Source organism: Melanotaenia boesemani, chromosome 8, assembly GCF_017639745.1.
Source record: "Melanotaenia boesemani isolate fMelBoe1 chromosome 8, fMelBoe1.pri, whole genome shotgun sequence".
Taxonomy (NCBI): domain Eukaryota; kingdom Metazoa; phylum Chordata; class Actinopteri; order Atheriniformes; family Melanotaeniidae; genus Melanotaenia; species Melanotaenia boesemani.
Window position 1 is genome coordinate 3,783,319 of NC_055689.1, and position 110,531 is coordinate 3,893,849.

The 110,531-nt window shown below is 40.9% G+C and overlaps 2 protein-coding genes and 1 long non-coding RNA gene across 8 annotated transcripts; all 3 read right to left on the reverse strand.

Annotated features, from left to right (window-relative positions):
* Positions 1-471: 471 nt before the first annotated feature.
* LOC121643793 (cAMP-specific 3',5'-cyclic phosphodiesterase 4D-like) lies at positions 472-79,685 on the reverse strand. Of its 6 annotated transcripts, XM_041991334.1 has the most exons (17): positions 79,442-79,685; positions 73,909-74,153; positions 25,108-25,299; positions 22,038-22,082; positions 20,751-20,787; positions 20,076-20,149; positions 19,925-19,977; positions 18,617-18,729; positions 13,321-13,414; positions 13,030-13,196; positions 12,832-12,930; positions 12,588-12,752; positions 5,240-5,339; positions 4,994-5,148; positions 4,778-4,900; positions 4,515-4,697; positions 472-3,656 (listed from the first exon to the last, which is right to left on the reverse strand). In XM_041991334.1, the coding sequence occupies exons 1-17, from the start codon at positions 79,481-79,483 to the stop codon at positions 3,156-3,158; spliced, it is 2,388 nt and encodes a 795-aa protein (XP_041847268.1). In that variant the 5' UTR covers positions 79,484-79,685; the 3' UTR covers positions 472-3,155. The 6 variants fall into 6 exon arrangements, with proteins under 6 accessions (XP_041847268.1, XP_041847270.1, XP_041847269.1 ...); XM_041991336.1 differs by lacking the exon at positions 22,038-22,082 and having other exon boundaries at positions 79,442-79,684; XM_041991335.1 differs by lacking the exons at positions 73,909-74,153; positions 79,442-79,685 and adding an exon at positions 66,520-67,022.
* Positions 79,686-94,183: 14,498 nt separating this feature from the next.
* LOC121643808 (gamma-interferon-inducible lysosomal thiol reductase-like) lies at positions 94,184-102,296 on the reverse strand. The gene is made up of 7 exons (XM_041991361.1): positions 102,077-102,296; positions 98,824-99,012; positions 98,637-98,711; positions 98,396-98,482; positions 98,163-98,315; positions 94,523-94,591; positions 94,184-94,421 (listed from the first exon to the last, which is right to left on the reverse strand). Exons 1-7 carry the CDS (start codon positions 102,209-102,211, stop codon positions 94,353-94,355), a joined length of 777 nt encoding a protein of 258 aa, XP_041847295.1. The 5' UTR covers positions 102,212-102,296; the 3' UTR covers positions 94,184-94,352.
* Positions 102,297-107,053: 4,757 nt separating this feature from the next.
* On the reverse strand, positions 107,054-109,949 carry LOC121643813. Its single transcript, XR_006011167.1, has 2 exons — positions 109,252-109,949; positions 107,054-108,862 (listed from the first exon to the last, which is right to left on the reverse strand). It is a non-coding gene; the product is annotated as an uncharacterized LOC121643813 (long non-coding RNA).
* Between the last annotated feature and the right edge of the window lie 582 nt (positions 109,950-110,531).

The following is a 110,531-nucleotide window of genomic DNA, read 5'->3' on the forward strand; positions in this document are numbered from 1 at the left end:
GCATTCAGCAACGAACGTAAAGACATCACGTGTGATTCACGTTTCGAAGGCCACTCCGGGGGTGGGATGCCCGGTCAAAGCTCCATCCAGTATGGACTAAAGCAGCACTGACAGTTCAGAAACAATTCGTAAAGAATACATTTTTAAACACACAAAGTAGTTTTCAAAACGGCATGTTGCTAATGGATCTATTGTCTGACCCAGTACTGATGAGAATGTAGTATGATTGTGTGGGGGAGAGATGTAGGTGAGTTCTGAAAGAATAAAGTCTTATCTTCTATATTTTTGGCATGGATACCTTTAATTTATTTATTTTGTCTTATGACAGGAGCTAAGAGTGATGGCGAAAGCGGGCAGTCCTGTCTGGTTCCTCTCTGCAAACAGAAGCTTGGAGAAGTTTGATCATTGGTCTTCACACATGCATTTGTTTTTTGTTTTTTTGTTTTTTTTTAATATTATTATCCAGTCTAAATATCTCATTTTCTAATTTAATGTCTTGTTTGATATTCTTTAAAGTCTGCAAAGAGTTTTGTTTATAAATGTCATTGGAAGGGGCTCAAAGTTATTTTCAGACACTCAAGAATCCCTTCTGGTTTTTAACCAAAGTTAACAATGGTCCTGATGGACGTTAGTGGTGTCTAGTGATTGGCCCTAAATAAAAATTCACTATGAATCCAGGTTTGATGGATTTAGTTGGAATGATTTAGTTTCTCAGCATTCTTTTCTAGTTATGTTTTATTGATATGATTTCCTATAAAATCAGAGAAGGTGGCATCAGAGAGTGAAGAGTTTCTTTTTTATTTGCAAGGCATACAAGTTGGTAGTTGGAAAGAGGGTTAACACACCCACACTTTGGATTGTCAAAGCTGCATAAAATCAATCAGAGCAGAAACGCTGGTCTGGGATGACTGTGGAGGCTCGTGTTTATATTTCTCACATCTGCAGTGGGATCCTTCAAGATGGATCCAGTAGAAGCAGAAGATGACAGGAATTAATCTGTTTGCAGACTCACCTCCTCATTCCGGCAGCTAGCACAGAAACAATAAATAAATAAATTCTGCATGAAGCACTGTGAAGTGACAAGGAGACAGACTTTGTCTTTAATGTCCATCTGCTGGGCTGGTTAAAGTGTTGTTAAATAGTCCTTTGTGTTGAAGGCACCTTTGAGTATTGGTAGGATTGGTGCAGTTCGCAGTGACAGCGAGGATTTCAGGTCGTACACATCTTTTACCAGAACAAAAACATGAACATCCAAAGTGCAAAAATAAGGCAAAAAAAAAAAAAAAAATCCTTCAGCTCATTCACACATAAAATACAATGTTTATGATACTAAAATAAAAACAAGCATTTCCACAGGCTACGTTTGCAGTAACCCATTAAAATCTTCATCTTGTTTAAAGTCAGTGTTGTGCATTTCAACACCCTTTCAATTATAAAAAGAACAAGAAAATAAAAGAAACATCAGTCCCTCCACCAACCACGCTTTACCAGCTGTGGTGGTCCGCCCATGCAATCCAGTTCAACCACCACCAGAACCATTCATCTACAACGTGGCCATGGTTTACATCTTCAGCTGCAGAGGAGGAAGGAACCGTAAAAGTACCTGTCAAAGTGCTTTGCTTGTTAATTCTTTTTCTGTTTTATACTTAAATAAAACGTTAGCCCAGTCATAACTCACAGAGAGAAAACTATTGTTTTAAGACATCAGTTTCAGTTTCTATTTAAAGAAGAGTTACACTGAGGTCAGATTGGCTCACAGGATGCTACGATCAACCAGTTTCATCAGATGCTGATGGAAAGTAGCCAGTGGCAAAATGGAAATTACAGTACTGTCATGCTTGCTTGGCACTTGTTTTGTCATCGACTATTTCCCTGCGAAGAGCGAAACATTGATCAGTGAGAGGAAAAACAGAAAAATTCTGGCACAGGCAACTAGTAACTTCCTGTGTTTTACAGTTAGTGCTGCTAAAAAGCTTTATTTAGTTATTTATTCAATTGCAACCCCTAATGTTTCTACCACACCAGCCTTATCGGCTAAGTGTGTGTTACTGTGCTGTGTCATTTGGTATGTGAATGATGTCCGCAGTGGTCAAAGCTGCTCATATTTTGGCTCAAGCCCCTGAATGCAATGAAAAGTGCTTAACTTAAAGGCAATCTGATAAAATGGGAGCCAAATTAAAGAATGCTAAATGTGTCTTCAAAAAAAAAAAAAAAAAAAAGTTGAAAAGAGCAACAAAACTAACACAGAAGTGAAATCTTGCAGCCGTAGCATCAGATCATGAGAGTAGTTTCCATGTGAGCTGAAGCTGGCAGCTCTCGCTTCAGGAGCAGGACTGCAGCTCCGTTTGTGGACACCAGGAGGCGCTACATGCTCTGCTCTGCATGGGTGCTGCTGTTAGACTGACTGATTCAGTTTTGTTGTTGACAACATCATAGATCAGGATGATAAAAAATAAAACAACGCATGTAAATCAACTGAAAACATCAAAATAATATGTAGTGCCAGCTCCTTCATCACAATCATAGTCTTCCTCTGACCAAACCCTGACTGTTGCAGGCATTTCAATGAGCTCATCAGGACGCATCAGCAGGACGTGTGTGTTTACAATAATAGTGTCAGAGTCACTCAAAATAAATGCTACAAGTTTTCTGCATAAAATCCCACAAAGCTCCTGCTTTACTGCTAACCTGTAAGGATCTAAATAAAAGTAAATATTAAAGAAAACGAAAGAAGGCAGCCACAGCAGCTTTGTGCTTGTATTCATGGCAGGATGTCTAAAAAAGACTTTTACCCTCATTTAAAAAGAGGAAGACAGTGACTTCAGCTGTAGTAGACCGTAGGCTGTTTGCTGGAGAGAAACATTTCTACTTCTTCCAACTAAAGATGAAGATCAGAAGCCGACTGGTGGGAAACTTCTTGTGTCCTTGGTGGAACAGTGACTCGGTCTGTTTGTCTTTCTCTAGTGACTACTACGTAAACCTGCAGACCCCCGCCTTCACCAGCATTCCCATACACCCCAGTCCAAGTCTTGCTCTCGCCTCGTCCAGAGAAAACCAGAGTCTGCTTGGAGTGGGAGGACAGCACCAGAGGATGAGGCACCGAAATGAATGAAAACCAGACAACGAAAGGCCAACCAGGTACAGCTAGACTGGTGCTATGTGCCCAGCCTGAAGCGTGGTACCTCAGACATGCCCTCCTGGTCCATTTCTCTGTCTTCTGCCATGTCCTTTTCAGAGTCTAAAGAAAACGTCCTGCCTGATTCACTGGTGAGGATCTTGTTAAGCCGACGGGTTGTCGTGGATGATGAATCAAACCCACTGCTGTATTCAGTTCTGCGCAGCTTATGCCCCCCACCACTGCTGTAACCCTTCTGTTCCTCAGACGAGCTCTCCGTATCAGATTCACCTTCTTCTTCCAACGTCAGCACAAACTGGAACTTATCAGCCGAAGTGGAGCTGCTGCCAGGAGCAGAAGCCTCCCCCAGCGGGGCCTCCTCCTCCTCTTGGCCTGGGTTCGGTGAGGGGCTGTGGGGGATCATGCTCTGGTACCACTCTCTGTTGTCCTCCAGCGTGTCCAAGATCTCTTGAGCATCAGGGTGCACCAGGTCAGCCCACGTCTCCCACAGAGGATGAACGATGTAGTCGATGAAACCCACCTCAAGGAAGAAGGAAACAAAGCTTTTGGCCCGTTTTTTTACATAATGCAACACTTGAAAAAAGGAGGTAAAAGCACAGGGAACCAATAGCTATGCTTAAATTTGTCACATGACTCAAGAAGCCATACTGAAACTCTTTTTGGCTGACCTTTTGATTTTTTGGCTGAGAAGAAAAGTGATCTAAAAACATAATTTCTGGCTTTTTTAGTCTGGAAAAATATATATTCACACTAAAAGAAGAGTAACCCTTTCTTTTTTATATATTAATGGACGTTATTTGCTAATTAAATAATGAAAACTTGTTAAAATGCAACTGTTGTTCTGATGGAAAATTGCAAGTTGTTGCCTTCAGGCAACATTGAACCATTAAGGAACCAACATGCTGCAGGAAATTATGCTATTCTGTGTTTAGGTTTATTCAGTGTTAAAAAAAGTTTTAGTAAATGTTTGGGATCTTTGCTTTTATACGTAGTTTGTAGAAAGTTAGAAAAATTATGCTTAGAGTCTTCTAAACGTTTATTTTAATGGTCAGATGTTGTCTCCAGACAACACTCAGACATAAAAAAGACTTCTTTTAATAATTTTCTTACATTTAAAATCATTTGTAAGGTAACTTGTTGAATTTTTGACATGTTTCTGAAATAAATGTTAATCTCTTTTTATAAAATCTCTTTTTTACTTATTACTTATGATATAATGTTGCTACAGGGAACAAACCCCCAAAAGAAACTTTGTTTTTTTTTATTTTTTTCCATCATTTTTCTTTAGTCTATTCTAAGACAAGACTCCAAACACGTTCTTGACTGGCATCATAATGCCTGCAGTAGAGGGTAACAGTAGACGTGGAGAATTCAGTACCTGGTTCTTCTCTATGGAGGCGTTCTGTTTGTCACACATTGGACTGATTTCCATGCCTTTCTCTCTCTCTCTGTCCCCCTGAGTGAAAAACTCCACCATGATGCGATCTGTCCACTTACGGTACAGCTCAAGAGGTTTGGTGGGATTGCTCAGGTCTGCACAGTGGACCATGTTCTGGAGAACCTGCAGCGGGAAAATGTCATGCTCACTTCACTCTTTGCTTCTTCGACAAACTCTGTTCTTTGTTTGAGAACATTTCTCACCTGTATCCGATCTGAATAGTTGTCCAGGAGCAGGACACCCAGGCTGGTGACTTTCTTTGTTTCCACCATGGTTTTTAGGTCTGCTAACAGGTTCATGTGTTTAGACATGTCCGTGGCCAGCACCTGCAATAGTCACAGGTTCAGTCAGATTTGGCTGTTTAGATTCACATGGCTGGGACTGAGCTGCATGCAGCCTTTGAAGCCACCTCCTCTTACCATGTCGATTACCATTTTCCGGAGCGACTGCCTCTGCTTTTTGCTCACATTCTGAAAAATGTCGCACTTGTCTTCCTGCAGGAGCTTGAAGCCGACGGCCAGGTGGTGATTCTCCAGCACTGACAAGTCGTTGTACATCAAGGCCAGCTCTGAGTCTGAGGGGACCAAGTTTAAACGCAGCACTGTAAACCGCCCGAAGGTGAAGCATGTACACAGGGACATTCACATCATCCGTGTGGAACTCACTGGTGTTGATGAGAAACTGGTTGGAGACTCCTGGGTGATCCACATCATGGATGGCGCTGGCGAACAGAGCAGCGAGGATCTCCAGGTCAGTGAACACAGCCTTAAAAACACCAACAAGAGGACAATCAGTGTGTATGTGCAAGACGTTCAGATGCTGTGGTTTCCTGGGTCAGGAGTTATTACCCTACAAATACTAGCCATCTACATCCTACAATCTTATATCCTGCCAAACATCTTTTTCATCTGAGATAAATTAAAAAAGAGCAGAGTGTGAATGATTATTAATCATGTCTTAGTTACTAAATCCTAAAATGGTATTTTAAAAAAAAAAAGGCAAAAGGCAGATTTATTTGTATAGCACATTTCATGTACAAGACAATTGAAAGTGCTTTACATAAAACATTACAGCAGGGTTCAGACAAGTGCATTAAAAAAATAAAATAAAATAAAATAAATAAAGATTAAAAGAAATGCAATTAATGAAATAAAAGCAGAAGGAATATGCTAAAATAAAATAGATAAAATGTAGAAATAAAGTTAAAGACAATATTCCAGCTTAAAAGAACAAGATGCAGATTTTGACTTCTAAATAAAAACTAGTGAAATGCAGCAGAGAACAGGTGAGTCTTTAACCTGGATTTAAATAAACTGAGTGTTTCAGCTGATCTGAGGCTTTCTGGGAGTTTGTTCCAGACATGTGGAGCATAGAAGCTGAATGCAGCTTCTCCATGTCTGGTTCTGACTCTGGAACTGATAAGAAACTGGAACCAGATGACTTGAGGGTTCTGGTAGTTTCATACTGGGTCAAGAGGTCTCTGATGTATTTTGGTCCTAAACCATTCAGAGCTTTCTAGACCAGCAGCAGAACTTTAAAATCTAATATCTGACGGACCGGCAGCCAGTGTAAAGACCTCAGAGCTGGACTGATGTGGTCCACTTTCTTGGTCTTAGTGAGGACTCGAGCAGCAGAGTTCTGGATCAGCTGCATGTGTCTGACTGATGTTTTAGGTAGAACCTGTAAAAACACTGTTACAATAATCAAACCGACTAAAGATGGAAGCTGGACTAGTTTTTCCAGGTCCTGCTGAGACATCACATCTTTTACCCTTGATATATTCTTAAGCTGATAGTAGGCTGATTTTGTAATTCCCTTAATGTGTTTATCAAAGGTAAGGTCTGAGTCCATCAGTACACCAGATTTCTGGCCTGGTTGGTGGTTTTTAGGTGTATAGACTGAAGTTCTGTGGTGACCTTTAATCGTTTCTCTTTGGCTCCAAAAACCATCACCTCAGTTTTGTTTTTGTTTAACTGAAGAAAGTTCAGACACATCCAGTCATTAATCTCCTCAAAGCATTTACCAAGAGCCTGTACAGGGCCTTGGTCTCCTGGTGACATTGTAATATATATCTGTGTGTCATCTGCGTAGCTATGGTAACTAATTTTGTTTTTATTAATAACCTGTGCCAGTGGGAGCATGTAGATGTTAAACAGAAGAGGCCCCAGGATGGAACCTTGGGGAACTCCACATGTAATTCTTGTCTGCTCAGATGTAAAGTTACCTATTAACACAAGGTACTTTCTATTCTCTAAATAAGATTTAAACCAGTGTGGTGCAGTGTCAGAGAGGCCCACCCAGTTCTCCAGTTGTTTAAGTAATATATTGTGGTCGACTGTATCAAATGCAGCACTGAGGTCCAGTAACACTAAGACTGACATTTTTCCATCATCTATATTCAAACATATGTCATTAATGACTTTGGTCAGAGCATTTCAGTGCTGTGGTGCTGTCTAAAACCTGACTGGAAGACATCGTAGCAGTTGTTTTGTGTTAAAAAGTCATTTAGTTGATGAAAAACAGCTTTTTCAATTATCTTACTTAGAAAAGGAAGATTTGATATCGGCCTGTAGTTGCTCATTTGTGTCTTGTCTAGACTGTCCCTTTTTTAGCAGAGGTTTGATTACAGCTGTTTTTAGAAGTTCTGGAAAGACACCAGAAATTAAAGACAAGTTCACAATCTGTAACAGATCTGGTTCCAGAGTCTTTGAGACCTTTTTGAAGAAACCTGTGGGCAGGATGTCCAAGCAGCAAGAGGAGAAGTTCAGCTGACACAAGATGTCGCCCAGATCTTTGCAGTTAATGCGATTAAACTGTGTCATGGTGCTTAAATTGGTTTGCAGTGGACACAGTATATCTCCTGAACCTGCTGCTAATGAACCAACTGCTTGTCTGATATTCTGGATTTTGTCTGTGAAGAATTTGGCAAACTCATTGCAGGCCTTGGTGGAATAAAGTTCAGGTGCTACCGACCAGTGTTGGGCAAGTTACTTTAAATTAGTAACTTAGTTACAGTTACTAGTTACTCCTTCCAACAGTAACTTAGTTACTTTGGTTACTCATTACTTTCAAAGTAACTAGTTACTAGAGAAAGTAACTTTTTTCCATCCTACTACAAGTGCAGTGCGCCATCTAGTGATATACATGTACAACTGCAGTAGAGCAGTGTAATAATAAATCAAACATGATAATGTCTCTTTTCCTCTCATTTATTTTATCCTTCTATTTTGATACTTTTCTATTGTTCCCCACCTTGTACAAATGCACACACATTATTTTGGAGTTGATGTGGCACATTGCTTGATTTAAAAAAAACTTGATTGTACCCAATAGTATTACAATGAAGCAGTGGATCAACACAACACAATATACAGTATGTTGAAACATTTGATTGATATATTTATTTTAGCCATTCAGACAAGTATAAAACAAACTTAAAGCAGTGCTAGCATTAAACTGCACCTGACACCATTTAGCAAATGTAAGAATCAATAATAATACAAAACTGATTCCGTCGATTTTTCAGCATTAACACAGTGACTTGACTCAAAAAAGCTCAAAAACTTGACTCCACCAAATAGAAACAAAATCAATAATTAAAAAAAATCTGCCTAACAAACAGTTAATGTTAAAAAATATATATATTTCCTCCAGTCTGAGGATGAGAAATAAAACAACGGATGAAATTAATAACAGTGGATAAAGTGGTTTACTAACTTAAGTCATACATACATACATACAATCTGTTTAGTTGTGTCTGGGTGATGGACTGTGAAACAGGCTTTGTGAAATTGTCGAGCTTTCGTTGTTTAGCTGGAGTCGACCGTCCTTCAGCGTCAGTGGAGCTAACGCCAACAGCAGCATCACCAGGGTGTTTTTCAATTAGCTTAGTAGATGAATGCTGTTTCTGAAGATGTTTCTGAAGGTTGGAATTGCTAGTCTTCGACGTGGATAGAGTTTTTGAACCTCCACAAAGATTACAGGTCACCATAATATTCATGTTGTCTTTTGCTGACACAAAAGAAAAATAATGCGCATATTTCCATGATAGAAAGCCCACGCCTGGGCTGTGTTCACCTGCTGCCATGGTTGTTTTCTTGTTTTCATTCACCTGGATGTCGACTGGCGGTCACATGCTCTCTTTCTCTCTCTCTCTCTCTCTCTCTCTCTCTCTCTCTCTCTCTCTCTCTCTCTCTCTCTCTCTCATCCTTAAGTAGCGAATAACGAGTCTTTTTAAATCACAATAACGAGTAACGCGTTCCTGCTTTTTACAAACTAATTAGTTACAGCGCAAGTTACTGTAAAATTAACGTAGTTACTGTAACGCGTTACTAAATAACGCGTTAGTCCCAACACTGCTACCGACACAGGAGGGTTTGTTAACCTGTCAACAATGACAAATAAGACCCAGGCATTATGATAGTTTTTGCTAATAATGTCAGAGAAATAGGACTTCCTTGCATTCTTCAGTTGTAGATTATAAGAGTGAAGTTTCTCTTTATACATGTCATAATGAACCTGTAGATTTGTTTTTCTCCATCTGTGCTCGGCTTTCCGACATTCTCTTTTTCCATGCTTTACCAGTGTGGAATTTCTCCATGGAGACTTTTTCTTTCCAGATACAACCTTCACCTTAATAGGAGCAATAGCATCCATAATACTTAACATTTTAGCATTAAAACTAGTGACAAGCTCATTGGCTGAACCCCCTGATAGGGCAGGTGTTGAAGAGAAGACCTGGTTAAACATCCCACCGTGTTTTCAGTTATACACCATTTTGTTATCATCTCTGTTGAGACATTTGTGTAAACAGGAATCGTACTCTCAAAGAAAACACAGTAATGATCAGACAGGCCCACATCACACACAGTAACCATGGAAACATCCAAACCCTTCGAAATCACCAAGTCTAGAGTGTGTCCTTTAATATGCGTGGGCTCTGTTATATGCTGAGTCAGCCCAAAGTTCTCCAGTCGCTTTGTCCTGACGATTGTCTACATGGATGTTAAAATCGCCAACAACAATTACACAGTCAAAATCCAAACAGATTGTAGCAGCAGTTCACTAAACTCTTCATAATATTCTGCGCAGTACCCTGGTGGTCTATAGAAATTTAGATATATTATTTTATAATAAGCTTTCAACTGAAGAACCATATATTCAAAAGAAGTAAAACTTTCAAGAGATAACTGCTTCCACTGAAATGATTCATTAAATAAAGCTGCAACGCCCCCTCCTCTCCTGTTCAGTCTGACCTCACTGATAAAACTAAAGTTGGGAGGGGTTGACTCTATCAGAGCGGCTGCGTTGTTATCTTGGTTTAACCAAGTTTCTGTTAAAAACATAAAGTCAAGGTTGTGTTCAGTGATAAGATCGTTAATTAAAAATGTTTTCCCTGTTAATAAAGCCAACTTAATGGGTTTGGGATTGTTTACTCTATGTTTGGGGGCACGCTGTGGCTCAAAGGGTGTGTTAACTCTACTTAGAAACCTTTTAGAAAGCAGCTCTCTGTGTTCTGACCGAGCTACTTTTCTCCTTCTGTTGCCAAACAGTACAGATATTTTTGAACTTTCTAATAAACAGGGGCCCAGCTTGTCCTGGGAAAAATTTTGACTGCCATTATCCACGCAGCCTGGACCCTCCACACATCATACATCCGAAACATGAAGCTGGCATGGTGGTACAGGAGGGGCTGGGTGCCCCCCTTTGGCCGCCCCAGTGGGGGGTTTATGGGGGACAGAAACATACTGTGACATGGGGTTAGTTTGGTCGCAATAGTGACCAGCTCTTTCATCTGGGAGGTAAAGTCCAGGAGGGGTGGGGAGATTGGGGAGGGTGACTTGGATGGAGTATGATGAGATGAAGGGGGTGGGTCCTCGTTGAGAGCTTTGGGGCTTTCTTCGGGAGGGGACTGAGGTGGTTTTTTCTTAAGGTTTCCTCTAGGCTCTGTCTTATCACATTGTTTTGGTCTCTCTTGTCTGTTGTTCTTGTGCGAGGGAACAGAGTGTCTGTTCAGAAAATACAACAGGTTGGAGGCGAACAGCTTCACTCCTGACCTGTTCAGGCAGAATCCATCCATCTTAAAAAAGTGCCTGCGGTCCCAGCTTAAGTTGTCTATGAAATTAACTGGATGTGTGGTACATACAGCCGACAGCCATGCATTCAGACTAAACAGCCTACGGAATCTCTCCACTCCTCCTCTGATGGGAGGGAGAGGCCACTGATGAATATCCGGGCATCCAGATAGCTGATTGTATCCAGTAGTTCAGTAAAATCCTGTTTCAGCACCGTAGATTGTTGTTTCACAACATCATTCGATTCCACATGCAGGATGAGGTTTTCCACAGTTGGGCTCGCTGCCACAATTTGCGTAATTTTGCCTCTCACATCTGATACCATATCCTTGAGTAAGCACAGTACTTTTGTACGTTTTCCACACACATTTCTCTTCTTCGTCTTTCACACCAAAGTCACCAACAATCAGAGTCTGAGGCCCAGCTTGTCGCTTTTTACTTTCTGACTTGTTCTTTGGTCTTACCCTGGTGTGTAGGGAAGTTTTCCTTCCTATAACTCGACACGACTGTGTCTTGCTAATGAGAGGGGTTGAGGATGTGCTTGGTCTGGATGGCAGAGCAGAGCAGGCCAGCCGGTCGCATCGCTAATCTCAGCAAACTGGGCTCTGCCTGTTACTCGTCCTCCCATTTCCCTGTGAGATGATTTACTCTTTGGCTTTGCACCAAGAGCATTCCAGGGAGGACCATCAGTGAAAGAGTTACTACCTTTTACATTGTCCTCCTTTTTCTTTCCAACTAAGTTTGTGCTAATTAGCTGTGTCTTGTCCGCTGTTTTTTATTAAAGGCAAGGTTATTTCATTTCCACACAATCCATTCACTTCCACATTCACCTTGAGCTGTTGTATCTTTGTTTCCAGCATGTTGATCCTCTGTAGAAGTGTGTGATAGTCATCTGTAGAGAAGGGAGGCATCTTGCAGCTAGTTAGCTTTAGCTTCTGAGTAACTGTAGATAAGGTTTCTGCTATTTGTAGGCCACACTGACGTGACACTGACAAGATTGCAAGTCTTAAAAAAATAGCAATATTCAGCCAAATCTACCACAAAATACAGTCCCAGTGATTAATGAGTATTCAGGAGCCGTTGCTCATGAGTTTCTTGAGTAGAAAAATAAAAATATTGGCAGAAAAATGCAGGCAGAGGGGACAGCGAAGCAGCAAGCGTCAGTAGGGGACAGAAGCAGCGTGAAACAGTTTTTTTTTACACGGATATTAAGTTTAATTATCTCACTGTGACCATTTATAAACCTCCTGGATGGGATATAAATGTCTGGAAAACTTCCATAGATCACCTAAAGGGTAGCTATCTATCACAGTTTACCCCACAGAGCTACACACTACCCCTCCTTAGATACCGGTGATGAATGAATGAATGAATAGTCTTTATTGTCATTGTACCAGTCGATACAACGAGATTGAGTGTGCATCTCTCTTGTGGCAAAAAATAAATAAAAAAATAAATAAAAATAAAAAAATAAGCAATATACATACATTTATAAAAAAATAAAATATGCAGTCTATAAGATAAAGGTAAAAATATAAAGGAAGGAGGTTGGTGGGTAATATTTTTGCACTGAGGTTATATTGCACAGATAACTGTAAGTAACTGAAGTGTAAAGTGCAGAGAAAAGTGGGTTTGTTGTCCAGGTTTATTTTTTGTTCAGTGCTGTGACAGCTCTTGGATAGAAGCTGTCACGTAGTCTGTTGTTCCTTGCTTTCAGTGACCTGTAGCGCCTGCCAGAGGGCAACAGGTCGCAGAGGTGGTGGCCAGGGTGAGAGGTGGTGGCTCTGCTCTTGCTGAGTTTATCTTAGATGAAAAAGATGTTTGGCTGGATATAAGATTGTAGGATGTAGATGGCTAGTAGAGGTAGACCTCATGGAGATCTACTGGAGTTTTCAGGGAGTTTGAAGTGTGTGTGTCAAGGTTTTTTCTGTGTTGGTACCTCCAGTGCAGGTGTGGACAGCAGCACATGCGTGGACTGGACCACGTCTGCAGCATGGATGTTGTTGTGGTAGGCCACGTCAGCATGGTAATGATCCTCCAGCGTCATCATGAAGTTAATAAAGATGTCCACTGGAATCTTGAAGGACTTGAGCAAGTCACGTTCCTACAGCAGCAAAACACAGCCGGTTGTTCAGATCTTCTTTCATTCATTCATCATGCATCAGTATTTACCATCATGTTACCTGGAAGATGGTGTACATCGTGACTGTCAGAGGACGTTTTCCAGAATACTCAGAGACCTTAAAGATGTCGATGCCCCATCTGTTTATGTCCTCAAGCTCCTACCAGAAAATATGCATAAATGAACGTATTTAACAACAGATCTGATCTAAAAGATGGACAACAAGAATCTGCAGGACGTGTTGAACTCATCCACGTACCTTGGCGAGGTGCTCCTCCTGGCTGGCATTGACCCCAAAGCGAGGGATGGTGGAGGGGGCGAGGCTGTGAGTGGCCTTCTTCACGCCACTGATCTGTGACATGGGACGCTTCTTTTTGTCCTTCTCCTTGGTGGGGGGAGACATGATATCCATGTCATGTGGCTTCTCTATCAGATAAGGTCAGAGAAACAGTTGACGCTGCAATCTCGTAGCCAACAAATACAAACACTAATTAGAATTTCAGGATTTACATGTTTATAATGAGGTAAAGTGCAAAGAGTAGGTATTTACCTAGAAAGGTGCTGGAGATAAACTCAGACACCTGGTTCCCAGAGCGGCTGGTTTCCGACAGCTGGGTCAGCTCCCGGTTCAGCATCCTCTTAAACTGAGAAAAAACAACACTAGAATTATTAGGTCTGATTAAACATATTGTTTGCTTTCTTTTGGAATGTCCAGGATTTCTGAATACATCATCTTTACCAAAATATTGTCTAAGTAGCGATGCAAACATGTGCAGTTTGATTTACAGGTTGAAAGTTGAACCTCTTCTTGAAAAGCCCTGTTTTTCTGAAAGGACATACCTAAAATAAATGAAGCGTAGTAGTACCTAATAATGCGTTTACATTTACCCCTTTACATTTACTTATGTAATTTTTTTTTACAAATTGTACTATTAATAGTAATTTTATTAGTTTTCACAAATCAAACATAGCTAGTAGCTACGTTTTGGAATTTTGGAAATGTTATAATTACTATTACAGTAACAACATCACATGAGTTCACTGCTTAATAAATAAGTGATGGAGGAGAGACTGGAAAGTGTTACAAACTCCGAACTTTTATCTGAACATATAATGATGAGATTCTACATGTAGCTGTGGATCCTGGTACCACTGCTGCAATAATGACCCTGGTACTACTGCTGCAATAATGACCCTGGTACTACTGCTGTAATACTGACCCTGGAACTACTGCTGTAATACTGACCCTGGTACTACTGCTGTAATACTGACCCTGGAACTACTGCTGTAATACTGACCCTGGTACTACTGCTGTAATAATGACCCTGGTACTACTGCTGTAATAATGACCCTGGTACTACAGCTGTAATAATAACCCTGGTACTACTGCTGTAATAATGACCCTGGTACTACTGCTGTAATAATGACCCTGGTACTACTGCTGTAATAATGACCCTGGAACTACAGCTGTAATAATAACCCTGGTACTACAGCTGTAATAATGACCCTGGTACTACCGCTGTAATAATGACCCTGGAACTACTGCTGTAATACTGACCCTGGTACTACTGCTGTAATATTGACCCTGGTACTACTGCTGCAATAATGACCGTGGTACTACTGATGTAATACTGACCCTGGTACTACTGCTGCAATAATGACCCTGGTACTACTGCTGTAATAATGACCCTGGTACTACTGCTGCAATAATGACCCTGGTACTACTGCTGTAATAATGATCCTGGTACTACAGCTGTAATAATAACCCTGGTACTACTGCTGTAATAATGACCCTGGTACTACTACTGCTGTAATAATGACCCTGGTACTACTACTGCTATAATAATGACCCTGGTACTACTGCTGCAATAATGACCCTGGTACTACTGCTGTAATACTGACCCTGGTACTACTGCTGTAATATTGACCCTGGTACTACTGCTGCAATAATGACCCTGGTACTACTGATGTAATACTGACCCTGGTACCACTGCTGCAATAATGACCCTGGTACTACAGCTGTAATAATGACCCTGGTACTACTGCTGCAATAATGACCGTGGTACTACTGATGTAATACTGACCCTGGTACTACTGCTGCAATAATGACCCTGGTACTACTGCTGTAATAATGACCCTGGTACTACTGCTGTAATAATGATCCTGGTACTACTGCTGTAATAATGATCCTGGTACTACTGCTGTAATAATGACCCTGAAACAAATGAACATTTCAGCCTTCAAACACTCAACTTCAGATTTGACAAAACCCATTATGGTGTATGGCAAACAAAACAGACAGAAGGTGATTCACCAAGAATAACCTTAATAATTAACTTAATAATTTGGGGGTGGGCATTATAAGCTTTTCGGACTGTCTTTAAGTTTTTTCTTTTTTGTAAAAAGATGTCTGAATAAACTGTTAAACTGTTAGACTGTGCTCATGTGTCCTAGGAATGAGTGAAGTTGTTCTACGAATGACTAAAGTAGTCATAGGAATTAGTAAAATAATCCTAGAAATAAGTAAATTAGTCCAAGGAATGAGTAAAGTAATCTAAGTAATGACTACGGTAGGTATGAGTAAAATAATTGTAGTAATAAGTAAAGTAATGTAATGTAATGTAATGTAGTTCTAGGAATGACAAATGTAGTCCTAGTAATGAGTAAAGTAACCCTAGGAATGACTAAAGTAGTTCTAGGAATGACTGAAGTCGTCATTAGTAAAATAATCTTAGGAATGAGTTAACCTGTTAATTCCCACCCAATTTTGTGATAATTTCCGTCTATTGACATTACCAAGTTTCAAAGGTTATGACTCAAGAACTACAGGGTCAAAGTTATTCAGTAATACCTAATTTAAAACGTAATAAGAACTAGTTTAATAAAATTAGCATGTGGCTGAAATTTAACCTGACCCACATCAGGTAAAATTTGGTTATAAACCTTTTTTCTCCATGCATTTATTATTTATTTATTTTTATCTAATATTGAATAAATGTAATTTTAAGACACCTCATGGCAGACACAAAATATTTACTACTTATCCTCTACACTTTGTCAACTACACCTGGGAGAAAATTTAGGCATCTAGGTAAAACCTTATGGGAGCTATGGACTTTTTAGTCTCAAGTGATCAAACCTATATGAATTGTGCCAAACCATGCAAAATTCTTATTTCCTTTTTCTTTGAGACTGGAAACATTTGCGAGCTATGTAGGTGTAGCTGTATATGAAGCACATTCATTTTGACACTAAATGGATGCCAATCAAGTCTATAATTTCTACTGTACACATGTTTTACACCTCTTTACACGGCTGGCATCCATTTTGATAGCCTCTGCTGCCAGCACAGCCTCTCTTTTACCCTGTTGTTTACACAGACCTCCTGGTCATGCCCTACATCTTTCGAAAGGCCCACTGACTGGCTAAACTTGTAAGTGATTGGCATTAATGACAGCCTATCACCACACATTTTTCCAAGGCAAAAAAAAAAAAAAAAAAAAAAGCAGCATGCATCTTGGCTAGTCAAGGAGGGAGCGCTTGTGGTGTACCTCTAGGTGTCCTGGGATGAAAACGCCACATTAACAGTAGGGAAGCTTTTCTTTTGTGGCCAGAAAGGAATATAAACATAGCCAACAACGCTGGGTTCCCAGAAAGGGCAAATCGCTATGGGACTGAAAACTTTTTTTTTTTTAATGAAAAAGGATTGTCGAGACAGACAATCATAAGGACTATAATAAAAAAAAAAACATAACTTGGAATAATTTATTAATATTTATGAACATTGGACCCTTCTGGAAAAAAGGAATACAACTGATCATGGAGTAAATCGATAATATGATGTCATGACGATGAAACAGGTAGGAAGTCCCGTTAGCTTTGTTGCTAGCCATAGTGGTTCCTTTACAAACTATGTTTTGGTGTTTGGTAATACTGCATGCCTATATTGACTAAAGTGTTATGGTAGAACTTAAACAAAATGGCAACCGGGTCGCCGGCAACCTGGTGGGAATGATGTTAAGTAGTCCAAGGAATGAGTAAAGCAATCCAGGGAATGACTAAGGTAGGAATGAGTAAAGTAATCATAGGTATGAGAAAAATAATTGTATCAATAAGTAATCCTAGCAATGAATGGAAAGGAATGAGTAATGTAGTTCTAGGAATGATAAAAGTAGTCCTAGGAATAACTAAATTAATGGTAGGAATGAGTAAAGTTATCCTTTGAATAATTCAAATAATCCTAGGAATGAGTAAAATAGTCCTAGGAATAACTAAGGTAATGGTAGGAACGTGTAAAGTAATCCAAGGTATAACTAAATAATTGTAGGAATAGGTAAAGTAATCCTAGAAATGAGTAAAATAATTCTAGGAATAAGTAAAATAATCCCAGGAATAACATTTAAGACAAATGCTAATAAATTCACAATCTCTCATACTGAGCACCTGGACACTAGGAGACTGAGTACGTCATCAGAGTCTTCGGTCTGAGTCTAACTTGTAGTGTGAAGAGAACATTTAAAGAGCAAGAAAAGACCATTTTCTTAATTTTAGTTAATTATGAGTGGAAACAAACAAATGTATCTCAGGATGCAACTGAACAAACTTATAGCCAGTCACAGGAAATAAACGTTTAATTTTGTGCCTCAGCAACATTCCTCTATACCGACTTGTTTTATTAAACATACTGTAACCCACATGAGATACATCACAAATCTGATCAAATTAGACATGTGATCTCTGGTTCCCAGGACTAATATTTACCTGTAGTGTTACCTGTGTTTACCTGCTTTATTGCAACAAGGTGAGCATGTGTTTAGAGCAGCGTTTCTCAATCCTGGTCCTCGGGGACCACTGCCATGCATGTTTTAGAGGTATCCTTCTTTAGCACACCTGACTCAAGTGAATGGCTTGTTAGCAGGCCTGCAAAGAACTTGACAAGCAGTTCAATTAATCTGAATCAGGTGTACTGGAGTTGGACAGAACTAAAACATGCAGGGCAGTGGTCCCTGAGGACCAGGATTGAGGAACACTGGTTTAGAGTGAGTCTGCTGTGCTGCGTGGATCAGTGAATTAAATTCAGCTGCACTGAAAGATAGAAGAACCTGGCAGTCTGCATATTCTGTATGTATGCAGATGTGTGTATGCAGATGTGTGTATTAGGGCTGCAACAATTAGTCGACGTTGTCGACAATAGTCGACAATAAAAATAGTCGACAACAAATTTAGCCGTCGACTATTGTCGGCAAACCCCCCCCCCCCCCCCCCCCCAAAAAAAAAAACAAAAAAAAAACTACCCAGTGAGACATCATCTTCTAATTCTATCTCTGCTGAGCGTTGCACATACGCAGTAAAGTCTGCCAGGGGAAATATGGCGGCGGACTAGGGAGGAAAACCGTGCCGGAGAACGTTAAAAGTCTGGGATAACTTCACGTTAAACTTACAAAATAAATCAAATACATGTGAGATTTGTAAAGCGGACCTTGTGTACCACGGAAGTACATCTGCAATGCTCGAACATTTAAAGAGGAGGCACGTCGGACTTAACAAACTTATGCAAAATTTCAAAGCTGAAAGTGAAATAAGATCCATTTAATAATTATGATACATAATCCCATTGGTCGACTAGTCGTTTTAATAGTCGGTGACTAATCGACCATCAGAATAGTCATTAGTTGCAGCCCTAGTATGTATGCAGATGTGTGTGAAGATATGTGTGTGCAGATGTGTATGTGTGTATACAGATGTGTGCAGATCTGTGTATGCATGTGTGTATGCAATTGTGTGTGCAGATGTGTGTGCATGTGTGTGTGCAGCTGTCTGTACGTGCTGTGATCTTGTCCAGGTACCTTGTTAGAAGCCATCTCGCTGACAGAGTGTCGGGTCTTGAGCGTCTCTAGTTGTTCCAGACACCAGTCCAGCTCGTCTAGAGTCTCTATGGCCAGCTGCTGGTGTGGCTCCTCTGTCCCCCCCCAAAACACAAACAAAGTGTTATGGATTGGAACTGAAAGTAAATTATTGGTGTATTTAACCAGATTTTATGCCTATAATTCATTAATAACATTAATTAATAAAAAGAACATGGATATACAGATAGGATAGGTATCGATGCAGAAATGATAGAAATAGTAGATGACTGTGCAGAAGTCTGGGGTAAAACATGTAAATGTTCATTGTCATCATTATCTAAACTACAAAAACAGGCCATAAGAATGATCCATAACCAAGGTTACAGAGGTCATACTAATCCACTTTTCTCTAAATTTAGAATATTAAAATGTACAGATCTGGTTCATTTTCACACTGCAGACATTATCTACAAGTAAATCCCTCTGAAATCTGAAACTTGTTTAAAAGAGAAGGGGGTTAAAGTCAAGCCTTAACGCCTAAATGTATTTACAATTACATAAAAATAGAGGAAAGTACATAGAGGAAAAACTCTGGAAGAAATGGAAAATAAAAAATGGAAAAAAAAAAGAAAATTCACTGAAATATTAAATTAATTAATTAAAAATAATAATTAAAGATAAATAGCAAATAATTCATATAAAATACAAAAATAAATATGAGTAAGATCACATAGATACACAGAAATCAAATAAACCAAGGCCAGACGGAGGTTAAAACATCTCCGAATGACCTTCACAGGTTTTTGTGTCTCAGTTTGTGGAGTGAAGCTGTGGATCGGACTAAGCAAGCGTCTAAAGTCCAAACATGGAAAAGAATTAAAAAGAGGTTAAAGAAGATGGTTTATGCAGGATATGGGGAAGAGAAGGGACTTTGTTTATTTGTGCATATATAGAAATATATGGCTAAATGTAATCAGGACATGGGTTGAGTCTAACAGGAAGTAAAAGTGATGATTATTGGTGGTGGAGAAAATGCAGGAAGAACTCAGCTTGTGCTTCTTCCTCTTCATTTTCCAGCATGTTAACTTTTATGAGGACTTTTTGTCTGACTTTTGGTTGTGTTATGTTTTTCTTTACTTTGCAGGTTTTGTGGTTGATTTATTTTTGTCTGAAAAATGTTAAAAATAAAGCATTCTCCATTCGTTTGTTTGTTTGTTTGTTCATTCATTAATCTAATACAGCACAGAGATGTGTTAACACTGTTATTCAGATCTGTGTTAATTATGGGATATTGATTATTAGTTAGACCTGCGAGGCTGGTCTTGCACATGGATGGAGGGTTGTTGCCTGAGGACCGCGTCCTGTAGCAAGAGAGACCATCAGAAGTCAGCGAGTTAATAACATCACGTAGATACAGGAGGATCATATTTGCCATCAAAGACATGAGTTGGAGTCCTACTTGCTGGCTGTGCGATCTTGCTGGCCAGTTATGATGGCAAAGTTACTTCGGACCGTCCTAAGACTGGCAAGGACCTGAAGACAAGAACAAAAGATCGAATGTGAATGTCTACTACATGTGTATGCATAACATGTATGATGGAAGTCTTGCTCATTCCTGCTTCTCTCAGTAGGATCTGATATCACAGCTTTCATCCTCCTGCCTGACATGCAGCATGGAGGCTTTCCCTCTTCCCTTCTGATGTTTTGATGGCATCACTCACACTCCTCTATGTATGTCTGTCCCTTAATAAGCAGCCAAACACTGACTCTGCATGCACAGAAAGCCCAAAGAGTATCAGATGTCCAGAGATGACCCTGGTAGAATCCTTTTAAGCTCACATGCAAATTTTAAACAGCATGATCTGGCAGTATTGGATTCACTTCTTCGTTCAGTGTGTAAATTGAGCGCAAGCCTGACGCACATCCTACGCAAGAGTCAGGCAACACCAGAGGGATGCTTGATCCAGAGTCAGAGCTGAGGTGGATGGCCTTTGTTTTTGCTTCATTTTCTTTTTAAAGGGCAGTTATTCTTACTATCTTTAGTAAATAAGTGAATATGGATGTTTTTTGTTTGTTTGTTTGTTTTTTTTTACATATTAGGCAGATGTAACTGGAGCAGTTTCAGAAGACTCACCTGTGCAAATGGTGTGACTATCATGTCTTCTGAATGTCTGCAATCAGGAAGAGGATACACAAGACCAGAAAGTTAGCAAAACATTAAATACTGACATGAGGACCCACCCAGTTCTTGCATTTAATATTTCAGAGTTAAAGGAAAGATGAATGAAATAAACAACAGTTAACAGAAGCCATCATAAACCTTAGTCTGAGGAATACCTAGTGTAACCCCAGCTCCCAGAAAGTTTAGACTAAATGTAAATAAAACCAAAATCTCATCATTCATATTTTACTCTCAGTAGAAGATCAGCAACATCTCAGATGTTCAGACAGACATTTTACAATGTGATGGAAAATATGAGCTGATAGTGAATCTGATGCAGCAACACGTCTGGAAAAAGTAGTTCCAGGGTGGTGTTCGGCACGGTGGAAAAAGTAGTTCCAGGGTGAAGTTCAGCACGGTGTAAAAAGTAGTTCCAGGGTGAAGTTCAGCACGGTGTAAAAAGTAGTTCCAGGGTGATGTTCGGCACGGTGGAAAAAGTAGTTCCAGGGTGGTGTTCAGCACGGTGGAAAAAGTAGTTCCAGGGTGAAGTTCAGCACGGTGTAAAAAGTAGTTCCAGGGTGATGTTCTGCATGTTCTACCACAAAGTCACTGTTTTCATAAAACCATTCAACATGACATTTAGCCATTTTCCCATCATAGGCTCTACTTGAAACACGGTAATTTCTCAGTAGTTTTATAAAACACTAATTATTCTCCCTCCCATTTTCTCTGAAACAGTTTTAAACCAGCATAAAATTTCTCAATAAGAACATTTATTTTGCACATTGCAACATTTTTTAAGCGACAGTCAATACTCAAAATAAATGGGATAATTGAATCATTGGTTTTATTTACATTTAGCCCAGAGACCAGAATCTTTGGGAATCGAGGTTGTGGTCTATGGAAATAAATTCTGTAGAAGGTAGAGAGCATAATTAGTTATCTTCATTCAGCTTTCAGGGACCAAATGTCACACACACATCAGAATATGAGTACTGAGAAAAGATGTTGGGATGGGTGAAGGGTGGGTGACATTGTTTACTGACAGGTAAATAAAAACTGTGTGCTGTTATATTTGCATATCATGCAACAACGAGGCAAACAGAACTGGGTGTCTAACAGGGGTCATAGGTGGGGTGTTGGCCATGTTTGCAAGGAGAGGTGAGAAATGACCATGAAACTGTTAGGAGGGAAGTACAGCAGAGGCTTCAGGGAACAGAGTTTTTTTAAAACATTTTTGCTTGATTATGTTCTTCTCACCGAGATGACAACCAGTTGACCTCCCAGTGCTTCAAGCTCTCTTCCCTTTGAAAAGAGACAGGCAAGAGTCCATGAGGAGACCTGTGACTGCCTACGTTCACAACCTGAAGGTGTTTAGACAGTTTAAAGTGGGGGGTGGGGGGTTGTAAGAGTTGTAAAGACAGAAATTATTGTGTCTAAAATAAAGAGGTAATTTTGCCTCAGATGTTCTCTTTTGGTAAGAAAATACGTCTCAAATTTACAAATAAAGTTTGACATGGAAACATGGAAACAATGACATCTCTACAAGGCAAAGATTTACCTGTAATTTCTGACATACTGAGAGACAGAGGGAAATGTGCTTAGTAAAAAAATAAGCATAAAAAGCAGGAATATTTTTGCAGTTAAAAAAAACATGAAAGAAGATCAAATAAAAGAATTCCAGTAAAATTAAATAATAAAAATGCAGTTTATACCTTTACATGACATCTTTTGTTTGAATTTGGCTTTGCAATGTTTAATAAAAGACTTGAGCACCTATTAAAACAGTTAAATTTCCTATAAATATGGTCAAAACTGCAAAATTACAAAACAAATTAAAGCCACAAGCGGCATCCATTGGGTCCGAGCCTTGTGGCCCCTGCCACCTGTCTCGTACACCTTTTCCTAGCATGTTAGGTAACCTGCTAACATGGTATGTAACATGGTAAAACGCCCAGCTGAGAATCTGAAATGTTAATATACCTAATTAGCATTTTTTGCTAGCATGCTAATATGCTAGCTAACATGCTATGTTGCCATGGCAACAGGTATTGTAATGTGTTAAGGACCCAATGAGTATGAATACTGTCAACTTTGGTGCAGATCCCATGTATTTCTATGGAGATATGAGCAAACCGTGTTTCATGGCAAGAAGGCTTTTTTCCGTCGGTTGCCACGGTAACACGCTTTTTGCTATTAGAAAGATTTGAATAGCATTTGGTCCCCAACTTGTCAGGAAGCTTCTCACCAAGTTTGGAGTCACTTGCACGAATCCCCTCAGACTAGTTTGTTCAAATACGATGCGTATAAAGTGAGAAAAATGGGAAAAAAGACTTGTAAACGATGTAAACTCCAAGATGGCGGGCACCCCGTTGCCATGGCAACAGGCTTTCAATTGACTTTTTTGCTGGACTCGGGGTGTTACATGTGTGTGCCGAATTTCGTCTTCCTACGTCAAAGTAGACGTTCAGGACCCCATTCATTTGGGGATTTTTTTGGTGTCTAGGTGGCGCTGTTGAGCCACTTTTGCATTGAAGTAAATGCGGACCTTAGAATATCGAAATTTTCGCCAGGCTTGATGTGTGTGCTAAATTTCACAACTTTTCATGGGTTTTTAGGGGGTCATATTTGACCTTAACCATCTCCGCACACTGGTATGCCCATATATGGATCCCCTGCAGTTTGCATACAGTTTGTGAGCAGAATCACCTTCTAGTGAATGCCAGCAAGACAAAGGAGATGGTGATCGATTTCCAGAGAAAACCCTCCTCTACTGCACTGTTAAACACCCAGGGACTTGACATCGAGAGAGTGAGGACATAAAAGTACCTGGGTGTCCACCTAAATAATAAACTGAACTGGACAGATAACACCGACTCTCTTTATAAGAAGGGTCAGTGTTGTCTATACCTGCTGAGGAGGCTGGGATCCTTCGGCGTGAGCAGGCAACTGCTGAGAACTTGTGGTGGCATCTGTAGTTTTTTATGCTGTGGTGTGTTGGGGAGGGGGGTGTTCTGAGCGGGACAAGAACAGACTCAATAGACTGGTAAAAACAAAGCTAGCTCAGTCTTTGGCTGTCCTTTGGACTCCACTGAGGTGGTGGTGGAGAGGAAAGTTCTGGCAAAACTGTCCGCCATCATGGACAAGACCTCTCACCCTCTGCATCAGACTATGGGGGCCTTAGGCAGCTCCATCAGTGAAAGACTCCTACACCCGAAGTGTAAAAGGGAACGCTTCCGCAAGTCCTTCATTCCCACAGCAATCAGACTGTATAATGCTGCATTACAATCTACTGCATCACCGGAACCCACACTCACATGACAGTATGACCGACAGCTAATTATGCACTTTTATTGTATTGTGAGCTGCTGTAACAGGGAACTTTCCCCATGTGGGATTAATAAAGATTATCTTATCTTATGAAAGGACAACTGTCCCAAAAACCACCAAAGAACTGAATCCTTGAAGTCCTCTCCCCAACCTTGCTACAAGGAATACAAACACTTTCAACGGCAGGACAATAACTGTCTCAAAAAATGCAAAAGAATTGAATCCTTACAGTCCTCTACCCAACATTGCTACTAGGAATAAACACACTTTGAACAGCAGGACAACCACTGCCAAGCAACCATCACACCAGTGAAACAATTCACCACTCTCCCAACAGCTTACACAAACCAGGGAAAACTGTCAATAAAACTACGACAGGAGTCATCCCACCCAGCATCACACCAAATATTCCCCTCAGGAGAAAACTGTCAAGCTCTTGTTGGCCTCCTAGGACCAAATAAATTACAAATTACATTACATATTTGCTTTGAAGTGTATGCAGACCTTAGAATATTGAAATTTTCACCGGGCTTGACGTGTGTGCCAAATTTCACAACTTTTCATGGGTGTTTAGGGGGTCATATTTGGCCTCAAAGCACTTAGAAAAATAATTCCATACTTGGTATGGCTTGGACCCTAATAAACATTTCAACAACAATAGGTTCTTTCTATACTTCGTATGGCTCGGACCCTAAATATATATATATATATATATATATATATATATATATATGAATATAGTAGCAGGTAGCAAATAACAAAACGCAGTAAAATTCCTCCTCTTCTTTTACCTCATCTGTAGTTATTGTGTGCATGTGCACAAAAATAACGGTATTAATAAATTCATAATGAAATAACATTATTAAACTTGATCTTTATATGTTATTTTATTGAAATTATGCTAAATTTAAAAAAGTATTATAACACTCTTAATATGAAACTGAGTCATATTTACATACAGTGTATAATCAGGATCAGAAGCTTGAGAACGTGAACTTACAGGTCACTGGCAGAGGAGGGGTTTCTGGAAGGACCCTTGGGTGAAAGGTCAAAGTCGGAATCGGAGCGGTAGAGGAAGGATTCCCGCCGCTGACTGTGAGGGAAGTTGGCCTGCAGGACCAGACCTGAACCAGGGCTGGCCTGGGCATCCAGGGGGCTGCGTCCAACCGATAACCCATTCTCCACATCAAAACTAAACAGAGAGGAGACAGGGTTTAAGTTCATTAAAGTTTCACAATGAAAGGAAAAGTTGCAAAGCAACAATATGAACAGTGGATGGATTCATCCAGATCTCTTCACACAATATAGAGAGGACACAAAACAAGATGGTGGGGGCTTTTAGTATGTTATTATGAAAGGGACAAAGACAATCTAATTATATCACAACATTTCATCACCGGGAGAAAACATTCTGCTATTTTCACATCTCCAACAGTGTAATATAGAAGGAAATGTGAACAATATAAACCAGGAAATACCACAAGACCAGCTAAAAATGACCAGTTTGAAAAGGTGAGAAAAGGGAGATTACACTGTGAATGATGTGAGAATAGTTAGCATATAACACACTACATATTCCAGGAAGAGAGCTCAAATCAGCTGATCAACAATGGCTGATGAGAAAAACTCTGTGGAGCTGTTGATTACAGAAAAAGAAGGATTTCTCGCTCTGAGGAACCTTTGTTCTGCAGCTGACGTATCACTGACATAAACTGGGCCGCAGAGCTGACAACTGTCGTCAGAGGTCATGAAGACTGATGTTAGTCCTGTCAAGGCCCATTTATGCTGGACGCAGAAGACAGAGATACAGACGGAGGGAAACGTTTACGCATGTAAATGTTCATTTTCAGGGTCTTGCAGATCCGTTGCTTATAGCAGCAAACGGAGCAAAACTACTGGAAACCACGGGGGCAGTGATGAGCAGAATAGCTGACATGTGACCCGAGAAGAAGAAGAGGAACACGAGGAAGAAGAAGAAGAGGAGGAGGACAACAACTGTAGAGATGAAGGCAGCTTTTGAAGACAGGCCGAGTGTGTCAGAGGTGTTGGGCGGATGGAAACAACTTCATGGCGACGCATTACCACCACTAACCGCTATCTGAAACTGACGTCAGAACGCGGGAGTGATCGCCCAACTCAGCACTGCCCACTAGTGGATGAACTGACTTCATAACCATGGCAACATAAAAGATGCATGGATGAATGAATGGCAGCGATGTATGACGTTTAAAATGGACGTACCTCTTTTCATATGTAAAGGAGCAGAAATAGCCTTTAAGTGCCAAGTTGCAAAATTATGACAAGAACCAGAAAAAGAGTTTACACCTGTTACCACTTTTCACCACTAGATGGCAAACATGTGAATCTTTAATGTAAGTAGGCGAGGGGAGGCGACGGAGGGCGTCTATTCGAATTTTATGAGAAAACTGGTTAGAAAGACATCATACGGAGCTGATGAGAAAAGTGGTAGTCGGTGATGCAGAGTGGATTACAGAGAAAGTAGCAACATATCAAAGTTCTGAATGTTCATTTTCCACACAGCACGATCTCTGCACGGGTACGACTACATGACAGCGTCACCTGTCTGGTGATGTGACTGGGTCTGATGCTGACATGGGAAATTTCTTCATATCAACTTTGAGGCTAAGCCCTGGTTTATATATAATAAAATAAGAGCAGGATGTTAGTAGATAATCTGTCTTCAGCTTTTAACCATGAAAGAGCTTCGTTCATGGAATCATCACTTGCTCTACATGAACAGTGCTGAGTTGAAGGTGCAGCTTTTTTATTAAACTTCAGCTGAAGTTTGTACAGGTCTGTTCTACATGTACTAGACCAGATACCACAGCTGTAGTCAAGATGAGACAGAACTAACCAGTCTAGCCTGTCTCATAAATAAATGCAGATGGTTTACTAGTGGACACTGCTCTTTCCATTTTAGTTGCAGTTTCACTGATAAGCTGAGGCCACTTTGGCAGGTCATCGTAAGTAAATAAGTAAAACTTTATTTAAACAGAATCCTAATTAAAAAGGCACTAAATGGATGCAGGTAAGTGGATGGGCTGTGAGCCAACAGTAGTTTGAAAATAGCATCAAGTACTGAGGAGAGGTCACTTGATTCTAAAAACAGCCTGGTGTTCAGGTGAGGGGGAGTTTCTCCTGATCAAATACAGACAAACTGCAGAGAAAAGCACCAAATGAGGGCGTGTCTTGGCAGTCTGGGTACGTCTCTGATCCACATCCCTCGTTTCCCACAGCTCTGCTGACGTGTGAAGCTGGAGAGACTCAGCCAGCCTGCAGCTCCGTTGGCAACACGTCATCCTTTCTAAACACACTGAGGAAGCCCAGACACAAATCCATACTCTAGCAGGCCATGGACAGACACACCAGGGGAGCTATTATTACATGGTGTAACCTGGAGATATGATGGACAAAGCGTTAGCCAGAAATTTTCCCTGATGAAAAATGTGACTAAAAAAATCCAAATCTGGATTTTAATGACAGTTATTGATGTATTTCTGTAATCTGTAAATAACATGACTGTAAAATCTGATCAGACAAACTGAAAGCCCAATAAATAATTTTTTATTTAGGATATCCCAGTCAAAACTGCAAATTTCAGTACTACATGGTGGCTGAAGTCTCGTCCTTTGGAGCCACATATGTCAGAATTTTTCACATATCTAATCCATAGTTCATGCACCCATCCATACCAGCTTATTTCTAGGCAGATTTCAGATTTATGAAGTTATCAAAACTATGTTATTTTTTCTAGAATGTTACAGAGATTAAATCTTAATGGTTTCTTCTCAAGAATTTTTAGAGCTTTTTTTTTAAAGTGATGCTATTATTTTAAGATATGTTCCACCTGCAAATGAGTAACTGGTGATATAATATTCACATTGGAAAAATAATCATATCTAAATCCATCTTGGGAGCAACAACTGTGAAAAATGCTTTATTTGTTTAAAGTTCTGTAAATTAAATAATTTGGGTCATTTTTACACAAGCTTTCTAAGATGACAAAGTTCAGTCCATTTCATTCAGATGTCTAGTTCCCTCCCCTGCATCAGTATGAGCTGATGAGCTCTTACAGCATATTATGTAACCACAGCTGAACCTGTAGTTTCCTACTTCTGCTCTCTACAGTGATGCTATCTCTGAGAGCCAACCAGAAACTGGTTTCTACTTTTATCTCTGCATCCTGCTTCAGTCTCTGAGAGCTAAATTTAGCTTCGGCTTCAGGAGTATGGGCTCGATATTAAGTCAGAACGATTTTGCAGTTGTAAATGAATGTTTGCTTATAATTTTAGAGTTTGCATCAGCTCATCACCCTATAAAAACCATCTGCCTGAGAAATTCAAGTGTGCACATGTCCAGAAAGGGTTTGCATGGTTGCAAAAAAGATTTGTATTTGTGGGGAAAAAAAGTTATTTTGCGCGAAAACCCTGTTTACAGATACAAAGCACAAACTGCATGTGAGACTCTGAAGTTGCAAATTATGTCTTTATATCTTTACACTTCTATTTGATTGGATGGTGATAAATCAAACTATCCAATCAGAGGGCAGACGGCTTCCTGACCTCCTGCACCGCTGCAGGCTCTTAAAGGGAAGTAGTTCAAGTTTTTTTTTAAACGTTTTATTAAAGTTTATGAAATGACACTGGGTGCAACAATTTCTTTGACAAAATGAATGTGATTAAGTTTGAAACATTATCAGACAAAACGATGTGACTCGGTCCAGGTGTCGAGCTGCAGAGTGAACGTGATGAACTGTTGGCTCTCTAGCAGTTCGGGAGCTCCCTCCTGACATCTCTGCGATGTAGACACCCCTCACATATGTGGAGGAAACCTGACGTAGTAACTTAAAGAACACACAGGAGACGTGCTGCTGCTGTCGCTCGAGACCCAAACAACACAACCACGCAAAGATTGTCTATTAGTGACAGACTGATATTGTTCAGTCCAGACTGCAGCAGCAGGTGCATCAGACTGTCTTACTCTCTGCAAACCACCGCTTTCTCCTCCATCTGGACCTCACAAAGGTTTTCACAAAGGAAATTTTTTTGTGTTCCACAAATACAAATCTTTTTTACAGCCATGCAAACCCTTTTTGCACATTTGCAAACTTGAATTTTTCAGGCAGATTGTTTTTATAGGGCGACCAGCTGATTCTAAAATTGTTCACAAACATTCATTTACAACTGCAAAATCTTTATAACTTAATATCGAGCCCATACGGGTGGAACAGACTGACATGTGCAATGCTGCAGCTAAAACTATACTTTGCTCTCTCCATCTTCTGCATCACAGAGCAGAGGAATCTTGCCTCCATTCATGAATATTTAAAGACAGCATGCTGCTAGAAGCACATGCTGAGCTAAAATTATATCCCGGAAGAAAATACAACACACATCTCTCACAGATATCTGCTGCTGGATAGATGATGGATGGATGGATGGAAGGATGAATGGATATTTATACCAGGAGTAGCTGTTTTTGTTATAATGATGGACGAGAATTTGAATGATCAATAAAACAAAAACTGCTATGAACAGAGATGAAAAATTAAAAAATACTTTTTTTGTACATTATTTTAATTTAATTTAATTACTTCTATTTTAAAAATTTCAAATTAGTTTGTATGTTTTTTCTGTATATAACAGCTGAATTAAAAGAATATTTTATTTTAAGCTACTTAATATTTTTAGAGACAGAATTTACATAGTTTGGACTTTCATTAAAATAAAAAACACATCTTTTATAAGTATAAGTTTCCCACCTCCACTCTCCAGGATGCTAAACAAATAATTTACGTAATATAAAGATGAATTTAGTGTTTCCTCCTAAGTTAAAGGTCAGTTTTCCCGCTAGCAGGGAGCCCACAGAACAGTGTTTCTGTTCAGATGGTTTGTAATAAAAAAGGCTCCATTGTTCTGTATTTTTCATCTCTCTCACACCCACACCCAGTAGGAGTAGAGTTCATTTTTAAATAATCTGTTAGGAAGATGTAATTTAATAGAAGATGAAATGAAGTTGCTGCTGAGTGATGCTCGCTTTGTGTTGTATGTACTGAGAAGCTCGGAGGACCGAGTCCCTCTACTGGGCTTTGGTGAAGCTACATTCACTGAAAACGGTCGATCTGAGAATAACAGCTTTAAAGGCAGTTTGCTCCTCTGGTGAGGACAATACCAAACCAACTCATTTATAGAACATTATCTATTTCACATCTTTGAGCTGAAAAGACTCATGTTGAAAATATGTCGGAAAAAGCTGAGGCAACTAATGTTCACAAGTAGCTGCAAATTAATTGTGTAAGTAAATCTGAATATTTGAGTCTCAAGTTTGTCCAAGTAAATATTTGATTTTGATTCACGCTCTTAATGTAGGTTTATACAACACAAGCTTTTGTTGATTTTAAAGCTGGTTGCCTTAGTTTTTTTCTGTCAAATACTTTTTCTTCATTTGGAAAGTCTGTACTCCACCCATCCAGCTTCTTTAATCACTTGTGCAGGGTCACAGGGGCTGTATCCCAGCAGCTACTAGGCAGAAAATACCATAGAGGTCACGTCCATCACAGAGACACAAACAGTTGTCACAAAGGCAATCGTCCTTGTTGTAATGGTGGTAACCACTACACCATCATGCAGCCAGGAGCACGTACTAAAGAATTTAATAGGTTAAAACATTTCCACATGAACAATGTGAAGGAACTCATGGGACTGAACAGCTGTGGGGCCAGAAGAAAACCACTAACCAGTGAAGCTAACCGGAGAAAAAGGCTTCAGGTTGCTAGGGAGCATAAAGACTGGACTCTGGAGCCATGGAAGGTCATGTGGTCTGATGAGTCCAGGTCTACCCTGGTCCAGAATGATGGAGCATCAGGGCATCAGAAGAGAGGAGGATGCCGTCATGCCTAGTGCTGCTGTACAAGCCTATGGGGATGTGGGGATGATCTGGGGTTGCTGCAGCAGTTCAGGTCTGGGTTCAGGTCTAGGTTTAGGTCTGGGTTCAGGTCTAGGTTCAGCAACATTATGTGTCCAAAGAATGAGGTCAGCTGATAACTGAAAATCCTGAATGAGGAGGTTATTCCATCTTCCCTGTTGGAACTCCCATATTCCAAGATGCCGATGCAGAATTCATGAAGCTCAGATTGTGAAAGAATGATTCAGGTAACTGAAGATATCATGTTCACACATGGATCAGCCACCACAGAGTCCAGACCTGAACCCCATGGAGGATCTTTGGGATGTGCTGGAGAAGGCGTTGTACAGTGGTCAGGCTCTCCATCATCAACACAAGATCTTGGAGAAAAATGAATGCAGCTCTGGATGGAAATAAATCTGGTGACATTGTAGAAGCTTCTAGAGACAGAGAAGCTGCTGGAATCAGAGATAAAGGACGTCCAACCAGATATTAGAGTTTGACCTTTTCTTTGGTTTGGGCCAGGCGGTGTATTTATAATATGGGTAAAGAAATATGCTTAATGAAAAGAAAATATATACATATATCATCCTCCTCTCTGTGGTGTCAACCACAAGTAAAACATACAAATAGAAAATTTAGGATTTAATCCGATGTGTAAATGAATATGAATTTCAATTAGAAAACTTTGAATGGTTGTTATGGTAAATGCAATTAGACCAGTGTTTCTCAATCCTGGTCCTCAGGACTCCCTGCCCTGCCTGTCTTAGAGGTAACCCTACTTTAACACACCTGAATCAAATGCTGACAGGCTGCAAAGAACTTGATGAGGATGTTTATTAATCTGAATCAGGTGGATTGAAGTAGGAACACACCTAAGACATGCAGGGCAGTGGGTCCTGAGGACCTGGACTGAGAAACACTGAATTTGACTAATCCATTATGCTCAACTTTAAACAGGTTAGGAGGGATTCAGAGAACATCCTGAATTATTATTAATGCAAAATACAGAGCAAATTTAAGCTCACTGGATGGATGGATGTTCACTAAACTGCTTTATTTGACTTTACAGGTCAGTCTCAGATAACTGTCTTCTGTCTGCTGGACGGTTAATTCCACTGTGGGAAATACGGCGGCACAGACCGGGCGAGGCCTACGGTTCATATCCTAAACAACAGTTTGTTAGCTGATTATTAGATGATTTTAATGTTAGGGTTCTGTTATGGTTACTGGGTTTTTGTGTTTCTTGGTTTATTAGGTTCTGACTATAGTTTGGGTTTCTGGGTTTTTGTCATGTCCAGTTCTGTTTTCCCTCATGTCCTCATGTTTCTGTTCCTAGCTCGTTACCCCACCTGGTTTGATTTGTCATTCACGTCACCTGCTCCTTGTTACTCCCTCAGTCTATAAGTGCTGTTGGTTTTCAGTTTTGCTTTGTCAGATCCTTGTGTGTGGTTCCTGCACCTGTACCGTGTGTTTCCTGCTCCTCAGTTTGAGTTTAATAAACTAATTTTCACCTGCACGACCTGTCTCCTGCCTCGACTGCCTGCAAGTGGGTCAGCACCTCCGACAACACACGCATAACAGAAGGATCTGACCAGAACCGGACCCAGCAGGCAGAATGAGCTGGCCATATAAAGACCTCTCAGAGCGCGACCATTTGGAGGACTGTTTATTCCTGGCCAAGGACTCCTACCTCAGGAGTCTGGCGGGGCCTTATCCACCCCTTGTACGGGTGGCAACCGCTACCAGGTTGATAAATTTGTGGACTGAGTACCTCACCTTTCCTGGAGCAGCTGACCTAGGGTTAGAGTCCACTGTTCAAAGGGCGAGGGCTGAACTCTGTCCGCCGGCTCCACGCCTCACGTCACGGAGGTCGCCTCCAGCTCCAGTGCCTTTAGCACCCCACACCGGCTCCCAGGTCTACTCCAGTTCTTCAGCGTCCGACACCAGCGCCGAGGTCCTGCCCAGCTCTTCGGCGTCCCAGGTCCTGCCCGTCTCTTCTGGTTCCCTGAGGGGGTCTCTGATTGTGACGCCTCTCTTCTGGTCCCAGTTCCTGAGGGGGTCAACGGTTGTGACACTCCTCTTCTGGTCCCTGTCCGTGAGGGGGTCTCCAGTGGTAACGCCTCTCTTCTGGTTCCTGTTCCTGGAGAGGTCCCTGGTCGAGACGCTCCTCTTCTGGTCCCTGTCCTCGAGGGGGTCTCCAGTGGTGACGCCTCTCTTCTGGTTCCTGTTCCTGAGGGGGTCAACGGTTGTGACGCTCCTCTTCTGGTCCCTGTCCCTGAGGGGGTCTCCAGTGGTGACGCCTCCCTTCTGGTTCCTGTTCCTGAGGGGGTCCCTGGTCAAGACGCTTCCCCTCCTCTTCTGGTCCCCGGCGCCAAGGAGATCGCCCCTTCTTCGCCGCCATTGGTTGACGAATTGACTATGCTGTGTTCTCTGGTTCCAGGGCTCGTCGCATTATGGTGCCTGCTGAACCCTCCGGAAAGTCCATTCCAGTCAGTGAGCCTTCCAGAGATCCAGCCCGCAGAGATCCAACCTGCTCTGCCCGCAGAGATCCAACCTGCTCTGCCCGCAGAGAATCTGTCTGCTTAGCCGCCGGAGATCCAGCCTGCCCGTCCGCTGCCAGAGATCCGGTCCAAGCCTGCCCGTCCACCTGAGAACCTACTGTCTGTGCTTCCTCCAGAGGTCCAGCCCAAGTCTTCACGACCTCCAGGTCGTCTGCCGGAGATCCTGCCCCAGTCCATCCAGCCCCCCGGCCGGCCTCCTGACCTGATCCTGCTGTCTGCTCATCCTCCGGGTCGTCCTCCAGAGGCCCAGCCCAGGTCTTCTCGACCTCCAGGTCGACCACCGCAGATTCTGCCCCGGTCTGTCCGGCCTCCGGGACGGCCTCCTGAACTGACCCTGTTGTCTGTCCCCGGCCTCCGGGTCGCCACCCTGAACCCTGTCGTGGGGGCCTGTTTTGTTTTTGGTCTGAATTCTTTAACACAGCCTTCCTGGCTGCACGGTGGTGTGGTGGGTAGCACCTTCCAGGAGGAAGCATCCTGGTTTGAGTCTCTGCCTTTATGTGTGGAGTTTGCATGAATGACTGTTTGTCTTTTTGAGACTACATGTCCGAACCCTGTTAGATTTAAGATTCCACTTTAAGTTTAATCTCTTCATTTAGGCTGAGTTTCCCTCTACACCCATAGCTGAGTTTAATCTAAAAAGCTTTGCACCCGGTTGCTTTTTAAAGTTCACTCGAGTGTTTTTTAAAAATTTTTTTTTTTTTCCGTGTAGTGCAAACTGCTTTCTAGTCTGGAAACACTTTTATGAAACAGATATACTAACAGAAGTCTTAAAGTTATGAAGTTACAGAATTTTTTAAGTAAAATAATCGAACATTGTTTTACTTTTTTCTTTTTTTTTTTTTTTTTTTTTTACTAAACTTAATCATCTGTGAATAAAATATTTTCTACTATAAACTATTTGTTCAAATTTTCTATCCACTCTATTACATGATATTTCAAATCAACATCTAAACATTTGTCTTCCAGGGATTCCGTAGGCAACGTTTATGTCCCTACCAATCTCTGAATCCAGCCAGCATCCTTATTCAGTCTGTCTCTCATTAACTTTAAATACTCCAGCTTGGTTTAAGGCCACTACCTCGGTGCTTACAGCCCCTTCACAGCTGATGTCTGAGGCTATGAAGTACTTCAGGATAGAAAAATACTCTGAAGTTATAAAAACAAACAATCTGTATTTTTATGTCTTGCTAACACTCTACAAATGTCAGCATCCAGACATGACCTGGTCAAACATGATGAAGTCCTTCACATCTGCCTTAAACAGGCCGCCACACACACACGCACACACATTTTCACATTCCTGAGAATCACAAAGACAAAACACCAGCAGAGGTGTTTCTGTTTGTTAACTACGTGTCTGGCTGGTAAGAAGCGTGATTGATGGCGGCCTGTCAGTGTCCCTGACACCCGACACCCTCTCTGCGTCATCGCCTGTCACGGCGACGTCAGTCCCATCTGGGGAGCATTAAAATACAGGAGCTACTGGGCAGAGTGAGGAAGAGAAGCAACTCGGGCCTGTAAACCAGGGCAAGCTGTCATCTGAGCCTTCATCCATCATCCCTGGGCCTTTGCTGTGATACAGCCGCAGGTACACTTAGTTCCACCCGACTCGACCTGCCCGACTGGTTCAGCCATTCATCCACCAGAGATTTAAAGGAAGGCAGCATAGATCTCATCGCAAAAATATTTCTTTAGCTTGTTTTGTCATGATTTCTGTTAAACATGTTTATTTTCTGCTTATATTTATGACAGCCTCCAACCTATCTATATGACATAAATAAATCTGAGCAAGGATTAGGGCTGGCTATAAGAACCTGACGGTGCAGCAGCTGAAGGTCCACACCCCGTAGTTTAATCCACACAACAACATGAACCGAGATGTGGCCACACAAGAATCCCACAGCGACTCCATTATGAAAGACTGCACCGGACACGAGGAACCAGTCTGGAACAAGAGTGCCCAACCAGGGACGTCGCCATGACAGATTTACTCTGTACGATTATTATGAGAGAAATAATCACAATTATTCTACATTATTCCATTTCCAACATTATAAATGTGTAAAATCACATGAACACTCCTTATAGGTCTGTAAGTTTTAATTAGGGCTGTCACTGTAGCACTAACACCTTTTTATCTTATTTTTAACACATTAATGAATAAACAACAAGGTTATTACTCATACCGAATTAAAAATCAGAATGTGGCATCATCTCAGTGAAAGAAGCTGATTCTGGGCATGTAAGTGCTTTGTCTCAGCAGTGGTCCGAATCCACCAGAAACCGCTTTATCCTCCTCGTTTCTGAAGAATCAGACAGTTTTCCAGCCTCTCATGTAGAGAATGCTGCAGGATCTACTTCCTGATCTGCCGTCATGGTTTCTCAACTTTCATTATTACATGTTTCTCACACCGTTCGTTTAGGTTTATAATGTTGCTGAAAGATTAATCTAAGTATTAGTGAAAACTGTATCAAACCAAAGTTAAATGAAGATGGTTGGATTAAAACTGCATCTGATGTCCAGTCATGTTAATACAGATCATACTTTCATGGAAATTGTTCATTTTTTCCAGCACTAACCAACTTTGCCCAGAGAAATCTCATAAAACCCAAAATGACGAACAAAAATGACGTGTTCATTTTAAATTTTGAGGTAAATTTAAGACATTTAATAAATATGTTCCATTTTCATGTCTACAAATGCAGAGTCAGATTATGGTCCAGTTAGACCTACTTTAGGGTGTGACAAGTGGAACTATTTATTTAAAGCTCTGACATCAAGGCTGTGGCGCTCTCATTGCTTTTCATGCATGTGGTGTCATCATGCCAAGATCTTACCCTTCACACAGAGAGAGAAAAAAGGACTGGATGCCACATGAGACTGGTGAGGGACTGAAAAAGATCTCCAAGTTATATGAAATTAATCATGAGATGTAAATTATAAACAGCTGCCATCCAGTGGACCTTTAAATAATAAACATAATCCTCTCTGCACACTAACAAATCCATGAAGACAAGGAAGAAATTGATGCTCATGTTAGTTCGTTCCTAATTAATCTACTAAAGTTTTATAAAAGCAGCAGATGCAAGAGACTCTAAAACCTCTAATGGCTAAAGAGTAGCGCATGAAGGAATTTCAGGAGTCTCGTGTCTGCAACAAGCAGACAATCGTGTGGGCGGGAGGAGTAAACATTAACTTACACAAGTTCTGAATTAGATGAAAAATAAAGACATTGCTTGATGCATCTCTAATATCTAAACAGCAAAATAAGAAGTTACATCCTTGTTTAGCATATAAACTCTGCAAGCTAGCTGCTAATCCAAACACAAAGTCAGAAAATGAGTGGTGGATCATTTCTTTATTGTCACACAGCTTCTTGGAAATTAAGCTTCTATGGTTGGAAAGTCGTTTATTTACCTTTTAAATGGAGCTATATTTGTGAGGAAAATGCATGTGTAGGATGAGCAGCAGAGCTCGGTTTAAAAACTGTCCAGATCTTCACAGCTCATTCTGCTCCTCAGATTTCAGGTGCAAACAATTATCCCTTTAAAGTTCACACTAAGAAAAAAAAAAAAAAAAACAGGGAAAAATGTTTCCTTCATTTCCTTTGGACAATCATATTAAGAAAAGATGGTTTAGATCATTTTTAACAAAACAGCAAAAATAGTGAAATGGCCAAAAACAAACACTTACTCTGGGTATTACATACCCAAACCAGGGGTTAGAGATGACTTTAAATAGGTTTTTTCCACATTTTTTTTAAAAGTCATTATAGCCACTGAAAATTGGCTTCATTAAACAGCAGAGTGCACAGCAACAAAAGCAACAGACAGAATAACCGTTTCTGTGCGACACATGATGCTGCTGCTGTATGCAGAGCTATGTTACTCAGAGGTTTCTTTTCATAAAACAAAGAAATCATTAATCATCAGAACTGTATAACTGAAAATGTCCATATAGACCAGGGGACCAGGGGTGTAGTTCAGGTTCACATTCAGAACACTCTGATCTCTAGTGAGCTGGACTGGTAAAATTAGAGGCGCTGCTCCCACTACGGGCATCACACCCTGCATGGGGTTTACTCCAGCCCCCCTCCCCCCACCCCCAAAGGAAACCCAGATTGCTGTGGGCCGCAACAACAGTAACAATATGCATAATAATGCAAATGCCACGGGGTGACTAGACCATGTGTGTGTGAGAGAGCAAGCGTGTGTGTGACAGCAACTCTGCTTTCCACAAGAAGAATAATTAGACACAGGTGTGTGTAGAGAGAAGCATGGCAGGTCTCTAGACGCGCAGCAGTGTGTGGGCACAAAGGGCGGAGCCGGCGGCTTACCAGGTTCCTCTAAATCTATTATACACACATACACACACATATATATATACGTATACATACATATATATATGTATATGTATATATAAAACAGGGTTCCAGACTAACGTTTTTCACGAGGAGCACAGTGGCCCCTAACTTAAATTTTTAGGAGCGCACACTGAAATCACCTTGCAAAGCAAATATTCACATTTCCTCTCCTTTTCACTGTATTAGTAATAAATACTTGAACAATAAATTCAGAAATTACAATGTTTACAATTCACTTTTTTTGTACAGCAGTTGACATACCATAAAAAAAACATCTTACTGGCCACACTAACACAAAACAAGTAGAACTTGTCAAAACAAATCAAATCAGATTTGATGATTTAATTTTCACTTTGCAGTCGAAGCAGAACAGCAACTTTGTCCCCATCATCCCCTACAGGGCATGGTATGACTGGTCCATGTAGTTCCTGGTAATAAACAGCTTCAGGGACTGATGCTCCTGTCCAGCCGCTGTTCCCACTCCTCAGTAAGAACAGCAGCTATTGGCTGTCCTAGAAGTCACTAATTAGCATAATCAGCCTGGTACATATAGTTGTAATGGATGCTGCCATAAAGAGTGGGAAAGGCAAAAATTGATAAAAAAGACAATTTAAAAATGTTTAGAACAGTTAAATTAATTAATAAATAAATAAAATAAAAATTCTGTCAATATTTTCTTTATTTTTTAGTTCACTTTTTTTTTGTTCTTTTTCTAGGCCGCGATGATGCATCGATCCTATAGACAGCAGTGTCCGAGGCGGCATCTCTTTGTATATATCTTTTATATACAGTCTAAGGTATAAAGTCATCACTGCTTTTGCGACTGTTTTACGACAGTTGATTTACGTACACATGCACACAGGCGGGAGCGTGAGAACGGGCTCAGTGCGCCACAGCTGCAGCAGACGAAACGTGCGTGTCAGCCAGTTGCCTCCTTGATATGCCCGGCAACCTTAAGCCACCTGCTGCTTCTCTGATATTCTCTTCTAGGTGAGAACATGTAACTCTGTACATTATTTCTTTTGTTATTGTAATGTGTAACCATGATCGAATTTTTTCTCATTTCATCATTTCCAGGTTTATTCCAGCTTCCAGACCAGTCTATAAAACCAGCAGATATTTAATTCCAGGTATCTGGAGGTAAAAAGTCCAGTATTCCACATGATGATCAGAGGAACTTTTCCAGATCTGGAAGTTATTTTAAATATACATACGTGTACATTTCCATATGTGTGTGGTATTCCTGACCTATTATTAGAATATGAATTACTTTTATCAAAATATTACTTTTTATTAAACATTGCATTTAATATCTTCTTAATATAGAAACTTAATTTCTATGTAGGGCCAGTGACTTCCTTGCTTTAAATCACGTTGTTTCTTCGGTTTATCATCAAACGTTCGTCTGAAGGGAAGGAAACTGTCTTATTGCTGTAAGGTTCATTATAAACAGTGTGGAAAATGAGAATTAACATATAGAATGAAAAATGGTGAATTCTATTTATAGTAAAATATCATTTTTCTCCTTCCGGACCACCACACTGACGGCCGGTCTATGAATAACACTGTACAGAATCTACTTCAACCTCAGAGCAGCAAAAGCAACAAGAAACTCCAGAAAATCTTTGCATGACTGGATGTGTGTGCATGAAGTTATTATTATATCAGTTGTAATCGCCAGCTGGAATCCAAACGCCTTCCTCTGGAAACAATACAACGCCATGGTGACGCCTGCACATTTAGCTGCCATATGAATTACTCTGAGAGGATGTGAGCTGCATGGAGGTTCAATATTATGATCAGATGTTCTATCACATTAGTTTTGGATAAGCAGCCTCCCTGCACACGCATTAAACTTTAAACAGCAGGACAATATGCAGGCAAACTGCAGAGGCTCTCCCTCAGACAGGGTTAAGCACCAGGTCCATGATCATTAGAATGTGATCAGGTATGCAGATGTTATTGGAATAGGCTCCAGAAGCTGAGATAAGATGACAGATAAACATGAGGTGTTGTGTTAGAAAACATGGAGCCTCAGCTCTGGATGATGTCAACATCAGTTAGAGATGCTGCAACATTACATGGAGCTTAAATAAAGTCCAGAAATAATCCAGATCAGGTCAACTTTCATATACTTATCAGCATTAAATCATCTGCAAAGTTTATGGACAATATTCCTCCCAACATTTTAGGAGAGAGACTTTGTCAGGTTGATTGATCAAAGCTGTAAAACACAGATTTTTCACACTCTGCATGACAAGTGAGGGCTTATCAGTTAACCAGAGACCAGCAGGCATGTTCATGGTCAGACTCCACTGGATTCAACTTGTAAGTTTTCACATAAACAACACAACTAAACCAGAGTTTTCAAGGGACATTGTGCAGGAATTACTTCCATCTAACGTTGGATTTCTGCACTGCGTTCTAACGTTTGGTGCATTGTAGCGCCTCACTTTTCTAAAAACACAACGGTAGCCACCGTGTGTCAAAATGCCTCAACAACACCGATGGAAGCCGATAACTGTTCACTCAAGTGAAGAAGTTTATGATTTCCTGAATATTGCAACTACATCCCATCAAACTGTCAGATATGGTTCCTCTGTGTTCAGAAGGGATGGTTCACACAGGGGGAACGGATCTGGACGGGAAATCTGGCCTCGACACAACACTGGCTTTTAATCCCATGAAAACCAGCTTGTAAACTGTCCCGCCGGCTTTAAGTCCCAGTAAAACCAGCATGTAAACTGTCCAGCCAGCTTTTAGTCCCAGTAAAACCAGCATGTAAACCGTCCGGCCGGCTTTTAGTCCCAGTAAAACCAGCTTATAAAGCCTTCCTACTGGTCTTTAGTCCCAGTAAAACCAGCTTATAAAGCCTTCCCGCCAGCTTTTAGTCCCAGTAAAACCAGCTTATAAAGCCTTCCTACTGGTCTTTAGTCCCAGTAAAACCAGCTTATAAAGCCTTCCCGCCAGCTTTTAGTCCCAGTAAAACCAGCTTATAAAGCCTTCCAGCCAGCTTTTAGTCCCAGTAAAACCAGCTTATAAAGCCTTCCTACTGGTCTTTAGTCCCAGTAAAACCAGCTTATAAAGCCTTCCCGCCAGCTTTTAGTCCCAGTAAAACCAGTTCATAAAGCCTTCCCGCCGGCTTTTAGTCCCAGTAAAACCAGCTTATAAAGCCTTCCCGTCAGCTTTTAGTCCCAGTAAAACCAGCTTATAATGCCTTCCTACTGGTCTTTAGTCCCAGTAAAACCAGCTTATAAAGAATTCCCACCGGTTTTTAGTCCCAGTAAAACCAGTTTATAAACCTGTCCCAAAAGGCAATGTGGGTTTTTAGTCCCACAGTGAGACTGTGTGCTGGCTAGCAGGGAAACCATTTAGTTGGTACTAGTTGGTGGTTAGCCGTCATATGAACAACTCAAAAATTCTTCGTTTACAAGAATGGGTCAGATCATTAGTGGATGTCTTAATACACCAATGATAACACATACATGCAGATATCAATTTTGGCCAGTAAACAACAGAAAATGTTACACAATGTCCCTTTAAATCAAAATCAACAAGTAGAATAAGCGCTGATTCTGAAATTCTCAGTCCACTTTTTGTTTCCTGAGTTAATGTCACAGAAAGAGTTAACTGCTTATCTTTTCTTTCGCTTTTAAAACGTATGATTCAGCTGTAAAACCTTTTGTGAAATATGTCCAGAAAAACCAAAAACATCATCCTTTCTGTTTCTCTGCTCGGCACATGAGGTGATGGACTGGGACTAAAAAACAACCCTGGGCTTTGACTCGGCCCAGCCCACAACAATTGGGCGGAAATTCAACAACAAAGCCTGGCGGCTATATCTGATTTAGAAGCCCTCAAAAATATACCTCAGCACAACCTCTGTGCATGTTGCTGCTCTCATGCTCCTCAACTCTTTGACTGATATGGTTCCAGTCCTGTATTGCACTTGTGAAGGGATTGCCTACAGTTGGTTTGAAAAATGCTAAACATGCTGCACAATACACTCTACGGTTCTGTTCATGGTATGTGAGCCATTTTCTGTCTGCGCCATCTTTGTGTTGAAACACTCTTTATACTGTCAAGTATTTTGTCTCCTGAGGGTGATAAAAAAATAAAAATAAAAAAACATCTAGGTTCTGTCTGTCTGATTTGGGGTGCTTAAAGTAATTTAAGGGTTGCCGAGTTGCAGCGGGGCAGCCGAGTCGCTGCAGGTTGCCAATTCTCTGCGGGGTTGCCGAGTTGCTGCAAGTTGCCGAGTCGCTGTGGATTGCAGAGTGGCTGCTGGTTGCCAGTTTGCTGCAGGTTGACTTGAGTTGCTGTGAGGTAGCTGAATCGTTGTGGGGTAGCTGAGTCTCTGCGTGTTGCAGACTTGCCAATTTGCTGGGGGTTGCAAAGTCGCTGCAGGTTGCCAAGTTGCTGTGGGTTGCCGAGTTGCTGCGGGGTAGCCGAGTCTCTGCAGATTACCAAGTCGCTGCGGGTTGCTGAGTTGCTGTGGGGTAGCCGAGTCTCTGCAGATTACCAAGTCGCTGCGGGTTGCTGAGTTGCTGTGGGTTGCCGAGTTGCTGTGGGGTAGCCGAGTCTCTGCAGATTACCAAGTCGCTGCGGGTTGCTGAGCTGTTCACTCTTATTTTCAGGGTCTGATTTGGGCTGGAATATGTACGTATGTTTTGTGTTGACATTGTTTTTCTCTGTTTTTATACTACTATGGTTCTGCCGGTCTTTCTATGATGAAAACAGTGCGTACTCCCAACAACTACTCTTGGCAGTTGACCAATCAGAGGCAGCCTGCATCAGGGGGAGGCGGGGCTCAGGGTGGAAGCTGATCTGAGAGCCTAATGACGGGGAATAAGCAACAAAGCTCCATCAAAGAGTTTTTGTTTACCTCACTTTAGTAGAAATGTGACAAAACCGAGCACATTAACAACGTCTTTCTTAAACAGTGTCATTAAAATACTGTAATATTTGATATTTGTGGCTTTTTAATGACGAGTGTACTTGCTGAAAAGCAACAGAACCTCTCTTTTTTTACATTATCACTCGGTCAGTGTAAACGTTCACTAAGATATGTAAACTTGAGAATTTTCCCATAGCAACAACATAGGATGTTGAATTACTTAAAACTTTGAAATTACTGTCGGCTAGGTAGGCTGTCTCCTTTTGAAGGGTACGCAGCTTCGGAGTACACAGACTACGTAGGACCCTCCATAGCCTATGTAGTCTGTGCACTTCGAAGCGTGTAGACCCTGAATTTGGACACAGCTTATGTTTCACATAATCTTCTTCTTCTGCTCCTTCATTAGTGGGCATGGACGAATGGCATCCAACTCGAATATGTACTGCTGCCACCTACAGGACTGTGGTGTGAAACATTACATTTGGGGAAAAAACAGGTGATGTCTGTGTGGCGCAAGCACAGAGGCCTGCAGCCGTTACAACCTCGTGTGGCGGCCGGCCACCGGCCGTCCTGGAGTTCTGTGATTCTTTTTTTTTTTTTTTTTTTTTAACTTGTCCTGTCCAGCATCATAGCAAGCAAAATGATAATCTGGTTGCTGTATCATGCTGAACAAATTTGCTCTGCCAAGGGGAGGCCTATGGGTAAGGCTCCTCTTGATAATCTGATTCATTTATTTATTTATTTACTTTGAATCACGGAATCTATGTAATCTTGCTGAACCTGACTGGAGGGGACAGAAGAAGATGGAAAATAGCAAAAAGAGCAAAAGGGAAAGAAGAAAGGAGACAAAAAGATCACAGACAGAAGGAAACGACCCTACAATCCACACCATCACCAGACAACAAACTGTTACACCTGTACATGAACACACCAGAAAATTTCCTACAACTTTTACAAAAGCAGAAACACACACACAGAAAAAACAGGGCTGCCAGTCATTAAGAGTTTTTTAAATAATAACCAAATCAAAAAGACATAACAGCGACCAGATACTAACTCACAGGAAAAATACAAAAAAAAAAATGTAATAATTATCGCTTAATATTAAAAACCCACTGGACAACTCAGTGACTGTGTCAGCATGCAGAGCATGAGAAACAAGGAGTGATCAGTGATGAAGAGTGGTGAGTGAGATCATGCAAATGCGACCACGCCTCCACGGAGGCCAGAGGCAGACCAGGGCCTGGGCCGGGCCCTCAGCAGCAGACCTGGAGCACCAACCCAAGCCACCCCACCACAAAGACGACTCCAGCCCCACCCGAAGGGCGGCAGAGGAGAGCCCCAGCAAGAGCCCCCCACGGTCCCGGGGCACAGGCCCCAGTGGGCCAAGATCAGCAGCCGCCGGCCCCGCCAGGGACCGGCCACCCAGGGCAGCCAGAGCGAAGGGCCCAGGGCCCCAGGAGCCCAGAGGAGGCCGCCCCACCCCCCAAAGGCAGAGGGCCCGCAACATGCCTAGGAGGACCAGGCCCCCCCAGACAGCCACAGCACACACCCCGATGTTCCAGCCGCACACCCCGGGAACCAGGGTGCTATCGGCCCCCTCCCCCCACTTCCCACCTACTTCAATCTGCACCCCATATAACCCCACACTCACACCCTCCCCCGCGCCGCACCTACAATCACTCACCACCACACAGTCACGCCACACACAACCCACCCACCATGCCCCGTGGGGGATACCCCAGGCGGACCAGCGGACAGCGAGCCCCAAGCACCCTCCCTTGACCCAACCCCCACAGAGCCAGCAGCCCACCAGCGCAGCCACCCCGGGACCCGGCCCCGGTGCAACCACCTCCCCCCGACCGCCCCCAGCCACACACAGGGGGAGCAGGGGTGTGAGAGGTCCCCAATACCCTCTCCCTCCCCGCTCCTGACTGTTTATGTAGTGTGTGTTGTGTGCAATTAAAATTGAGGGGCAGTGACTGCAATGAGCGGGCAGCCGGTTCTGTGCTTCTACAATACACAGATGGCTAGTCCACCCCTGTTTACAGCACTTTGGGCAGCGGTGCCAGTTTTAAATGTGCTTTGTAAATAAGCCTGGCATTGACATTTGAATTATTTCACATATTTAAGACAACTAGATTAAAATCAAGTTACATCCACTAAATATATCCTATTAAAACCGGTGTTATATTTGACAGTCCACTATGTAGAGTCCATGGGGTTCATCTGCTGGTACACCTTCAGGAAAAAAAAAGTAACGTATTGAATCTTTAAGGGTACAAAATCTTGCCACCAGGGTGGGGTGGCTGCTGTTCTGCGCTCAGCAAGGGGTACTTATAGTAGTTTGTATCTCATAAAGACCTGTGTTCGACACCTTGTGGTCATCTGTACTCTGATTTAAAAATAGAAACTATCTGCCACCAGGCCAAAAGAAAGATGATGCTTCTTCTCTATCACACATCATTGAATGCATCGGATCTGTCACATCTGCCACATTTGCAAACCCAAAGCTGATGACTTTCAATTTCTTCAAGATAAATGAAGTTAATCAGAATGAGTGTGTTATGTTCCACGAAGGGCTCAGAAAGAATGGATTCATTTACCGTCACCACACTGATGTTGAGATAAACGAACACCAGCATCCACGGCTGAGTGTTGCTGTGCACACACACAGAAATCTACCCGACTGCTTCCTGGAGTTCATGTCAGCACCTGATCCAGGTTTCTGAGCAAACACTGCTGCTAAAGATCAAAATGGTTCAGATAAAAACTTTTTTAAAAAACTGGTCATATGTACAGAATTACCATCGTTTTCATGTTCAGCATAGTGCCCACACCCAGAACATAACCAGAATCCAGATGAAGCTCAAGTCCTTTGAAGAAACCCGGAAAAGCAGCAGCTTTCTGCCTCCAACACTTCGAGATAAATGTGATAAATTAGACCAGTTCAGGTTCTTCTCCAGGACGAACTGACAGGAAAAACATTACATTTAAAAAAACATTACTTGAGTCACGTGCAACCAGCCGAAACCGTCAGCTCAGTAACAACCAAAACTCAGATTAAACTTCTCTATCTCCCAAACATCCAACTACACCACATTTATAAATGGATTTTTCCATCCCATCACCGTTGTAAGTGCCTAATCCTCTGTGCCACCTCCCACCACGCCGAAGCCAGCGCTGAGTTATTGGATTAACAGCCTGCAGACTCTGCACACTGTTAATGGCTGGTAAAAAGTAATTAGGGTGATTTACTAGTGTCATTTATTTAAATCTGACATCACAAGTATAGCTTCTGTTCTGTGTTGTTATGGGAATAATCACAGTTTTAAGATTTAGATGCCTAAACAGCTTAAATCAACATGCCAACATATCCACAGTGACATGTTGAAGTGGGTCAGCCTGATAAAACAAAGTGTGGCGTTTTTATAGGTGTGTATGGGGGATGGACATGTGACTGGTTTTATTGATATGTCTGATGAACAATACTAAATTCTTACAAACATTCAGGTGGTTTAGTTTAAGATCCATAAAAATCCCTCTGTGCCTCCAGAGGAAACAGTCTCCACTTAGATTCGCCCTCAGAGAAAGTCAAACAAAATGAGATCGTTCAGCCTGAGCTGCAGGACTGGCTCTTGGTTCAGAACTGGTTTTATTCTTGACTTTTAAAGCTATTCAAGACCTTATTCAGCCTGTACGTAGACTGAGGTCCTCTGGCAGAGACTTTAAGTTAGTCCAGAGACTCAGTTTACACCAGAGGTGACAAAACATTTAAGGTCAAAACTCTGAAACTCTGGAACAAACAGTCTGAGATCAGATCAGCAGAGTCCGACACTTCCAAAAAATCTCTTCTTAAACAGACTTCTGTCTGTCTCTTCTGCTCTATTTATAGATGTATTATTATCAATATTATTATTATTATTATATTTTTTTATTATTATTATTTCAGTTTGTAAATAAGGTTATTTAATACTACTTTTCTATTAAATGCACAATAAAACACACAAAATAAAATACATATAACAGAAGTATAAAAGCAATCTATCTAAAAGTTTGCTGGAATAAAAACGTCATCAGCTGCTGAAGACTTAGAAAAAAGAAAAATAAAGAAAAATGTACAAAAGAACTTAGACATTTCCTGATACCAGATCTACTACTTAATGCATTACACTGCAACAAAACAACAAAGAAATCTGTTCAGCTCAGTGCCAGAAAAGTACTGTAATAATCAGAAAACTACCAAATTGTAAATTTACTGTAAACTTCTAGAATAAAAATGCAGTTTACATCTTTACTTTTACACAGATCTTTTATTTTATTTTGGCTTCTTTAATGTTTAATGACAGATTTTTGCACATATAATAACAATTAAAATACCTATAAATATGGTTAAAAATAGAAAATGAGACAATTATAAAAAGCTGCTGTTATTAATTAGTTTTGAAATGCAGTTTTATGGAAGATTCTTGTATTAAGTTACTATGTAATGTAATAAAATGACGTCACCATTTAAAGGAGCAATAAATAAAAATTCATCACTTCTAGACTGAAGGAAATAAAAAAATGTCTATGTGAAGAACTCGAGGTGTAATTTATCTGGAGTATAGCATGACGTCACACACCGCATCTCCGTGCTGATCTCCAGCTCCGTGTTTACCAGCCGGTCCAGCTGCAGGTTCATGTGAAGCTCCGCCTCCTCTCCGCCCCCTCGGCCCTCCCTCCCTATAAAAGGCTACAGCCATTGAGCAGTATTAGCGCGTATTTTTGAAGTGTAATGACGGCGAGTGGAACGAAACATTTACCAGAAGATGACCAGGATCTGACATTACGGTGAAGAAGTTATCAGATAAAGAACGGGACAGAACCCGGATTAACATCGGCCTGGTGTTCCTTAAGAGGAGAGCCTACAGTTGGACTCAGAGCTAGCTTCCCCTGGACAGTAAGCAACAGCATAAACATTAGAAGCTACTTCCACGTGTTCCAATAAATGTTGTTTCGCTCAGTGTGTTCACACTTTTGTTTTGCCAGGCCAGGTGAGCTGGGGAATGGGGCAGAGGTAGAGGGAGGTGTGGATCATGACACTTTGTGGTCTACAGGCAGAAACATCAGCTTCACATTTGCCCTTTTAAATATTTTATTGAAAATACATCATTAAACCTGGGTCCTGTCCAGCCCCAAGTCCATCGCTCCGACCTCTTAGCTACCACTCACTATATCGCTCTTTATGGTACAAAAAAAACTTTAAAACTGTAAGATTTTTGTCAGCTGGGTTGCCAGAAAAATACTGTAAACAAAGAAAAAAACCAAAATGTAAAATTACAGTTTACACCTTTACTTTAACATCTTTTATTTTATGCAGTTTTTTCATGTTTAATGAAAGATGTTAGCACATATAACAACAATTCAGTTTGTTGTGAGACGGGAATCCGAGTCCTCCAGCCCCAAATCCATGTCTTTAACTTTCAGGCCAACACTATCTGCACGTGTCATGTAGACCATATAACAGTACAAATTAATTTACAGTAAAATATCTAAATATTTACGACATTAAACTTAAATTTAGAGATTTAATTAGTTTTTAATGACACTTTAATGAATCAATTTGAAAATGTCTTAAAACAGTCTTTTATGTAAAATTAGCTCGTATTTCCTTTTAAAAAACAGAAAATTAATGTTTTCACAGTAACAGGTTTTTCATGTTATTTTACATTATATGTGTAAATATTCTTGGTATTTCCTCATATTTAAAAGAATATGGGAAACACCGTAATGTTACATTTTTTACAGTGTACCATACTGGGCAATTCCAACAACCATGAGGTTGAAATGATTTTAAATCCACCTCACTTTTCTCTATCTTGGCTCGTAAAACTCCCTCTGGAGTAAATCTACAGTGCAGTGACGCTGATGAGACCAGACTATCCCTCTAACATCATGAAGCTGATGACTAAAAGAAGCTTTTGCTTGGTCTGTAGCTGCCTCACAGAGGATGCAGATGAAATCCTGCACAACTAAATCTGCTGCCAGCTGGTCTTCCACATTAATGCATCTATGCAGAACGTCCTGCTTGCATCAGTCACTTTTCCTCTTGCATGTTTGGGTTACTTGTTTCTTGCTGTTTCTTGCAGCTTACATACATCTATTCCTTCATCTCTGCAATATTTTAGGTCCAGTTCAGATTAATAACAATCTAACTGGACAGATAAATGACTGCTTCACATCCGAGCCAATAAACTGCTCCAGTCCTTGAATTTGAAGGGAATTTTTATGAAAAGCTGAGAAAAAAAGTTAAAAAGAAAAAAGCTATCATCACGCATCAAGATGAGGCGTGAAGAGAAGATCGGTTTCAGGCAGTGCTGCTGCACACAGACACGTAAAGACATGAATAACCCTGGCAAATATCCACCTACATACAAGGCTGCCGTCTCGGGTTAATGGAGGTAACTGGACTTCAAGCCAAACATGGCTTACCTTGTTTAGTGTATTTCATGCCTCGTGCTTATTTCACCAGCTAAACTCATGCATTTAAAAATTAAGACTTATGCATGGGTATGCTTTGTCTACAAAACACAGAATCCCCTCCTGCTGACACGTCTGAGTGCTTTCAGTGGATTTCACTTCATCACCACATGGTGATGTTTGGTACAGGAGACAGTCCAAGAATAAAAAGCAAGAGAAAAGACTCTTCCAGAGACCGATTCCTCTTTAAATTCATACTGTTATTAGATTGTGAAAATGCATCAGAATGAAAATGTGTAGATTAATTTGGCTCCAGCTGTCAGTTCTTTCATCAACATTGTCCTCAAAGATCAATATTCTCTGCACACTCCCTAAATCTGCACGATGCATAAAGCACTGAGCTTAATCCACATGTTTGCATCACTTTTACTTAATTTAATCTACAAAAATGCAATCAGCAAGTCAAAGTTATTGAAACATAACAGATGCTTAGTCTTTTATTGTTGTTTTAAGCTTTAACTTTATCAATATTAAAAAGTGAAGGTGCTGTATTGTCTGTATTTATATCCCCAAACTCTGCTGCAGCTTATTGTAGAGTCAGCGATACATCCATTTAATTTACTGCAGCTGGATGGTAGAACACAAAACTATATACAAAAAAAACAAATAAATGAATAAAATATTAAAGCACATTGTTAAACCATGCACACACACACACACACACACACACATATACATAATATTTATGTACATATACATAAATAATTATAATAATAATGATAATAATAATAATTAATTATTATTATAAAATAGTAGTTGTGATAGTATAAAAAAAATGAAGCACATTATTATTTCTCCATTAAGATGTCAAATGATAGTTAATTACTTCCATTCCTGGACAGAAAAAATCATTTTAGTGGTTGAATGTATAACTTGATTCATTTCTGACCTGTCAGAGCTGATATGATAGGAGGAATAAATCAGTGAGGCCCTACAGGTGGACAGAGGATGACCTTTGACCCCAGTAGGAGCCCCTTTTTATCCAACAGAAGCCAGTTCTAGTTCAGTCTGCAGGGACACGCATGCTGTGCTTGTGTGAAAGAAGGCGTTAGATAGAAGAGTAGGAGGAAAAGGAGTGATTTAGAGTAAAGGACATAGCTCTTAATTACCGCCTGCGTTTCTGTGTGATGTCAATGGGTCTGTTGACAGCGCGTGAGCCCCATATGTTCCCACTCCGCACTGTGATACTCCGTTCCACGGAGTAAAAAAAACCCCAGTTGGTCGGCACACTCATCTTTCTTTAGCCTACTGTCTTTAACACGTCCTCACCCTCCTCTTCTCGGCAGCTTCGCTGATCTTCCTCTCTTGGTTCTCCTCAGCTTGCCACTCTCATCCCTGGTAAGCCCAGTCCGCCTCCTCGTCTGTCTCGCTCTTTCGGGCTGTCTGCGTCTCCACGGCTTCCCGGGAGCTCTCATTACCTCTGGCAGGAGTGGACACCAGCTTTAAGACCTGCGGCCCCAAGGCAGAGCCAAGATGTTGCTGCTTTCTTCAAGATGGGAAGCGCAGATCTGGGCACCTGTAGCAGGCTGTCAGTCCGAGCAGCAGAGCTCCATCAGGCGGTGCCCCACGTATATCTGGTTTTAATGTGGATCAGCACTGTCGCCCTCCTCTCTCTCTCTCTCTCTCTCTCTCTCTCTCTCTCTCTCTTCGTATATTTCTCTCTGCACTTCCTCCGATCCTCTGTGGTAGCTGCGCCTTTAATCACAGAGCAGACCTTTCTCTGGTCAAACTTGCTCTCCTGCTCCACTTTGTCACCAGATGCGCGTCCTCTGAATGCGCGTGGATGTTTTTCAGCCCGTGCACAGATATGTGTGCGCGTAGGTATGTGACCGAGCATGTGTGCATCGAACACAAAGGGGACCAGGTTTCAGAGTGAGGTCAGAGCTGAGGAAGGAGGCGGGATCAGGGCCCTCCTCAGATGTTAAAGCCACTTTAAACCTTTCCCACTCGCTCAAACAAGCACAGCCGTAGGAAACCACGTTGGACATAGTTCGACTGTCCTCCCTAACACGGAGCAACGAGAGGGACATAAGTTTTTGTTATCCATATTTGAAACTGTGACAAGTAGAGGTACAAACCAAGTCAGAGAGTACAAGTCACTCTTTTAAGCCTAAAATATGAATCAGAAAATACAGTTTTTCAAGTACAAAATATTTCTCACAGATTTTAAACACCTACTCGTGGACTGACCTGTATTTTTTTTACTTGTTAAATTAACCTGTACAAGCAGATCTGATTTGTGTCTGTACTTGTTACAGTTTCAAATATGGAGATGAAAGTTACAAGACTTGTGTCGCTATGGTAGCTCCATACTCTCCAGAAGGAGTGCATGTTGGTGTCCGTGTGCGTCTCTTGTCTGTGTTAGTTAAAGAGATTGACGACAGAATGAGTGTGATGGGGTATTAGAGTAAGTAGCTCACAGGACAGAGCTGAGAACACACACACTAATATTCATTATGTACCAGCAGACAGGCTTAGACATGAGCAGGCAAGGTCACCCTTAGCCAGAGGCAATGTATTTCTAAAGACCATAAATGTGAAAAGTAAATGTGATCCCTCAGCTGATGGCCCGTCTGAGCGTTCCATGAGGAAACTTAAACAAAACATAATATTTTTGTCAGCTTTAATTACAATGAAAAGGGTAAGTTTAGGGTGGAGGGTTGTGACTGTGCTGCAGGTGCTCTGTTGTAATGCGTTCAGCAGCATATGCTTATTTTGACCAACGATCCAACCATAGATTGGCAACTGAAACCAGGCAGGTGTGTCCTGAAAGTTGAAGCAATGTGAACCAGAGAAGGCTGGAGGATATCAGTGGCGTCTTTTTTATTGTTTTAAGTTTTTGCATAACCAGAAGTACAAGCATAAACATGTAGCCACCATGAGCTCACTCACTGGTTTGTGGAATACTGTATTTCAAGTATTTAAAAATAAATGTGATGTGAATCTGCCTGAGAATCCAAGTACAGTAATTGTACCGTGCAAAAGTGTTTGTTTTTCCATGCAGCAGAAAACCTCCTTATCATGCCTCCCATACTCAGCCTTAACACTGAATAAACAGAGCCAGTATAGAACTGTCTTTGTATGCTTTCAAACAGCCCGTCTACATGGTGGAATAAGCATGGCAAGAAAAATGCAACATGTTCCACCATGCCAGCTCTCCTTTACAGAGATGTCGGTTTGACTCTGACCATCTTTCTCAGCTGCCATCATGTGACAACTTGAAAGTAATCATGTACCATAAATTCATGATGAGATTGTTTACTGAGGTAAAACAGTCAAGAAAGGATCAGGATGCTTTTCTCAACAGTCTGACTTCTTTAGTAACCAGAAAAGTAAAGTTGCCCCCTGCTGTCCACTGGGGAGAATGCAGGCTAAAGGTACCTCTTCATGGGCTTCACGTTTCAAAGAGGCTGTGTCATCTGTCATTTACTGTCCATGGCGCTAACAAATGCTTACTATAATACTTGTAAACACCAGCAGTTAATTAATAAACCCTCCTCTTTATCAGCTCCACCTGTTCTACTTCCTGTTTACACTAATATCCAACCAGCCAATCACACGGCAGCATGTGGTCATGTAGACATGATGAAGACGACCTGCTGAAGCTCAAGCTGAGCATCAGAATGAGGAAGAAAGAGGATTTAAGAGACTTTGAACGTGGCATGGTTGTTGGTCTGAGTATTTACTGGGATTTCCACCCACAACCATCTCCAGGGTTTCCAGAGATGGTCTGAAGAAGAGAAAATATCCAGAGCAGCAGGTGTCTGGACCAGGATGCAGCAGAAGACACACCGGGTGCCTCCTGCCAGCTAAGAACAGGAAACTGAGGCTACAATTCACACACACTCACCAACACTGGACAATAGAAGATGGAGAAACGTTGCTGGTCTGATGAGTCTCCATTTCAGCTCCACATTCAGATGCTGGGATCAGAATCTGCTGGAAACATCATGAAAACATGGATCCATCCTGCCTTGGATCAACGCTTCAGGCTGCTGCTGGTGTGATGGTGGGGGGAGATTTTCTTGGCCCACTTTGGGCCCCTTAGTACCAACGTGTCCTGGTTTAACCAGCACAGCCTACCTGAGTATTGTTACTGACCATGTCCATCCCTTTATGACCACAGTGGAGCATCTTCTGATGCTGAAGGTGGACCTGATAAGGTGGATGCTGAGTCCATTACAAACATGCGATGAAGCATGATTACAATCAGCCTCATCCTCCATGAAATATTTAGTTTTTACAGCAATGAACATGTGATCTGATCTGGATGATGTCCTGATGCGAGCAGGACAAGGCCATGGTATGAACTCATCTTTTTAGCCATCTACACCTCTGACCTGTTTTCAGACAGGAAAATTGTTTTCATGTGCAGTTGGAGGAATTGTTGGTGCTTAACAACGAGCTTGAAGAACATTGTTCTTTGTTTAATAGAGCAGAGAAGCACACACACTCACACACACTCACACACATAGCAGAGGATTTCATTTTGTTCCTCGTATCTGCGTCACTGTGGTGGAAGAGATGAGATATCTGAAGAGAGACAGACGTTAACTTTGGTTCTGCTCAGGATCACAACGTGTCTGAAGTGCTGGTCAGAAAGGCCAAAACCATGTAACTGGATAATTTCTAAGACTCATAAAATTGCCATGGATCATAAATCCTGGCTGAACCCTCAGTTCTGGGTTTATAGGTCCATTATTTATAAAGGGGCCTCATGATATCACGTGTTGGCTACACGGCAGCATGGTGAGCACTCGAACAACACGCTGGTTTAAAGCCATCGTGGCGGCTCGGTGGACTTCGTATTCACAAATCCTTTCACAAGCAAATCTGTTTAGGTAAAGACTTCTGGATGAAGCTGGGTTTGAGTCCTGGACAGGTTCCTTCTCCTCATCCTCCTTTCTTTTGTTAAGGCTACCTTCAAATAAAGACCACTACTGCCAAAAAACACCTCTAAACCATCTGTCCCATCACATCTGGAGGCAGGAAGTAGAGGAAATTATTCACTTTTACTGATAATAAATATTAAAGAAAACACAAGCATCCAGCATTTACTCTTTTACTACTGTGGACGGCTTTGTAAAAGCTGTTTTCTAGTCTATGTATGGATGGTGATGGTTTACTACTCATGAGTCATCCCATGAGAACGGTACAAACTGGACTTGGACATGACTAAACAAGGAAAGAGTTAAAGTCAACCTGACACAATCTCACAACCTGCTACAGTTAAACACGGACCAGGGTCATGGTTCTTGCTCAGAATGACTCTGCTCTGAATCCCAGAGAGAGAGAGCACATGACAGGCTGGAGATTAAGGATTATTATATATTCTTAAAAAATATTTTAAAAAGTTTCAATAAATGAATAGTTTAGCATCTTTTCCTCATGTAACGCTGTTGAATCACTGAGTTTGACAACACAGTACCAGAGGATAAATGACCACACTCTGGTAAAAGAAGGAAGGCACTGGGTGGTCTCTGGTCCTGGTGGCCAGAAGACTTCATGCTGGTGTGGATCAGACCATCGTCTTTGTTATGGGGTTGAGGGGTTGTTTTAATGAATAATGAAAAATCATTACATTTAAATGCATAAAGCTATTTAAATAAAGATTTTGGAGACCAATTAGACTAGATTATTATTATTATTATTATTATTATTATTATTATTATTAGTAGTAGTAGTAGTAGTAGTAGTAGTAATAATAATAATAAACAAAAATCTTTTTAAAATGTATAAGTTTTTATAAAAACACCACCTTATATGTCGATACATGTCACCTTATGATTAAAATGTTGTATGTGAAAAAATATTGTACTGATTTTTAAATCAAAGCCCTGCATGAAAGAGTTAACTATTTTAGAACAAGTGAAAAAAATAATCAGTGATTATCTGAAAGCTTTTTGTTCTCAAACAGATTTTGAAGCAACATAAAATACACCTCCTATCCCACACCTGGTGTTTGTTTGCAGCATGTTTGAAACTATGCATAGTTATAAGAATATTTCCATTCTTAACCCTTTAACACTGAATGTCTTATTTGATTTACACAGCTTCTGAGACCTATTTCATTCATTTATGGTAAAATCTTTGCTGAAAACCTTGTTGTATACAACCTGATGCTTGTGTTCTGCCCCCTGGTGGATTCAGTTGGCACTACAGTAATTCTGACTATATGTACCATTATAATAATAAATGGAACATATATGAAAATTATTTTTGTTTATTTAACAGTTTGTTAAAGTAAAAACTAGATTAAAATGTGACTAAAGTATTCCTGTTATTTCTTAGGTCAGGCATGAAAGGATTCAACCTGCTTCTTATAGACTTTTTATTGCCTCACAAAGAAATGCTCTAAATCAGGGGTAGCCAACGTTGGTCCTCGAGGGCCCCAATCCGGCAGGTTTTCCAGATTTCTGTGCTCCAACACACCTGACTTAAACTAACGAGTCATTGTGGAGATCCTTATAGGCTGCTGGATCCATTTAATTTGAGTCAGGTGTGCTGGAGCAGGGAAATCTGAAAAACGTTGGCTACCCCTGCTCTAAATGATCCACGTCTTTATCATCTTTATGAGGCCACATGACACAATCTTTACATAAATTTGACTGAAATCTAAAAACCTAAAACACTAAATGTGGTGGAAAGTAGATTTGCTCCAAATACAAATTTTGTCATTTTACCTAAAATAGTGTTTATAATAAAGCATCAGCACCAGGTGTAAGCCTGCTGCTACTACAGCTCGCAGCCTTTATTTAACTCTCAGTGTAATTCCACTGTCATGTTACAGCATGTACTGTAGTAAAGGCCGGTGCACAGCCTTGTTATTCAATAAGCTGCTATCCGTCACTATGACCGTGGGGTTCAGAGTTTGTCTGATTCAGGGATTGATTGAACGACCGACGTGCACACATACATATAAATGCATTCATTTGCAGTCTAAAAGCTGATGCATGCAGCAGAGAAAGGTCAGGACCTGCAAACTGTTGGCTAACTCATTCATGTACACATACATGAAGAGTACAAATAGATCCACACTCAAAATACACGTTAAATACACAGTTAGATCCATATGAGACTGTACCAAAGCAGAATTACTAGAAAAGCGTGATGTTAAAATTTGTCCACGTTGAAAATGAGGTTCTTATGCATTGCTGCTTCCTGGTGTCTGCAAACATCTTCTGGACTATAGGATCTCATGCTGCCTCCTGTACAGGGGGTCTAATCAGGAAGAGGCTAATCACACATCATGAAGTGAGACAGGTTCTGTCTGGACACATCTGGATGGCATGTGGTTGTTCATTTAGTAGAAGTGTGTTTATGAGGAAAAACTTGTAAGCTCACCTCTGAAGCTCAAGTTTCTGCTTTGTGTTTGGACTCATGTCTCTTGGCTCATGTAGACGAAACAAAGACTTTTCTGATCAAACATGCATGTCCAGAGGGCGTCACAGTTTCAGATTACTGCCAGCAGCTGCATGTAAATTATGGCCACCATGTCTCCTTCTGGACATGGTGTTGAATGTTGGCTAAGAAAAGTGTTTCTGGTCACTGTGAAGATGACCTTTGACCTTTCTGGATATTAGGAGAAATATTTAGAGCAGCTTCTTGAGTTATGGCCTAAAGAAATAGAGTTCATCAGAGTTCACTCGGATGTTTGAGCCAAACAGAGATAGATAGATAGATAGATAGATAGATAGATAGATAGATAGATAGATAGATAGATAGATAGATAGATAGATAGATAGATAGATAGATAGATAGATAGATAGATAGATAGATAGATAGATAGATAGGCGGACGGACGGACGGACCAAACTGAACTCTGATCCACTGCAGGCATAACTTAGTTGGTTTCTCCCTCTACTGGTCTTAGCAGATCCACTCCGAAACCACAACTAAAGCGAACATTTTTACTCTCAATGTTTTTGTTTTTTTTATTAAACCAAATATAATTTTCTAAACCATCCCCAGACTTCTACTAATAAAAAAGGTAGAAAGCCATCTGATGTTTTCAGGACACAGAACGGCATCTTAAAACTTTTCATTTTGTTGCATTAGTTCGTATTTAACTTCTACAGGGTCCCTGAACGGTGCATAGAAGAAAAGCTGTGTCGATTAGTGACTTGATGAAGAGGTGATACGAGTGGCTGCAGAGCTGCTGCCATCCCAGGCCACTGCTCAGGAATCGATGAGGCTCTGGAGGTGATTGGGGAAATCAGTCATGCTGAAAATAGGGAGTACAGCAGTGACGCACAGGGCAGCCGGCCTCACACAGGCCCTATTGACTAATCTGTGTGTGCGGGGTGAGGCGGTGGGGTGGCTGGCAGCTATATTGAGACCTCTAACAGTGACACTGTTGCCCTTTAGTTGAATGGCCTCACTTGACACCTTTGTTGTTAATTCTTTCAGTCACAATGAATTTCTGTCTTGCTTTTGATTGTGTCCACAGAGTATGTCTTTATTTACTTTCTGCACAGTAACCCCCCCCCTGTAGCTCAGCATAACTGTCAACCTCTGGTCCTTATCACGGTGCTAAAAGCAGCGCTATCTCAACTGGTGTCCCCGCTATCACTTCTTCACCACCCTCTTGTCTTATTTGTCTAAATTATCTCCTCTTCCAGCATCAGCTGCGACAGCTTCCATGTTAGCTTCATGCAGTGGCCTTGTTTACACAGTGGTGTGTATTGCTGAGGAGGTCAGAAAGCATGGAGCAAGGACAGAGACATAAGTTTTCTAACTTTTATCTTCATATTTGAAAATTTTTTAAACTGACTTTCCTGACCTGATTTGTACCTGTACAAAGATGGAGATGCAAGTTACAGAACTCATGTCCATGTCAAGGCTCCATAACAATGTGTATAGAGGACAGGGAGGAGATGAATGGTGTCTTGGTACTGTTGGTACAATTGAAGATAGGAGCTGTCACACTTTGATGACAGACACTGCTTTGTCAGTGCGTGTGTGTGTGCGTGAGTGTGTGTTTGAGTTTGTGTTGCATAAATGAAACCAATAATATCTTCAAATTCTTAAATTCTTGATTGCAATTTAAATGTTAAGAAAATGAAGTGGCTTTGAGTCTGTGTCTCTGCCTCGAGTTTGTTGTCCTGAGCCAGGAAGCAAACTGAAGCCATCAGGTAATAAGAGAAAAGAGGCTTGTTCTGTTCCCTCTCTCTGCACGTCAGTATTTTTGGCTGTGGTCTAAAATCACCTGCTTTGATCTGCTCATATGATCCAAACCGGCTCACAGCTGGAGGGGTTGGGATGACACTCGCGAGGCACATGCTTTATGCCCAGAGTTCAGAAATTTTTGCTGCACTTCACATTGTGCTGAATGTTTACAAAAACATGTTGTTTTTCCTTTTCAGTCAGAAAGAGATTTCTGCACAATTAAGTTCTTATTTTAAAGATTTAAAGTGGTAAGTTACCACTTACACAGCATGCATTATATTATCATGTAGGCCTCCAGGTTTCTGTGTCTACTCACATGCTGTGTACAATATGTGTGCCTCTATTGAATCTGTTTTTATTGTCTGTAAACCTCCATAACAACAAGCCATTCATGGAACACACAGCTGTAGTAGATGTTATGTTTTCCCAGACTGCAGCCTGCAGATTACGCAGTTGGAACATGATACAGCCACAGTTAACTCAGTTAGTCTAGTCAGCGTTTCGACATTTACCTGAACTGAGACAACCTGACAAATTATTTCATCCTCTCTGTTTGGGTTTCCAAGAGGAAACAGAAAACCAAATCTGCAGCTCTCACCACAGGATGGGCATGCTGGGTTTGGCATGGCCTGCAGAACCGGACTGTGGTCCACGGACCTGGTCTGCAGAACCGGACTGTGGTCCACGGACCTGGCCTGCAGAACCGGACGTGGTCCACGGACCTGGCCTGCAGAACCAGCTACTATAACATCTACCAGCTTCACCACAGCCAGCAGACAATCATCCAGCTTTTTTGCTTAGAGCTTTAGCTAGAATTAAAGACAATCCAGAGTTTAAACAGTGAAGGTTCAACACTAAATTGAGTATTGGTTTGCACAGAGCTGCATTATGTCATTTAAATGGTCCTCGAAAAGAAATATAACATAACGGCACCAAAACAGCATGACTTGACTGTAGATTATTAAAATTAGTCCTAAAAAACGAAGTAACTGGTTTATCAAAATGACAAAACATAGTTGGATACGTACCCGATGCACGAGTGCCTGCGCGCGGAGAAGCTGCCATGCATCTTCCTTGAAAATCGAGAGTCTTTGTTCATCATTTTATTGGCGGGTTTATAAAGTCTTGGACTGAGTTCAAAAAATCACTGAAATCCCGTCTTTGGATGGCAAAGGATAACGGTGAAGTTCTGAGACATGACATGAAACGTCCATGGTGTTGTGAAGTAGAAACTGTTGTCTTGATGGCACCAGGTTCCTTTAAATGGTCGGTGTATAAAAAGATCCAAGGCTATAAAAAATCCTGACAGTGGGTCTCCTTTAATTTTCAGTAGATGAAACTGCCTCACATCAAGCTCAGCGCTGCATCAACAAACCGAAGTGCATCAAAGTGTGTAAAGATATGTCCACCTGTTTTAGTGGAAAAGGAGGAAATCACATAGTGTGTGTGCATGTGTGAGTGTTAGCAGCCTAAAAAGGCAAAGAGTCTGAAGACTTAAAGAGACAGTTAGCATTTCATCTCAGGAGCAGAGAAAGTGAGGGGCCCCGATCTGAGGATGGTGTCAACTGTCATCTGGGATTCCTCCTTTCAGCTCATCACAGACCTGCCAAGATAAACGCTTCCCTCCTGTAAGACTTAACAGCAGAATTCTCCAAATAAGCTGCAAACTTAAAAAACGATAACACGGATTCCCTCAACAAAGGATCCTCAGGTCCATCAGTCTTCAGGAAAAGCTGTCCATCCGAGCATCTGTGATACAAGAGACTGAGCAGAGTGTGTCTTAGTGGGAAAAATTAACTGGAAAGTGTGTTATAATCCCATCAGATGCTCCCTGGAGTGGGCCGTCCCATGTAGTCCCCGTCAGCAGGCCATTATGGACTTCTGCTCTCCCTTCTCTTTTCTCCTGAGAGTGGTGGGACCAAACTCAGGCTTAAAACAACAAACAGCACTATCTCCCCCGAGAGTGAGACACAGAGAGAGTGATTGTGGAGGGAGAGATAAGGGGTGGGTTGCTGGGTGGTGGGGCGAGGGACAGCATGAGCATAAAGAGAGAGAGTACGCTGAGAAAGACTCACGTTAAGAAGCAGAGGTGAGGAAGAGGGAGGTAAAAATCCTACACTGGACCGTATCAAACAAGGTTAAGTGCAAGTTTATCATTTCTCTCCGTTTGTCACAGATCTGTGTGCATGTCAGCTGCAGCTGCAGGCATCTGTTGGCTAGTCAATACTGCAACGTGGAAAAATGTGTGAGAATGAGGCCAGATACAGCACGTTTAAGATGACTTATTTACCTAAATTAAAATGAACTGTTCACCTGAAGATTGTCTGAAAAGGAGAGAAATTAAAAAAAATGCCTCATGGACCCGTACAAAGTCAAAACAAGTTTGTTGACTTATTTGTCAGACGCAGGAAAGCAAAGAAATAAACACAAATTTATCGTTCCTGCTACCTTTGTTATAAGCATGCTGATCCTATATTTATAGATATGAGTAGGCCTTAACATTACCCACATCAACCTATCTTCATCTACAATAATCACACCGCTTCTGATCATGGTGCTGTGTGTATTCTGTGTTTTCTGTTGTCTGTGTGTATTATCCAAGTCATACAAAGCTGAAAGTGCTGCAAAATTTGCCAAAATTTCTCAACAAGTTCAAAATGGCATTTCAGATAAAATCAAATACTAATGTTTCAGTCTCTTCTCCACTGATCCATCACCAACATTTCACTACACAGCACCCTCTAGTGGAAGAAAGAGGAACCACATGTTGATATTTTTTTCTCCTTTTTAGGCCATCCATCCATCCATCCATCCATCCATCCATCCACCCATCCATCCATCCATCCATCCATCCATCCATCCATAATGAAAGTGTTAATCTAATGTCTGAATAGTTTATTCTGAAATTAATAAGCAACAATGGAAATATGTATTTTTTCCACAGGTTTGGGCCTTGGCTGGGGGGGAGGTTAGAACAGTGGCCTTTCTGTGTGGAGTTTGCATGTTCTCCCCGTGTAAGATATAATATAATATAATATAATATAATATAATATAATATAATATAATATAATATAATATAATATAATATAATATAATATAATATAATAATAGTATTTTACATAGTGTCTCTGGGGTGGAAAAAGGGTCTTCATCAACTTAGACATGAAGTCAAAATAACTTTGTGGATATGTTTTATATTTGAGTCACCTGCCACATTTATTTTCCTCTGGATTCCCAGTTTGTTTAATTCCTGCTCTTTGCCAGTCATCCTGCCATAACTCATGTCCTGTGGGACACTGCACATTCCCTGCAGAGGGAAGCTGCTCACAAGGCCTCACCTCTGAGCTGTGTAATATAAAAGCTGTCAGGGTGAACATCTATGCTGCCCTGCAAACGCCCAACGTTTCAACCTCAGCCTTGAAATTTCCCTCTGCTGGACTTGATTTGACACTCGGAAACAAATGAAAGTGTTCAGAAGCTGTTCAGTGAACCCTGGAAAAGAACTGGGTCTCAGTCTAAATGATAAATAAAGGTTAATGAACTCTTAAACACTTTCAGTTTTCTAATAGTCACAGGCTTGTTTAGAAACGTTTAATTATTAATTAATTGCCAATAAGTTAATGTTAAATGGGCTGTACTTATACAGTGCTTTTCTAGTTATGTTGACCACTCAAAGCACTTTACACTATATGTCACATTCACCCATTCACTCACATTCATTCCCCGATAGACACTTCAGGAGGCAACGATGGGTTCAGTGTCCTGCCCAGGACACTTAGGTATGGAGTCATGGGAACCCTGGAATCGATCCACCAACTTTCCGGTTGGTGGACTACTGCTCTTCCTCCTGAGCTACAGCTGCACCAGCATTCAGCCTTCCAAAAGACTTCCAGAACTCCATCCTGGCTGTAGCTCAGAAGGACAAGACAGGATTTTACAACACAAGATAAAGTTCCTCTTGAGCCTAACACGACTGCGACGAGTGGCAGATACTGTGCAACGGCCCAAATAAGCATGGTGGTGACATCCGAGTGCTTCTCTGCAGGTCAAGAAACAGGAGGTGTGAGTGAAGACTGGTTTATTGTTCTTTACTGGTAAAATAAAGGTGCATTAAAAGCAGCAGCAGGGAAACACATGGGCTCCAGCTAGAACAAATATCTGTTTATCCATCTCTTCCCCTCTGATGAAGTTACAGTCAAATATGACATAATAACTCTGCCTTTAACATCGTTTACAAAGCAAATGTTTGATATGCATTGAAATCATGGGCGTGATGTAATATTGGATCATAAGTTTCAGAGCCAAGCTGCCTGACAGGAAGACCGCTGCGCTCTTCACAGATACGATTTATGACAAAGTGTTTGTGCTCTGCAGGACATATCAGGTTTATGTGGGGTGTAAGCTGCAGGAAATTAAGCACTAAAGCTGACAGAAGTTTTTCAAATCCATTTTTATTTATAAACTTACAGGGGATATGATGTGTAAAATCTCATTTTTAGGGTAATAAGCAATGGCCGATTGTATTATTTCTATGCCTGCTGCATATTGCTTTATCCTTTTCCAAATGGAAAGTTTCAGCATCATTTTTCAGTTTGACAAGTTTTCTCCATGTGGAACCATGATGTAGAAAAGTAGATGGACAAGCTCATGGAGTTTTTGTCCAATAGCATAGACCATATTTATGCCGTTAGACAAATGGTTTGTGTGGGGTGCAAATGCACATCTATGCGTCATAGCATTTTGTTGCTTTCAAAAATGTGTCAAAAATATGTGAAACAATTTAAGATCTTAACGGTTTTGATGCTGCTGTTGGTGCTTTAGCCTTTGCTCTGGAAAACATGGAAGTCAAAGCGAAAAAAGATCTGATTTGTGGTGGAGTGAAACAAAATGTTGAATATGAGAAACATCTATTGCTAAGTGGGCCATCACAGCTCAAACTGAGACATTTGACCATGTGATGGAAAATATGAGCTGATAGTGAATCTGATGGCAGCAACACGTCTGAAAAAAGTAGGAAAAGGAGCAACAAAAGGCTGTAAAAGTAACTGGTACAAACCAGAAACACCCGGAGGAGCATTTGACATCTAATCAGGTTAACTGGCAACAGGTCAGTAACAGACAGGGTATAAAAGGAGCATCGACACGAGCATACTGCTTCACTTTGGTGAACTGAGGAGAAGGGATGTAGACGACCGTACCATCATGGTGACAGGACAAGGGAACGAGCACGCTCAGAACAACCCAAATTCATTTAAAGCAGAATGAACGTTTGCATGATCGAAGATTAAATTCAGATTTAAAATCAGAATAAACCAGCCACTTAATTCTGATTTAAATTTAATTTGAAACTGACATTTTAATTCGGAATTAGGTGTTTACCTAATTAATGTAATTTTCAAGAGGATTTAGGTATTATTCAGAATTAAAGGGGAATAAAAATGATCATGTAAACTTGGCCACTGTAATGCTGGTGACATGCAAGTCACTCAAGCTCTGGAAATATCAAGAATTTAGTTAGATTTAGCTTTACCTTCCACTTCCCCCACAGCAACATTCAGCTTCCCCCATAGCCACCTTAAGCTTCTACTACCCCCACACCCACCTTTAGCTTTCACTTCCTCCACAGCGAACTTAGCTTCCAATTCCCCCACTGTCACCTTTAGCTTCCACTTCCCTCACACCTACCTTTAGCTCTCACTTCCTCCACAGCGAACTTAGCTTCCACTTCCCCCACAGCTAACTTAGCTTCCACTTCCCCCATAGACACCTTTAGCTTCCACTTCCCCCACAGCTAACTTAGCTTTCACTTCCTCCACAGCGAACTTAGCTTCCAATTCCCCCACTGCCACCTTTAGCTTCCACTTCCCCCACACCTACCTTTAGCTCTCACTTCCTCCACAGCGAACTTAGCTTCCAATTCCCCCACTGCCACCTTTAGCTTCCACTTCCCCCACACCTACCTTTAGCTCTCACTTCCTCCACAGCGAACTTAGCTTCCAATTCCCCCACTGTCACCTTTAGCTTCCACTTCCCTCACACCTACCTTTAGCTTCCACTTCCCCCACAGTCACCTTTAGCTTCCACCTCCCTCACACCTACCTTTAGCTCTCACTTCCTCCACAGCGAACTTAGCTTCCAATTCCCCCACTGTCACCTTTAGCTTCCACTTCCCTCACACCTACCTTTAGCTTCCACTTCCCCCACAGTCACCTTTAGCTTCCACCTCCCTCACACCCACCTTTAGCTTTCACTTCCCCCACAGTGAGCTTAAGTTTCCACTTCCCCCATAGCCACCTTTAGTTTCCACTTCCCCCATACCCACCTTTAGCTTTCACTACCCCCACAGCAAACTTAGCTTCCACATCCCCCACAGCGAACTTAGCTTCCACTTCCACCACAGCGAAATTAGCTTCCATTTCCCCCGCAGCCACCTTTAGTTTCCACTCTCCCCATAGCCACCTTTAGCTTCCACTTCCCCCACACCTACCTTTAGCTTTCACTTCCCCACAGCGAACTTAGCTTCCACTTCCCCCATAGACACCTTTAGCTTTCACTTCCCCCACAGCAAACTTAGCTTCCACTTCCCCCATAGCCACCTTTAGCTTCCACTTCCCCCACAGCTAACTTAGCTTCCACTTCCCCCACAGCAAACCTAGCTTCCACTTCCCCCACAGCTAACTTAGCTTCCACTTCCCCCATAGACACCTTTAGCTTCCACTTCCCCCACAGCTAACTTAGCTTTCACTTCCCCCACAGCGAACTTAGCTTCCATTTCCCCCACAACCACCTTAGCTTCCACTTCCCTCACAGTCAGCTTTAGCGTCCACTTCCCCTGCACCCACCTTTAGCTTCCACTTTCCCCACACCAACCTTTAGCTTCCACTTCCTCTACAACCAACTTTAGCCTCCATTTCTGTCCCCCACAACAACCCTTAGCTACAATTACAACTATTGGCTTGTAGGTCTTCAGATTTGCTTTGGTTCAACCTTTATTTTTTCAACAATAATTACTGATCTCTGGACAATGTTTTGCTCATATTTTAATTCCTTATTCATTTAAGAAAGTTGCACAAGTTCTCGTGGATATGTGCAACAACCACTTCTACATGGCTCGTTGAGTAAAACAGATGAACAGCTTCTCAATGAAGGCATCACCACTTCTGAATGTTATTTCATTGTTTGAGTCATCATAAACAAATAATCCATCTCCATCCACATTCAACTCCAAGTTATATCCCTTTTCCAAGTCCTTCAGCTCAGTTTAGACTTTTACCATTTTCCTGACCACTGACACTGAAATGTACAAACGCTCAGCCTAATACTTGATAACAATCAGCCGGACAGAAGTCGTCAGTGTTTGCAAACAGAAGAAAATATACATTAATAACAAAAGAACTGACACCAGCACTAACTGCCAAGGTGTAAAAATTAAACAATATAGGGAATAATCTCATTCTGATTCTATGTGTGATTTGTGGCATTGACCAACATCCATCCATCTATTCTCTATATGAGGGGTCGCGAGGCAGCTGGAGCCTAGCCCAGCACTGAGTAGGTGAGAGGCGGGGTACACCCGTGACAGGTCGCATTGACAAACATATTGACAGTAATTTAGAAGAACAAATTTAACTATTTAATGTAAATTAATTTCTTTTTCAGTCATGAAATGACTGTTATTTTCTATTGAACAGTTTAGAGAAAGTAATGACTGCCAAGAAGATGATTTTCCTTATGTATCCAAATTCTTCGAGGTAAGAATGAGAGGAAAAGTTAGTTATCTAAGCCGGATTTAGGTCATCCAACACTTTTGTTGACTGCAACTGAAACGTTACCCAGGTCCTGAAGCAGCAGATAATTATGTACTATATTATATACTATATAGATAGAATCTGAAATGGAATAAAGTTATTCATTCATTGGAGCCCAACGCCCTGTCAAACCTGCCATCTTGGCTCCAGAGTTGGAGACTCTACCTGGGCGTGTGAGCCAGGGTGAAGCGCCGCCTCTGGAGGTTGATGCTGCGGTTCATCAGCAGCTTTCTGAAGAGCAGCGGGGAGTTTCGAGGAGAACCACGAGGCGAATCCTTGGGGGAGATCTTTGGGGATCCTGCTGCTGAGCCTGCTCTGGACCTGGGGAGGAGCTGAATGATGGGTAGACGGGTCACCCCTTGTTTCCATGGCGTTTCATCATATAACTCATCTCCAGAGCTCCCAGAGTTCGGGTCAGTCATGGTGGATGGTCAGTTACCAGGTAGTTGTTCCCTTTGCTCACTCTGCTCTGGTAACTGAGGTGCTGTCTTTTATCTGCTTCTTTCTGTCTTAACTGTTTTAAATTACATCAGTTCCCATGTCTGTCTCTAAATGTTCCAAATTCAGCTGAAGCTGATGTCCAGGTCATGGTTAAAACTATCATGGGATTAAACTCAGCTGTTAAAGTTGCTTTAAAATTCTACTTCTCTAGCAGAGCTTTATAATAAACCTCTGAGATCTGCTTCCTGTCTTGTCTCTTCTAATGGCCATGATAACTGCTGGGCAGTGGACTCAAACATGAGTGTTGATGTACTCTCCTCCCCCAGGCTGTGTTTACATTACTGCTGGGCCTTCCCTCTTTCCAACTAAATATGGACGTCTGATTTACGGTGAAGGGAGCTGAGACAGATCACCTCCTTCTGCTTTTCTTTCCCTCATTCCAGCCCTCTGTCTTTCTCCTCCCTTACTTATAATCTTAGGAACATATTGTTCATCAAGTCCAAACTGCGCTCCATAATTACTTCCTCTCTACGTTCCTACAGAGTATAAACACAGAGCTGTGGTCTGCTTCGGCCCTCCAGCTCACCTTCATTTTACACTTACGCCAACTTTAACCTTCCTAACTTTCACTTTAACTTTGTACACTCGAGCTCTGCCTCTGCCCCCTGAGGTGGCATTTGTTGTGAAGTTTCCTCATGCCTTTCACATGTTCCAAGTGCACCAGGAGGAGTCACATGAACAGCCTCTGACTATAAAAAGCAGAGGTAGATAAAAGCTATAGAGAGCATGGGTGCTGTCACGATGGCGCTCTCTATCTGTGACCAGAGGCAACGTCATTTTCACCCCCACCCTCAACATCTTTGTTTATTGCTGGAGAGTGAGAAAAGGTTCTCCTGTGATTAAGGACTCGCAGCTGAACACCGGTGCCGTCTAGAGAAGCTAAAATAACCTAGGGAGCTGGGACATCTGACACAGGACTGAACCTATGACCAACAGCTGGTAGGGAGGAAAAAATCTTTGGTTGAAATCTTTTTGTGGGCATACGCTCATGACTTCTGGTGCTAGAAACCTGTACTTACAAGACAGAGAAGCTCCTTCTTGGACAAAAGCATGTAGAGACTGTTTTCAGAGCTGTCTGTCGTAGACGAGCTTTTAAAATGATTTGAGAGGACAGTTAAAAAAAAGTCAGTTTCCTTTTTTCTGAATCTGCAGACTCTCAAGTTCAGCCCTTCAGACTCAACATGCAGACAAAGTTGAACCATATTTTCTCTGGAGGGTCATTAACGGTCACTGAACTACAGTTTACCCTGAGAATCTGCCCTCAGATGTATAAAATGAATACATATTTCTCAGATGGTAGTACACAAAGCACCAGAGGGGCTTGTGCTCCCTTTACTGGTACGATGAAGCATTTTCAAATATCAACAAATTTACAGATTATGGTTCAAGTGTCTTTGTAAATTACAAATAATCTTATCAAATTAAACCATTATATTTCTGGCTTTTATGCTTTATCAACGTAAAAAAAAAAACAGGAAAGAGTTTCAGATCTGAACTTTCCAGCAAAGCTGACAGCAGCTCCAGGTGGGCGGTTTTTCTGTCATGGTGCTGTGAGGATGTCATGTGACCAGATCATGCTGGTGTGATCGCAGAGTTGAGGATACTGAGCCCGTTTACATGCACACCAAAGATCTGATCATTACCTGATTTCTGAAGTTATCAGATTATTCTAGTGGTCATGTAGACAGTATAGTCTGATTATGCTACATCAGATAACTTTCATTATTTGATTATGGGAAATCAGATTAACACATCTAGATTTTTCCCCAATACTCCAATGTTTTTGAGCCTGTTTACATAACCATCAAAATGTTGTGTCTACATTTACCAGTCCATTATTGGCCAGTCATTGGTAGTTGACAATGAGAGCTGTACTGATTAGTCAAATAACATAACTACTAAGTAGTTGAATTTATTTTCTTTTCCTGTATACTTCTCACTTTGAGTGAGGGAAACTTGTATGGTGACAGAATTAAATGAAGGCTTGGATTTGCTGTACAGTCTGAGAGGAGTGTGGGGGAAAGAGGAAGGAAAACAGTGGTTCGGGGAAGGTTCTACGAAGGTTAGTTCCAACCTTCAGCAGACATTTGTGGAACGTTTCAAAAAAGTTTTCATCACTACAATCCAGGCAACGTTCTCTGATCATCACAGTCAGCTTTACCAGAACCTTCAGCCAGTTCCTATGTTAGTTGTACATGTCTGCAGGGGGAACATTCCCCAGTTACTGCATCCACACCAAACAGGAAACATGCTGAAGATCCTGTACAATCTCCTGTTGATTTCAGACATTTCTGCAGGGGTTCTACCCACTCAAAACCTCATCTCCCTTCTGAGGTCAAAAGCAGCAGAGCAAGGCCAAGTCAGGCCAAGTCGGAAAGACCCAGGCCAAGTCGGACAGACCCAGGTCGAGTCGGAAAGACCCAGGCTGAACCAGGCCAAGTCGGTCAGACCCAGGCCGAGCCAGGCCGAGCCAGGCCGAGTCGGACAGAGCCAGGTCGAGTCGGACAGACCCAGGTCGAGTCGTAAAGACCCAGGCTGAGCCAGTCTGAGTTGGACAGACCCAGGCTGAGCCAGGCTGAGTCTGACAGACCCAGGCCGAGCCAGGCCGAGTCGGTCAGACCCTGGCCGAGTCGGACAGGCCGAGCCAGGCCGAGTCCGACAGACCCAGGTCGAGTCACAAAGACCCAGGCTGAGCCAGTCTGAGTCGGACAGGCCCAGGCCGAGCCAAGCCGAGTCGGACAGACCCAGGCTGAGCCAGGCCGAGTCGGACAGACCCAGGCCGAGCTAGGCCGAGTCGGTCAGACCTAGGCAGAATCGGTCAGACCCAGGCTGAGCCAGTCTGAGTTGGACAGACCCAGGCTGAGCCAGGCCGAGTCGGTCAGACCCAGGCCAAGTCTGACAGACCCAGGCCGAGCCAGGCCGAGTCAGACAGCCCCAGGCCGAGCTAGGCCGAGTCGGTCAGACCCTGGCCGAGTCGGACAGGCCAAGCCAGGCCGAGTCCGCCAGACCCAGGCCGAGCCAGGCTGAGTCGGACAGACCCAGGCCAAGCCAGGCCGAGTCGGTCAGACCCAGGCCGAGTCGGACAGACCCAGGCCGAGCCAGGCCAAGTCGGACAGACTCAGGCCGAGCCGTGCAGAGACAGGTAGAGCCAGTCTGAGCTAGATAGAGCCATGAAGATAATTCATGTGTATGGCATAAGTTTCACATGTGGAACACATGTGAAGCACGTGCACATGTGGATTTACCCTTAGGGATTTATTCATTTTAAATTTAATGAAATGTTAACTTGAACTTAGCATTTCAGTACAACCTATGTCAGATGCTGGGCCGAGCTTAATCACAGCAGGCTGTACTTTTAGCCCCTAAACGCCTGTTCTAAGATTTAAGATATCTTTCTTTCTTTTTTTTTTTAATATGTGAATTAGTGGGAATATTTATCATCTTAGAGGACTTCAAAATGAGTTTTCAGATTTTTATTTTTTTTATCCCTCCAATCCAGAAATCTTCTGTAAATGCAAGAGAAGGTGCAGCCAGTCATTTTCTTGTACTTTGGGTTGGTCCAAAAGCACAAACTTTCTGGAGTCATTATTACAGAACTATTGGTTATATTAGAAACCGATGTTTCATTAGGAATATCTATATATTTAGCATCTAGTGAGTGTTGCAGCTACAAAAACAATTACAAAGAAATGGCTCAGACCAGATTCTCCTACTGATGTTTTATGAAACGTTTCTTATCTATTTTATCCTCAATAAAGAAAATGTTGCTTCCCTGCATCACCTGTAATATTTCTAAAGTGATCCAGGAGCTACAAAAGGAATGGAGCTTTTTCACAAGTTTTATTTTGCCCTCTTCTAAGCCCAAACACAGAACACAGAATAATCCTGGCCCTGAAGCTCATCATCATTCCAGTCATGTGGACAACATGGCAGAGGTGAGGTTCTCGCAGCCCAAAGTTTGGAGGAGGGAGGCAGGAACAAAGTGTACATTCCTGTGGTAACACTTGTGCAGGCTGTAGATAAGGTTGCTCCAGTTCATCAGGACGTATCCCTGATGGGTCAGCCTTGAGACAGCATCCATTTATAAATTATACATTTCACAAGACGGAACCATTAAAGCTGAGTCACTGTTAAAACCAGCTGATAAAGTATTCCTTTCTGTGGATTTAGTAATCAGAGTACTCCGTCTCATAGCTCTAGTCAGTTCGAAGTGTGTACAAGTTTTTAAGAGGCAGATTTTTATTGCTTTAGTCAACATTTAGACTCCCATGAGACGGCTTTTTTGATGACTGACGAGGGATTGTGTTTCTATAGATAGAAAATGACTGTTTAAAATATTATTTTTATTATTTTTAGATTCCTCTCATGACATTCTTTGGAAAATTTAAACCCATCTGATGGCTGGTCAGAGAGCACAAACCAAGGTTCATAGACCACCTCATTCAGAGTTATCCTGAGATATCTATTTATTTTTCAATAAGACCATGCAGAAACACATTCTGCATATAATATGAAGGCTTTGGTCAGGAAGACCAATGACATTGGATGGAAGAATGGGAATGTTAAACGCAATTTAACTGCTGTGAAGATGTACGACAACATTTCAAACTGGTAAAAGCTTTAGTAGCAACTTTTTAAAATGTGTTGTAGAAATGTAACAGAGCTCAAATTTTCTGCAACAAGCATTTCTGTTTGTTTTCCTTCTTTTTGAGGTTTGTCTTTTTTCTCAACAGGGAGCTCATCAGGGAGTTTCAGGACATACATGTTGACCAGATCATGCAAAACATTCACACTGATCTTGACCTGCAGGAATCTGGAAAATTCAATAATCTTACCTCAGACTGTGCATGGCAGTTTCAGTCTGCATGTTTGTGTCTTTACCTCATGAATCTACAACTACTAACATCATCCAACAGGTCTGGCTTGTTCCCTCAATACGTGACACTTGATGAAAACATCAAGGAGGTTGTGTACACACACACACGTACACACACGTAGACCAATGCATACACACACAGACTGTTTCTTAAGGAACAGCAGTTATTCTTCCATCAACATAAAAACAGATTTTATATCTAAAAGTTTGAAAACATCTATATGTTCACACATATTTGTGATAAAGATAAATAGCAGCTTGTCAGCTTTTACTGCTTTTCATTTTTAAACCTCCATGAATCTGTGTTGACACAGATATAAAACTCTCCTTCTCAGACATCTTTGACCTGCTCCCACAGACCCATGTCATCACCATGAGCCTGTTCATTTAAACTGAGTTTTTAATGAGAATCCTGCTTGATATAAAATATAATCTTGACTTTATTTAGTGTATAAATATCCTGTAAAATGAGTATTTGTAACATTCAGGATCAGTTTAGTTAGGTTACAGTGATCTGTGATTACCTCAAGTTCACCTGAATGTTTGAACCAAATTAGGTAAAAAATCTGCTCCCAAATGTCACGTTTACGAGGAGGCGGATGACCTGAAAACAAACAAGATAAGTGTATTCTCATCGCAGAGTTCAGCCATATCTGATCCCCTCTGACATAATGTATTACTACCAACATAATCCAACAGGTCAAACTTGTTCCCCTAATACGTGGTGAAAACATCATGGTGGTGGTGCACACTTATACACACACACTTACAAGCACATACACACACACACACACACACACACTCATGCATACGTACACAGCTTAAAAGCAGCTTAAAACATTATGACAACAACGATGATGGCCTTGTTTGTCCCATGTTTTATAACATTAACTGTTTAGAAAATCTGAAAACTCTTCTCAATATAAAGCAAAGCGCTAAATGTGCTAAAAAAAATCATAGTATTTTAATAACTGATCTTAAAAACAAAATTTAATTCTTTGTAAAAACTTCCTGATATATATATATATATATATATATATATATATATATATATATATATATATATATACATATATTGTGTGAGAGCAACCAAGACAGCGGTGGTATCGTATAAAACAATAACTGGGATCAGACTGTGTGCATTATTGTGCTGATCTGTGAAATTAATTTAGCAGAGCTTTCACCTGCATTTGTGGATCAGGTTGTACTCCAGTCTCTTCAGCCTGGTCACTCTTGAAAAGGTTTTTATTACATGCATGCACTTGTACCTGTTGCAGCATATTATATATCTGACTGAGCTGTTATTTATTTTATTTCTTATAGTGATTTCCTCTATGTTTACCCAAGTACATATGTTTATTCTGATGACTGGTGAATGTATAATTGCTAGGCCGAACTGGTTTTAGTTTAATTGCATGCTTCTTCATTATTCTTTATTATTTGTGGTGATCATTTGTATAAGTCCAGCCTACCATAACAGACTGCTACATTGGGTGTGGCAGTCTTAATGTGTTATTGTGTTTGAAGTAAAGAAATGATTGTTTTTGTTTATTTAAATGTGTTGTCTTTCTTTCTCTCTCCGAGGTGCTCTGCTCAGGATGTGTGGTTTAGAGAGAGGGGCCTTTTCCCTGTTACATATATATATCATTCATTTATTTATTCATTCATCTTGGGAAGGTGGAGTCTATCCCAGCAATTAACAGGCGAGAGGCATGTACACCTGGACAGGTAGCCAGTCCATCACAGGGCCAACACAGAGACAAACAACCAGTCTGTGGGAGGAAGCCGGTGTACTCGGAGAGAACACGGATAGATAGTATACATGGAGAAAACATGCAAACTCCACACAGAAAGGCCACTGTTTGAACCACACACCACCGTGCAGCCCTTCTTTCATATATATATATATATATATATATATATATATATATATATATATATATATATATATATATATATATGTCTGTGTGTGTGTGTGTGTGTGTGTGTGTGTGCGTGTGTGTGTGTGTGTGTGTGTGTGTGTGTAAAACAATTAGTTATAGTATTAGTATTATTATACAGTCCCTAAAAAGTTGGAAGCTAAATTAAGCAGATTTAGCTCATTTTATTTACTTTGTTTTTGTTTGTTTGTTTTTTTAAATTGCTTGAAACATGAAAATCAAAAGATCTTGACTCACAAGGCTCTGGAGATGCAGTTGGTCAGGGTTCCCAGGCTCCTTGAGTGTATGATGGGACGGGCTGCAGGCGCCCCAGATGAAGTCCCAGACCTGGTCCCATCTACCTGGTAGTCCTGTATGCAGGGTCTGCAGGAGAGTCGTGGCAACTGCAGGGTGCCTGAGAAGAGCCTCTTCACAGCCCATCTGATTTCTGGGTCCTGAAGAGGCTCGCTGCATAAGGCCTGCTCAGAAGAGTCCCACTGTCTCTGGACGGGAGAGGACACCAGGACAAAAATGTCTTGTGGTCAGTGTGATTATTTTAATGAGTTAAAAGGAATTACAGATTTCTCAGAAAGAAAAAATTTAGCTGAGCAAATTGCAAACATTTTGTATTGTAGTATATATTGTAGTATATAATACATAGATCCCATAAGAGAGGAGCTATCAGGCTATCAGGCCCCTGCTAGGCCTCTGATAGCAATCAGGCAATCAGGGGCAGTCACAGTCCGTGATTCTGGCTGACACATTGCCATTTTCTGAAGAGCCTCCTGTGGATACGGCGCCATATTGCAAGGTGTTGAGATGGGTTATGAGCCAAAACCTGTCCATGGTGTTGATTCTGGCATCTTTCCCTTTGCTGTGTGTTCGGCATTGCCCACTAAAGAGGTTACTCGCTGTTGGGTCACTGCTGCATTAGAAGTTCTGACTGTGGTCCGGAAATTTAGGTATCACCAGAACATATCACCTTATCCTTAAGCATTACTACTGGCCCAGTTTAAAATGTAAATGTTAAGATGTAGCTGATGCCGTGGTTGTCATGTTTTGCCAAGTCGCTGGCAAACTAAACCAGTCTATTCCACGTGCTCCACTCCACCCCATTCCTGTGGTAGGGGAACTGTTTGAACCATATACTGTATAAAAGATGGACGGAGCATCCGTGACGTCACCCATAGGTTTCTGAAAGGGCTGAATTGAAGCTCATTGGGTGGTTCCCACCGTCGCCATCTTGGCAGTTCCACACATGTCGTCATTCCCGGAAAACCCAAAAATGGGCAAGAGCTGAGAGGTGGAAACTCTAAGCTGCCTGTAGCTAAGAGCTAACCGAGCTAACCCGAGCTAGAGTATAGCTAAAACTAGAAACACTTGTGTCAATAAATGAATTTAAAGCTTCCATAAAGAATGTGGTAATGGAGACACATGCTGCTTTTTTTTTTAGATGTTTTTATGTACTTGTTGTCTTATTATGAAAATGTAAATTGTAATAATATGTACGCTGCATTTACTTTGTAGTTTGGATGCTACCTTGGCCATGTCTCTCTTGAAAAAGAGATTTTGAATCTCAATGGGACCTCCTAGTTAAAAAAGGTTAAATAAAATAAAAAAATAGAGTTAACAGTAGCTAACCAGCTAACGGAGGTAGGCGGGTTAAAGCTAAGGCGCACTGTTAGCTGGCTAAAAACTGCTGTTGTGCTCCACTCTCCCTTCTTGTCGCGGATATTGGATACCTGACAATCAAAAGGACACGCCCCTAATTATGCAAAATTTCAAGATTATGTTTAAGAATACGTTTCAAGAATATGTTTGTTCATACACTTCGTAGTCCACATAAGATTTTGAAAGAGAAGCTGTTAGACTCTGATACACCTAGGCCTGCCGTGTTAACAAATTGTGCTGTGCAATAAATTTTCTCAGAAATTATTGTGATAAGCGATAATATTGTGCAAAGTTATAATGTCATTTTGAAACTATTTTCAACTAATATAATGACAATGCCATAATAATGCAAGTACACCATTTCAAAGATCAATAAACTTTAATTTCTAAAGAACATTTTACACTGAAACTGGAAGAAATTTTAAATAAAAAAACAAAACAATAAGTAGAACAGACTCTCAGTCTCATTAACAATGAATGAAAACCAAACAACCAAAACCAATAAGTATGATAGAAAACAAAGTCTCTGTTCTGTAAACAAAAGTGCCCTTCAAAAAATATATATAAAAAAATATTAAACATGGAGCTCAGACAAAAAAAAAATGGGCAAAACTGCCAGTTAGTATCATTATATTAAAAAAACTAGGAAAAAAATATTCTGTGCATCGTTTCTCTCTGTGAAGCTGAAATATCTCCCTCATCGCTGTGTGTCAGACTGATCTATGAGCAGCGAGTGAACCGCGCTGCTGCAATGCGACGCCTTTTTCCACACACACCGGGACACCGGCCCAAAAGTAATGCGACCCACTGGAAATCCTTCCGAACCTCTCGATTAGCCGGCATCGCTCATGATGTGTATTTCAGTGTGAGAAATTGGAGATTTAGCCAAGAGCATGAGAAGCCACTCAAATGCGTGAGTCTCATGGCCGATTTGTGAGAGTTGGCAGCCCTGTAAAACAAATGAGACGTACCGGCTCGTACAGGTTAGTGGTTTACCATGGTCTCCTGCTGCAACATGCTGCTGTCAAGTATGACACAAGAGAGATCACTCCGCAAGAAAAGAGAGCGTTCAGTCAAGAAACTCTATAGTGAAACTTGCTGTCATACACAGCCTATGGTAAAGTAAGATAGGAAGGAAAAAAAAAAAAAAAAAATTATTGCAGCCAGAAATTTATCGCGCTCATGTTTTTCTTACCGTGCAATTAATTGACTTACTGCTTATCGTGAGAGGCCTAGATACACCCCAAGGTAAGAATGTACTAGACTATATGTTGCATTACTGAGAGCCTTTGCATCACTCGTGCATTTGTACGAGAGATGTTTGGTCTGAGGGTCTTGAGGGACAGTGGTCTACCTTAGTTGCTAGCCCAGGGACTTGAACCCAGGTTCTCCTGACCCTAGCCCACCTCTGTGACCACTAGACTCACCCAATGTGAAACCCTTGTTGTGCCACACACCCGTTCTTGCTGCTCCTAATTTGGCGAGACCTTTAAGCTAGAAGTTGATGTTAGTGCTGTTGGCGCTGGTGCTGTCTTGGTACAGGAAGGTGATGATGGTTCCGATCACCCCGTTTTTTTACTTCTCGTGCAAATTCAGCTGGCACTGGCTCAATTATACCACCATTGAGAAAGAGATGTTGGCTTTATTATTCACTCTCCAGCGCTATGAGGTGTACCTTGGGTCTGGCCCTCTGCCAATTATCGTGTACACTAATCACAACCTTCTTGTGTTCCTCCGACATATATATACAATCATAATCAGAGGCTCATGTGTTGTGCATTACTTGTTCAGGAATTCATCTTGGAAATTTGACTCAAGAGGGTCTTGGATGAAACCAACTTCAAAGCTGATGTCCAGATCGTTAACTGTAGGTAACTTGGGTTTTTATTTGCATATTGTTAATTATGTTTTGTGTTAACTTGTCATGTAACCTGGGTAAGTTGACACCAACTCGTTAGGGGTTTGTGTCTTGTGGGGGGGCTACCTAGACGACCCTGCCTAGACGAATGGACAGCTGTCTGGATCCACCCCTGTGCCTTGCTGTGCTGTTCCTTGCCTGCAATTGGCTGGCTGTGACATCCCCGACCAGGACTGGCTGTTTGCTCTTCCTCCCCCGCTGGTCCTCTGAGTCTCACTTTTGGGTTTGACTGCCTACTCTGTAGACATTTGAGAACTTTGCTCATTTTGAGAATTTGTAGAACTTTGAGAGCTTTTTTGTTTGTTTGTTTGTTATAAGCTCTGGGTGGCCCTTTTGTTTCATCATCCACTTTTGTGTTTGGCTTGTTTGGAGCATTTGGGTTTCTTTAAAGCCTATTTGTTTTATTTATTACAGCTTATATTTTGCCTTTGTGTCACGGATAATTACCCATAAACTTTAAATTATGAATTTGTTTGTAGGTTTAATGTTCACAATGTTTCCCTAGTGAGCCGGGGATTGATAACAATCATTCCCATATTTCTCCTCTTAGCAGGACTTCCTGGACAAAAGTCGCAGTGCCTGTTGGTCTCTCTTTCCTGTCCTCTCCACCCCAACCAGTTGAGGCAGATGGCCGCCCTCCTTAAGCCAGGTTCTGGTTTTGGCTTTTTCTTCCTTTTCCTTCCAATTAAAAGGGAGTTTTTCCATTCCACTGTCGCTCTTGCATGCTCAGGATGGGGGACTGGATTTGAAGCAGACTGCTGGTTTTCCTTAACTAGGCTGTTATTTATTATGAATTGGTTTGAAGGGATTTGTCTGTAAAGACCTGAAATGTTCCACTACTGTTCCACGGCAGGAGTGTCGAACTCATTTTAGTTCAGGTTTCACATTCAGACCAGTCTGATATCCAGTGGGCCGGACCAGTAAAATAACAGCAAAATAATCTACAAATAACTAATAATTAATTATAATTAAAACTGCACATTTTGTCTTTGTTTTACAAATAAATGATCAAGATGTTTATATCTGATGAACTCAACTATTAGAGAACATTATGAACAACCTAAAATTTCAGGAGAAAAACAATATTTTTGACCCGGTTACACAATAATGTGTTTTATTTATTTACATATTTTATGTTATTTATCTATTTATTTATTTAGTCTAGCTTTTTATTTTATATATTTTATATTTATATCTATAAATATACCTGCTTTTTAAATCTATGTTTATATTGTACATAAATATTTATATATTTTTTTATGTATAAGTTTTTCACTTTCAAATTTTATAAGTTCATTAAACTTATTCATGAAATACAGTAATTCTTATTTATAGATTTTGATGTGTAAAATTTGATAAATGGTTCATACATTTAAAATTTTAAAAGTTATATGTGTTTTATTTATTTTATTATATTTATTTGAATATTTTATTTCACATCTTTACACATTTACATTTACCTATGCATAACAACATACAAATCTACAAAATAAGAAAACATTTATAGATAGAGCAAGTGTGCCCCCTGCCTTGTGGCGGGCCAGTCGTGGCCCCCGGGCCATATGTTTGACACCCCTGTTCTACAGTATTTAGTGAAAAATCAGAGTTAAACTTAAAAAAAGACAGTTGCAGTATGGGAAAATAACAACTGCAGGAGGTCGTGTTAATATTTAAGGTTGAGTGTTACTTTGTAAAAACCTACTTTGGGATTACTTTTTAAAAGCTTTTTCCCTGATTTCAGTTCCTGTGAGACACAGATCATCACCTCGGACACAACAGAGGGTTTTTTTCAGAGAGAGATTGTGTTTGGGACTTAGCTCTGGGGGCATCATCTCCTTCAGCGTCAGTGTTGAGAGGACACTGATAAGATTCCTTGTTTCTGCTGCATCTCATGACCCTATCTCTCCATCTGCCTGGATGGTTCACCTTTTCATAAAACGCTGGCAACACACCGCCAAGTTCCTCTTGTTTTTACGATCTCTGACCAGGATGACAACAATCACTGACTTCATTCCCTTCATTACTCATTATAATAGGATTCAATATTACTGTTTTTATTAACAATATATGGCATAAATCAAACAAGAAACTGATTTGGGTTGAATAGCAGGCTAACTACAGATAAATAAATAAAAGAAATCATTTCCAGAGAAGCTGATGACATTTTTCTGCATTCAGTAAAGCTTAATGAACGAAGCTTACCTCTGTGAAGTTGAAAAACTTGGACGAGTTATTCCTCCTCATACTTTCAGCTGCTGTATCTGGGGAACAAGACAGCTGGGAAGGAAATACCAAAGAGGAGGATACAGGAACTACATTAAAGATGAGATACAGGGCTGTCTGTTGCACCAACGCTTCCCTTGGGTGCCACTCAGCATGGAACTATTTCCCCACCTCTTCTCAACCCTCAGCTGTCAGACAAACGCTCATCCCTCTGTTCTTGGTTCAGAGCATTACTTCCTGCTGACAGGAGCCTGATCAGACTGTTGATTTGGTGAAACAAGAGCATAAAGAAAAGAAAATGCTGCAGACCAGCGCAGGGGAGCAGCCTGCATGACGGGCCATCATTCATGTGTGTCTATCTGATGGCCAAATCTCTGGACCTCATATATCCAGACCTTCTGGTTGGACCAGCCAGATTCTGCCTCATATTAAGCTAATACCTACAATCTTTCATTTATTTTTTTCCATTTTCTCCCCAACAGTCACAGTTTGGGATTTTTAATGATATTTGTTAAGTTTTAACACAGTCTTGTGGATTCGCTGTAAACTTTGACTCTGCCTCCTTCTGTTGCACACACATGAAGTCAGTGTACAAAATAATAGTGTGATGTCTGTTGTGACTTAGTGGTTGACTGTTTTAACAGCCTTAATCTGCAGTGTGTTTATTAACTATGGTGTAATGCATGAAACATACTTTGCAACTGAAAGTCAAAGTAGACCAATGATGATGTGACAGTGCAGGAGTCTCAGAATGAGTAAAGACTGCATGAAGTGGCAGAACATGAGAACCTCTAATCCAGGGATTCGGTCCTCAAGGGCCACTGTCCTGCAGGTTTTTGGCATTTCAACACACCTAATTCGCATTAGTGGATTATTGACAGGCTTGTGCAGAACTTTACAAAAAGCAAATGAGTCCATTTCATTTAAATGAGGTGTGATGGAGCAAGAAACATCTAAAACCTGCAGGACTGCGACCCTTGAGGACCAGGGTTGAGCTTCCCTGCTCAACACCTTCAACAGCTACTACTGGGGCATAATTTTGTGCAAAATCTAACTCTCAAATTGTACATGTAGGTGCAGAATTGCTTGTGTATAATCGGCTATTGAAGTCAGTGAATGCAAATGCAAAAGTTCATCCACTGTCCTTGTGAATTTGAGAAAATTAGTTCTATTGAACTGTTCGTTCTTCTTTTTGGAAAGAATAATGAAGGCAAGTGGCAAACACTCAAGGGAAAATCCACAAAAAATGTTTGGAATTTGATGTGGAAAAGATTAAAGAGGTCCACAACTATGCAAAATGTTCTAACATCGTTGGGCCTAAAGAAGGTAAAGAGTCTCCAGTGAACAGCCCAACAAGAATGGAAACTCCTGCATCTGTTTCAAACAACACCTGCTAGTAGTTGTTTGAAACAAAACAAGCAACCAAATTAGTTTTTCTGGAGATGCAGGAGAGTGTCGAGAGTGCCGCAAATGATGTAAAAGAACAAGTAAGTGGGATTAACCACAGACTGGATGTGGCAGAGGAGAAAGAGTCTATGTTGATGGCTGAGAATAAGATGCTGAGGGTTAGTTCTTCACATTCCACCAGGAGGTGCAGGTCGGGATCCATATGCAAAACCTGGGAAGGGTACCCAAATATCCGGCCCGACCCGGAGCTTGACACACTGCAATCTGTTGATTGGTTGAAAAAAACGCACTTCCTGTGCGACTTGGCATAAAAACGAAGCTGTTTAGAGCAACAGATTTTATTTAATCTCCGTTAAAATGGCTTTAAAATGGCGTCACGAAGCACCGCCAAGAAGAAATAACAAAACTGGTAGGTGACCTCCATCCTCCTGCATGACGCTGCAATGGTGTCATGCTGTTACATAGCTGAGGCATCTATCGCTATCTGGTTGATACTCCGCCTCTCAGGTAAGGTTACAGTTGCTGTAGAAACGCAACAAGGTTACAGTTTACAAACCATACAAACCAAGAGTAGGTACCGTCCCGACCCATCGGTGGAAGGCTTACCATGCCATATTATTGTGCAGTTCTTGATGCGCACGACACAAGAACCAGTCAAGACAAGAACAAGAAGTGACGCCAAAAAATTTAGTCCTCAAAAAATAAATAAATAAATAATTCTACTACTACTACTACTAATAATAATAATACATTTTATTTGTTGGCGCCTTTCTACACCCAAGGTCACCGTACACAAAAGAAAAAAATAAATAAAAATAAATTACATAAGAGTTAAAAACAGATTAAAAGACATTGAGATAAAAATGACATAAAACAGTCAGTTTACATGAGTTATAGGGAGAAGGCCAGTTTAAACAGGTGGGTTTTGAGGGCAGATGTGAATGATGGAAGAAAATCGATGTTCCAAATATCGGATGGGAGTGAGTTCCAGAGCTGGGGAGCAGAGCGACTGAAGGCTCTGCTCACCATGGTAGAGAGACGGGCAGAGGGAACAGTACGGTGAACAGAGGAGGATGACCTGAGTGGCAATACGGAGGAGATCAGACAGATAAGGAGGGGCCAGATTGTGAATACCTTTGAAAGTGAGGACCAGTAACTTATGAATGAAGCTGCAGTTTTTGAAGTGATTTATTGGGAAGACCGAAAAGAAGTGAGTTACAGAAGTTGATGCAGGATGTGACATGGATAAGGATGGCAGCTGCATGCGGAGTGAGTGCTGAGTGCAGATGGTTGATGTTACGAAGGTGGAAGTAAGCAGACCAAGTAATGCTATTGATGTGGGCTTGAAATGATAAGGTGCTGTCGAGAATGAGACTCTTGAAATGAGGGGAGGGGAAAATGGTAGAACTGTCAATGTTGATGGAGAAACTGTGAGACTTGGTTAGAGTGAAGGGCGACAAGTTTTACTGCTGTTGAGTTTGAGAAAATTGGAAGATTAGAAATGGGACGAAGGTTATTGAAGTCAGACGGATCAGCACCAGGTTTTTTGATGATCGGAGTGACAGCAGCAGTCTTGAAGGCTAGTGGAACATATCCGCTGTTGAGGGAGGAATGAATGATGGCGGTGATGTGAGGAACCAGTGAAGGGAGACAAGCTTTGACTAGGACTGTAGGGAGAGGGTCGAGCAGGCAGGTGGAAGGTTTGGATTTTTGAATCAGTTCAGAAATATCAGATGGGGATGGAAGAGTGAAATCTGAGAACGGGTGTGGGATAGAAAGAAATGGAGGTAGAGGGTCTGCGATGGAAACAGCAGCTCCTCCAGTGGCAAGCTGTTGATGGATGTTTGAGATTTTTGAGGTAAAGAAGGACAAAAGGGAATTGCAGAAGTCAGGTGAGTAAAGATGAGGAGGGAACGTGTCCGGAGGTTTTGTGATATTATTGAACAGTGAAACGAGAGATTTAGAATTTCCTTCATTAGAACAGATTAAACCTGAATAGTATGTGGATTTTGCTGAAGCAATACAGTCCTTATATAGAAGAATGTGGCTATTGTACATGTCCTTATGAATGGTGAGTCCAGTTTTCTTGGCGTTCAAGCCGGCATCCATTGGCTTTAAGTTGACGCAGGGCATGAGTGAACCATGGAGCAGAGCGGGAGAAGGAGACGCATCTGTGTTCCAGTGGAGCGAAGATGTTAAGAAGGTTGTTGAGGTTATCATTGTCGTGAGAAACTAAATTATCAGGAGTGGAAAAATTGCAAGGATTGGGGAGGTTATTTATGGCAGAAGATAGTGTGTCAAGATTGATATCCTTGATTTTCCTGAAGGAAATAAAATGGGGAGGGTGGGTTTTATAAAGAGACACAGCTAATTTAAAAGTGGTTAATTTATGATCAGAGAAGGGAATGTGATGGGCTATAGAATCAGTAGAAACCAGCAAACCAAGTCCAGAATATGATTTTTGGAGTGAGTAGACAAATTTATGTATTGTTGTCCAAAACTGTTTAGACAGGATCCAAAGTCTCTGGAAAGAGGATTGTTGTCCTTGTTCATATGAATGTTGAAGTCACCAAGTATAATCAGATTTGGAGAGAGTGACGATAGATGGGCCAGAAGAGCTGCAAAGTCATTCAAAAAGTCCTTATTAGGTTTAGGTGGTCCACAAATTATGGCCACTGGTGGAGGAAACCAGACCACAAAGGATAATCGCAGGATTCAAAGGCCCTTTGGCATCATAGAAGGTAAAAGGTTTTCAGACTTAAGGAGATAGTAATTCACTTCTTATGTGGTCCTTTTCATTTTTCCGGTGGTTTTAATTTTTTTGTTGTTGGGTTTGTACATTTAAAACAAGATGGAAGGAGAGGGGTAAAAGCCTTTAGTCGTACATTCATCCACCATAGTAATCAACATCACTGAGTACTATTCCTGTTAAAATTTTGCACTTATTTATCTGTCAAGTCAATTCCTTCAATAATCAGTTATATTTATGTTTTCATTGTCATATTTTGTTTTTAACCTTTATTTTACCAAGCAGATGCTTAAGATCCAATTTTCTCTTTTACGAGCATGGGCTGGCCAACATGGCAGCAGTAACACAAACGGGAGGGGATTTGAGCTTGTTACACACTCTGCGAGAAGTTTGTTCTTGATCGCGAGGCTATAAAAACAAGAAAAAGTTTGTATTGGTCAAGTTGTTTCATTTTATGCTCCATGAGAAGCTTCGTCTACAGGTTGAGGATAACTGTGGGGGGATGTCTGTGTTTTTATGTGCAATTAACAGCTGACCAGGTTATTTCATATTTAACAAGAAACTTTGTCCGTGGCAGGGCGGGGTTGTGCACCTTGTGTTCTTTACATTTACATACTTTCTCACCACATCGATCAGCTGTTCTTTAAAGCTATACTTTCAACCTTGCAGCAAGGGAAATGTGGAAGCCACAACTTTATGTTTCATTCCTTTTTGCATTTACCACACCCACCTCAAATGTCCAACCAATCACTCAGTACTTCTTGTAGCTCCACGAGAAGAAAGTTCTGCTTAGCTGATGTGTTGACAACTGTCCCCATTCATGTCCGCCACAGATAAATCACGTCATTTTTTTCCCATGGCCTTTGTCCCCAGTTTTTTCATTGACATGTTTTTAAATTAATGTTGAAGGGATTGGTGATATGTTTATTTATTTATTTATTTATTTATTTTGTCATCCTTTAAAAAAGAACATTTTTATTTTCTTAAGTAAGAGAGAGAAAAGACTTTGGTAAACTCAGTGGGGGGTGGGGGTACAACCCTTTTTAGTCATTGTAGTAATCATCTAATCATTCTGGTGGTTTGGCTACACTTTTTTAAAAAATTAAAGGGAAAATTGTGGAATCCAAGTGGGCTAGAGTTAGATTATTCTTTCTTTTTACTTGGACTTGTCACGTTGGCAAAGTCTGTGTTTTTTTTAAAAAGAGGCTTACATTACATTACAGTACATTAAAACCATGTTTATTAAGCGGTGGCATTAAAATTCTGCTATATTTGATATTTGTGGATTTTTAAGGGGTAATGAAGTGTGCACTAGCTGGAAAACAACAGAGCCTCATACCGTGTTATTTATTTATTTATTTATTTTATTGTTGGTGTTACCAGTCAGTGTTAATGTTCACTAAAGTGTCCTATGATATGCAAACAGTAATTTCAGAGGTTTAAGTGATTCAGCGTCCTACATTGTTGCTATGGGAAATTCTTGTTGACTAGGTAGGCTGGCCCATTTCACGAATGTTAAGTGGACTTCGAACTGTGCAGACCAAGTGGCAACGTCGAGCGTCAAAATGTGAAGCGTATGCATAAGTGCAAAAAATTGCAGTTCCTCCCTAATCCACTAGGAGCTGGCTCCAAAACAGTCAGTCCCCATAAACTCCCATGTTAAAAAGATCAACTTCACAGCAGAAATGAACATGTTTAAAGCCTGGTACGAACACCCATTTTAATAGGTCAAGTTTACCTTCATGACAACTGTAAGGGGGGTTAATTTTTTCCTAACTCATCTGTTTGGATGTTATTTAATCTTGAAATTCAGCATAATTAGGGGCGTGTCCTTTTGGTTGACAGCTATCCAGATATCTGCGGCAAGAAGACAGATTGTAGCCGGCTAACAGCGCACCTTAGCTTTAACCCGCCTACCGCCGTTAGCTGGTTAGATACCGTTAGCTCCGGGTTAGCTCAGTTAGCTCTGACTACAGGCAGCTCGGAGTTTGATCAGTATCAATCATCCACCCCCACCTTCACAGATAGGTGGAGCTGAGAGGAGCTTATTATTATAATTATAGTAGTAGTAGTAATAATAATAATTAATATTTAATAAATAAATAAGTAACTAGGATTACAGTGATTGTCCAGTACAGTGCTGTGAACTTTTTATAGCTATTACTCCTTGCTGTTACGTTGAACTTCTGGAATTTATCTGTACTAAGCCGTTATATTACATGATGAATAACTTAATCTGCCGAAGTGGGAAATCAGCATTTTCCTTCTGATTTTCCAGTGGGTAGGCTTTTTGTTCAGTTTTCTCAATAGTAAATGTAAATGGAGGATTCTAGACAAGTTGTTTCATCAGCACAGCGCAGGAAAACTTCTAATATTCTATTTCCTTACACAGCTGCTGTTACTAAATCACCACAAGGTGGCAGAGTACATGAGGGAAAATGGACTGGACTTTGGCAGGCTACACATACTGAAGTCTTTATTCCATGTGGGAATGCCAAAGATTGAACAATATACCATCCACTCCAATGTACAAAGGAAGCTGTCGCAACAGTTCCCACAACAGTGCCTGATATTGAGCCTAAGTGAAATTAGGGTGTAATCAAGACCTGTTTCTGTGTTTAGATCTCTATAGAATAAAACTATTTGTCATGTCAGTATTGATAAACGTTTAAAAAGTCCATTTAATAATTCACTACAATAGAATAAAACTCGAAACTAGAAATTAACTGATTAAGTCAATAATTAAATAACTTGCTTTCCCATTGGAATCTTGGTAATAACCAAAAACACAATGGCTTTCGTTCATAAACACTCTGACATCGTAATGACAGATTGAAAATGTTGTAACAGCTAAAGTTACTGGTTTCTGTGCCAGGCACGTGACATGAAGGAGATACCACAACCAGTTTGAAAAGAAATAACCAAACTTTTAATTTCAATATAAACAAATGCTTAGAACCAACTTAACCACAACTTTATAACTGAAAAGAAAAAACACCAGTTGAGATACGAAACTCTATCCCCTGATGACAAGCTGGAGGATGTCTATCACGTCCTCCAATCCTATTAGACGAAACTGCAGGTCCACAAAGCAGCTGTCCCTGCATTTTGGACAACTGGGTGAAGTCATCAGCCACTCTGCAACTCTGGTGTCACAGCCAATCAGACTGTGACAGCAGGGTGCTACCACTGGTCTGACCATCACGTCTGCAACTAAAATTAAAAGTGATAGATTACTTATCCTTATGAACAAAAGTCCCTGTTTTCATGGCATTTTCAAACATGTTATTGTTCTATAAACTGCTAGATAGCCCAGAAAAGAGCATCACATTTGGTCTATCGATTAACATAAAAATTGCTTATTAAAAAAGAATTACGTATATTTTTCTGTTGTGTCATTCACTTCAATTTTACACAGCAGTTCGGTCAGTTATGGTTGTTTTAAAATGTGTAATATTTTTGGAATACAGCTCTGACTGCTTCGACCACTGATGTTAGAACGTAATGACTTGTTATTCTGTAATTTGATAAAAGTGGCTGAAATCAAAGTGGCCCAAAAGGGTTATCAGTGTTTTACCAACTTGAATGTTGCTGTTTAAGTATCTAAATTGTACCTGATACTAGATTGGACATTTATCGTACATTCTTGGACAGAGGTGGCTTGGGTTGCAGTCAAGGCCACGGTTGGTACTTTGTTATTTTGCCAGCTCTCTCAACGTTTGTGATATTGCTGGAAGCTCCTCAGCTGCTAACACAAGCTCTTCAACTTTCTCAGCTGTATCTCCAGCATGAAGGTGACTGTGGCAACAAGTAAAATAAAAACAAAATAGCAATCAGAACAAGCCTTTGACTCAGTTATAATCTGAGCCAAGGGCTCTAAAGAGACCTAAAACAGTATCATTTCTATAAATGCAATGCCCATATTGCAGGTGAAAAGTAAGCATTGTTTTAAAAAGTTAGCAGAAATTACAAAAAGACTATTCCCATTTTTAATTTCCTGCAACAATAACATATCATTTAGAATGTGTAATTCTGTGATATTGGTTAAAAATACAAAAAGTGTTTAAATGTGGTTCAGTGTATAGAATGATTACTTTAGTCTCCAACTAATCAGATCATTTTTTATGTGTTATGCATTTTTATAATTTTATAATGTGATTTTGGTGAAAATGTTTTACATTATGTCTATTTTGGGAAAGTGCAATGCTTATTACCTGTTCCTTCTTCTTTTCTTTCTTTGTAGGTCATCATACATGTTCTCATTTAGGGCAATAATTTTCCTGGAAGTTTGTTGCCAAAACCCCAACCCTAGACAGAAAATGTATGTTTACGAAGCATGTTTTCTGTTTTTAGTAGTTTCATGCCAGCACAGGGTACTGCATAAATGTTGACAAATATGAATGATAAGTACTTAACTACTGTTTATCTTCCTGAGAGAGAAAAAAGTTTTCTGAACAACAGAGCATTCTGAACAGTAACTGAACAAATAAAATGGGGATTTACTTTATATATACTACTAAATATTATACCTGTTGTTCCAGACCCCTCCAGAATTCTGTTGCCCTGAATGTCACAAAGAACAATGGCTTCTTCTGTTCTCAAATCATGCTTCACCTTTTCGGTTATGATAGGGACTCTCGGAAAAGTCCACTATCATGGTGCCGCCATCAAGATGGGTTGTATCTGCCTCCACCCTTCCTATATAAATGCTCCTTTTGAGACAGAAAGAAAAAGACAGAGTGACACAATAATAGGGGCATAACTAAAATCATGTCTATGTAAAGTTTCATGTAATCTCCAATTCCAAAACATTGAATAAATAAATAAAAATAGAAAAAAATGGAATTATCATGATTATAAATTAGATTTTATTAATCCAAATGAATTAATCAGTATGATTCAGATATTTTATTGGTTTCTTACTTGGAGAGGGATTTTGTTGGATGTGGGTGTCTTTACAAGCTGGCTGAGGTTGTTGTCCTTGAAAATGAAAATCGGGGAGTGTGAGTAGTAGGAGGTCTATGGCTGAGGGGAGCCGTAGAAGTGGAAGGGCCTACTTCATCACCAGCAACCTCAAATCTGTCCCCCTCTTGTTCATCAATGCATCTGTGTGTGAGGAGAGGTTTCTGTTTTGTCTCCGCATGTCCATAGTGGCGTTTGAAGGACGAAGATTAACGTTTGTGGACTCTGACCGCTGCTGGTTGGGACGTTGCAGGACGACAAAATGTTGCTCCATTCTCGTCTCTCCTGGACTGACGGAGCCCAATAAGCCTGCAGGCTGCTTTCACAGCGATGTGCCGTCACAGACATGATCTGGCGAGTCTGCAGCCTGGCGTCTGAATTTCTGTTGCCACAGTTACCAACTAGCGTTTAGTCAGCGCAATAATTTACAACAATAAGTCTATTTGACTGGAACTTCTTTTATTGGTGTCCATTATCACTTTTTAATGGACACCCTCCAGCCAATCAGAATCGAGTATTCACCCAGACCAGATTCATGAATAGCATGATATTTCAGGGAGCCGTGCATGGCCTCTGTTCACTCATAACTGTCCTTTATTAATAGAAAGAAAAAAAAACCCAGTAAAGTCTGGATAACCGGCTAATAGTCAACATGTTTAACTTAAATCAATAGTTTAACAGGTTTAAGTGCCGTTACAGGCTAAGCTAACAGATACAAATTGCCTTAAGCTATTGCTATATTGTTAGCATTAAGTCCACTTGTTGTTGAATACAAACATTAAATATTCTTGCTATATTACTGACGCTGAAGTACACACTTCTTACAATCACTGTTCTTTCCCCTCGCCAAAGTACGACTCTCCTCTCCCGGTCCATCTCTCCATCATTAGTCTGCAAATGGATGACCTTTCACCTAGTACCAAAGGAACCCCCTTATATATATATGTATATATATATATATATATACATATAGGGTACTGTTCAGACAAATATTTGCACAAGAACTTTCAATTAATCAATCAATCAATCAGTCAATCAAACTTTATTTATAAAGCACCTTTCATGCCGAAGGCAACACAAAGTGTTTTACATGAAAAAAGCTATTTCTGCATACCTAAAATTACAATTAGCCTTTACACGCATCAAAATACATTACATAACAATACATAAAAAACACTCTTTCACACAGTTCCATACAAACACATGTATACACACACTTTTATTTGAAAGTTTCTCTTTGTCTGGATGCTAGCTTTGTGTATGGCAACCCATCATGTTTTCACATGACAAAATTAGTATTGGTGACTTCTAGCTTTAAACATAAATATAGTAAAAATAAACATTAAGAAATAATAACAAAATGTAATATATAAATATCCAAAGTTGCATCAGAAACGCGCAGTAGGGTCATGGGTCAGTTCAACTGCAGTCAAGTGCATGAGTGAAGTTCTCGAAAGGGGGAAAAAGCTGTTTTTCAGTCTTGTAGTTTATGTTTCTGAACCACTTTCCAGGTGGAAGCGGCACAAACAGACCACTGATAGACACTATAGTCTGTGCATAGGGGGAATTTCATTTGTGTAGTGGCAGTAGTGTTGTGTACTTTTAGAACAAACAAACCTGCTCAAAATACAACTCATGAAGTTTGGCATTGGTGTAGACATTAAAGACATGTTGATGTATTCTTTTGGAAAATTGTTTTTAATTTTAACAACAAAAAACTCACACAGGCAATAAAATGACAAAAAAAAAGACAAACAGTAATGGCTACAATGAAATCATGGATAAATAATCCAACACAAACTGGCAAATAATTAAAGTTTAATGAACAAAGAAGGCAAGTGTTACACATTTCTTCTAGTTATGTCTATGAGGTCAATTAAAGATTCCTGGAATGGTGTGTCGTGCCTGCTCACAGTATTGGTAAACAGAACTTCCAGGTCAGGGTGAAGGAACCTGAACTGTGTTTCAGCCCTAACCTTTTCTTCCTCTGAGTGAAATGGGTCAGTACCAAATACTGACTCTCTGGTTAAAGAGTTTCCCATTTCTTGTCTGTAACGGTCTGCAGCTGCACATGGTCCACGCAGTAGGTCCTCAGGTACCCTCTTCCTGCAAGCATCTTGGGCCAGGACATGGGGAATGCCTTTCCCTTAAAATAAATTAATTAATCAATGAATTACCCAAAAGACATAATACAGATGACTGCATTGCCTTCCTGTGTTATCTAGAAATTAACATTTAATATATAGATAGGCACCACTTATTTTTCTGTTAATTATCAGTTTAAAACAGGACTGATAATGGTGAGGTTCTAGAACATTTTCTTCTACTAAAGTTTTTATTCTACTTAGGCTATCTTTATTTATTACTTTTTGTGAGTCATTATGATTTAACTTTCTCAAGCTAGTCAATGTCAAATGATGTGGTATTGACAATGTTAAGCTACTGATAATGAACTATTGTAATGACTTGATTACCAGCCTGAGTTGTGATTTGTCAAACTTTGCTGGAAACAGACACAAAGACAAACCTGGTCCAGATGGCTAGAGCTGACTATGTCGTAATAATTTGACCCACATTGGTTAAAAAATGTGCTGTTACATTCAGCTCTGATCTTCAGAATTTTGTAAGACTGTTACAGTGAGTATATTTAGTAGCACAAGCACAAGGCTCATGTCTAATTCTGCAATACCTGTCTCTCCCTCAGAATGTGGGACAGAACAGCATGAAACAACTGTGATGAAGGATTAGGGTTAGAGGGTACATGGGTGTTGAGTAACATTTTACACACCTGGAATACGAAGAGTATTCCATGCCTGCACTGCTCTCTGCATTCCAATGCTGCTGACCTGACAGCTCAGATTTGATGTGCAGTATCTTGTCAACTGATCATCCATGTCCAGTGTCTCTTGGTCGATCATTTGAACAAGAGCCATTTTCACAGGATAACTTACCCTTTGGTTAATCTCAGGCCAAATCCTCTCCACTGTATGGTTATAAAAAAGACAAAAAAAAGAAAGAAAGAAAGAAAAAGTGATAATGAAAAGTGGTCTGGATCTCTCTCCCAGGGATGGACAGACGTGCAGTAGCTGCCACGTGTAAAGAGAATGTCATCATCATCAAACATATATGGAGTTATACATGGGTCTTCATAAACTGTAGCTATGCTGAGTTCATGGGTTTAGTCCATGTATAAGGTATCACAGGTAATGGAAAAATAGTCTGTGAATCCAGGTGCATCTCTGGATGTCCTAAAATGGAGCTCTGGGCCACTTGGCCTTCTCTTCACAACATAGACACAGATCGTGTCCCCACCAGGCCAGTGAACCTCAGACAGTTGGACCAAAACCAGAATCAGTGAGGAACCTGCAAGACTGGAGAGAACAGGGAGGACTGGGGCTCCAGCAGCAACACACAGTTGACATGATATCAGTGTATTCACTATAACCAGTTTATAAGCTGACTCCATTTTGCATTACCATACATGCATTAACAGACAGCCAGGAAGTTAGAATAATTCTTTCAAATTAAAAGTCTAGATTAACGTGTAACATCTTGCAAGCACATTGTATATTATATTATACATACAATAATAACTGCGTTGACCCCATAGACTGTATGGTTGACCCATATAAAACAATGTTCTTTAAGGCATACAGTGATCCTGAAGGAATAAAATACAAATTAATAAAAATGAAAGCCTAGTGGAGGACAAGTAACCAGGATGACAACAGATTGTTCACCGTTTCTGTAATCAAAGTGCTGTGAACTCCTAAGTTACGTTTAACTGCTGTGCTAAGCTGCCATATTACATGGCGGACGGGTCAATAAAATAATTTTGAACTTAAAATGCTCATATTTTCTCGAGTAGTGTTTACCCGGTCGAGATCACACAAACAGTGCAGTTAAAACGTCCATTATAGTTTGATTTAATGTTGTCTCATTGTCTCAGCGACACACACCTGAGTACACTAGCTAAAGGACAAACAGACAGACAGACAGACAGACAGACAGACAGACAGATAGATAGATAGATAGATAGATAGATAGATAGATAGATAGATAGATAGATAGATAGATAGATAGATAGATAGATAGATAGATAGATAGATAGATAGATAGATAGATAAGGTGCAAGGAGTCTTGAGGCAAAGGTCAATAGACCAATCTCAGCAGGTGATGGTGAAGACTGTAATAAAACTGATGTAATTATAATAACATCATGATAATATATAATAATTATGATATTGTTATATGATGACAGCATCATAATAACAACAATAATAATGATGTACCTATTTTTTTTTTCATTGTTGAACTTAACCGTTAGCCACATTTAGTTGCTTTTCTGTGTTTTCTTATTGTAGATAGATAGATGTTTCAGTGATCACAGTGCTGTGAACTTTTCATAGCTATTACTCCTTGCTGGCAAAGTTATGTTGAACGTCTGGAATTTATCTACTAAGCTGCCATATTACATGATGGACAACTTAATCTGCCAAAGCGGAAAATCAGCATTTTCATTCTGATTTTCCAGTGGGTAGGTCTTTTTGTTCAGTTTTCTCAATAGTAAATGTAAACAGAGGATTCTAGAAAAGTTGTTTCATCAGCACAGCGCAGGAAAACTTCTAATATTTTATTTCCTTACACAGCTGCTGTTACTAAATCACCACAAGGTGGCAGAGTACATGAGTACATAAGTACTTCTGTTTATAATGATAAGTGATCTATCACTTTCAAAGTCCAGTCCATTTTATGATGCTGTCATCGTATAACAATATCATAATTATTATTATATATCTTTTATCTAAATTTTTACAGATATTCATCCAGAATGCTCTTTCTGTGGATCTGAAAATTAATCTGTGGTTCTTCAGATGCAACTTCTTCCCGCCTGTTAACAACCTGACCCGATGGAAGAGATGACATTATCTCTGATTTATAATTCTGGTTCAGTTTCTAAAAACAAAGCTATTAAAATCCTGCGCTTGCTTGGAAGGGGTCATAAATGTAAAGTTCCAGCTTTCAAACCAAACTTTAGTTAATTCTGTGTTCAGTTAAAGTCTTTCCCTACATCCTGGAGCAAACTACAAATTAACCAAAAAATGATCAAAACTCAGATTTTAAAGAAGATTCTGGAATCACAGGATTTACATTCCTTACACGAGTTCACCCTCCCCTCAATACCTGTCCTTATATTAATGCTTTTCCTTCTGTTCTCATCGATTTGTCTTTTATATTGTTTTTCAAGCATTCCACATGATCCGTCACTGTGATGTTTCATCATTTACATTTGAAAGATTTACTTCTGATTTTAATTCATTTCATCCATTTTCTGCACCGCTTAGTCCGATTCAGGGTCACAGGGAAGCTGGAGTCTATCCCGGCGAGAGGCAGGTTCACCTGGACATCGTCCATCAACACAGAGACAAACAACCACTCTCATTTCTGATTTTGTTTATTCAAATGTTAAATGAAGAGAGTGAAGTAAAACAAATGAAAAACTTTCCACAGCAACTAGATAGAAAAATAGAAATATGATTTATGAGATGTGGCGCCATCTAATGGAGACGGTTTGAAAAGAGACATCTGGTGTAAACACAACGGCGAGTAAAATCAAACTTTATTTTTATATCAGAACTGTCACCTTTCAGAAACATGATCACAAAGAAATAAAAAATAATAAAACTTGAGTAAAATATTCGTCAGTGTTTTTGGTTTTGAAGCCACAGCAGGTCCAGTTAGAGATGTGGTCCTGTGGCTGGTTCTGCCCCTTTACTCGTTCCTGCAGTAACTTCTGTAGTGTCGTCTCTGAGTCCCTCCACAGACAACTGGTTTGGGACCCTTAAAAGAACAAGAAGAGCTGTTTAGAGGTTGCTGTTCAACCAAAGGAATAAAAGGTAGAAGAGGTGTTGCACTGAGAGGTTTGAGGATGTTAACTGTACCTTATACAAGCTGCAGACCAGGGTGAAGAGAGAGGACATGGCTTTGTCCTGCAGATCTTCTGTATGCTCCTGCAAAATAAGAAAATAAGATCATGTAAAGGTTGCTCCACAACTCGTCTTTGATCCATAAAAAACAGCTTTAGTTGAAACTTGCAGGCTTTTAAGTTAACTCTGAACATCCTGGTCTTTCCTCTTCATTGCTTTCATTTTTCCCTTTTTATTCCCAATTTTCCAAAACCTGGAATTGTCTCCAGTTTTAATGGTAGTTTGCATTCCAAACAACGCAGTCAGTGCCCGGTTTTCGGTACACCGATTAAACTCAGACACACATCAGAGCTCGGCTAAATCAGTGTTGCTAACTTAGCTACTTTAGCGCTATATTTAGCGAGTTTTCAGACCCATCAAGTGACTTTTTCAGAGCGACTAGTAACAAGGCTAGAGACTTTTTCTAGTGATATTGGAGACTTTTGGAAACTAAGGTGAAAGCACGTTTATTTCTTCTCAATGAGCAGCTTCCGCCCCTCCTCCGTCACAGGCCCCTCCCCCATCCATTAGCTTCCGGTTTCAGATCCGGAGACGTTCCCTCTGCTCCAGGACCGGACTGGAAGCTGCTGCTGGCTGATCCCGTCCTGGCTGACCGTCACATATTAATGCCAATTACTGAAGCGTGGGAAGGAAAACATGTAGAAAATTAAAGTTCTGTAACATGTTGTAGCTGGTTAAAGGACGTATATGGTTTCATTCCGTTTCCTCTTTAATTAAACACCACAGAATGTACGACGAAACTCCTTTGTAGTTTCTTCTTAGTTGTAACTTTATTGACAAGCCAGCACTTAGCCGGCTCTCAGCTCACATCTCTATATCATCATCTATATGTGCATCACTTAAATCCGTTCCCGGAACAACAACATAAACACGGAACAATAATTCTATTGTTACAAAAATTTAAAAAAAAAAAAAACTGTAAGAATGTACAACACTGTAAGAAATGATGTGCCCTGTATGACGCTATCGGAGAGTCTCTCGGTATCTGAATCAGGCCTCTACATAAACATAAGACTAAAGGGTGCTATGCTAAGCCAGGTTAGAAGGATTATGTGGAAGATCTCCATGCTGAGGCTCAAAATGCTTTTAAAAATGGGCTGAGGTGGGCAAAAGCAGACATGACCCTCTGCTTGACAATAAAAAAACGCTCGATTTAAATATGTACTTTGCTATATTAAAAGAAACAAAAATATTATGAGGTCAGATTTACTGGCAAGGAAGCTGCAAAAAAATAATAATAATGACTTCTGGAAAGAAAAAAAAAATTATTAATTGCAAAACTTCCCGTCCATCTCATATAGATGGTGTGAGAGGTTCGGATGGCATTTCACAGTTGTGGTGGATGAACTGTCAAACTGTGTAAAAAGTCACCTGTAGTGGATAATGTAGAGTTTAATGATGATGTTATTGTCACTTCTGCTGAAGTCCATGAAGCAATATTGAAGTTAGGAGATAATAAAGCATGTGGTCTGGATAATATCACAGCTGAACATAATAAACTTGCAGGTGAGAAACGGCGCCCTCTGGTGGTGATGAGCGACAGGATTTGTAGTTATGGCGTGTTACCTGATTCTATGCTCTCTGTTGTGCTGGTACCAGTTATCAAAGACAATGTGGGGAAGCTGAACAGCTCTGGCCAGTGTTACGTCCAAAGCGCTGGGCATAGTTCTACTGAGTAGATTTGAGAGGAGCGTCCTGCACGGACAACCGATCTGGTTTTAGATGAAAGGTATTTTTGCACTAAAGAAAATTATAAATAAATATAATGGTCAAATTTTCACATGTTGACGTGCTTCATTGATGCATCTAAAGCATTTGATCGTGTTAATCATGAAAAATTATTTCTAATTTTTTTGTGTGATATGGATCCCTGTGTGTCTGAAGTAAAGAACAGTCTTTTTTACATTGTCAAATCACACTTCTTCTAACAGAAAATGCTAATAGTTCTTTGTAAGAAATAAATCATTCAGAACAGGCCTTTCAATGTTCATTTACAGAAGTGTAAAAAAGAAAACAGCCTGAGCAGTGAGCAATAAAACATTCTGAAATTCAACCTGACTTTGGAAATATCACAAGCACTGAAAACTGGTTGTGCGTGTGCATGCGTGGGTTAGGCGTTCTACCCATTACAGACGCCGCCACTGTGGTAGTCATGGCTCTTTGTGTTCAGCTCTCGTTTGTCTCGTTATCTACTGAAGCTCCGTAACAGCCAACTGAGCTAACGGGGAAGCTGCTCTGCTCTCTGCCGGTATTTCATAGCTTCTTAGCCGCCGTCTTGCGTTTTGTCCGCGATTCGATGATCGTGGATTTCAGGATGGAAGATCAGGAAAGTCAGTCCCCCCTGTGGATTCGTTCTTTTTGTCATCAACGTCAGGCTGCATCTGAACATTTCTTTATTTACCTCTTTTAAAAGGTCAGCATGTCATTTCAGACTCTACATGGCTGTGCACTCACAATTCTCCTCCCCGACACGTGTGCGCTCATGCAGGTGAACCACTCCCTCCCGCAGACAGAGAGCATGTGTCCATAAATATGTGACTTAAACATCAGGTCCACAAGCTGACCTTCCACTCAGCAACAACATGGAGGTACCAACGTTTGCAGCTTCAGTTTCACCACAGTCTCCGTTCCATTGTATCCAAAGAGCTGATAGCGTGGATCTAAACTGCAGCTGGATCCCTAACACACCTTTTCCAAGGCCCCACTCAACTTCTGATTGGTTTGAGAGCGAAGCCATTGGTAGATGAACCCAACGTGACAACATTAGCACACATCAATGGTGCCAGGATACTTTAACCCTGCACACATTCATTTCCATCAGAAGCCAGAAAGGATTCATGCACTCAAGCAGTTTTCCCCAGTCTGACAGTCAGGATGGAACCTGGTTCACCTGATCAGCCTCATTGATTATACTGATACCACAGAACTGTAACTGAACCTTCAGCCCTGAAGCAAAACTCTCTAAACTTTCTTCACAAACTACTCCTGTGTTTACTGTAATCACAACTAACTATCTTGCTAACTAGAGAAATATGCTCCAACAAAACATGATTGAGTCACTATTGGCAAGAGATGAATGGATGTATTGATCTGTGACCATCCATCGCCTTCAGCAGACATCATTCATTACACTTTTAACTTAACTTTGTGTGTTAAAACATCATCTGGAGAACCTGAGAGGATATTTATATCTTCTATCTCAGGGCTATGGCAGCCTTCAGGACGTTCCAGATATTTGTTTTTATCAGTATAATTTAAGGATGTAGAAGTTAGAGGGTCAAGACGCTGAAGCAGGGATCAGCTGGGCCGGGCGCCGCATCCCCATAGATCTGCCCCTTCATTAAAAAGTTTGCATATGCATACTCCGTACTTCACCACGTACTTCGTACTTCACAGTACGCGATAGAAATGCTTGGAAAACTTCTGTAGATCACCTAAAGGGTAACTATCCATCACAGTTCACCCCACAGAGCCACACACCACCGCTCCTGAGACGCTGGTGGTGGAAGAACATCTGGTGAATACTTTGTTGTGTTTCTCAAACAGATTGTCTGAAGGTTGAGAGGATGTGATGATGACTGCGATGAAGACTTACCCCATTAATCGTCACCCAGGGCACATACTGGTGTGGAGGCTTCAGAGCTCCGGTTGCCACGGCGTTCTGATGCATCAGCTGGTTTCCCTGATCTCCTTTCACACAGCTCATTAACTTGTCGATGCCCAGCGCAGGGGCGTAGAGTTTCAGACACTAAGCAGAAATAAGGATGCATCAACAAAAAGAAACACACCCACTGACCGGCTATGTAGGCGCACACACCACTTCCTTACACTTTCGGCTGAACCGATGACATCAGCGGAGGACTCCATACAGAAGATGATGGGGAACGCCATGTTGGTCATGTTCATGACACAAGTCTGGGAAAAACAGGGCGGTCCACTCATCAACTCTCACCTCATATGTTCTCCATTCATTGGTTAACGAAATAAAAACAGTATCTTCTCTGAAAGACAAACACTGAGAAATGAAATGAAATGGTAGCTTCACACCTCTGTTTGGGTGAAACATTACCTCGATCATGTTCCCCAGACATTCAGGTTGTCCATGCTGGCACTCATAAGTGTACTTTGGTCCATCTGGCTTCTCCTGGAATTACGCAGCAGATTTAGTGGTTTAAAACAAACAAAAACAGCAGGATGAAAACTACGATACGACTTCTACGTGTACAGCAGGGCTGTAGCGCTGCATCCTCACCGACCTGAGCGTTACCGTAGGGAACCAGAGTAACAGACATGATCTCATTCAGGAGGACCCAGGTGGGGAAGAGCATCTCGACCAGGAACCCTCTGCATCCAGGACACAGACTCTCATAGTAAAGAGCCACCTGGACCTTATCTGCTGTCTGCCGGGACCTGAGGAAGTCCGACTCTAGGCACTGCTTCAGAACCTGAACAGAGAGCAGACCAGCAGCTCAGCTCCCGCTGCACATCTTCCTTCCTGGAGCTTTTAGTTGGACGCTTGTAACGCTCAGAAAACAATCTGCAATGTGTCACGTTAGAAAATGTCCCACAGAATTTCCTCCGGACGGTTCCTTGCATGCTAGGGCTGGGCGGATTGATCCAAATATCAATACCACAGCCAGTATCACCATCGTTCCATACCAGCGTGATGAGATCTATACTTTGTTTTGCAACTTTTCTGTGAATGAGAACCAACCATTACAGATTTTTTTGTTTCGCTAATTTGATAAAAGGGAAAAAGTTATTGTACATTGTTGATGTTATTTTATATTGTTTCAAACAAAAAAGCTTCAATTAAAATTTCAGTTCTGCCATTCAGTTTGTTAAAAGTGTTTACTGCCTTATATTATGATCACAATCATGACCAACAATTAAATTAAATCATTAAACGATTTCAGATAAAAAAAAGCATCGGTATCTGTGATATTTGTCCTGGAGTTACGTTAAAGCTGGACGATATGGCCAAAACTTGTATCACGATATATTTTTAATTTCCGACGATAAGATATAATTCCGATATTGATATAAACAATATAAAAGCCTCAGAAAAACTGCCAAAAATGCCACAACATATTCTGTAAAACTAAAAATTATTTTGCCAAGTCTATGAAACTCCTCCAGTATAACATTTTAGAAATAAAACCCGTACAATAAATTATTGTTCATCTTTTATTTCTATTTAACAAAGCTTAAATTAGCCTTCAAACAAAGAAATCTGAAATTACCAAAGGATGAATAAAGCTTTTACCGTTCTCAATATTAATATCTTTAACTTTAAACGACAACACAGGCTTATTTGTTATTCTTATAGATTTAAACAAAGCTGTTTCAACCAGGCTAAAAAAAAGTGAGCACAAAAGTGCTCAGAATCGCTACAATAAACAGAAAAAAAAGACCGAGCAACAACTGGTGCTTCATCTTCTGACTGTCAGCATGTTTTACGGGTGGAAATTAATAGACATGACTATCTGATGGTTAGGGACCAGCCAGCAGCAGCTCTGAACGTTTTCAGCCTGGTCATGGAGCGGAGTCGATCACCTCCTGCTCTGACTGCTGCTGCGAGAGGACCAAGCCTCGTATGAGCGCGTTAGGACGGGGGAGGAGTCTGCACAGCAACCACTCCTCATCAGTCTGTCTGCACGTGACTTCAATGAAACGCTGTAATCATAAACTGTATGTATATCGAAATATCGGAAATGTGTTCAAAACTCATATCACCGTTACTGAATTAAAGTATATTGTGATAAATATTGATAATGAATTACTGTCCAGCCCTAACTTACATGCTATCAGATAGATGTGTAAATCTGCAGCATTGCTCAGCCCTAGCATGCATGTACGTGCACGTCAAAAGTTTCTTTTTCTATATCTCTTAGTCTAATTCAGGGACACGGGGCGGTCAAAGAAAGACGGTCTCCAGAACTTTAGTCTCCTGTCTCCGGTGTCTCGAGCTGAAAAAGATCAATGTGAACATTTTTCTAATGTTTTCTGTGATTCATGTGAGCAGATTATTATCTTTCTGTTTCTAAACTGACTTTCTCATCTGATTTTTTATTCATTATTATCATCATCATCATCATTAATCTGAAGTAAAATGTCATTTAGAAAGGGATAATATAAAGTTTTATTTTCAATTTAGTTATTAAGAAATTTATTTTATGGTACAGCACAGACAAAGCTGTGGGAACAAAGTTAACTATTGGCTTATTATTGATCTACTAATAATTATCTATACAATTATTTCATTTTCATAGTCCATTTTTCCTGCGATGGACTGGAAAGATGGATGGATGGATGGAAGGGTGGGTGGGTGGATGGATGGATGGGTGGGTGGGTGGGTGGGTGGATGGATAGATGATGGATGGATGGATGGATGGAAGGATGGGTGGATAGATGATGGATGGATGGATGGATGGATGGATGGATGGATGGATGGGTGGGTGGGTGGGTGGATGGATGGATGGAAGGATGGATGGATGGATGATGGATGGATGGATGGATGGATGGATGGATGATGGATGGATGGATGGAAGGATAGATGATGGATGGATGGATGATGGATGGATGGATGATGGATGGATGGATGGAAGGATGGATGGATGGATGGAAGGATGGATGGATGGATGGATGGATGGATGATGGATGGATGGATGGGTGGGTGGATGGATGGAAGGATGGATGGATGGATGATGGATGGATGGATGGATGGATGGATGGATGGATGGATGGATAGATGATGGATGGATGGATGGATGTAAGTAAAGTAACTAGTAACTAGTTACTTTTTTTCCAGTAACTAGCACAACATGGGTAATGAGTCACCTTGTTTTAGTCTACAGGCAGAAACAACAGCAAACCTGGAACGATTTCATTTTTTGCTCCTTTAAATATTCATGCATTTACTTTTTATCCATTTCTCTATTTTTATTAATTTATTTAGTTATTTTTCTACTTATTCTTTATTTTTAAATGATCTGTTTTGTATGTATTCTGTACTCATATTTATGTATTTCTTATTTTTATTTCTTTTATTCTATCCATTTATGTATTTTTAGTCGTATTCAGTCATTTTGTATCTACGTTTTATATTTATGTATAGTTATACATGTACATGTATGCGTGTATATAGAATGTTTTACGTTTATATCTTTTCTATTTTTGTTTTTAAGGCATGGTTTACTTCCTCATATTTTCCCATATTTCCTCCTTCATTTACTCAGATTACTTCCTCCGCGTGATTCTACAACAACACTAGTTAAAAGTTGGACTTTTAACTTTATTCCATCTTCTTGTTTAACCGGTTTGAGCCGCTGCTTTAAGGCACAAAGAGTTTTCTGACTTTCCAGAGTTTAACGTGTCTGTTGGTGGTGAAGCTAACTAACCCACCGGCTAACTAACCCACCGGTTAACTAACCCACCGCGGCTGGGTCAGTTAGTTTTTCACCTGCAGCTGGAAAACTTCACACCTTTTAATTTTCCTGAGAAACTCACCCCGCACTGAGCAGCTGAGTCCAGGGACGAGCACCACTGGGCGGGAGGAAGGTTACATGAGGAAGAGGAGGCGGCTCGTGAAGTCCGGAACCAAAGAGCAAAACCAAGCAGCAGCAGAACCTTCATCTCCATCATCTTTCTCTTCGTCTTCAGCTGCGGTGAACCGGACCAAACTTTCCTGACTTTACCACAAATCTGAGACCGGTGAATCCCCGCGGACTCGCTTTAAATAGAGCTGCCCCGTGCAGGCGTCCGATTTTCTGATTGGCTGCCACGATGACGTCATCTGTAACCAGCAGAAAGTCTTAGAAAACCTCAATCTGCAGATGTTTGCTAATTATTTAGATTTTTGGTAAAGTTTACTCAGGTGTATAGTGTTAAAAGATTTCTCCAAATTTTCTGTAATTTTTAAATTATTTAGCAAACTTCTATGAGTCTGTTAAGAATTTGGAAGAACAAAAACAAAACTGTACTTTCAGAAGTATTAATATATGATATGTATGCTTGGAATATTCGACAGTTGTTCATCGCTAAGCACTTAAACTGTTTAGTTTGGTTTATTACATTTATTTTTGAACTTAATAAAAGACAAAGGGAAAAGGGGAGAGAAAATAGCTTTAAATAAAATAAAAGTTCACACTCAAAAAAAAAAAAACCCAACAAAACCAAAACTCATACACAAAATGTCCAGAAATTTCCTTTAAATGGTATGAAAAGGTCTCTTTCCTTTTTAATGTTTGTATATTAAGAGTTTTTTTATAAATGAATATTTAATATATCAAACAGTAACATGCACTGAAATAGTCCCGTAAGAGGAAAGAAAGACGATTTTCTGAGCTTTGAAGGTAAAAGTGATGTGAACTACTTCTTTTAAATATTCCCACACACAGACTTTGCACTAGAACATAAACTTTGGCATAATATCTGCAGTATAATTTAGGACAAAATTAAATCTGACTGAATTTTGTTTGGAAAATTTGATATAATATATTGATTAATTAATTGATTTATTTATTATTTTTCATTTCCATTATGTTAAACTTTTGATATTTCTGTAAAAAGCTATTGTTTCATGAGGTAAACTCAGCCTGCTGTCATTGTTTTTCAGAACAAGCACAAAGTCTGCGTTAGAATCTAGAAGTCTCATTTATTTTAATCAGAAATGATGAAAAAAAAACGTTCACAGCATCCTGTTTTCTCCCTTTGTTCCTCCTGTAAACAGAAAGTTCATTCAGTGCTTTCTGCACAGAGAAGACTGAAAACCTGGACCAGTTCCTCCCATTTGGTTCTCTGCATGTGGTCCATGATAGACCGGGTTAATGTTTCAGCTCAGTCAGCAGGTCTTGCTCTGGAAGAGTCACGAGAAATGTTGTAAAACCCTTAAACCCTCGAACATTACGAAAGACTTCACCTGCTGATTGTCACATGATCTCCCAGTTTTCCTGAACCAGTTCCAGGTGTGGAAAATACCTTCCTGAGTACTCAGGTGTTTTAATGAGACTAAAACGTTTTGCCTCGCTGCTTCAGGCTTCTGTTTTTGTGTTTTTATGCATCAAAATGGAAACATGGATGGAAACAAATCATGTTTCTGCATGATTCACCCTGATTTTTGTCCACTTTCCCAAAACATATGAAGTAGGAATGAAGTCCACAACAGTCACCACAGTCAGAGCTGCTTTAAGTTACAAAACCAGATCTTCTCTCATGCCTCGTATTTTACAACAAAACATCCTGGTTCTCTGCTTATTCTGCAGAACACAAGTTCCCTTTAAACTGGAATGAAGGAAATGTGCTGTGAGGAGGAAACTAAAGCTGCAGAACAAGCTTAAATCTACACCAAAAAGACAAATGTGAAAATAAGTAAATGAAGTGAATACAAACAGAAAAAAGCTAAAATATATATGTTCAGCACGGTGTAAAAAGTAGTTCCAGGATGATGTTCAGCATGGTGTAAAAAGTAGTTCCAGGGTGATGTTCAGCACGGTGTAAAAAGTAGTTCCAGGATGATGTTCAGCACGGTGTAAAAAGTAGTTCCAGGATGATGTTCAGCATGGTGTAAAAAGTAGTTCCAGGGTGATGTTCAGCACGGTGTAAAAAGTAGTTCCATGGTGATGTTCAGCACGGTGTAAAAAGTAGTTCCAGGATGATGTTCAGCACGGTGTAAAAAGTAGTTCCAGGGTGATGTTCAGCATGGTGTAAAAAGTAGTTCCAGGATGATGTTCAGCATGGTGTAAAAAGTAGTTCCAGGGTGATGTTCAGCACGGTGTAAAAAGTAGTTCCATGGTGATGTTCAGCACGGTGTAAAAAGTAGTTCCAGGATGATGTTCAGCACGGTGTAAAAAGTAGTTCCAGGATGGTGTTTAGCATGGTGTAAAAAGTAGTTCCAGGGTGGTGTTCAGCAAGGTGTAAAAAGTAGTTTCAGGATGATGTTCAGCACGGTGTAAAAAGTAGTTCCAGGATGGTGTTTAGCATGGTGTAAAAAGTAGTTCCAGGGTGGTGTTCAGCAAGGTGTAAAAAGTAGTTTCAGGATGATGTTCAGCACGGTGTAAAAAGTAGTTCCAGGTTGATGTTAAGCACGGTGTAAAAAGTAGTTCCAGGATGATGTTCAGCACGGTGTAAAAAGTAGTTCCAGGATGGTGTTTAGCATGATGTAAAAAGTAGTTCCAGGGTGGTGTTCAGCAAGGTGTAAAAAGTAGTTCCAGGATGATGTTCAGCACGGTGTAAAAAGTAGTTCCAGGTTGATGTTAAGCACGGTGTAAAAAGTAGTTCCAGGATGATGTTCAGCACGGTGTAAAAAGTAGTTCCAGGATGGTGTTTAGCATGATGTAAAAAGTAGTTCCAGGGTGGTGTTCAGCACGGTCTAAAAAGTAGTTTCAGGATGGTGTTCAGCATGATGTAAAAAGTAGTTCCAGGGTGGTGTCCAGCATGGTGTAGCATCCCCTCTTCTTCTAACATGTCTGGGAACGTCTGGGAAGTGAGGAGACCAGATGCTGGAGTTTTAGGAGAGGAATGTTGTCCCATTCTGGACTGATGCAGGATTCTAGCTGCTCTGCTGTTCCAGAGAAGACAGTGCTGGTTCTGGATCCTGTTCACATCTGGCTTCTTCTCTGGTCTCTGATGGAGCTTTAACCTGCATTTGTGGATTTCAGGGTGAACTGTGTTCACAGACGGTGGTTTCTGGAAGTCTTCCTGAGACCATGCAGTGGTTTCCAGTAGAGAATCATATCTGCTTTTAATGCAGACGATCACCAGCATCCAGCCTTGTCCCATGCACACAGAGATTCCTCCTGATTCTCTGAATCTTCTGATGATGTTCTACACTGTAGATGGTGGATCTTCAAAGTTTGAGGAACATTTTAAATACTGTCTGTGTATTTATATGACATGTATTTTATATAGTCTGTGGGAGAGTGTAAATCTAATGATTGTAAAACCATTGATCTAAAATGATCAAATGACAGTGGGTCTAGTTGAAAGTGAAAACAATGTGTAGCAAGCAGTAGAATAAATATTGGTTTCTATGGTGACTGCTGACTGTAATAAGCCAAGGTAAGTGTATTTCATGTACAGGACAATTCAAAGTGCTTCACATAAAACTTAAAAAGCATTACAGGTGGTGGAAAGAAAGCATTAAAAAGCAGTAAAACGCAGCAATAAACAGCAAAAAATCACAATAAAATCATAATAAAATAAGAAATTACATTAAAATGATTAAAAGCAGATCAGTAAAAAGTCAGCGTGCAGATTTCATGCAGAGGCGCAACAAAAATGTATAACCTGGATTTAAAGTGTTTACGTTTGCTGGAAGTTTCATCTCCACTGGCAGCTGTTCCACTGGACCCTGGTCTGGACTCTATTCTGGACCCTGGTCTGGACTAGTTGACCAGAGTCTTTGGATCTAAGAGCTCTGCTAGGTTTATATTCTCTGAACATATAACAGATGTATTCTGGGCATAGACCGTTCTGGGAATCAGAAGGGTTTTAAAATCTATTCTGCGACTAACTGGAAGCCAGTGTAAAGATTTCAAAACTGGTGTGATGTGTTCAGATCTCTTAGTCCTGGTTAAAACTCTAGCAGCAGCGTTTTTGTATGATCTGCAGATGTTTACTGGTCTTACTAGGAAGTCCTGTTAAAGACCAGTACAGTAATTCAGTCTACTTGAGATGGATGCATGGAGGAGTTTCTCCTGGTCTTTCTGGGAGACTAAATGTTTAATTCTGTTGATGTTTCTGAGCTGGTAAAAAGCTTCTTAGTGAAGCTTTGATGTGGCTGCTGAAATAAAGGATGAGATTAAATAAATCCTAGAACGTAAAAAAGTAAAAATGTAAAAAAAAGATACACTGTCTGAGAGTCTGTTGTTCTCCAGCAGGGACACCTTCATGAACTCCTTAAAAATCCACGAGAATCAAATATTACAGAATTTTAATGCCACGTTTAACAAACATGCTTTAATGTATTTGGTTTCGTCAAGTTTCTACTAAAGTGCGCTAAATGAAAAACATAGTCTTTAGAGTTTTTTGCTTATTGGCCGTCATCTTGTGCGCAATGAATTCTGGGAGAAAGGAGGCTGCGAAGGCTCCACCACCAGCAGCCTACAGGCCGACCGAAGCCCAGGTTTGTAGGCTGGGTTCAGAGGAGCCTTCCACATGGGACGTATGCAGCCAACAAACCTTCACTTCAAAGCGCGCAGACCCTGAATTGGGACACAGTTATTATTTTAGTTTGCCTTTTTAAGTTGAATTAATTAAATAAAGATTTGCACAATATTCATAGTTTTTGAGTTTCACCTGTATAATGAGATTTAGAAATCATATTCTAATTTTATTTAAGTTTTTTTTGGAATCAGAGTTCATGGATTTTCTGTAAATGTATCAGTGAGACTGGTAATTAAGAGAGTGCATGACTATGTGAAAGTATGGGAAGGTAATAATTATCTCACATTCGTAACAAGAACTCAAAGGAGCAGGACACCACAGTTCATTTTAAATCTTTTATTGTCTTTTAAAATCATTGCATTAACCTACAGAAGAACCGTACGGATCAATGAGTACCTGTCTGAGGACAAACTGAAGCTAGCTGTACATGAGAGAGAAAGAAAGAAACATGGAGTCTGAGTTAAGACAGACCAACAGAAAGAGGATAACACTAGAGAAGAAAAACAACCATCGTATCATGCACGGTGATGGGCTTCACCTCGACAACAACAGTGCTTCCTCTGCGTTCAATTGCACTTTGGTGTAGAGTAGCATTCTCTGACTGCCCCGTTTGTCTCCATTCATCATCATTTAGCATAACGATGGCTGGAGCACGACAGCTGTACACAAACCCGGCTTGGCAACTACGAGCAGCAGCAGACCTTAAACTGTGATTGTGGTGATTTCAGTGATGACGTGAAAAGTCTGGATGCAGACAGAAAAAAAAGGAAATGAAAGTGCTGTTGTCATCTTTCACACACTAACTGACACTAAACTGCCTGAATTACGGTCTTAGACACCAGTTATCCAACCAGGAATACCTACAGTACAGTAGGGTGCGTCGTGATAGTGTTTTACTCTGTAGGTGTAATCCTAACGATGGTGAGTTTTTACCATCCAGAAACGGCTGCTTTCAGCTGTGAGAGACACAGCAGGCAGAGTCCAAGACTGGACAGAGTCTGGGGTTAAAGGTCAGTGTGAGTGGACGTCATCACCCGGTAAAGCATGACCCGGTCTGGTGTTGGGGACAGATCCACCTTGGTAAACCATGCTGCCGAGGAAGCACTGTTCTCACAAGTGTAACTCAATAAACTTAAAAAAAACAAAAAGAAAAGAAACAGGACAAACAGTCATAACATCAAGTTTAAAATAAAGGAAATAAAGAAATGTGAATGAATCTGCCCACAGATCTGTTGGAGCTCATTTTTTCTATTTGGTTAATTACAACTTGTAAACATTTGTATTTGTTTTATCTGTATGGAGGAAAAAATATCAAGCTAGCTTATTTCTTTCTTTATAGGCTCTGAAAGTTTGTCATTAACAGAAATAAACAAACAAAAAAAACACTTGGACAAACAAAACAGCTTTTTTAAAAAGCCAAACAAAATAAAAAATATACTCAGGCACCATAAAAGACGACTTTCTAATGCCATCATTGTTCCTTACACACCGTCTGTTTGCAGAGCAACTCGTTAACTTGTCAATCCAGGCCAAATAAACAATAAAGCAAAACATGAGCAGCCGTGCAGACCGACCAGAGGGACGTGCGGTGGTGCAGATGTTCACCTCGTCCAGCATCTGGGCTCCATCTCTGCGGCAGCATCAAGTTCATCTTTTGGGGTGCAAATTCAACACTGGCGCTACTCACAACAAACAAAAACTCGAACATATAAGAAACTCTTCCGTGTTATTAGAAAACGTGAAGCAGCCGGGACCAAACACGTGTCCACGAGATGGCTTCGTCATGCTCAATACTTTACAGGATTGATGATGATGATGATGAAGCTCACCGCAGTGGGTTAAATATTCCGATCACATCAATGATGTGATTTGTTTCATGCACGGCCCAAATCAGCTTTATTCCTCTGAAAAATAAAGATATCTGGGAGGATAAATGAAATATTCCTCACTCTTCAAAGTTATATAGACACCAGCTGCGTCATACGGGACAGAAAAGATGTGCTTTGTGTTTACAGTCTAACAAACTGAGCAGAAAATAAAATCTATATATTTTAGAAAAAGGTTGGAAATGCAGATCTAACAGATGAGCAAGATGAAAACATTGAAGCTGTTCCAGGTTTTCATCTTTTCCTGCCTCGTCTGTTTCTTTGCAGCTACTCCGGTAAGGAAATGTGTGTCTGGTGGATTATTTCTCGTCTTTAATAAAACCGGCTGGTGCTGGATTCCGTTTGGATGGAAAGCCTGACCCTCACAACCAGGTAGAACAGTGGTTCATGTTGGTATCACTCTGGTTCTGAGAGCCAGGTGCTGCAGGTGTGTTTCAGTCCCAGATGGATGACTGGAACATGACTGGAGTCAGAGGTGATCCATGTCTCCAGAATCTCTGACTGAACTCCATCCTCCAGGATGACAACACTGTCCCTCACAGAACCAGGATTATCCCAGACTTTCATCAGGGTTTGGGAGTGGAGAGGAAGGAGAGACCTGATCAGCTTGGTGTTGGTTCTAGACTGACCAACCACTCCTGTTTGAGGACTGGGATGCCACCCCACAGCTAGATGGGACCAGACTGGTGGCCAGCATGAAGGGGAAGAGCCAGCTGGTTTGGCTGCGTATTGATCTTCTTCACCCACTGATGGCGGAAAATGAGTAAGTGTTGTTTTTCCTTCTTACTGTGGAAGAGAACAACCATCCACCAAGAAATCAGAGTGATTGGGGACTGTCCCCAAGGTCAGCTGTGTTGGTCCTCACACAGCAGCTCTATCTTTCCCAGTTCTACCTGAATGTACAGGTGACTCATCAGCTGGTTTTGTTAAAGAGGAGAAATAATCCACCAAACACACATTCCTCTACCTTAGTTTTGCCTTTTAGATTTCCTTGGTCCGCATCACTGGCAGTAAATCAGAATCGTTTCCAGTGCAGGTTGGACTCTGCCAAGGCTGCCCTTTGTCACCGATTCTGTTCATAAGTTTTTTGGACAGAATTTCTATGCACAGCCGAGGTGTTGAGGGGATCTGGTTCGGTGGCCTCAGGATTGGGTCTCTGCTCTTTGTGGATGATGTGGTTCTGCTGGTTTCATCGGGTCGTGATCTTTATCTCTCACTGGAGCGATTCGCAGCTGAGTGTGAAGCAGCTGGGATGAGAATCAGCACCTTCAAGACCAAGACCATGGTCCTGAGCCGGAAAAGGGTGGAGGGCTTTTTCTGGGTCGGTAATGAGGTCCTGCCCCATGTGGAGGAGTTCACGTATCTCGGGGTCTTGTTCACGAGTGAGGGAAGGGTGGAGCGGGAGATCGACAGGCGGATCGGTGCGGCGTCTGCAGTGATGCGGACTCTGCATCGGTCTGTCGTGGTGAAGAAGGAGCTGAGCCAAAAGGCAAAGCTCTTGATTTACCGGTTGATCTACATTCCCACCCTCACCTATGGTCATGAGCTGTGGGTAATGACCGAAAGAACAAGATCGCAAATACAAGCGGCAGAAATGAGTTTTCTCCGTAGGGTGGCCGGGCTCTCCCTTAGAGATAGGTTGAGAAGCTCGGGGATCCGGGAGGGGCTCAGAGTAGAGCCGCTGCTCCTCCACATCGAGAGGAGCCAGATGAGGTGGCTCAGGCATCTGGTTAGGATGCCTCCTGGACGCCTCCCTGGTGAGGTGTTCTGGGCACGTCCCACCAGAAAGAGGCCCCGGGGCAGACCCAGGACACGCTGGATGGACTACATCTCTCGGCTGGTGTGGGAACGCCTCGGGATCCCTCCGGATGAGCTGGTGAATGTGGCCGGGGAGAGGGAAGTCTGGGTTTCCC

Excerpts from the sequence above, each read along its gene's own strand:
- LOC121643808 (XM_041991361.1), bottom strand. The coding sequence starts at position 102,211 with ATGATGGAGATGAAGGTTCTGCTGCTGCTTGGTTTTGCTCTTTGGTTC. Across the intron at positions 94,592-98,162 it reads CCTGGGTGACGATTAATGGG|GAGCATACAGAAGATCTGCA; the intron begins GTAAGTCTTCAT and ends CTTATTTTGCAG. Across the intron at positions 94,422-94,522 it reads TGGTCTGCAGCTTGTATAAG|GGTCCCAAACCAGTTGTCTG; the intron begins GTACAGTTAACA and ends TGTTCTTTTAAG.
- LOC121643793 (XM_041991334.1), bottom strand. The coding sequence starts at position 79,483 with ATGAGGAGGAATAACTCGTCCAAGTTTTTCAACTTCACAGAG. Across the intron at positions 74,154-79,441 it reads AGTTTTTCAACTTCACAGAG|AGACAGTGGGACTCTTCTGA; the intron begins GTAAGCTTCGTT and ends TCTCCCGTCCAG. Across the intron at positions 20,150-20,750 it reads TAGTCACACCATTTGCACAG|GTCCTTGCCAGTCTTAGGAC; the intron begins GTGAGTCTTCTG and ends TCTTGTCTTCAG.